Source organism: Sinohyriopsis cumingii, unplaced genomic scaffold (assembly GCF_028554795.1).
Source record: "Sinohyriopsis cumingii isolate HCF-2022 unplaced genomic scaffold, ASM2855479v2 utg001311l, whole genome shotgun sequence".
Lineage (NCBI taxonomy): Eukaryota > Metazoa > Mollusca > Bivalvia > Unionida > Unionidae > Sinohyriopsis > Sinohyriopsis cumingii.
This window is the reverse complement of record NW_028315981.1, coordinates 774,830-919,008: the sequence shown is the minus strand read 5'-3', so window position 1 is coordinate 919,008 and position 144,179 is coordinate 774,830. Positions and strand designations below refer to the sequence as shown.

At 37.0% G+C, this 144,179-nt stretch overlaps 1 protein-coding gene across 1 annotated transcript; it reads right to left on the bottom strand.

Moving 5' to 3' along the window:
* Positions 1-62,382: 62,382 nt before the first annotated feature.
* Positions 62,383-114,744, bottom strand: LOC149772655 (uncharacterized). Its single transcript, XM_089947528.1, has 21 exons — positions 114,702-114,744; positions 113,882-114,046; positions 111,315-111,497; positions 110,754-110,912; positions 109,938-110,057; positions 107,471-107,641; positions 105,357-105,499; positions 103,835-104,039; positions 102,316-102,513; positions 100,713-100,871; positions 98,513-98,638; positions 96,639-96,809; positions 94,425-94,561; positions 78,181-78,370; positions 76,206-76,367; positions 74,205-74,348; positions 72,633-72,758; positions 70,392-70,574; positions 69,557-69,750; positions 66,892-67,649; positions 62,383-65,084 (listed from the first exon to the last, which is right to left on the bottom strand). The coding sequence occupies exons 1-21, from the start codon at positions 114,742-114,744 to the stop codon at positions 64,931-64,933; spliced, it is 3,891 nt and encodes a 1,296-aa protein (XP_089803654.1). The 3' UTR covers positions 62,383-64,930.
* Between the last annotated feature and the right edge of the window lie 29,435 nt (positions 114,745-144,179).

Sequence of the window (144,179 nt, the reverse complement as noted above, 5' to 3'; positions counted from 1 at the left end):
TAAAGATAGTCTAGTTATTGGGTGTGACTGGAATGCCAAATAGAAGAAGATGCAGAGGCAGGCTGGCGAGAAGCATGTGGTCCAGACTAATGAAGTAACCAGGAAGAGAGGACTCAAGCTTCTCGAACTCACCACCTAAAAAAACATTGTGTTAACGAACTCCCTTGGCCCCAAAAACTATCTGGACGCTGGGCGTGCCACTGTCCAGACAGAAAACAGCACAACCGGATTGACTATATCTTGGTGAGGAAGCGCTAGCGGTCTAGCGTTAACATTGTCGGAACACGTTTTGTTAATTCTCCAGAAGTGTGCATACAATATCTGTCATGGTTACGCTGAAACCCATTTGGAAAAAGAGGAACATTACATGTACACGTGGGTCTGCGATCAAACGTATGGTCATTTGCGTAACCATGTGTGTATGTGAGACATGGAATTTACATCATATCTAAAGAGAAGAATCCATGCCTTAGAGATGAGATGTTTTCGACGGATCCTGAAAATCTCTTGCTTAGGTGCACATTAGAATCCATGGTGTACTTGGCAAAATGAAAATCTACTCACTACCGTAACTAAATGCAAGCTATAATGGTATGGTCACGTCTCGAGCTCATCTTTCCTGTCAAAGACAATTCTACAGGGTTTAGTGAGATAAAAGAGAAAACAAGGCAACCAGAAGAAATGATGTGCAGATAACATCAAAGTCTGGACAGACAGGGAGTTTGCAGTTGCGCACTTACAACTAGAACGGTTACGGGAGAAAAGAACAAACAATAATGAATGAAATATTAACCTATAAGTCTCTAAAATCTGTAGTATCGTCTTCTCTTCATATGCCTGAACTGAATGATACAATAGTATTTTCTTCTAAACAAAATGATTTTAATCTTTAATTTTATTATATCTTATTTTCAGGGTTAGAGTACTTTTCAATTTTCTCAATAAAATCTCTGTCTTCATAATTACTTCATATGATGTACTGGAATTATTTACATTAATGTAATAATTTGAAAACAATTATAGCATTGCATTTACCAGTTTATGACAACTTTACGCAATTTCAGTTAGCTTATTTTAAAGGTATAAAGTTTATTAAATATATGCGGTGTAACTCAGGAAAGCATGATTGAGCAATTCAGATTTATGAGTAGTATTTATTGTTTGTGATGTTCTGAGAGCAAAGAACATGTGGATAAAACCGGCTTAAAGTTAATCTTTGACTTTCTTGCCCATCTAGAATTAACATATGGTTCTCTCACTGTAAAAACACAACAAAATACAATATCATCATATGAAGAACTTAAACCAAACGTTAACACACTTTCAGGTAGTACATTATCACATTTATCTAACCTTAAACCTTGAATCTTGTATTAAAATCATGCATTTAATCAATCATTAGTCCCTTGTCCGTGCTTAGTTTAGTTAATGATTGATATGTTTCTGATTTAATTATTTTGAAGCGTCCTTGTACCATCCAAATATCATTAAGGCGTTTTTATCTGTCTATACTATACAATCAGTTAGAAATTGTCAGTCGCAAAATATTGTTTATCTTAGAGAGTTCACAAGACTTCCACTCTTTACAATTTCCTAACTTAAATATAGATTCACATGTAACATTTTTAAGTCCACTATCTTTATATGGACATCTTCAAAATGTAAATCTTACTCAGTGTTGTGAAAGACTATCCTGTACGGTTGTAAGTATATCTACAGACCTCTTCACGAAAGGTTTAAGTCATTACCCAAGGGTGTAATATCTTCATCGTTATCTTTCTCCGAATCGCTAAATTTTTTCTGTCACTGCCTAAGTTGAGATTGTAATGTATTGAACGTATCTAGCTACGTTTTGTTTGTTTCAACATTCAATATATATGTTTTCGTCACTGTCGCCACCAGATGTCTTTCTTTCGTTTACTTTTTTCTTTTCATGGCCGATTCAAGATTATTAATACTGGATATATTTATATTCAATTGGTTTCATCTTTATCGTTAGTATAACAGAATATAGTCTATGGTATCATTTAAATACTTTAATAAGCAGTTGTTCTCTGTAATGAAATAAAAAATTTACAAATTGCGTTTTATTGAAAGTTGCAAAATATATATGATTCTCAAACAGTTCTTCAATAGTAATGTAACCAGGCTTACTCTTTAATTAACAAGAAGCTTTGTAAAATAGTCCATGCGAAGCATTAACAGTGTCACGGTCCTGACATTCTGTCCCGCCCCAGCCATTTGTTGTATTCGCTATACATTCATCCATCGCGACTTATCGCTAATTGCTTTACTAAAAATTTCACCTTACTTGTAGAAAACGTAACAATCTCATCCTGTTTTAAAACGTTATTGTATGACAACTTCTCGTTTAAAGCGTTTGCAACAGAACCTAGCAAAATTGCAAGAAAACCTAGTAAAATTGCGTAAAACAACCATTCCACCGGAAACATGGACTAAGCCGGCCTCTTTGACAAGTTTAACAACTTCTTTGCTGTTTTATACGTTTTCGTAACTTTTGTTATGTTCTCTTTCACTAAATCATTCTTAATTGTATTTACTTCCAGAAGACAGTTTGAGACATTGGTCGCAACTGGAGTTTGATAGTATTGCAAAGGAACCAAATATTTATGGCCTCCAAAAAGACTTCCGATTATTCGCTTTTTTACGCATGTGATATTTTTGTATGTTAGCAAATCCATTTAAGATACTAAATGCAGACATTGACAGATCAAGGCAAGAACAAATCTCGAGCTTCTAATTTCAATAGAAAACATGAATTTAGCCTACTGAATATGGCCATACATCCTTTAGAAGAGAAGAAAAGGTCCACCAGTATCTTGTTATGCATAATTCCTTAATTCGCAGCTGATATAAAAGAATAAAGTCTCAAAAATAATTTTTATAAAAATGATACGATTTTGTTTGCAATAAATATATAGTAGTGGAAGATAAATACAGTATAAACAAATCTTATCCATCATCACAATTAACAGTCCTCAAGTGGCCTATCAAATCGCAAATTAGAATCAGCACCCAAATAAATTAGCAAGCTGCGATTAGCTGAATACGAGTGGTGACGTAATAGTAAATTATGGCACGATAATAAATTATAAATGAAGCGATCACGTGCAAAATTAACCAGGAAAGAACTATGACACGCAAAAGTGAATGTTCTATGGAAGAACACTGATATCCATGATATGATTGCGACTCATGATCGTAGTAGGTATAAGTCCTTAGTAAAATTGATGGTAACTGTTTCTATAAGCCAACCGCATTACAACTGATTGGGAATCAAGACTGCTACCTATTGTTAGGGAAACTACGTGCGCTATTAGCGTAAATAAATATAAAAACATTGCAAATGTTGATGATTGATCTATTAACAGGTAATGGGGAGATAAATAATGTTATCTCGCAGATTTATTCTTCAAACATTTTCATTGAGCGATCATTAATGAGGTAGAGGGATCGTTGCTTTATCACTGGAACTAGTGATGTACGCCTAATAAGGATTTGTATATATCTCTCTCCTACTCTCTCATATAACCAATAATTTCGAAGTCTTTCAAATGGAACATAACAAAGATAAACAAAACGTCACACAAACCGTTATATGGATGATCAATATAATTAAAGTAATTGGGCGATAATTACACGGTGATTGGCCATTGTTCCGTATTTGACGGGATGTTGAGAGAGAGAGAGGGGATAGAGATAAAAGTAAATTGTTGTAGTTGAACAACGAATCGGAGAAGCAGGATACAATGCTGTTGAAAATAATATGCAACGCAGCATCCTTCAAACATTTCTAAAAACATAAGTGTGCTTCGAATATAAACATTTCACATATCTGACAGGATAATGCTTATTTTCCCACCAGCACTAATCGTAGCATATAAAGAAAAATAAATTATGTGAGCAAATGGTACAGCAGTATATTTCTTATTTGCAACTGAACTTCTTATAGCCATTATCATTTATTGTCAGCAATTATCTTTCTCCATTTGTTATATATTCACGTTTAAATACAAGCAATCTGAAACCTTCTGTTTCGATCATCCACATTATCTCTCTAACCAATAATTTCAATGTCTTCAGTATGCAAACCCGATCATACAAGAGTCAAACAGAACATAACAAAGTCAAACAAACATAACACACAATGATTGCGTCACATACAAATACGCTAGACTTAATATAAGAGGAACGCAATGGTAGTTATAAGCTTAAACACAACTATAAAAGCATTTTTTTTTAAAAATATATCTAGGCAAAATTCGCAGATACTCTTGTCAAATCAAAATATGATCCGAAGGTCTAAGCTTTAATATAAAGAATAATGTACATTTTAATAATGTACTGACCGAAATCAATGAAAGGAAAAGAAAAAAAGAGAACATTAATATTACTTTGAAATATATGAAGAAAATGTGAATAAAGATGAATGCATAAAAAGCATGAACACCTTAAATCAGAAAAGCGAGCGCTCAAAATGGGGCCAAAATAGATGATTTGATATTGAAGAAGTGAAAATAAACATGTTTATTCAAGTAAGAGAGATGAGTGAATGAATAACTTATGAATGATAAATCAGTTTGGATAAAGGCTAAAGGCTTAGTTGTGTTAAATAGGGCAGATTTGGTTGACATACTAGACACATACTTATTCAACAGTGATACATGATCCTCGATAGACGAATATATTTCATCAAAAGTAGTCAATGGATTGGTCAGTAAAACATATAGCATAGACCTATTCCAAGTGACATAAAAATGTAAATAAAAACAACAGTCCCAATTTCAGGTAAACTACTGAGAAATCCCAAAGTGCACCAACTTAAGAAAAGGAGCACGTTGCAATTTACATACATATATGTTAAACAGACAGCAGATTTCCTGCCTCTAATAACTAGTTACATTAATTATCCGTTACCAGAAAACACAGTGGTCTTTTCCGTAGGGTCTCAAATCTTTAAGCCTAGTATCGGAAACCAGAAGCATGTTAAGTTAAATCCGACAGCATAATCTAGCAGTTCGGTTAGTAGTTTAAGAAGGAAAAATCATAAACTGGCAAGTATTATTCCTTACAGAATATGTGCTCAGCATGAATATCTGAATTAGGCAAGAAATATGCATATGCGTATATCTGTAAAATGGATTTATTATATACCAGTGAAGGTTAGAAGGTCAGTAAGATATAAAGGAGCGGCACCGTATTCAATTCTTTTAAAATAACTTAGTTTGTGAAAATTTAGCTTCCCTGCTAATGTTGGACAGCCCGTTTCTTTGTAGGATATGAAACACTTCAAGTAAGACCAGTCCCAATTATCCGTGCATTTAACTGTAGTTTTCCTAATTTAAGGGAGTCTTCAGCCGGAAAGCCAACCCATGCAACGTAAGAATATTCTAGTATGGGATGGAAATATGTTAAAAAATATCCTTTCTAATCTCTGTCACCTTATATTATATATAAGTATTTTCAAGAGCGTTATCGCTTTTGAGGTCGATATAAATATGTCATCTATATGCTTAGTCCAGTTGCCCAGACTACTGAAAATTTTACAAGGATATTTATGGAACTCGACCATAATGCGGGTTTTGTTTTGAATTTTAGTTCAGGTATAGGGCTGTAGCTTACGCAGGAAGGATCCTACATCAGTTTTGATGTGTGTCAGTCAGTCAACCAATGCCTTGACCAGTCATCAATCGTTTGGAAATCTGTTTTCAGCATACATTCTTTCGTAAGTTTCATCTTACGAATACGTCACTGAGTCACATTGCACTCGAGAGGTTGTTGCCAATATCTCTAATATACATAATAAAGCATACCTGACATAAAAGAGAGCCATGTGTTACGCCAGGCGCACAATACTCACTATAGATCTTAGCAATATTTACAAAATCTATTAGATAGTTAGTCAGAGTACCAGCAAAATCTATTCCATTGACATTCAATTATCTATTAGAGAGTTATGCCAACTATGATCTAAAGCTTTAGAGACACCGTGAAAGACCAAACACATGTCATGCTTGTTATCAAGATCAGTACAGTTACTATGGTACTGATCTTTGAGCTGAAATCAGGTAGAACTGTTTAGAAGAAAACTGGGTTGATATCTGAATAACTTTCTCAACACATTTAGCTTCAAAAAAATTTAGAGTGTACACTAATATGACTGACATTCTCCAACTTATATAAAGACATTGAAATTTGCTTGGGTTTCTTCAGTTTAGTGACTTTGTAACGTACTTCTTGTATTTTATCTAATGACTCAGTTTATTAGTATTAATATTTATTTTGTTTTTCATGCTGTCAAGCTTCCTGGTTGCTCTGTGGAAAGAGCTATTATACAAACATTTGTCCCTCAGCCTAACCGTTATTGAGTATTATAGTAGTCAGTCTTTTAGCAAACTGAATACACGACGAAGTACCAGTTGTAGCAGCATCGATAAATTCACAATGAGGTCTTAATTTAGTTGTACAGTGTATACCTGTATGAAGATCATTCAATTTGCAAAAATCCGCTTTGTTATAAAGCCTTGCTTCTCTCTTATAACATATTAAAGGTTCGTCATAATGCAACCGAGTAATTTTTAAGGAACACCTTCATTTTACATCAACAGAGATTATTCCAGAATGAAGAACATCTATAGCTGGAGATATAATAATGGAATCTGACAGAGTTGCAGAGATATACATTAGTCTGGACGGCTCTTGTATTATATTTTGCATGATACTAAGCATCATCACCTGTCATAGACAGTTTAATTCAAATTCAGGAAGTCCTTGTTTGAATGACTCACAATTATAATATTATAACAGTCATTCAAGTCCTGCTTTGTGATGATATCGAACGATTTCCAGAGGTGTTGTGAAGTAAATAAAGCACGGTTTATTACAACTAATAAATATTTCATTCCTTTTACACAAATATCCATCCATTTTGCTTTAAGGTTATTGATCAACAAGCAAATCGGAACTTGGTAAAGAATTCAAATTGTCCTAAATATAGACCATTACACATCCCCATGATTTGTTCGATCACACCTAATTGGTCTAATTTCTATCATCGTCAGTAGTGTCATTATCGAGATAAGTCTCAGTATCTCATATAATTGCAAAATCATCAACGTATCTAGCGAAGAAATACAATTGATGGGGAGCAGGTCTTATAGTTAAATATAGAAAAGATAACGTACTATCCGTTGATGACATCAGTAAAGTTTTGAAGCTGTAGGAATCATATGATATAAGAACTTGGAAAATCCATAATATACAAAATAAATTAAAAACAAATCGGTGAATATTATATTTGTTACCGTCTTGCACCTTGTCTTAATTTTTTAATATCTATTGATATTATTGTTATGTAGCTAAAACTTTAATAATGAAAATTTTCAACATGTGAACGGTACAATGATAAGCCAACGATAAATTATTATAACAGCGTCTTGGCCCTTGTAATAAGGAGATTAATAAATACTGCATCATTATAGTCCAATGCTTAGCCTATGTGAAATAAAAGAGCAACCTATATCGTAGATGATAATTAAGCCTCATTGATATGTATTATCTCAAACCCATTACAGCTTGAACCATGCGATTACAAGAAAGAACTTAATACCCAAATCAAATCTTTCATTTCTTTTTTTTCTTGCGATTAGTGCATTAATGTCATGTATGAATAAAGACCGACTTCATGCATAGTAATTTAAAATTGTATGTAAAGTATTTAAATGCTTCTAAGTCATGGTCAATGTATCAAATTTCGAGGAAATTGTATGTAAATCGTTCACTATGTCATATAGAAATAAACATCCACTACGTCAATTCAACAAAGGCAGGCATTCACTTAAAACGTTCTTTTCAGCTCGATTCGTTCGGTTGATAATGAGATTGTTGTAAAACAGATTTGTAGGAATATGTAAATGATATTGTTCCGCAGGCAGATAACATCTTAACGGTGAAATGCATGAAAACAATTACCTTAAAGGTAGGTTTTAAAAACTATGTTAATGATTTAAAATCAATGCCAGCTGACCAAATGGGGTACGGTAATAAATCTTCCAATAAGGCAGTGTAATAAATATCTGATTTCTATACATCGTAGTCGTAGATGCTCCTATATATAACTTCCTAATTAGAAGAATCCTGACGCTGAACCAAGATCACAAGAAGGATTTAATTTGGTTTAGTGTTCTACGACACAGCACAACAAGTACGTGTTTTAATGTCCAGTTACTTGAATTGCTGTGATATGGCCATGGACATACTACGGTAGCCGATCCTAATTATTCCGGATGTATGTTTCAGACCCGTAATTCAGGTGTCCAGTGAGGCACGCAGATGACAGGGACTCCGCGGCAACTAGCCAGATATATACACAAGCGTCGCTTTGTGCAATAATGATACTTCAAGACAAATTAGCTATTATTACACATTTGAAGGTCAGAGACAATTTCTAAAGCGAGAATAAAAGGTTGATCTTTACCGCGTAAAGCAGAAAATTAAACAGTGCTTTTATTAAAGGGCTGAACCAAAATAACTTCTTCTAAGTTGGAGATCAATTCCGATTTTCACTAAATTTCTAAACACATTCAAATTTTACATTCTCTTCCAGTGAGACCTTCGTAAACAGAACAGAAAAACATACTTCCATTAAAAAGTTTGCATCTTGGAAATTATTTTATTATATCAAACTAAACTGAGAATACCCTAACATTTCATGGAATCCTAGAATTATCCCCAGAATTGAGTTAATTATTATTACTGGAGAAATCAAGACATTGTAAACATATCTGTATCATCTACACCAGCAGAATATTCTTGCTTTATTAAGTATTTTAAAAAAGAACGATATAAACAAAATATTTTAATTTCTCACTTTGAGGAGGCCATTTTCAGCTATACTGGAGTTCAATTTCGTTGAAGTTGGAAAAGATCAGCGTGGTTTTATAAAAACTTCAGCCAAATAATTTTCAACAATAGAGAAGTTTTGTTTTCAAAACGGATTGAATGACACTAACAACATACATTGAAAGAACAATGATAAAACACAATAAGAAATATGGACCAAAAGATACGATTGTCATTAACGGACTATGGCCATGTTTTCGTTAGATGAAAAATATGTTATTTACACGCGTCTCGTCTTACGTCATTCCTTAATTTCTCAGATGATATAACGTACAAATTCTCCAAATTCGTCTGTAAAAATCTTGGTGTGATGTGTGATTTGTATTTGTATGTTTTTAACGTAGCTTTAACAATTGTTAAGTCATATCGCTACGATGTCTGCAATGTGACAGTTTATAGTGATGTCTAGCACTGGGGCATCATGCCGCAGACATGTAGCATGATGATGTCCCACCCAGTCACATGATCCTGACACCAGGCCGACCAGTCCTAACACTAACCTCTTAATGCTGAGTGACAAGCAAGGTAGCTGTTAGTATCATTTTTGTAAGTCTTTGGTATGACACGGCCGAGGATCGAACCCACGACCTCCAGCATCCGAAGCGGACGCTCTAACCACTAGGCCACCGGAGCGGTGCAAATATCTTGGTAAAAATGTTGATATTTTATTTGCAATAAATATATAGCCCTAACAAATAGTAGTCAAGAAGAATGGTCTTCTTTGTCAAAGTAGCCATTTGGAAGGGATGAATACAGAGCAAACTATTCGAATGAGCTAAAGGTTTTATTCCATTGCAAAGCAGGTGAAAACTACTTTTGCCGAACAATCGCACTAAAATGTCATGACAATCAACAATTTATTATTATTATTATTAAGGAAATAAATTGCAAACTGTTGACGGAAATAAAAAAACGTATAAAACATATGTTGCTGTTGACTAAAAAAAACTAACTGCGCTAAATTGCAGATTTATGATGGTGTGTGAGCAATATGACTTTATTTCGTCAGTTTGCAAACGTTCTTTGGCTCTAAATTTTAATTTAAATCATTTATTGATAATACTAGTTGCTCAACAGTGTTCACAAAATTTTATATGTTATGGCGAGAACATCTCTATCAGGGTAGATGGCCATCTTATTATATTTTGTTATGGCATATATTATACGATAATTTAAACCCAGCTTTTCAATTTACACACATATTTCAAAACCAAATTAAAATCAGAATTTTTTCTGTCTCCTTCTGACACGTTTTTCTACAGTTCCTCTCGTGTGGAGATTGGATTACCTTAATTTGATTTTTCAAGAGGACACTTAAACAAAATATTAAAAGGATGTACACATGAAGGAGTAGATCAGATAACAGTCTCAGAAAGTTTGTTTTGCATAAAATAAATCAAAATAAGTTGACTATGTTTTCTTCTTTCACCGAATCCCTCTACGAGGCCAACACAGTTTGAATGTCTGGCTAAAAGATCATAACAGCAACTAAGAAACCTGTTTGTCACTATTTATCTTCACGCTCATCTGGTATGTCTCTGGTCTATTTACTACGTGCAGTGACTGATGAAAAGCTGAAAAATTAATATACCTAACCCACCCTCTCCATCAATACCAACATTTCATATTTTGTTTTTTAAAAGGCGTCAAAGATGTATCTGATATAAATGCTTTAATAATGTTGATATTAAGGCAATTTTGTATGTGCATGTTTCATCAATATCTCATTAACTTGTATTAACATTTGCAATAATATTTATGCCAGGCGCGTTATCAAGGTAAATATTACTGCTAATGAGGAGACAACTCAAAAAAGTTGAAGCTTGCTGTTCAGTCGTCTCTATCTCTAATTTTGATTTCTTATAAACTTTCGATATGCTGTCTGTATGTAAATAATGTTTAAAGCAATCTGAACTGAGATCCTTTACTTCGTATAGTAGCAAGTGGTAAATACAATTAGAGAAAACGGATTTTTTTATCTAGTTCAGCTTGCAAGCAGGACGAAAACAAACTTGAAAACGTGTTTATTTTTCACACGGTAAATCTGATTCAACAACTGCTGTTACTGATAATAAAAATACATCGTTCAGAAATTAAATTTATACAACAGGACTATGACATGAGTTACGACATAAGAATCTTGTTGAAATATAATCACTTGACATAAAATATACGTAAATGAACGATAAATGTGCCCTGTCAGCATAACACGTTCATCTGGATTAGACTATAAATACATCCCTTGAATAATACACCTTTCCGGAAATCATACAAGAGTGGAATAAAATCGACTATAAATTGCCTTCTTTGAATAACAGACTTTCCAGTAAATCTTACACGTGTGTACTGAAATCATCAATAAAACTCTAATATTGCAGATATGTATTTCCGTGCATAAATCTTTCCGAACAAGAATAGACCGAAATGGAATTTAATTTGATCATATTTGGGACATCTCTGAATTAATGTATAATGGGATCTAAACTTTATTTTCACTGTAAATTTTTAGTTAATAGAGTAATGATGGAAAAATATTATATGCAATATTTTATCTACAGAGAAAATTTAAAACAAATTAATGTTGTACTGACTATAAATACATTTCTCTAGCGAGTAAAGCTTCATCAGTAGCATTACAGTTGGAATGAAGACATTTTCTTTGCATCTTTGATAATTTTAAACAAGGTGAAGAGGACTGTTATTGACAAACACAATTAACTCAGCATCGATTATCAAGAAAAATCAGCAGCATGATTGAACGTTAATCTAACTTTTCATAGAAAAGAAATTTGAAATTTACGATGAGTACGTTTTTTCCAGCTTACATCATTCGGCGCTACTAAATCGATAACCAGATACGTACCAACATCTGCAAGCGTAATCAACGTTAACACAACACACGCTATTAAGGCTGAATAATCCATCCAATGGACACATATTTCACAACAATAACGGTGTTCTGTAGAGGAAACGAGCAAAGTATGACAGAGAAATCAGTTGTCGGTCATACCTTTGGACAAGGTTAAAGAGAACGTATCCAAGATCATTGATTGGCATAAATTTGAATCACGTGGTTGTAGCATAACCAGAACTATGTCATTCGAACAAAGGAGCCGCCCTGGTAGAAGCGGACCAGTAGTTACCCTTTTCTATTTAATTAAGCCCTTTCTATGACGTATATGAATCAAATTTCAAGCAAAGCCAGGCGCTATATAAATATTATCTGTAATGTCCATTCCTCGAAACGTCTTCTTCAAATGTTTGATTGTAATTGATTGAGAATAATCCGTTATTATTTTCTTATTTCCCTCATAAAAACCAATTTGTCAAGCGAAAGTGAATGACGTTATTCAGAGACAAAGATACAGAGAAAGAAACGAGATTCAAAGTTTTTCTTTGGAGTTTTTCTTTGGTACACATTTTATACGTGTATTTTTTCTATTTTGTTCTTCTTCTTTTTCTTCTACTTCTACTTCTTCTTCTTCGTCTTTTCCTTTGTTTTCAAGAATGCCCATACTACGTCAACGAAGAGGGCCACTAGAATGTACTTTGAGTTTGCTTACAATCCATAAATGCAAATTTACTTAGAAACCATCACACTTTCCGCAATCATGTTAAATATCATTAGTACTTTCAACATTACACTGTTAATCTCACTCTGATATATTTTGGCCTAGATAAGTATCGCTTTTATTAGCTGACACCACATACCAAGATAAGAGTTGATATTACTCGTAGACTTATATGCTTATGTAAATGGAGACTCATGCCATCTTCTGGAATGGAAAACTTGTGACTGTAATACAAATTTTAAAAAATTGTTTGACGTCATTTCAAATTGTTATTGAATATTTATGTTCGTTTATTTGGATAAGAATAAAATATTCGACAAATGCTGCTTCTCTCATCTTCTTTGGCGTATTGTGCTCTAATGTAATATAAAATGACTAAAAAGAATATAAACTTATCATCATTTTACAATTGTATACTGCAAGAAAGGACTCATACGACAAAATCAATTGTTTTCTAATTACCTTTTGCTATATTCTACGACTTATATATTGTTATCATTTATCAATGATGACAAAAATAACTTAATGAATGCGACCGACAATTTTCAAATTTATGCAAAGTGATTGGTATGTTTGGTATGTTTGTCAAAATTTGGGTCAAATCTACCCCGATCATTCAAAATGACATAAAATAATTAGCCAGCAGCGGGGGGGGGGGGGGGGGCGAATCCGACATTTTGTCCAATCGTCATTTTGCTTAATTAATACTTTCTGCACTCAGCAGATCCGGTGTCGTCAGCGCCCGGTAAAAAAAAAACGACGTCGTCGTCGGGGGGTCGTCCAATCGTCATTTAGTTTAATACACTTTCTGCGCGCCGATCCCAGCGTCGTCAGCGTCCGGTAAAAAAGCGCGACGACCGCGTCGATGTCATCGCCCCCCCCTGCTGCTAAGAAGTTATTTACAATGAAAATTAGTTACAACTAACCGAATATTTGGTCAAGTCCGATACGATATCGTGTCCGAGGATCATGTAAATTTATCGTTACAAATCCATGTGGGGTCGACTGAGCATGACTAAAAAAGTTTCGAAAACCATTAAAGTCCATGTCACCGCCACACCAAGTTTGCCAGATATTTCGTAGCGTGTGTGTTTCAACGCCGTTGAATACAGCAAGAATATTACAGTTGTCTCTGATTACTTTTGGAATCTGAGTGTATCGTTGAGTGACATATATCACGTCGGTGTTTTTATGCCTGCCTCTGGAAAATATCCTAGCTGGGTTTTTTTGATTGTCTAACATAACATCATCGTACACGACTAGATTGTTAACGTCGCCATCAATATCATCAATACCTGGTGCATCATTGATATCTGTAATAAACTCAATAACATTTTTTTCAGCGATCGCTGATGCATTCTCGTTAAAATCTTTCAACACCTCGTAGCATCGTTGATCATCCACGCTAGGGGCGATTAAATACAACTTATCCCACTTCATCCATCTCATTATTAAATTGAGTAACAATTGCGTCTTGCCGGATCCAGATGGTCCGATGATAATCATCCGGATCGAGTTTGGTAACGCTGCAACATGCTTAACTGGTTCTCTCGTTTTAGTCGCCGAAAAATCAATTATATTCATATCTCTATACATAAATTATGGATCTATATTGTGTGAAGTGTAGAGTGCGTACTGGCACAAATGATATGACAACCGTTACAACAAGAAATAACAGATCGGCACTTACTGGTAAGTGTGTACAATGCGGTACAAAAAAATTTAGATTTATTTCTGCTAGACCCGGGGATGCTTTAAAAAAAAGCGAGGAGGTGATATTGCAGCCAAGTTATCAAAACTCCCCGGAACCCCGTGGGCAAAGTATCCAGGAGAAAAGCACCTCCCAGGATATAGCTACTGTGGCCCCGGAACACGATTAGATATCAGACTCGATGATCAAAATCAGCCCAAACCCGGTGAGTATCCAATAAACGCTATCGATAAGGCGTGTCATGTTCATGATGTTGCTTACTACAAAAGTAGCGATCTGCAACAGCGTCATATCGCGGATGTAAAATTAATTCACGCGTTAAATGCTATTCCTGATAAATCATTTAAAGAAAAATTGGCTTCATGGTTGGTAAAATCGGCTATGAAAGGTAAATTAATGATTGGAAGCGGAGCTTCTCGCGCTGGTAATTGAAAACGCTAGCGTTTATAATAACAACATGGAATCCATCTATTATTCTCCGAGAGGATACTGGAAGGGGAAGGCCGCAATTGGTAAACTTGCAAGCGCTGCAAAGGTAACAAAGGCCGTTGCGGCTAATTGGTTATCCAAACAGGCTATATGGCAAATCTATCTACCACCGCCTAAACAAATCAACTTTTCGCGCTTTGATGTCAGCGTACCTAATGAAGTTCATCAGGCTGATATACTATTTCTGCCGCATGACAACGGTTACAAATACGCGCTAACTGTAGTTGATGTTGCGAGTCGATACAAACAAGCGGAGCCGTTAAAAACAAAGTCAGCAACTGAAGTAGCCAATGCGTTTGAGCGGATTTACCGAAGGGGTCCTCTGCGCTGGCCAAATCTATTACAAGTTGATCCTGGCAATGAATTTCGCGGCGCTGTTTTATCAACGCTGAAACATCATAGCGTCGCGATACGACGAGGTCATACTGCGCTACATCGTGATCAGGCAGTTGTTGAACGATTCAATCGGACTCTTGCTGAACGGTTATTTGGGTATCAATACGCGAAGGAATTCATCCAAGAAAAACGATATCGTGAATGGGTCAAAAGGTTGCCAGGCGTAATTGCAGCGTTAAATAACGAGATTACCCGAGCAATCAACATGAAGCCCAGCGACGCGATTAAAAAAAAGTATATACCCGGAAGATCAAAAATAGATAGCGTTTCCAAGCCGATTCTCGGCGATGTCACTGTTAGATATCTGTATGAACCAGGAGAGCTTGAAGGCGGTAAAAAAAGAGCTACTGATCCTATTTGGAGTGTTACCACACATAACATATCAACGATAACACGATCAACTGGTAGACCACCGATCTATAGACTGGATTCAACTGCCCCACAGCGCGGATTTACTCGCGAGCAACTACAAGTGATACCTGACGATACTCAATTGCCCCCGCGCCGTTGCGTCTATTGCACTCAAGACAGGTCAACCTCACATTGTTTTTGACATGACCGAGACTGTTATCGATCCTGTCCACGGTAAATTGGCAAGCGTCTTTATCCGAATAACGCCAGCGCATTACACAATTGCAACTCGCGCAGTGATTATTCTGTTGTTGTCGTAACGCAATTATTAATTCGGCATCAATATCAAAACGCCGCTGTTTTTTTTATCCTGTTGGCGGTAACCCGAGAGTTTTCTATCAATGACGCTAGCATCAATAATGTCATCGTTGTCACTGGCTTCGTCAATAACAATTCTTCGAAGCTGATTCATTCTCCGTACTCTGGACACTGCAAGATAGACTAGATTTGACCATTCGATGCGATTATCAACCATCCAAACAATTGTATCCGTGATAGTCAATCCTTGCGAGGAATGTATTGTCGTTGCGTATCCTAGCGTCCACGGGGATTTATCAGCACGTAGCGCGTCCTCGACGACGCTGATATCAACGAGCACAATATCATTCAGCACAAGAATTTGTTTTTTTGTCCCTGACGCTGTCGGGCCCGGGATTTCAACTTCAATGTTCTGCCGCCGTGTATCCGCGGGTCTATAACATAACGGCACTGGGCGCGTTGGAAACTTTTCCTTATGCAACGCAAACAACTTCCGCTGAAGTGTGTCTCTGACTATCTTTCTACTCGCTACAATCAAATCGTTTGGCGTTTCCGGAATCACCTCGCGGATTATTTCACATTGAACTCTATCCGGCTGTAATCTGATTAATTTTTTAACCTCGCGCAGTTGTTCATCAAGTGCTCGGTAATCAGTATCGGTTTCTTCATAATAGTCCACAAAACCCTTTAACCAATCATGTGGACCCTCGCCGACAAATGGTGGTGGTTGGCCATGGTCGCCACACATTATCACCGCTGTATTCGCGCGCAGCAACCACTCAAGAAAGATTTGTAAAGTATCTAACGAAACAGTACATATCTCATCCCAGATGATAACCTCAGGAATGAATTTTTCCCCCATTCGATCAGGAGTCCACTCACCGCCGCTGTATCGAAAAAAGCTGTGATAAGTAACGGCGTCAACATTTCGTTGTTTTATCTCTCGCGCTAGTCTATGGGTCGGTGTAAGCACGATTATACTTGCCCGCGTTCGAAATAATTCAATTGCCCGAGTCGTCTTTCCTGACCCGCCACAGCCGCTTAAATAAACTGTTTTATATCTACAAATTGGATCAGAACACGGTGGTGCATTAGACCATTCTGATAGATTATCACCGCGTAAGTAATTATTTTCAACGGTGACATCTGCTGACGGGGAATAATCGCGTCGTATTTCATTTTTAATTCTCCATGTACCCCAACTCTCGTCCGGACTAGTAAACTCGGCTATGTTTCCCTTGTACTTTACGTCTATGTAAAATGAATCAACGGCTACTCTAACCGCGGTGTCTGGAAATCTATTTATCATCGAGAATAAATTGCTAGCGGCGTAACCCAGCATAGACGCCCTCAAATGTGGATATGCCGGGCTGTCTCCATCGCTGTAGGTAACAACTGTACCCAACTTTGTTCCATTGGACAAGAAAGCTGTTTTGCAGTTCACGTATCTATTTTTTGCCACTGCGTCCTTGATTACGAAATCATATTCTGCGTCATCTATAATCAGCCGTGAGCAATATCGTTTGTAGTCGCAGTTTTTTCCACCTTGTGTGAACTTACCAATTATTCTTCTACCGAGATCTTTTGCCTCGCGGTTTCGTTGGTTGAATATCTTTTTGGACCATTCGATGATATATTCCTCGTCGGCATCAATGTGTTTTCTGGACTCGTCAATTATGCTATCTAGACGCTCTGGTTCTGGTAACCAGACTTCAGTCTGCGCCCGATATGATATAATCGCGTCACTGACAATCAACGATACAAGCATGCTACAATCAATCATATACCGTAGCAGCGCTATTGGCAGCCACTTCTTTTCAGCCATGTGTCTACCGATCCAAATATAACAACAGCGATGAAGTCCTGCCGCGAATTCAAATGATACTATGCGAGCGAATCCGGTTAAATCAAAATCAGGCAGTGGTCCATTAATAGCAACACGAGTCATTTCATGTCTGGGGTGTCCAAATCGTTTAAAGTACTCAGCGGCGGATCCATACCCGAGAAAACTCGCTGGATAACAGGCAACCATATCAACGGAAATCATAGCGTCGCGGTTGTATTCAGTGTTCCATAGTCCACCGTGATAGTATTCCAAACAACTGGATTGTACATCCGGTAGAAATTCCTTGCGCGTTGGTCTCCACGCATTTTTCCTTGCCGCAACATGAGCCGCAACCGATGGAATCGTAAAACAATTTGTTAGCAGTTGTTCATCATGCTCTTCAAATTCCATGGCGGTTTTTTTCATCTTGTTGTGAAATGCTTCAGTGCGATATAATTCACCGTTTGGTCTTACAAACTGATCAAAGGTATCCACATCGTTTTCAGCGCTGCGAAGTAACCACACTGACACAGGGTCGTTTTTACACAAACAAGCAATAGCATCAAATAGTTTCCTCTCCGCGAGAAAACCATTCTCTCCCAGGAATTCCCCCGGGATATACTTTACTGTTCTATCCCGTGGAAATATTGTGACCGCGGGCGTCCACGCGTGTTCGTTATGATCAATAATTTTGATTGGGGCTCCATTTGATTTATACTTTGATTCATATAATACTTCACCGGTTATTGTTGTAACGGTTATTGGAAATCTCAGCGACGTTTCTAATCTCGCTATGTCGCTGATGGTTGCTCCTCGCTCGCGCACTGTCTCCTCCCATTGGTTTATTTTGCTACGTCGTAAATCGGTCAGTTTATTTCCTCGACACGCATTTGTAAAATGCTCTATTACTCGTTCTGCTACACAATTTATCCCCGTTGACTGTTTCATCGGCGCTAGTTTTCCGATATCAGGTTTCTTATTTAACGGGTATATTCCATAGACAACTGCTGTTTCAGGATACACTCGTTCATAGTATGGTCTGTCAACTCCGGTTAACAGCCCTGGCTTGGAGTCGCGGCTAACAATAACTGTTTTCTTGTCGCTGAGAACCGGTTCAAATTTATCACGTATGATCCAATTACCTGATTCCACCCGGACAATGAATTTTACTCTGAAGAAATACTTTTTACCGTCAAGTTGTGATATTATCGTTGCTGCGCGGTTGTCGTTCATGGTAGCATCAACAACACCATCAATTCGAAATGTTGACCAACTATGAGATGCACCATCACGCTTGAATTCATTGATACAATCGCGTATTTTATTCAACAGGGTTCTATCGTTTATTAACGCTTTTGGTGCGTCCTTGAGGACTCTATCGAGATTGAACTTAATATTTTTCCAGGGCTTAATTGCTGCTAATCTCTCGAACTCCTCCATATAATTAAAACAAGTATTTAAATGAAAGAATATAGTATAATGAATCACTGCAAATGGTTGATGATTGGGTCGACAACCCCGTGCAATAAAGCATGTAGAGGTGAATTATGCGGGTATCATTTACAAAGCGTTCGTAATGGTTCTCTTGGCCCCCTACCGTGCTTGGTTTGCCACGTTGGTGTAAGAGGAAAATCACAATTATGTATCAATTGTGGCGGAAAGCGATACAGAGAGTTAAAACGTTATTACGACAAGCGAATAAAAAACGCCGTCATTGACCCCACCCCTGACTCAGTCAAGGACAAAATCATTAAAACTCCTCAGGACGACATTGAAAGGTTTATAATTAAACCAAATAATGAATTAGACAAGTAGTATTATTATACAAATGAACCAAGAATTTCAGCCGCATCCTGTGCTCGTTAATTACGAGGCATCTCGCGACGGCGTTGTTAGAAATTGTAGACTGAAGAAGCCGGTTGGTACCGTAAATAATCAGGGGTATTTGATGTTTAGTGCCGGAAAGAAGAAGTATCTTGTTCACAGGGTGGTATATGAAGCGTTTAACGGACCAATCGAGGACGGTCTTGTTATTGATCACATTGATTCTGATTGTCTAAATAATTCTCTTATAAACCTACAAGCTATCTCTCAGAGTGAAAATAGTAAAAAAGGCGGAATTGGTAAACACGCAAAAAAGCAAGGGGTGTCAAATCGTTTGATACAATAACGCACGAAGAAAAAATATTTCACTCTATGAATGCGGCTGGTAGGTACTTCGATATTTGTAGCAAATCAGTTCGATTTGTTGCAGAGAATATAACTAAAACAGCGATCTCAAAAAAGACGGGTCACAGAATTCGATTTTCGTATATAAATAAATCCTTGTCACCGTGACGAAGTCGCCATGACGAAATACTTCATACTAGATAACACACCTCGGGATTGATACGCAGGGTTCATTTTGTAAAATAATTTTTTTTTTATTTAGAAATAAGATGTTTTATAAGAATATGAATATCGAAGACATCAATAATATATTAACCGAGATTTTAAAATTAAAAAATCAAGGAATTGTATTATCTGATAAGCTTGATAACCAAAAAATATTGTCCGATTATGAAGTTATTAATGAGCAATCAAAGAAAGGTCGATATACCTTGCCACGCGAGTATTCTTTTATAAAGCGATTACAATATACGATCAATGAAAACCTGTATGGCAATGACGTAAATGCATTTATTGGACTATTTACTGCCGTTGAGACAGTACGAAAAAAACTCGGACAGGCTTTTGAACGACGTCGAGAAATCTCTAATAAAATTAAAAACATTAGAAGGATTATAGACGAAAACTCCGTGGAGCCTGGCATGTAACGTACGGACGTTGTATACATTTTTCCCACGATAGGTCGTGGTAACGGCTGCCACAGGGAAATTAGAAACTACGGAGCAATTTATAATAAATGGTAGGCGAATAACTTACTACTCGGCTGGCCAGAGAGCGGCTAGCGGCGCTTAAAAAGTTCATACCGTTACGAGACAGGGTCCGAAAACAACTTCAAACGCGGCAACAACTACAAACTGATTTTGCTGTTGGAAGTGAACAACTCTTTGCTCCGGTAACTAAAGCGGCCAAAGATGTTACGGCGGCAACTGTGCCCGTCCTCGGTGCGCTTGAAAAGATAGCGGCTCAGACCGAGCAAACAAAAGAGTCTCTGGAAACACTTCCTGCGAAAATAGCGGTTGCTACAACACACCAACGGAGGGAGAGGCCGCCACCACTCGCTATAACGGACCCACAAGAACCTTATGTTACAATCGCCGACGAAGAAGAACTAGGCGCCACCGCAAGAGAACCAGAAGAAGAAATACCGGAAGAAATACCGGAAGAAATAGAGATAAAGGAGAATATACCCCGTAATGTACTTAAAAAGAGCACAATAGATAAAATTAGAAATCTCGGCTACGAAGAATTAGTTAATTTTACTGTTACAAATTTTGCTAAGGGCGCACGAGATGAGCATATCAATAGCGGCTACGAGAAAAATATAAGGTCGTTAAAGGACTGGACAAGAATAGTGTATTTGGCAAGTAAACATAAAAATGTATTACCACCGCGTGACAATAATTATATAATATTCCACAATAAAGTAAAAAATGAAGGACCAAAGCACGGAAAAGGATACTCTGTTGGTAAAGACGTTACTTGTCCTGGTAGTGTTCTCAGTGATATATCACGGCTGGAAGTACTAATCGGAGGAAAACGAGCCGGAAATAACTCTCCGGAAATAATCAATGAGGCCGCTGATATTTGCAGGCGGTTATTTGCCGGTGGTATCATGGACATTAATGTATATCGAACGCTCATAGACGAACTTGTGGACCACGGTCATTACAGCGATTGACCAACCACTAATTGGAAAACACTGGTGTTTTTATAATAAAGATGATTATACACTACAACCATGATAAACCAGTCAGCGTCTACGTGGTAAACTCACGATTGCCCGTATACCGCGAGTGGTACGGAGACGGTCTCGGTAGCACCATTGCGGGGTTATTTACAAGAATGGCTCCAAAAGTGGCGCCGTTAGCCAAACAATTAGGAATGAAGGCTATTGATGTTATTCGTGATAGGGGTATTAGTGCTATTGGAGATGTTGCCGGAAGGGCGTTTTCTGCAGCACGAGATAAACTAATGTCGTTGGTGAGAAAAAGAAAACAGAAACCACCGGTGATGCCATCAACGACAGTGATGCCTGCAAATGTCAGTAAAGTAATAAATAACGCCGTGGAAGAAAAACTAGAGTCGTTGGCGGCTCTGGCAAAGCCATCCACCGATGCAACAACCAACGCGCTCATGAACGCGATAGCGGGAAGTGGCTTAAAGAACTTACGACGAAAACGACGTTGATGAATTAAACATCAACATGATAAATAATAAAATGTTTGCGCAAACCGCTGATCCCGCGTTTGATATGGACGCCCCAGTGCGCAGGGATGATTCTGTCCGTGATTATCAATTTTATTCCTATCAACCACCACAAGCCAACCTACGATCGCGAAAAGAACTTCAAGTCCAAGATACCAGTAAATACTTTTTGCCGTGTGAAGCGTTTATCGAAATTGAGGGAGAACTTGTAAAAAATGCTGCCGATAATGCACCATACGCAAATGACGGTCGTGTTCGAGTTGGCTTCGTCAACAACGGCATCATGGCGTTATTTGAGAGTGCTAGATATCTCATTGATGGGCGAGAAATTGAATCAATAGAAAACGATGTTGATGTTGCAACGACGATAATCGGACTAGCGAGATACTCAGATTATTATACAAGATCGGCGGGTCCATCTATGATGTTCGCAAAGGATACCACTAATAACGCTGATCATATTCAGTACATTAACGTGCTGGCGGAAAGAGATACCGCAGCTCCTAATCAAGCTGAAGCAGCCAACCCAGACCGCAGGACAAGACCAGGCGCTGAATTTACTATTATAAAAAGTACTAACGATAATTTTAATCTAGGATTTGCAACACGATTAGGGATGTTGCAAGGACAACGCCGACAGTTTTCATGCGCGATTCCACTCCATCACATATTCGGATTTTGTAGAAATGTCAGAAAAGTTATCTATGGGGCTAAGCATACAATTGCGCTATCGCGAAGGGACGATGATAACAATGCAATATGGCGTGCTGCTGGTGTCGATGCCGGTAAAGTCATTTTAACTAAAATAGCATTGTGGATGCCGGTGTTAACTCCATCAGTTACCACGGAAGCACGATTGTTATCATTTATGGAACAGGGGGGAAAATCGTTGTTGAGTTGGCTAGCGGTAACAACTGATGCTAAAGAGGATAATGTCGCCGATACATTTACATGGCACCTGGCATCAAAACAAGGCGTTTCAGCCCCGCGTCATATATTTGTTGCGTTACAGAATAGGGATCGATTGAATAATCAAGAACACAGTCATATGATATTTGATCGATTAGGAGTCAGGGAGGTTTCGCTGAGAATAAACGGACAACAGGAACCATCAGAGGATATACAGCTTAATTACGACAACAACCATGTCGCACGTGTGTACCATCGATTGCTGTCATATATGGGTCGTGATCAAAACGTCGACACCGGTTTGCAAATATCACAACTTGATTTTAAAAACCTGTATCCGATTTATTACTTTTCGCTGGAACATCTTGATTTAACGAGACAGTCCGTCGTTGATATACACTTCCGAGCTCGTATAGCCCCGGGTGGTGTTAATTATAGAGCGGTTGCTGTCATTCTCAGCGATAAATCAATGCTGTTGGAAGGTGTTGGTGGACGAATGAGAATCGTTGATGCACCAGTGGAAAACATGTAATTGAAAACATAAACGCGTTTACAATAAAAATGTCGTATAGTGTTGTCGGTGTAGAGTTGACCGATGGTCAAGTCAAGAAATTACGATCAAAGTCGGCTAAACAATGTGGAACCACAATAACGTTAAAGCCGTCACAGATGGCAGGTGGTAATCATAAGATATCGTTGACGGCGCGTCAAATAAAACATTTCAATGATGCGATGAAGAATAAAAAGGGTGTTCAAATAGATTTTTCGGCCGCAGCGATTAAAAACATGGAAAAGACCGGTGGGATATTTCCGCTGTTAGCTGCGATTCCAGCGTTGATTGCCGCGGCGGCCCCAGCAGTGGCGAAGGCGGCGGCGTTAGGAGCCGTTGGTACCGCGGCGGGAATGGCATTGAAGAAGGCAACCGGGAAAGGCTATAAAAAAAACGACCCGTAGCCGGAAAGGGTCTAAGACTACCGGGAACCCCGTATTCATGGTACTCGGGGAAGGGTCTAAGACTACCGGGAACCGTTTAATGACTCCTATGTCTAATTTTGATTTAATAGATGCCGCAAACGCGTTAGCGATAAAAAACTTCAGAGGTGTTTTTATGAGGGATCAATTACCGACAAAACCAAGGAATATTGAAACCGGTATAATTAACCTCGATAAATCCTCCGGAGCGGGGACTCATTGGGTTGCATACGCAACTGATCCGCGTGCGATCGTCTATTTTGATTCATACGGGTTAGCCCCGCCAAACGAGTTCATGCGGTATATCCGGGCGTGTTCAACCCCGGTTTTTTATTCCACGCTGCCAACACAACAATTAAGTGACCCACCGATATGCGGCCGTGAGGTATTGAACGTACTCGCGGCGATTTCATCATCGCGGAAACCACCTCATGTGGTTGTAAACGAATACACTAGTGGGGTCGTAGAGGCCCGGCGGGTTAATTAAAAACTGTTTTTTTTTACAATAATAATGATTGATATCTGGGGACGACCGGTTTCGGCGCTGAAAGAATCCACGGAAACGCTCGCCACCGATGACATAAAAAAACTAATCGAGGATGAAATCGCTGATAAGTTAAATCTAACCAGTGTTGACCCGGGCGAAATAGTTGTATTTCAAGACCGCCAGGGTAAACTGAAATCCAGTAATGTGTCGCTGAATGACGTTTTAATACGACAGCGTGATGCCGCCGAGAACACTATCGTGTTGTATACCGATGACGGACGACTTAAATCAGGTGAATCCATCTTGACGATAAATGGAAAAATAAGTACACTTGGCGACAATTATATAACCATGTCGAATTCGTTAAAAAATTTCTATGATAGATTTAACGCGCAAGCAAATCAGTTCGAGGGGATACAAAAGTCTGTCACCGATATACAACTCACTACTGCTAGTTTTTTTGGAACCCCGACGGTAACCGAACCGAATCTTGTAGGGATAAAAAGTACTATTTCGGAGTTTACAACGCTGTCGGGCCAATTTTACACGTTACGAAAAAATTTTAACAGGGCTGATAACACCATTGATAAATTCTTTGGTAAAAAAAATACCAAACCGGATGAAATTACAATAACTATAAATGATATCACTGCGTATGGACAGGAAATAGAAACAATCAAAAATGATGTTGAAGCGAACAAAAGGAGTGTAGACGCGCATAAACGGGAAATAGAAATAATCAAAACTGATGTTGAAGCGAACAAAAGGGGTGTAGACGCGACACAGGAAATAGGAACAATCAAAACTAATGTTGCAGCGATTAAGAGGGGTATAGACGCGCATACACAGGAAATAGGAACAATCAAAATTAACGTTGAATCGATCAAAGGGAATGTATACACATATGGACAGGAAACAGAAACAATCAAAACTGATGTTGAAACGATCAAAAGGGGTTTATACGTGCATATACAGGAAATAGGAACAATCAAAACTGATGTTGCAGCGATTAACAACAGACTACCGAAGGTGACAAAAATAAAAATCCCTCATGAAAACACCATCAACACAGTATACACGATTCAGCATGGACCATTCACTTGGACTCCTACACAGAATATAATAAATATCACCGCAACTGTTAAGGGTATTTATCGATTGACACTGGTTTCAATGATGCAGTTTAATATATCATCGTCAAGTTCATCCGGGTTTAACAATACAATATCAACAATTATAGACAAGGACGCAACTGAACAGTTTACAATTAGAGCCGTTGATAGAAATTTAACCAGGGCAGACATTACATGGTATGTGGAATTTGTAGCGGATCTAAGTAATTAAAAACACTAGCTCTTTTAAAATAAAAATGACCACCAAGGTAATTGAATCAGAGGTATCACCGACGTCACATCAATATCGATTCAATACCGTAAAAGAATTCTCCGCGAATTTGAAAACGCTTTCCGAACAATACCGTGTAAAAATAAAAAAATACCGTCGAAAAATAACCACCATCGACGCGGTCGTGTACTCGGTGTCAGGTATAGTAGCCGGTACCGGTGTTATTTTATCCACGGTGACCATGATGGCCCCGATCGCTGTTCCAATCGCTATCTCCGCGGCGACAACAATTGCTGGAGTCGCCAACGCAATCACTAGAAAGATATCATCGTGTTCTCAGAAAAAACTCAACGAGTATACAGTAAAACATCAAATAGTATCCGACGCGTACTCGAAATTATCCGGGTTGATCTCGTTGGCGATAGATAATTCGTTTATATCCGATGTTGAATTCTCCACGATGGTCCAGTTGTATGACTCCGCGATGTCAAAAATCGAGGATTTTCAACTGGAAACTGGAAACCACGTCGCTGAAACCACTTCAATGGGCTTAAAACATCCTCCTGAAAACAAGCAGGTTGTTAATATTCGGTGTTGAAATTAAACACTAAAAACAGCGAATAATAATAATGTTGCTGAACCCCGAAGGGTTTCAATTACTTCAACGGATCGCGGAGAACACCACTCCGGTACAAACAAGTATGATATCGATAACATCAACGAAGCCAGAATTCAGTATAAACTTCCCTTCTCCGATTCCAGTGAAGGAAATAGCGCTGGCAAAATTGCGAATATATCACAGTTGGCCTAATATCCGAGCGGAAGCATTTAACGGACAACAACCTAATAACTCGCTGGTTTTTGCATGGACAAATAAACCCGATGGGACCCCAGACTGGAATGAGGTTACAATACCAACTGGGTCATACCAAGTAGAACAAATCAATAAAGAATTTCAACGCAGGATAAAATCGATCACAGAAAAAGAATCAAAAATCGCTATTACGGTTCATGAACCGACGTTATCGTCGACGATTGAAATAAGCACACCGGGGTATATGGTTGATATTTATAACAGTTCAATAAGAACCATACTAGGTTGGCCCATGAATCCACCTAATGAAATCCCCGCGGACTTGCACACAAATGCGCAATAGAATCATGAAATTATTACCAGTTATCAAGATGATTTGTCTATTATGAAAAGCACGTTATTACCCAGTTGGTTTATATTTCAAGACAGGAATGCCATGCAGTGGTATTTTCAGTATAAGGAAACTCCTGAATCGTCCGCCGTGGTCACAGTTAATTTAAATGATATCGCTAATGCTTTTAGCGAGATTAATCATGATTACCAATTTCAACTAAAACAACTATGGAAAACAAAAGCACGAAAACACGTTGAGGTGTTAAATCAACTTATATCAGACATGGAATATATCAATGAACGAATCGTTAAAATAATATCCGCTAACAGCGATGGTAATAAACAAAAATTCCTAACCGAGTATAATATCACAGAAGCCGATTTACCCGATTTCAAGTTTCCAGGATACAACGCGCCAGAACTAAGAAAGTCTCTTAATGATTTTCTCGGTCCATCAATTATCCTCAGACACGATAACGGAGATGGTGGTAGGCATATTGCTCCATACAACGTAAATATCGCATCGGTGATAGCAATCAATCTAGTGTGTGATGTTATCGAAGGGAGTTACCAGGTAGATACTAAGCAATCAAATCAAGCTCAACAGGGGTATATCCTTTATTCATTTTCACCAACAGCCCCTCCCGGATTCTTAATCGTTGAGAGCCCGATTAATCCGGTCTATATGCGATGCCATAATCGGTTTTTAACGAGAATTAATTTTAGACTTACCGATCAGTCAAATAACCTAATTGATCTACAAGAGGAGGAGTTAGTAATCACTCTGTTTGTAAGATCATTGTAAATAACTTCTTAGCAGCAGGGGGGGCAATGACATCGACGCGGTCGTCGCTGTGTTTACCGGACGCTGACGACGCTGGGATCGGCTCGCAGAAAGTGTATTAAACCAAATGACGTCACCGTCGTGTAGGATGGACCGTCGTCGTTTTTTTTTTACCGGGCGCTGACGACACCGGATCCGCTGAGCGCAGAAAGTATTAATTAAGCAAAATAACGATTGGACAAAATGTCGGATTCGCCCCCCCCCCCCCCCCCCGCTGCTTAGCCTATGTTACGGTCATTGAACAAAACCATACAACAATTAGCCTCTGATTCGGTCATTGACCGGAACCATTCACTAGGATCAGTTCCTTTAATACTGGTAAGATCTCAATATAAAAGATCAATACGTATATGTAAAAGATCTGCCATTGAACAAAACCATACAACAATTAGCCTTTGTTACGGCCATTGGCCGGAAACATTCACTAAGGTCAAGTCCTTTGATACTCGTAAGATCTCAATAGAAAAGATCAATACGTATATGTAAACGATCTACCATTATAAAAACATACAACAATTAGCCTCTGTTACGGCAATTGACCAAAATCATTCATTAAGGTCGAGTCCTTTGATATTCGTAAGATCTCAATAGAACCGATCAATACGTATAGTAAAAGATCCGCGTGTAGCGATAACAGATTAATGATTAAAAACTAAAACAATCATCTTAAAGATAAGTCATAAAGATATAATATTGGATTTCGAAATACACACACACACACACACACACACACACACAAACACGCACATGTATGATTATCGGAAGACTATTGATGATGATGATACAAACGTGTTTAAATGATTTTACATCTTTTTGATTTTTTACAGTACAGAAACGCATATAGGTTGTTTAATGCGAAAGTAATGGGAGTAAAGCACCTAGCCCTAAGAAACATCCCTGTATGATTCCATCATAGGTCGGTATCGGGTTCTTCGTGCTATCTACTAGGTCACGATTCTAAAGTATAGATACCTATAGGAGTGTGTGTAGGAGATATAACATTCAGAATTCTGAAATGATTTATTTGAAAAACCAGATAAAAGTATTAACCTAAGTCTACAAAAAGTATTTTGTTCTAAAAGAAAAAGGCAGTATAAAAGTTACAAATGTTAAATCATATATTTGAAAGAAGCAGAAATAAGTCTATTTCACAAATTTATGAAAAGTCATCTTGAAATACATAGAGAGGTCACTGCGGAATTAATCGAACTGAGAATGCACGCATGACGGGATACGTATATAAGCTCTCTCTCTCTCTCTCTCTCTCTCTCTCTCTCTCTCTCTCTCTCTCTCTCTCTCACATCCAACCAATAATTTAATTGCCCCTTGTACTCAAACCCGACAATACAATTATCCAACCGAACATAAAAAGGCAGTAATATCATCAACGGTTGATTATATAATGCATTCCAAAATGTGATACTTTAACAAGAAAGACGCCACGATTGTCAGGGCTTACACGTAGCTTCAAACGCATTGTGCTATTACATAACTAGGAAGGTATTAGCACCAATCTTAATTAGTCAAAATATGTTCAGAAGGTCTAGATATTGTTAAAAAGATTAAAGTCAATTTTAGAAAGTTAGCAATGTGTTGGCCAACCTTAAGAAATGAGAAAGATGAAAACGCGTGTATAAATATTCCTCTGAAATAGATCAAAAAAGACTTTAGTGGAGAGGAATACAAAACAAACATAACTCATCAATCTGAGAGCAGCAGGGAAGGTGTACAGACTTTTTGGCCGTTTTTCGACAAAAACCATCATTTTTCAGGGGGGGGGTATCTCAATTTTGTAGCCTCCGAGATAGAAAAATAATCCTCGGCAGGGAAGTTCTACAGACCAGACGTTCCAGACCAAATAAAGCTTCCTACGAGAACTTTCTCCGTAGAAGCCTCAGATTTCAAAAATAAGCCTTCCCACGAAAATTAATTTGCGTAAATTCGTCACCGAGTGCAATTTTTGTGAGCAAATTCGATGATTCTGGACAAGGAAAAAACGAAGATTTTAGGGGGGGCGGAATTTATTCTGGTGTCGACGAAGTTTGTCAGGATTTGGCTGCGGATCCTAATTTTACGTCGCATTAAAACAATATAGTTGAAAATAATATGAGTCCGAAAGCTAGTAGAGTTGGAGAGCCTCATTCTGCCAGATTAGCGCGAGAGCAATTAGCGGCAGTAAAGAAACTCATCCCGGCAAAACAATTATTTAAGAAAAAAGTTCGCGATTATGAAGACGCGCAATATGGAATTACCGAGATATCGTCGAAATTGTTGAGTCCAGTCACTGGAGCAATCGAACAGGTTGCATACGGCGACGAAAAGAAAGATAAGGAACTTAGGAAGCGCGGACTTATTCCCATGACGAGAGACATTGAGGAACACACTCGAGTAGTTCCGGATAGATTGGACCAAATTCGTCAAGAACAAGCACAAACGCGGCAAGAAAAAGCACAAGAACGAGTGCGAGCACAAGCACAAAAGCTACAGGGACAAATACAGCAGGCACGAACAAAAGCACAAGTACAAGCACAAACACAAGCGCTGCGAGAACAATTGCAGCAAAAACAAGCACAATTGCCTCAAGAACAACCAGAGCAAGAAGAAGAAGAAGAAGAAGAGGAAATCGGTAGAACACCTCGGGAAGTAATAAAAGATAAATTTACCGATGATGGTTGGAAAACAATAGAAAAGCAATTTGAATTACTTAATATTGATGAACTTGGCGCATTTGCTGAAGATTCATTTAATGTTAGATCGAAATTTTTAACGAAGGACGGATTAAAAAAAATTAAATCGCGAGATGCTTGGATCAGGAATATATACCGAGCTAGGACTAATTTAGCAAGGATACCTAAGGGCGACGCGATTTTTTATCGATTTCAAAAATCCGCACAGGATAGATTTACGTATAATATTAGTCGACCTCGGGGGGCGGAAGAAAAACCTGAATCTCCGGTGACGTCACAATCTTTAAAAACAAAGAAAATATCCCAAATAAAATCCCCCGATACATCTCAGGTACCTTCCCCAATAGAGAAAGGAACCAATATCTCGGGAAAATTTCCTCACCAACATTTTGAAAAAGATGCCATCGATTATTTTAACACCGACGAGGATACCTTAATCAACGTTGCCAGAATTGGCTTTGTTAAACGAGAGAAATACATGAAACCCGGACAAGTTGATAAATTTGCTGAAGGAAATTGGATCCCCGCGGTATATTTTGCTTCAAAAAAACAATCCGTCAATTTTGATGACCTGGGTTACCAAGATTTTATCAAAAAAATAATACAAAAAAATGAAGAAGAAAAAGAAAAATTCGAGGACGCATTATCGCCATCGCCACTTCCAAAACCAAAAACAGGAAGCGGATATACCATTTGCCCTGACAGCGTTGTCAACGACGTGTCTCGCCTCGAGGTATTAATCGGAGGAAAACGAGCCGGAAATAACTCTCGCGAAGTAATCAACGAAGCCTCAGATATTTGTCAGCGGTTATTCCGCGGTGGCATCATTAATTCTCACATTTACAAGGAACTTGTCGATGAGCTCATCGATTAAAACAACACAATTGAAATAACATGATTGTTCACAAACATCAGCGCAGACCCAAACAGGTCCGCATAGTAAACTCTAGATTGCCCGTGTACAAATATATACACGGTAATGGATTCGGCGATATCATTGGAAGTCTCGTTACGCGAATAATACCTAAAATCGGACCCGTGATCAAGCAGTTCGGGTTAAAAGCAATAGGAAAGATCGGCGAGACTGCCATTTCTGGTATCGGTAATTTGGCCAGTAAAGGCTTCAATGCTGTCAAAAGTAAAATATTAAATTTAATGCGCAAAAAACAACCCGTCAAATTACCTAGCACCAGAGAAATGCCACCCGAAATCAGCAAAGCCATAAACGACGCGGCAAATAAAAAAATAAACGATCTAGCGCAGGAAGTTGCTAAGACAAATCTAGCAAAGGAAGTTGCTAAGACAAATCTAGCAAAGGAAGTTGCAAATACAAGCTTCATTTCAGGCAGCGGTCTTCGTTTTAGATGATATTCTTAATAATAAATGTCAAATGAAGTGTTTGACATGGACGAGCCTGTAGGTAGAGACACATCCGTGCGAGATTTCCAGTATTTCTCGTACGATGCAGTTGAACCAAATACACCTAATCGCTTGGAAATTCAAGTTCACGATACAACAAGATATTTTCTTCCATCTGAGGCATATATCGAAGTTACCGGGGAAGTTGTTAAAGCGGATAATACCGCCTATGCAGCAGATTTTAGAGTCGGATTTGTTAACAACGGTATTATGGCGTTATTCAAGAGCGCAACTTACATGATTGATGGAAGAGAGATTGAGTCAATTACCAATGATGTTGACTTAGCAACGACGATAATAGGCCTAGCTAGATACTCGGATGATTTTACTAGATCAGCTGGTCCTAGTATGATGTTTGCCAAAGATAATTCTGACCGTCCCGATAGTAGGCCGCTTGACATCAGACAACCCACCGATCGCGCCGCTCCTCCAGACGCCCCTATAAATGTCCAAGATCTCCCTGTTGGCACTAATAATGATTATAATCTTGGATTTGCCACGCGAAAATCTATGCTGCAAGGAGCTCGCAGAAGATTCTCTTGTGCTATTCCGTTATCCCATATATTCGGATTTTGCAGGCATTTCAGAAAAATTATCTACGGAGCGAAACATACCATAACACTTATCAGAAAAGGAAATAGCGATGATGCTATCTGGCGAGAAGGTAATATCGATTACGCTACTAACGCGATAAATGCTCTCGATGCGGGAAATGCCGGCCAGGTAAAATTACTCAAATTTACCTTGTGGATGCCAGCGATAACTCCATCAATAATCGAAGAAGAAAAATTATTGTCATTTATGAACCAAGGCGGTAAATCTGTCATGTCATGGCTAACAACAACAACAGATTCCATAACTACCGATATTGATGGTGATTTTACTTGGCGTATTGCATCGCAGCAAGGTACCTCTGCACCTAGGCATATCTTTATCGCTTTTTTGCACACGCGAAGATATCATCAATTATACAGCCATATGATATTCGATAGTATCAACGCAACAAACGTGTCACTGAGAGTAAATGGCCAACAAGAACCATCAGAGGAAATATCAATTAATTTTGAAAATTATTCGACAGCTCGCGTGTATTATCGATTGCTAAGTTTTATGGGTCGCGATCAAAATATCGATACCGGATTGCAAATATCACAGCTAGATTTTAATACTCGCTATCCTATCTATTACTTTTCCCTGGAGCATCTCGATTTGGTAAAACAATCTGTTGTTGATATTCATTTCAAAGCCAGAATTCGCACAGGAAATAATTTATATAGAGCAGTTGCGGTTATTCTCAGTGATAGAACAATGATCTTGGAAGGCATCAGCGGCAGAATGAGAATTATTGATGCTCCTGTCGAGAACATGTGACAAATTCCAAATTTAGATTAAGCGATTATTAATATGCCATACGAACACGTCAGTGTAACTCTGACCCCGGGTCAGATAAAAAAGCTCCAATCAGCGATATCAAAGCGATGCGGTTTGAAATTAACCCTGAAAAACGATCAAATTCATGGTGGACCTAACAAACTATCGCTAACTAAAGGTCAACGTGAACGTTTTTCCAAGGCCAAATCAGTAAATTCCGGCGTTCATGTGAGCCTTTCCATAGGCGCCATCAGAGACATGGTCAAAACAGGCGGATTTCTTCCTCTATTGGGGCTAGTGAAAATGGCTCTTCCGGCGATTGGAAAGGCACTAGGATTAGGCGCGCTCACAGGTATAGGTTCCCAAATAGGTTCCGCAATAACAGGTAAAATTACCGGAGGGAGATACGGTAAAAAAAAGGGAAACGGCCTTTATCTAAGACGCCCCCCATACGGATCCGGCCTAAGATTAGCACGGCCTATTCAAATTTAGATCTACTTAGCGAAGCAAAGAATAAAAAAATAAAATTTTTCAGAGGCGTATTTATGCGGGATCAACTACCAGAAAAACCAAACCCTACCGAGACAGGAATAATAAATCTCGACTTAAATACCGGCCCTGGCACGCATTGGGTTGCCTACGCGATTAATCCTCGCGAAGTTATTTACTTTGACTCGTATGGATTAGCACCACCAAATGAATTTATCAACTATGTGTCTTCGTTGAATATTCCGATTTGGTATTCGACACTTCCAACGCAGACATTAGCGGATCCACCGATATGCGGCCCAGAGTCAATTAATGTTCTTGATGCAATTTCAAAATCATCCGGTCCGTATCACAAAATTGTATTTGAATACGCCGTAGATAAATATCATGGTTGACATTTATGGTAGATCCCTCTTCAGGAAGGAAAAAACAGAAACAGGCGACATCGATACATCAAAATTTGCAACCAAGAGTGATATTAACAATATCCTATCGCTGTCAGAAGTAGATCCTGGCGAAGTTGCTGTTTTTCAAAATACCGAGGGAAGATTACACACCAGCAACGTGAAAATAACTGATATAATCAAGCGAGACGAATATAATGATCATATCAGTCAGTTTACTCGCCAATCAGAATTAGTGTTGAAATCTATAGCTGATATTACCGATCTATTAGCGGTATTGCCACTGAAGGCCAATATCGCGGATGTGGAAAAATCCGACAAAGAGTTATCAGCGGCGATGCGTCTAAAGTCCGATAAGGCAACAACCGATGATTTCCAGGATAAAATAACAAAACGACTAAATAAGCTAACTAACGATCTTAAAAAACTTGACGAGGTATCAAAAAATCTCAATAAAAAACTCGACGAGGATATAAAAAAAATTCATCGATACCTCCTCAACTACACACAGCGATCTCATCGAGAAAGTAAAATCCATCAACGAGGAAATTACCAAAATAAATACCGCGATGGGTCAGAAAATCGATAAAACATCAATCGACGATCTCAGCGAGAAAACAAAGAAAATAAACGAAGATGTTGCCAAAATCAACAAAGATATTGAAGCGGTACGTGGATTGTCGCGTCAAGATGCCTACGACGATCTTACCGAGAAAACAAAATTCATCAATGAGGATATTGCCCAAATCAACAAAGATATAAGGTACGCGCATTAATATTTCAAAAGGCCGATAGAACATCACATAACGACCTCAGCGAGAAAACAAGAAAAATCGACGAGGATATTACTAAAATTAACGATGAAATTAACGTGGTACGTGAATTAGCGCGTCAAAAATTCGATACATCAGTGTACGGCGGAGAAATTCGAGATTTAAACGCGAAACTTCTCGACGCAACTACAAAAATTAACGATATTAACACAAAAATATCGTCAATGAACCTTGGAAGATTATCGCGTATTTCGATACCAACGGAGGTAGAAACAAAAAATATCCCCTGCCATGTACCATTTGTGGTAAAAACACAAAAAGGTACATGGACGCCCGAGAATAACAAATTTCATTTTGACGCGCCAATTACTGGAATATATCGAATATTTTTTCTCATTCCGGAAAATTTTAAAATAAAGACTGCGATTTACACTTTCGGCGAATATTTTAATTACTATATGGTTGCAGGTTACGAGGTCACATTTAAGCTAGAACCGCCAGACAGAACCAGCATGCGACCGGTGAATTATTCTGTAATTCTCGAATTTTTATCTGAATACACGCCATAATCCGTAATTGTTATCGTAGATACTAATAAATGACCGCATCTGACTACCGTTATAATCAAGCGCGATCATGGCAGGATTCGCTAAAAAAACTCCTAGACGAGTATCAGATAAAAATAAAAAAATACCAGCGTAGATTAGTTACCATTGATATTGCCGTGTACACGGTATCCGCGGTAGTCGCTGGTGCTGGAATAATTTTATCCGCGGTAACAACAATAGCGCCGATCGTAGCAACGATAATAATCTCGTCAACAACGACAATCGCTGGTGTTCTCAATATCGTAGCGAAAAAAATCTCTTCATGCACGAGTGAGAAGTTATCATTGTACAAAAACAAATTATCCAAGGTCAATGACGCGTATTCGAAATTATCATCGCTTCTTTCTGAAAGTCTCAACGATGGCGTTATCTCCGATCTAGAATTTTCGGCAATGATCAGTATTTACTCGGAGATTGAACAAATGAATATTAATAATGTCCGAACTAGCCCAGATCGTGACAAACACGACACCGCCGACAACAACACTAATATCGTTAAGCTCAACCAAGCCTGAATTTAGCATTAATTTTTCAACACCAATCAGCGTCAAAGAAATTGCGTTAACACAATTGCGTGTCTACAATAGCTGGCCCAATGTTAGATCGAAATCATTTGGCAAATTATCATCGAATAATTCGCTTGTTTTTGCCAACAAAAACAAACCTGATGGAACTCCCGATTGGATCGTCGTTGGTATACCAACAGGCAGTTACGAAATTGAGCAACTAGGTAAGGAATTTACCAGTAGAATATCAAATATAACCGGCGATGCTACCCCGGGAATAAAGATATCCTCGCACGATCCAACGCTGTCATCGATGATAGAAGTGAAATCGCCATATATTGTTGATATTTACCAATTATCGATTAGGACCATATTAGGTTGGCCTGAAATTCCACCTCCCGAAAAACCAGAAAAACCAGATTTTATTATTCCAGGTTGGCACGAGGAAGCTCCTCCAGAGCAACCGGAGCCAAAAAAGGAAGATTTTTACCACCGACGAAGGATGGTACGGAACTATCAAACACAAGTATCTGATCGATAGCGCCATCAACCTCATAAATAACCACAAATTTAACTGGGTAATGTTCGCTTTTACTTTTAGGGACGAAAAAATTCTCTCGTGGTTGGTTCTTCCCAAAATTCCCCCCGGTGTGGAAATCTTCGACGCTACCCACATTAACAGGATAATAGCCCCCATAGACGGTATCTTGGTAAGAAGAACCCTCGACGAATTTAATCAAGAACATAAATTACATTTAAATTTATTGCGGGAATCCTTTCATGAATGCATCTTAAATAAATCGGGCTCATGTAGCGAAATTATCGGACGCGTGAAGATTTTAAATAAACTCGCGAATGATGTTGAATATTATCATGGTATGTTTATTCAGGCGATAGTCGACGATATATCAATTGCCGATTATGTTCTTCCTATTAGCAAATTCGAGTTGATCAAAAATTCAGGAGAAAAACAAAAATTTATGAGATTATTTGGATTAACCGAGGAAACGCTACCAAATTTCAAATTTCCCGATTATGATGTTGATAAAATGAGAAAATCCGTCACTGATACCATCGATGATTTATTTCCGAAGTTACATGCCGCGTGGACTAAAAAAATACAATCAGAATCGATTCTCAAACACAATAACGATCCCGCCGGGCAAGGGCGGCATATATCGCCAGGTATCGTTAACATAACGGAAGTTATCGCGATTTATCTTCACGCGGATGTCGTTGAAGGTAGCTACAACGCAGATGCGTCTGTGTCAAATCAAGCACAGCAGGGATTTATCTTGTATTCGTTTTCACCTAGCGCTTCTCCGGGTTATTTGATAATAAAAGAACCAGTAAATCCGTTTTACCTGCGATGCCACAATCGATTATTGTCGAGGATAAATTTCAAACTAACGGATCAGAATGGAAATTTGCTTGATATACGCGGGGAAACGATAAGTATCAATCTCCTGGTAAAATCATAGATTTTCAAATCGTGAGAGTCTTCGATTCTGTCTGCCAGGGAAAAATGGGCCAAAAAAATAAATAAAAACCGGGGAAATTTTCAAAATTGGAAGATTTTTTTAATTTTTGTTTTTTTTTGTTTGCGGAAATCTTCAGGAAAATTCAAGGATCAGAAATTTCCTTGGCCTTGCTCTCATCGACAAGTTTTTTCAGTTGTCTGACGCGCGAGCTTGTAATTTTTCTTGACTCGTATGCTTCTGATAAAATCAACCTAGCTTTTTCTACCAGCGTCGATAATTTAACGAAATCCTCGACGCGATCATCGCTGACTGTAGCTAGTGATTGATACATGGCAATTTGGATCTTTTTTATTAATTTGTATTCGGACGGCAGCGTGTATTTATATTCAAGTTTCCCTTGAACAATCGTCTCGAATTCGGATCGGATTTTATTCGCGTCCAACTCCGAGGGAAGATTTATTTTTTTTCTCAGGTCATCGATGGCTTCGATGATGTTATTTATATTTTCTTCGTCCATGCTATATTAATTTTGTAATATTTAATTATTCTTCGATCTCACTTTCTGAGTCTGATATTATCGAAATATAATAAAACTCGATCCACGCGTCAGAATTATATGAAAATGTCGCGTTGATTATTCCTTCTGCCGCACGATGCACCGATGCTAGACTAATATTATAATATTTTGCAGCGGCTCTCATTGACTCAAATACAAGCTCCTTTTCTGTTTCTCGATTTACCGATTTAACCGCCTTAGCTGGTCGCCATACGCCACCCGTATTACTAAATCTTGAATTTTCACTCGGAGTTACCGCGCGAAGATTTGACAGTTTGTTGTTAAGCTTATCACCGTCAATGTGGTCGATAACCAGGCCGATTTTTATTGGCCCATGAAAACTTTCGTATATAAACCTATGACAAAGATAATTTACTCCACTAAAGTTATGTGCTATATAACCAGATTTATCGACTCTGCCAACACGATTCTTCGTTTTGATATTTCTGACAACACCATCAGATGATGACTCGTAACCTATGATCGTAGGATGAGATTTAAACTCGCATGTGATTGTCATTGCAGGAATCGTCGAATTCAGATCCATTATATAATATTTATCTGTCTAAATCGTAATTTGCCTTGAATCGATTAATATAATCTTCTTCACAAGTTATCACCGACGAGGATCTTTTTTCATAATATCGGCGCAATTCTCGATAATTTTTCCCTCCACAGGATAAACACAATCGTGTCTTCCCTCGAGTGCCAACTTGACAAACTAAACACCGCTGTGGTCCTTTGCTGCCTCGTCGAATCGCATATATATGAGCGCCACAATAATCGCCTCTGCAGGATTTGTCGCATGATTTTGTTGATCCGATTGGTATCCACGAACATTTATTCATTATAATTTAGATATTTGTCTAAAATACAATAATGGATGCATTTGATCTTGATGAGGCAGAATATATCATTCCTGAGGTTGATCGTGCCAAAAAAGAATTTTTCGATGATGGAGCGGTTCATACTTGGTCGACATGGAAAACTAACTCTGTTGATGCTACGATGAACCTGGAGCGGGCCAAGAAGATAATCGAGCATATAAAATCCGAACACAAAGAAGAACGATTTATCTTTGGAATAAAATTTATTGCACAAATGCCTGACGACACTTGGATTATTCGCGATAAACGAAATCCCGTGCGTGGCAGTAAGAAAAACGTCATCCTTGATAAAAATTCGAAGCCAGGATTATTATTGGGAATTGACGGTCCTTATTATGCCAGGGCATATCCATCTAGCGCTGTTGTTTATGGAATTTATCGGCTGAATAATAATCCTGACATGAAAAATCTACCTGCGATGAAAGAATCACCGATGATAAACTGCGTGGCTGAGCGTGTTATCAAGCATATGAAAAACGCTCGTCGTGGATCTGGTCTGACCCAGTTGAGGTTGGATAAAATTAACTCATGGGCGAAGACAGTTGTTGATGACGATGTTGCTGTGTTGAGCAAGAAACTTAAATTTCCTATTACCGTGAAAACACTATCGGGAGAAATATTATACTCGTCGCCGTATAGATCTCGAGGAGTTCCAATCGAAATTATTGATCATAATTCACATGCGTGGTCGCAATCGGTAATGATATTTCCGCGAGATCGGGTTGTTAAATTTTATCCCACAGATAGTAAATCTGCGGATGGCGCAAAAGACAATTCCGATGCCATGTTCAGATATATCAAAATATTAGCCGCATCTGATCCGATATCGGTTTGGTTATTTTCGAGCGAAGAAAAATACGATCAGTTTATATTGCCGCGAGGAGATATTTACCGTGATGAAAAATTACATGAATCTATGAAAAATATCGCGGTGAAATATTTGTCAAATCCTGATCAGTTATTAACGAACTGCTTTACTGTTCCATCTGTTGCTGCTCACGCTGCCAGAGAAAGAAATTCGTGGAAACCTACAAGGAACGAATTTCTCACTGATATTCAACTTAGTTGTATCGAATACGGCCATGGCGGATTGTGGAATACCAAGTATTATTTCGAAGACATGATATCCGTTGATATGAGCGCGTGCTATCCTGGAAGTTTCCTTGGATATGGCGATTGTGCGGATTATTTTGCTAAATTCGGCCATCCCACCAGCGAGATGACGAGAGTTGCAATTAACGGACCGTTACCTGATTTTGTCATGACCGGATTCGCTTATGTTACTTCATTCGAGTTTGCTGAAAATTTACATAAAATTTGTTATATTTATCGCAGCGTCGTTGGGTTCCCACGGTGTTGTTGAGATATATGCTGGATTCGTCAATGTTAATATCGTTGACAGTGAGCGAGGCAATTATATCATACAGGAAACAAACTGAAGTGTGGTTGCCGACGGATTGTGAAAACGCGAAAGATATCGGAAGAAAAATAATTGGCAAATTTACTCAAGGAGGATCCGTTGATCATAAACACCGACACGCTAGGTTATTTATCAACGATGCCGAAATGGACTTTATTATTGCCGATACGGTATCGCGTGGAATATTTTGCAACAGAGAGAATATTATTATTGATGGAGTAAAGTTGGGTACCGTAATTAGCTATCTCGATGGAGAATCAGCGCAGTATACGCATTTGAGATCATCGATGCTCGCTTATGTGAGTATAAATTTACTGTCGATGATAAATAAATTTTCTGATATCGCGGTAAGGGTCGCAACGGACTCGTTTTATATCGATAAGAAATACCAGTATAGGCTGGATAATTTAATCGCCGATGGCTCTTGGGGAACTTGGAGGATAAAAAACGAGGATATCCTAGATTACTGTGAGGACGCCGATGTCGAAGATTGCGATAAATTTCATCGAGATAAATGCGAGGAAATATCGACGGCTGCATCTGCATTTGACCCGATTTCGCGTAACAAATTCGTTTACCTAAATGGACCTGGCGGTAGCGGTAAAACAACGCGAGCGATAAATTTATTTGCGAAATCTGATATGATCGTGTTGACTCCAACTCACAGATTAGCGCGAGAAATAAGGCAACGCGACGTTGATTCTTGCACGTATCACAGTTATTTCAAATACAGCGGTGGATTATGGGATTCGGCTCGTATGGGAAACAAATATATCAACAGAATTATAATATTTGATGAAATTTGCACAGTAAATTTAGTTGTATTAAAATCGTTCCTGATCTGGCTGGAGGGGAAAAATACCGCCGTGGTAATGTGCGGAGATCATGGCCAGCCTGATCCTATTGATGGTGAATCTCCTCACGAATGGCTCAGGAATTTCGTTGACTATTATGAGGAAATCGACGCCGATTATAGATCCGATGATATTTTACTGACTGAATTTAAGAAAATAATTCGATTACAACCGAATAAGTTTCAATGCGATGTGATGAGAAGAATAATCGACGAGACTCCGATGGATATTTTTCTAAATTTGTGGCGTCCCGATCATTTGATCGTTGCTAGCAGAAAAATTGTTCGTGATGTTATTCAGGATATGTTATTCAAGCTGCATTGCGAGAAATTTCCAACATTGCAGGTGCCGTTATGTTACAGGCCCGCTGATACCAGGAAACAAAATATCAGTGTTACTTTACCCTGCGGAGAGGAAAAGATCTTGGTACTGAACGATATTATTCTTGTTGATATTAATCTTGTTAATGACGCGATAAACGCAGAAAGATCGCCATGGAAATTAGGCTACGCAACAACGATACATTCATCGCAGGGATTAACCGTGGATGGCCAAGTTTGGATTGTCGATGATAGAATTTCCTGGTCAAATTTAGTGTATTTAGCCGTGTCAAGAGTAAGAAAATTATCTCAGTTAGGTAGAATTCGGTTTCACATTAATGACGCTGGCGGTAGTTGAGTATCTTTCGGTATTATTTGTAATTCCTCCTTGGTAAATCCGCGTTGTGGCGCTAGCGAATCTAGGAAATAAATTGCTGGTCTTCCCGATGATCTTGTTACGGCGGATATTTTATGTGTTGTAACGCTCCAGTTTGGATCGGTTGCTCTTTTTCTTCCTCCCTCGGCCTCGCCTTCCTTATATAAATACCGGACCGTGACGCTACCTAGCACAGGCGGAATTGTAGAATCTCGCTTTAGGGGTATATTCGATTTTGTAATTGCAATTGCGGGTTTCATTGCTATTGTTCTAGTTACTTCGTTATTTAACGCGTTAATCACATGAGGCAATCTTGATACCCAATCATGAGATCGATTATCTTGAATAAATTCACGCGCGTACTGATATCCGAATAATCTTTCCGCGAGCGTTTTGTTGAATCTCTCAACGATAGCCTGATTGCGATGAACACCAACTATACCACGTCGGATTTTAACATTATTCTTCTTCATCAGTGAAGTAACCGCGCCGAGGAATTCTCGTCCTGGATCAATCTGAAGAAGCTTCGGCCAGGTCAGCGGAGATCGCGAGTAAATTTTGTCAAATGCCTTGGCAATTTCTGTTGCTGTTTTATTCGATAACGGTTCCGCTTCCTTGTATCTGCTTGCAATATCAACAACCGTCAATACGTATTTGTATGTGACTCCGTCGACGGTATCGTGAGGAAGAAACATAAGATCAGCCTGATGAACTTCATTAGGGATACTGACAGAGAAACTCGCATATGGCATTTTCTTAGGCGGAGGAAGATATATTTGCCAGACTGCCTGTTTCGATAGCCACGATTCAGCAACGGATTGTTTTACTTTAGCGGCCTTGGCGAGTTTGGCTATTGCTGATTTTCCTCGCCAAAAACCTCGCGGAGAATAATATATTTGCTCCATTATTATTTACCAGCACCGAATACTAATTTACCTTTCATTGCGCCTTTTATCAACCAAGTTGCCAATTTTTCTTTGAAACTTTTGTCAGGAATCGCGTCTATTGCATGAATTAGCCTAATATCAGCGAGATGTCTTTGTTGTAAATCCCCACTACGATACGCAAGATCGTGATAGTAACACGCGTTATCGATGGCGTTTACTGGATCTTCGCCGGGATTTGGTTGATTATTATCGTTGAGTCTTATATCGAGCCTTGTTCCGGGTCCGCAGTAATTGTATCCTGGCAGATGCTTTTCTCCGGGATATTTCGCCCAGGGCAACCCGGGTAGATTTTTCATGGAGGCGGTAATGTCTCCTCCGGTTCTTCTATTTTTTTTTTTACAAATCTGAACTTGCGTGTCTTACAAACTTCGCATTCTCCTGCAATTGCGTTCCTGTTATTGCGTGTGACGATTTCGATTGGATTTATCGTAGCTGTGCGCGTGCGACACTTAACACAATATAGATCCATGTTATTCTAGTAACATGAATGTAATTGATTTTTCAGCCACGAAGCGACGCGAGCAGGTGAAACACAACGCGGTGTTACCAAATTCGATAAGGATGATAATTATTGGCCCGTCTGGTTCTGGAAAGACGCAGCTGTTGCTAAATTTAATAATGCGATGGCTAAAATGGGATAAGTTGTATTTGGTTGCACCGTCCGTTGATGATCAGCGTTGTTATCAAGTACTAAAGGAATTTAGCGACAATACCGACGAAGGCACAATCGAATTTATCACAGACATCAATGAAGCTCCATCAGTGGAAAATTTAGATGGCGATGTTAATAATCTTGTCGTTTTCGATGATGTTATGCTGGATAAGCAAACTAATCCGGCTAGGATATTCTCGCGTGGCCGACACAAGAACACCGATGTGATTTACGTGACGCAGCGATATACGCAAATTCCTAAAGTCATTAGAGACAATTGCAATATCTTATCAGTTTTCAATGGCGTTGATACTCACACGTTGAGAAATATTCATCAGACCTGGTGCAACGGCGACATGGACATAAACAAATTCAAAAATTTCTTCAGCCGCGCCCAGGCAACACCGCATGGTTTTATCACGATTAATCTTCATGATCCGCGTAGTAGATATCGAATCGGTCTTGATCAAATTTATTCATGAGACTTACAGCCAAATCCTTTGTGCAAAAAAACACCAGAATAAATTCCCCCCCCCCAAAAAAAATCTTCGTTTTTTACTTGTTCAGAATCATCGAATTTGCACACAAAAATTGCACTCGGTGACGAATTTACGCAAATTAATTTTCGTGGGAAGGCTTATTTTTGAAATCTGAGGCTTCTACGGAGAAAGTTCTCGTAGGAAGCTTTATTTGGTCTGGAACGTCTGGTCTGTAGAACTTCCCTGCCGAGGATTATTTTTCTATCTTGGAGGCTACAAAATTGAGATACCCCCCCCCCTTACCCCCCCCCCCCCGAAAAATGATGGTTTTTGTCGAAAAACGGCCAAAAAGTCTGTACACCTTCCCTGCTGCTATCTGAGATAAAGAAATAGCTTGAAAAATCACTGAAATGAAAATATGTAATTGGATATTAGATCGAGGAAGTGACAACAAACCAGTTTATCCAAGAAAGAGAAATAATTGCAAGCATACCTCTTAAGTTACAAATTAGCGAAAAACATGATTCCTACGTCTCAACGATTAAGTATTGGGTATACTGGACGAACCCACTGATCTATAGCTATTTGACCCGTGGTCTCCTTCCATACATGCCGGAACCGAAACGCGTTGACCCCGAACTGACTTATGTATTCCTACAACAGCATCAGAAGCATTTTGTAAGATGCTTGCCTTGGTAGCTGAGTTCAAATGTTGCACTTCTCTGAGCTGCGAAGCCTGGCATTGTTATATTTCCGCGGGTTTTACTACCGGAAGCCAATTATGCTCAAACAGAAAATGGGGTCTGTAGCCCGTGTATCAAAGTTGATATTCTTGCATCGGATGGCGTCTCCAAATGCCAACAGCAGTAAAGCAAACATACGCTTGAACTTGCAGTTCCACCTGCTGCCTAAATGCTGGACATGAAATACACGCGAGGAAAGTATGCAGGAGGTGAAGCCGCAACATCAATAGTGCTTGCATACTGGGATAAATCGAATGCCAGTGGATCGTATATGTCGACTGTTATGCTGTGGTTGATGGTCTGGAAAATACATTTAATTTGTCCTTGATCGGATCTGAGTAGTGCAAGCCTGATCCACGTTCCACTACACTATGTGCGCGAAACTCGACTCAATCATAAAAAATCGCACCCGAAACCGTCTAAGCCTTGATAAGGCATGATAGGTGAACCAAATTGAAGAATATATATCACCTGGTTCAACCAACATACTGAAATGTCGCTATAACGGCTATAGAGCTACAACTCAAATTTGCCATCTAAAATGGTCATTACCGCCCCTCGATCGGAATATTATGAAGGGGCAACATAATGCCTAGATCCACTGCACGCAGGTAGACGTCGCGAGAACTTATTCTCGCCTAATGCGGATTTCCTCAACTGTAAATCAACTGTACGACTAGTCATTATTTCGTCAGCAGGAGTATACCGTCATCAGAATGTTTAAAGAGCACAAAGTTGTTTGGGGCCGTGTCAAAGTAATCATTAGAACAAATATTATGATGTTCCAACGTGATTAAACAGATTTACAGTCTTGATGTAAGTCATGTCTAAGGGGCTAACACACTCTTCCTGGTGGATAAGCAATGAGCTCATGTATGCATACAAGTGGAAATAAAACATACAGTAAGTTTTGTTCAGAAATTTACCCAATGACGTCGGCGGTTTTTCAATGTGTCGAAGTTACCGATGTAGGCCTCGATGATTTAGCTCGAATGACTTGTTTCCGGCTCGGTAGGCGCCACTTATTATTTCTTCTCAACAGATAAGTTCCTGCACGTTTCGGGTCAAAATGTCACACTACAGCTAACGAAAGGCATTTCCAGGTGATTTACTGCTACAATGCTTTCCTCCTGGTGTAGGGGGCCTAACTTCCCTCTTTTCCATCGCTGCCTCGTTTGGTCGTCGTCACCTTACCATAACGAGTCCAAACTTGCCTATTCTTGTCTCCCACCAGCATCTTTGAATACAAGTCACTCCCTTTCCTCCCACTATCTCGATCCATTTCTATATATGTACTTGCACATTGTTTGGTGATTAAGTCGTGGTCATTTCCATCATCAACTCTGTTACAATACACTCTCTCATTTTCAGTAAGCCTTAGCAACATTACGGAGGCATCTAGAACATGTTTCCTTTTGGCAGTCACCTCCTCTTTTGGATCCGTCTCGGTTCATGTGATGCTTTCGCTTTTGTACACACATATATACATATATTCTATGCGGTACAAATGCATGGGTCCTATCTATTTTGTTTTATCCCTCTTCCATGGTCAGCTTCACGTTTTTGACCTACTCATTGGCTTCTTTGGCAACTGTAACGCACTTGTCAACGGGTACGAACGTTGTTTCCACTTCACATACCTACTCTTCTTGCTCAATCCGCTTGGTCTGTACCGCGCTGCAATAAGCATGTGATCCTACAGCTGTATGGCCTTCATCATCGCTCATAATTATGTTGTAAATAACGTTACTGTCAGGTTGCAGGAATATCCAAGGAAAGTTGTTGACGACAGGTAGGATTAACTTATACATCCATTCTCATATCGGCATTACGCTATGTGCCATAAACGTTGCAGAGGGCGCAGGGATCGGTACTGCAGAAGAAGACGACTATATTGGCGTTATGGTAGATTACCTTTGGAATATAAGCGTACATCTGTGACAGGTACATTAGATTTTGCATCTTCCGCAGCTAAAGAGGATGGTGGGATTCTTTCCTCCTTCGAGCATCAAGCCATCGAAAACGATAATGTTATTCTTCTCACGATCAAGATCGTTTGACCAATGTGCGTCATCGACTTTAGAAACCACCTGACGATATTGTCTTCGTCATCGACCTTATCATTGGCAGTCTACAGCTCACGTTGCATATTAATGTGATTTTCATCGATAATCCGTATCAGCATGTAGTAACACGAATGGACTTATGTGCTAGGATCGACCATGTGCTACCGAACCCATAAAATCGAGCTCAACCCAAAATTGCCTGAGGCGGCAATCAAACCCGTGGACACCGCCTGGTAACAGCAAGACAGGTCATCCTGGCGCTGCAACGATATGCGAGAGCAGTACAATGCCGACATTGGCAAGCGAGTTGTTATCATATCCGTCACTGGCTGGATGAACGCTACCCCTAAAAGGCCCTTCCAGTTGAGTGTTTGAGAAAACAGACTGCGTTTCAAATCCACCAGCTTAAACCGCGCAACATCGCTTGCTCAAGCTTTTACGTCTCGATCCCAAAGAGGTGCACCGGGCAATCTTCTCGTTTCAACAGCAAAACAAAGCTGGATGGCCAGTATACACGTACCTTTTAACAGTGATGGACGGCAAAGCCTTAATTTAGCAAGGGTGATGCTTATGTTGCCAATGCCCTAACATTGCTCTACAAACGCAACCACCGCGACCTTGATTTTATTGGAAACATGACACGACTGTTGGCAACCCAAAAGACTGAATGAGGGGACGCCAGATTATGTTTGGCGCGGAGTATAGTTTTCGATTTAAACGAACCTTGCCTACACTGATCTTAGGCCATCAATAGGAATACAGATTAAGGGTGGAGTCAGGGAGCTTTGCATTTTGTTTGAAATTGCTCAAGTAAATGCCCTTAGTCTAGCCGACACAGTCCGAACGGCTTCGGTAGCTGTAGTCGACTTCTGCTTCTATATAAATTACCAATTTGGAAGATTTTTTCAGGCAAAACTGCGTTTTAGGTTATCGTATTAGCGACGGAGTCTTGAGATGCTCATGGTAATTAATAATGTGATACTTTGTACTAGCCTCGGGAGCTCAGCGATATCCTTTCTATATAGTTTTCTCGTCTTCTCGGATATGTTTCGAAACGTGTTTGTTTGATCTCACTTTCAAGTTTGTTGAGTAGATGGTGGGCTCCCATGGTCACTAATAATACTGTAGTCGATAATCTCATATATAAGGATAACCGAAACCCGTGAGGAGTGGGGACAATCACACATTTCCACCACCTCTTGATATGTATGTTTTCAATTAATATAAAGAACTATTGATGGATTGAACATAAAGTGATATTGTATGCATGCAATTAAGAAATGAACATCAAGAAATCAAAGATTAGATCGATCTAATTCTAACATGCGGACTGGATTTTAATATCCATTACTTTAGCAAGAAAAATCTAAACAATCTTGCAGTATTCATTTGTTTTCTTTTACATTTTCTATTTGACCAGTTGCAAAAATTTAAATAATAAAGAGTCATTCCATTCATTGTCTTCCAGGAAGCTCGCTAACACTTACTGATATAATTCTTCTAATCTGGGTCACAATCAAAAACGCTGCAGCCCTCTTTGATAATGCTTAGCCTGATGATGCGAATGTTTGTCAGTTTTATTTTCAGATTTACTAAACAGATTCGATTCCTCGGCAATATTTACAAACAAATTTTAAGTCCCTCCACTTGAACTTGCTCCTTAAAAGTATATAATTCAGAAGACCATACGTTTGAAGATCTGAAGCTTAAATGGATTTTAGCAATTATTGGTATTTTAGATGATTTACATTATGGAATATCTCGTGGGAATTAAACATAAGGTAATGGTTGTCAAAGCGTGTGGCATTTCTACACATGCCTTGAATCTTGACATATTTCCATGAGTCTTGATTACTTTGTCTGTTTTTTTTTAAACTTTCCATACATGATTTCAGTCTCTCTCTCTCTCTCTCTCTCTCATGTTTATTTTCACTTTGCACAGAAGCTTCATCCGAGAGCTCATAGTCAAACAGTCATTCCAAGATACTGTTTTTCACCTCAACGATCTCTAACTTATCGAACAGATACATAAAATGCACCTAAACGGCCCTTCGCTAGACACGATACTCTCCCTTTACCCAGCACCAAATGCTGCCATTTTCATCAAACATAAATGCATTTTTTAAAAGTAAAGACTTATGCTGGCATTTCTTAATTTTTCGCATTTTAGCGGATAAAGGATTATATTTTTGTGCGTAAATAATGATAAGTAATTCCTTTTAACAATTTGCTGATTCGCTTGAACGATTTAGTACTCGTGTGATAACAATTTAATATTCATTTAGAACCAAGAACTAATACACTATAAGGATTTACTATTCAGGTAAAACAATTTAGCAAACTTTAACAAAAAATTTCTAATCTGTCAGAACGAATTAGCAATCTGTGCTAACAATTTACTCATTCGTTCTTACGAGTTAGTAATTCCTAACAACGCTTTATAATATATAATCTGCACGGTTTGCCTCACTGACTGTAAAATTAATAGTATTAGGAATTTCCAACTCCACAAACATCGGTTCACTTAAATACTCGGATATTGTTTTGTATTGTATGTGAATATGTGCAGTAACATTTTGACCTGCATTATTTCTCTGACACGGCTGCCGCTAGCTTCTTAAAATGTTCATCACAATTACACTAATCATTCGAATAATTAATGAAACGTTCGTAAATCATGACGAGATAATATTATCACACAGTTTAGAGAACTATAATTCGTGCTAAGTTAAGTAGCGGTGTAGTGTTAAAAAATGAAGAGAAAAAAGAAGTGAGGGAGCGCATATTATTCAGATGCTGGGTAGTGGTCCATTTAGAGTGCAATAAATGGGAACGCGAAAGAAACGTAAGGGAACACCGGCCATGAATTAATCGCAAATCCGCTATTTTCGTGAAAGATCCCCTTGCTAATAAGCACAAACCCCAATAACATCACGAATAAAAGCAAAATACTAAGAACGGATACAACTTAATGGTGAATATAATCGCACATGCTGGCTTAAGAAGTTCACAGTAGTACATATAAACTTCAAGATCATAGGGATGTAAGAGTGCCGGAAACTAGATTCTCAAGAATATCCTCCTTGGACCTCATTGACATAGTTAAGACTGTTTTACGTGGTGAACGTAAAATTCATATTGGCAGTTTGGACCTGATTAACATCAATATTTAAGATTTATTTTTTCCATCGCGATCACTACGAAATGCACATGACATTGAGTCATTAGCACCTTATTTGCTGTTGTGTTCTTAGTCGTGATGAAATAAGAACAGGTGAGTGCAGGCATGGTGATCGGTAATTTTTCAGGCTTAACTGAGTTAGAATCTCCGTCTTCTCTTACTTATATTTATTTGCAAATCTTGTTAAAGTCACAGTAAATGTTAAAGTATGCACCATATGTTTCCATTTATGTTAATCAACATATACTAAACATGACACTTTCTTAACCAGCCTAGTCAATCTGCTACATATGACGATACTTACACAAGCGTTTATAGTTTGCGTCAACTGCTTCATATGCTGGTAGTGTGCTTACTTTTCTGTTTTAGTTCACTGTTATTGTTTTGTTGTTGGTACTTTGATTTTGTTATGTCTACTGTATAATATTTGTTAGTTCACTTGTAGTATATGTGATGTTCCAGGACACATTGTGATATTATTTGGTCTTAAACAAGGGTTTGAGTCAGCAAGACGGTGATGGCAGAATATTGCAAGAAAGCACGGATCGTACTCTTCATTGTTAACCTTCCCGAAATATCCCGAAGACTTTGATCATAAGCATCGATTCTGATACCGAATTCAAGAAGGATGAACAGTGAATCTTCGAATGGGACATTTCCAATGCTAGCAATGACATCCACGTAAAACTGGCTTTCAGATTCCTGGAAGAATGTTAATGTTGGTGCGTAGCTGATGTTAATATATGAACCTGAATTTTCATGATCTTCTCAGTTCCCTCTCAGGGAGATACAATCGAGCTAAGCAGACTGTTTCTTATAGCGAAACCAATCCAATGTTCTATTTTGTCATCTGGATGATTTTCCTGCCAGAAGATGTAATATCTTTCTCCCTGAGTTTTGTTATTTTGAGGGTATAATGTCTATCTGAATCATATACAGTTTTTATTGATTATGGCTGTCTTGCGAGCGTGCCAGGTGCAAATCTTAAGTGCTGCCATTTTGCTTATCTGTTTTTATATGCTTGTTGTAAGGGTTTATATCCACTTGCTAAGCACATTCCTTGAAACCCACACACCCGTGATGAAAGCAGTTTGTGGCTTGACAGAACTTATTGACTGAGGGCTGACCAGTTTGTGTCATGCGGTATCTGCCCAATGGGATTACAAAATCCCTTCCACCGTCGCTTTAGTCTGCCAGTAACTGCTGCTTCCCGTCTTGTGTCAACACTATAAGGCGTAGCTGGAGTGTCAACTCTGGAACGTTAAATGTCTACGGCATGATGCCCAAGTGCTAGACATCACTATAAACGCCACACTGCAGACATCATAGCCATATGACTGAAGAATTGTTAAAGCTACGTTAAAAATTCAAATCACACACACACATACACACACACACACACTTACTCCTGAACGTAGACTTGGGCAGATTTCATGGTAAACCTGAGTCTCTTGCGTCTGGGTGACCCGCTTAGCCTCGCTAGTAGAATCCAAAGGAGAGATAATCCAATACATTAGTTACCAGTTCAGCTGCAGAAGATGCTGGAAGATGCCATGTGCTGGTGTATGACCGCCTTAGGGCTCACTCCTGGTATTTTATTATTGGTTTAGTCCCTAGCCTTTGTCTCGCGAAGCACCTACAAGGCAGTGAGGCTAGTTGCTCAATGCTGGGGATCTGGTTTACGAGCATAAATGTCGATCCAGTCGCCAGTAGTATTGGCTGTTGCGTGCCAGGAGGAGAGATCTCATTCTAGTCCACTGTAGTTTAGCCTGAATCCGTAATGTATGCAGTTTATGTGTGCTGCACTACAAGAGACCTGTTACTGAATAAACTGACAGGGAGATGTTTAACGCAGTCGGCTCTCCTTTTTCCTATTGCTGATATCCAGCGGTCGAAGTTGAAAACGAGAGCGACAAGCATAACTGCACTACACTGCCACACAAGACGATCACAACAACAATTATAGCCCTAATTAATGTAATATTGCTGCATCGTTTACAGGCTATTTAATCTATCGATTAAATGTGTAATGTGAAAGATAAACATATGTTTAAAACATACTAAATTATATACAACGGATATTCCTTCAAAAATATTAACAATAATGAAGATTATGTTATTCCAAAACATTACCGATAATTATTTTTATATAAGAGAGGTGCTTTTCAGCATTAAAACCATTTCCGCCAACACCTTCTTTTGTAATGTTTCTACATGCAGCAGATTTATTTTTGTCCCTAGGATCACCTGTCATTTGGTAGTCGGGCATGCAATAGTATTAGTTTTAAAGAAGATGTATGTTAACAAATCGAATACATATATGTCATTATTCGGTGTGGGGCTAAACAATCTCAAGATCTAATTAACTTCGAACTATTTGTAAATTGTTTAGAATGTGGATAATTTGCAGATTTACACGCAGACAAAACATACATAAACGCACATATTTCCAATAAAAATTGTTCATTCTTTAATTACTTGAAGTGTCATATATAAGATCTACAAACTATACATCTTGCACGCAAAGCAATCTGACTGCTAGGTTGCTGTAATATTGTAAGTGAGTATGATTATCAACATTTTTACATTATAAATGCAAATTTTAAACAGTAGAAAGAACAAGAAAAGCAGAAAATAAACAATATCAATTGGCAACAGCATTTATGGCAAGAATGTAGGAGAACAAAATACTAAACTAAAGATAAATCTTGGAAAGAATTTCACTTTTTTGTCACGAAACATCTTGTAAAGGAACTAGACGAAAGTATTAGTTAAAAAAAGTAGTCTTCGTGCAATAATGAGTCACATGAGTGCCCATGAAATAGAATATGTAACTCTCATGCTTGTTTGCGGCCGGGAATATATTCAATGGTACCCATACGTGGTAGAGATTTATTTGCGCTGTCTACAGATACCACTGAGACATAATGTATTAAATATATACAAATATGTCAATAAACGTATATGTGTTTCATTTAATTCAAGTATTTATCAGGTATGAATACGCATTTGTAAATGTTGAACCAAATCTTCAAATCACCGATTCGGGTATTTTATCATCGGTAGAAACAACAACCACGACGGGAATGTCTTGCTTATGGTTGTGTGACAAATTTCGGAGATCTACAATTAACATATACAAATTCATTCAAATTATTATGTTGGCCACATTTTAATTCTAATTAAAACCAAACCCAGCTAGATTCTTACGATTGTCCCAGCATTTAACTGCAAAGTTGGGACTAAAGGAATTGATTTAGCTTAAGATTTAATCAGGGTTTTAAGATAAACTTGGAAAATATAACCGAAATTTATTTGACTGTTTATGATTTGATCCGACTGAACTGAGTTCATCGATGCAACCAGCAGGACAGTTCATCAAAATCTATTTAGAAATTCTAGTTGGACCCATTCATAAAGAGCGTATGCTTGAATGAAACGTCTCTGGTTACTTCTGAAGACTTTTTTATAATTTATAAATCTGTCCGCATATGAAACACATCTGTCCATAAAGGACACATGTGATCCCGTCACTGTATTATATACACGTAAAAAAATACAGGAATAATTATTTTGATAGCAATTCATACATATAAACATAAAATCGAAGTCATTCTTTCATGTTAATTAACGCACTGTTAAATGTTTACCACTTTCTTATATTTCATAAACTTATTTAAATTTAATAGTAAACGTTATTTACATCTATCCTCAAACATTTTACTCTCATCAATATAAAATCTAAAAATCAAATGATTGGAGTACATTCAAAACCACTTAACATCGCATTCAAATCCAAATTCTGATCCAAATTCTGATAAACGAACCATTCGTTATATATATAACCTGACCCTATATTATCACACATGTTCGTATAGAATAAAAGGATAGCACTTTCTGCTCTTACTGAGGATTGTGAGTATTTCTGTAACAACCTGTATCTATCTTCAAACGTTCATTCGTTCTTATTACGTTATCGTGCGGATTTATTTGTTATGTGGTGGTGTGATATTCACATAATCTCGGTTATCGGTAACACTGAACAAAAGACTAGAAATTTCGAGATTTCTATTTAGATAACATTTCTTCGTTTAAAGAATCCTGGTGATAATGTGCAAATAATTCCAATAACTTGTGATCCCCATACCTGTGAAGTACTCAGGTCCGTATCATATCCACATGTAGTAATTTACACCAACATTTAATACACCTAGATTGATATGTAACGCACAATGGTAGTCTGCAACATTCACAAACAGGAACTATCGTATTCTTAATACGGGAGATACATAAATATTGATCTTTGATACGAGTTTGAAAATGTTCAATACATTGTGAATACCTGTCTCAGTAAATTTCGGAGCCATAACATAATATTGATTTTGCCATAGTTTCAAATATTTTAAAGGCATCTACGTAACTAATATAACCAATTTCCTTGGGTAATCAAAGATAGCCATTAAGGAGTTGATACTCTGAACTACTAATGTTTCATTTCTATTCGTCCATGAAAATTTGAGTGTAAGCAAAAAAGACATATTTTTAAAACTAAATGTGCCGATGTGTGCCACATTTAAAAACGACTTTGTATAATTCCTTAAGAGTCCTCTAATGTGTAATACAATTACTTTTGTCTTCTACAAGTTAACTAACATTCCAGTTTCTCACCCATGCGAGAGACCTCTATCTGTTTTGCTTACCCTACTTTTCTTATCTCTGTCTAGTATCTCAGATCAGTCGTCTCAAAGTGCCCACGCGCTCATAACTACTTTTAGAAAAAAGAAACCCTTATTGTCTTCTTCTGTGCCTGACAAATATAGAACACGACATAGTAGCTTAAGGTCAATACATCATTGAGATAACACCATACAAAAGCATTTCGAGAGACAGACAAAGACACACACGCACACGATACCGATCTTTTTTGCATTATGTTAGTTGTTCCACACATCATGGTGAATTTTATCCTAGCTCAGTACATTTTCAGGTCAACGTCATTAAATGTAGCTAAAGCTACAATACTAATTTTAAATATTTCTTGTGAAACAAAGTTATATATACTGTTAGCTACAGTTCATGGTGCTGACATGAAAATTGACTGTGCTACAGATAGGATAAAACTCTCAAAGATTTGTGAAATGAATTATGAAAGAAAACACAGATCCATGCAGATAGAATATAGACCTATATATTTAATAATCTCAACTCTCTTAACAACTACAGAACACGTAGTAACAGGGAGAAATGTGTTTTGTAAAACATAATTTATTCTGAAGTTTTAAGCATCTCCACTGTGCCCCAGTTCAATAAAAAAATGTACCTATACTATTTAATGACAAGTAATGCACATAACAGCCAGAGGGAATCATTTATCCGTCAACACATTAATCCATATGCGAATTTCACGGTAACACTTGTCATAGTTTCAAGATAGAAAAGAAAATATTCAAAGAACCCGTGAACTTGAAAGTGTAGCAAAAAGGTTATCCGCTAGTGTCCGTATTTGGAGGGTCTTTTATACACGTGAGTAATTTGCATTAAACAACATTTCATTAAGCTATCATTGGATATATGCATCTAAAATGCATCGTGACTAAACCTTGGTTCATTAAGTAAATAGTCTAAATCGGACAGAACATCAACTTATTCCTAAACATTAAAAACAATTGCACCTTAATTGTCCCATACAAGTGTGAGAACGTTGTTGGACACATTTTATTCTGGTTCATTTCCACTGGGTTTATATGTTAGTGTGGAGAACATACTTACTAATTGAATTTCTATAGACAGTCAAATTACAGTACGTTTGTGTTAATACCAGAAACATATGCAAACTTTCCATTCACGAGATTCCCAATGATGTTATTTATGACACGAGATTCCCAATGACGTCATTTATGACACGATTGAATTTTAGTCTTACTTAAGTGTGCTGACCTGCTTATGTAATTCAGGCACCGCGTGTTGCGTGATCTAATTTCTAATTGCATTCACTTTTCTTGGAGTGACATTATTGAGAAGTCTCTCACAAAACAATACATAATTTATAATGGTACAATACTGCTTATATTCAGAGTTATTACACTGTTTTCTTGCTATTGCACGTCTTCCACTCAGAGAAGGAGCACTCACATTTTGCATTGGGAGTACCAGTTTCCCGGGTGGCCGAGTGGTCTAAGGCACTCGCCTTTACATATCACTGACATTTCCCCACGGCCAACGTGGGCATGTTAAACATATTTTGCCAGTAGCTTTGTAGCTTCCTAAGGGTTGGTAGTACTTCCAGTGGTTCTCCCTAGTTACTTCTCTACCAAAGATCCTGACCGCCATGAATAGCCTAGTATGTGCTGAAAATGGCGTTAAACCCATAACAACATCATTTTCAGTAGCTCGAATCATAGATTCTCTCTATATCTCTCTATATGTATCTCTCTCTCCCATACGGAGTATAAATATATGATAGTACTAACCATTGAATTAAAGGATATATAATATAACTTTATAGTTTCAAACGACTTAAATAAAAAAACATAATGTCAAAAGATCAAACCTAATTACGAACCATTATAATTATTATTATTATTATTAGTAGTAGTAGTAGTAGTATCATTATGATTAATATTATCATTATTATTTTTATATTATTATTATTATTATAATTATTATTATTGTTAATATTACTAGATCTTCCTTTGAAACGTGAAAACTATGTTATTTAACGCAAAGAATGGATATATAAGAAATGTTATTATTTTGTCATTGATTATGAAAACGTTTAATGTACGTAAATTATGACTTGCCCTGGCGATAAGCATTGTGTCAATATATCGTGCGACAACTACCTTAAAACACGGCGTGTCAAGGCATAAAACCTGTTTGTGAAGATCAACTGTGAGTTCTCCATCATTGAAATAATATGTCTTTGCTAACATGCAACCAACCATTATTATGCCCAACGCGATTCATTATTCTTCCCTGTTATGTATTTAGGCATTTGACTTTGATGGTGATTATGGTAATTTCTTGCTATTTTGTTTTATAATTAAATATGTATATAATAGGTATATATGCACCTGCTGCCTATATTACACTTTAAATTCGATCCGTTCCTCTTCTGTATACCCGCAGTATTTAGTTCCCTGTAACTGTCATTCTTCTTCAAAAGATAGGTATTCATAAGAAATATGTTACACACGCTTTCGCATGTAAAGGTAGTGCCTGTTCAGGTGTTGACCTTACATTCTCTGTTGCTGTAGCCAGGATAGCAATGTTAACATCTATCTGCCGTACTTGCTTACATATTGTTTGTGATCTGAATCTGGACTGTAAATATATTGTTCCTTTCTTTTCTGCAAAGAACAGTTAAAAAGTTATTCTCGAACTTGACCAAGGTTGTATGGGACTGTACCGCTTGCACGAGATAAGGCAAGCATCATTTTATTAATAAATGCTCACGTAACAAAAGTTGTTCACATACAGGTACCAATTCAGCCCACTGTTTGCCATATCTATCTGAGAACGGTATAGGCAATGCATATGTGGATGCAAATGGAATAGAAAAAACGAAAGTTAAATAGCACCCATACCTGTCAGTTTTGACTAACATTATTTATCCATTATCCTTACTTGTTGAGACCTTCGATGAATAGCATAGGCTCATTGGTTATCAGACTTAAATCCAGTGCGAATCCTGCCATCAGAAAAGACCAGACCCGAAACGGCGCTGTTGTTATTGTGCAAGGCACATTGCGCCATTTGCCGTAGCATTATATAACATTGTTATATTATTGTGCCTTAAAATACTAATCGGCTCCTAACTGTTCCTACACTTGTACAGAAGACACGCTAACTGATTTCTGCGATAATAATACAGTACAGACACCGAATGGGTAGTAACAAAGGAAACTGAACATTTCAGTTTACTAGATACATTATCTTTTCCTTCAGGATCATTGTCTTCGCTCTTATCTTTGGTATGCATACATCCATAAGTTTGAATTTCAATAGACAATAATTTAGTAAAGACGTGTCTCCATGATTTTATTATCCCGTTTCAGTGTTAAGATTAATCTTACTTCAAATGCACATACAGACTCAACTCCTCTCACTGACCATGATATAAAAGTACGTGGCATTATAATGCGGTCAGAATTGACTTAGCATACGTTAACACTGAGGCTGATGTATAAAGAAGAGAGATATTAAATTATGACCAATAGTGTCTCCAATTGTTTTAATCTTCGGGCGAGTCGTGTCATATAGAGATATTTCAGTTACAACGCTTGTCAACGACAACTACCACTAACGTCAAAACAGGTTCTATCGTAATGAAATGTTCGACGATATGGCTAATCAAATACAATATTGGACATTTTAATATTTTCTCAAAAACGTGTCAGTAACGCGCGTAAAATACATGTGTCGTTTATGTTTTAATTAATTAATACAATTTACACATTTCAATCTTTTTTATTTGTTGCTTGTATCTCTTGGATGAAAAATAGATCGCAGATTCTCATTTGCTCTTTTGTGTGCTTTAAAATAATATCATCCCTTAATGTACAATATACAGCATTAGTCTTCTGTGACATTCAATAAAATCTATTCCCCAATTGCAATATATCTGGCCTCTCTGGGGATATATTGGGCGTATTGAATTTATCATTAGCCCATACGTTTGCATGGGTGGGCCATTCAGAAGACAAGGGGAATAAAGTGTTATAATTGATCCTTTTCCACTAAATCTACAAATTGAAGGTTCAATAGGTCACTCTAGGGACAAGAGAAAATGTAATATTAAAATAGTAATCTACTATCCAGGACACCAGATATACTATACAACATGATTTCTATAATAACCAACACCCCGTTTTCTCCTATCCGGATACACACACTATACCATCAACACGAAATTGGTAGTGGCCAATACCAACCCATCAATCCAACACCAAAACCTATTCCATCAACAGGCCGTGTGTTGTGACCAATCTCCGTCAACATCTATCCAACACTCCACATTATACCATCCAAAGGCTGTATCCCGTCATCCACTGTCAAACACTTCACTCGATACCATCAACACACCTTTTGCAGTGATTTATGTCTGAGTGGCTATATGTGTATAGCCTATACTTTTATATAAAGCATTATCTATATCATAGATGAGGTTTCAGTAAATTTTCATTTATTGTGCTGATGTTATACATATTTTAATGTCTTTCAAAACAGAGTGAAAGCTTCTATTTTGATACATATCTTTTGCAATTTTTTTAAATTAATAAAATTTGTAATTTTTTATTTTCTTCTTTTAAAATGTTGGTTGTAATTTCAAAATTTGTCTCCACATTTTTCAGTCCTCCCTGAATTTAGCAAATATTTTTTCTATAATTTGTACAAAATTTTTTAAAACTTCAGCTTTTAAAAGTATGATTTTTACAGTTCGCAAATTGTTCTTACAACTTTTGTATTCTGTAGAAAAATATTGTTCAGTCTCCGACTACTAAAGTACAGGAAAACATTTCTTTTACATATTTTACAGAACGTTTTCACATTCTGCTAATGTCCTCTTGCCATCGGACGATTATTAATGATTTTGTTTAGATAATTATTCTCTATTCTTCCGGAATTTTTCTACTAGTCTCCACTAAATAACGTGACAACTCGGGTCTGCTACTACTTTTAGTCAATGTGATTATAATTTGATACACCGGATTTTCGTCTCGTCTCCGCTGATGGCCGTGACAGTTTGTGAAGCTTAGTACTACATTTATTCTCTGTTAATATTATTTAATTTTCCTGATTGCTTATAGTTTTCTCTTCAAGCCATGACAGTGTCGATGTATTAGACTACTTTTTGTCACATTTGAGTGCCAATACGCGTAACTTCCCCTGGTAAAAATTGTTAATAACATTAGTTATACACAAATTTATATATATATATATATATATATATATATATATATATATATATATATATATATATATATATATATATATATATCCACTAAGCAGCAGGTTACTACATACAGTGTTTTGGTGGTAGAGTATAGAATCTTGGATAGTAAACGTTGGTAGAAAATGGAGTATTAGTCACTGCAAAGGGTATATTGATGGTATAGTATGGTTTCTTGGATATTAGATGACGTGTAATTGGTCTCTACGAACGGTGTGTTGGATAGTTTAGTGTAGGGTATTTAGTAGAGACGGGGGATTGGTTACTACACAAGGCGTGTTGGATATTATTGGTTCTGTGTTGAAATGTGGACATTAAAATTCCCTTTGTCCGCCAAGTGGACCATGTAACCTTCATGTCTTAGCTTCATATGGATAAGATCAGTCCATTGTGCCCAACCCATGAAACCTATGAACAATTTTAACATAAGATTTCACGTTGTCTACAGAGTGACATTCCTTTGTAAACCTATGGGCTAATGATAAATCCAGTATGTACCCACAGAGGCCAATACAACTACTTACATGCATGTATACATACAGAAATAACTTTATTGCACGCGCACCCTTCCTCTATTGTGTGGCTTATTTTTTGTTTAATTTATATTTGATTTAATTTTGTTTTTTCTTTGATTGGATTGTTTGCGTGTTTAAGAATATTTTTATTTTCTTTACATGTCAATGTAATGTAATATTGTTTACTAGGATTTTGATATTTTCCAGAAAATTCAGTTTGACCTGAATTTTTTCATAAGTACCTAATAATAAAAACACTTGTTTCTATTTTTGACCTAGTTCCTGGCCTTGATTACGGGTTATATAAACAACTTTTTCTCGGAGTAAAATGATTAGTTTCTATAAAGGACATACAGGGGCTACGTGATTTTTATATGTAAACATGATCACGTGATCCTCTATTTCGCAATTAGGCATTTCTAACATGGTGTAATTGGGTGGGGAATTAGGTGCAGGGGTAGCATTCGGTTTCCCAACAAGTAAGGGTGAGTACCGCCAAGCGCGGGCAGATGCTGCACATGTACCTATCACCCACTGCAGCACCCTGACCCTCTAAACAATAAATAAATGCCATTTAATTAATAACAACTTGGAGACAGACTAACAAACTAAAATGTAAGGAACAATAACATCAGATGTCTTTGACATGTCTTAGCGACCCGAGTATTCAGCAAAGATATCTGTCTTATCAAAACAGATTTAGCCTGAAAATAACATGACTTATTCGGCAAAGATATCTGTATTAACCAAATACACTAGGCCTGAAACTTAAAAAACACCAAACTAATTTAACCTGGCATAAAATAACACCTGATAAATAAAGCAACTAGAATCATAAATGGGGAAAGAAAAAGGGGAATTATTTTTCATCTTTTTTTTTGAAAGTAAAAGGGAGAGAAGAAGTTATTAGTTTTGGGGGGGGGATTCTTCGTCGGGACTCGAACCTGAATTCATTAGAACATTTTATTATTAGGACTTTATTTCTGGAATATTCTTGGATTTGATTTTCCAGGGAAATAAATTATTTATTATATTTTCAAAGCTTGTTGTTTTCAATCTTTCTTGTGTTACTGTTTGTTCGAGGCTAAACATGTAACATAAGAATGGTATGTTTTCTTTGTTGCTATGGTTACAATTATAAACACTAGGTTTAGTGAAAAACTGCATTTTATTTATTCATAAAGCCTCACTGCTCGTGTTCGTAATGTTTATAATTACATAATAATTTTTGGCTAAGAGCATTTTAATATCTTTTAATACTAAATTGTTTTGCATTTTATTTTTTCTATGAGATGAGAAATAACAATTTATTATCAACATATTTTGACAGGTTTTACTTGTAATCTAAAGTTGATTTAGAAACAAGTGTAATGAATAATAATAATAATAATAATAATACTCAATACCACACATATATCAATTTAGTAATAAAAAAATAACCCTAGTGTTTGTTTTATTTGTGTCTAAGTTTCCTGTTATATATTTCTTAGATTTTAATGAATTTTTTGTTCGACAATGGGGAGTCGGTGTTGGAAAGATATTTCCCAACCCAATACATTAGCCAATTTCGTATGGTATTCGTTATCAAGGTGTTATCCGGATACTTTTAGGTATACGTGTAGGAATTATTATTTATATTGCGTGTTCGGGTCGTGAAGATCAAATATTCGGCTGGGATGTGGTATTCAAATTGGAAACAAGCAAAATACCTACAAGTGTGTAGTTGTTTGAGTTTCGTATGTGTGGTCATTAGGTGAATCGACGAAATTACTTATCTTTATGTCCTACGAAATACAGGAAAACATGAATATCATGCCACGCTCATGCGATTGATTTATTCACTCGATTAGTGACCGCTTGCGTGTAGTAATATAAAAACATTGTACCTAATTTACTACTACGACTGTGTATTTGCATCAACAAAACCGATGACTTTTATACATTATCATCATCAGATCTTTTGAGGTTTAAACAAAAATACAATATATATATATATATATACCCCTATTTGAGTATGTAAGTAACATTACGGGTACAGAAAGGAAGACAGGTGGATACTTCATCGGACTTTGAAAGTCCTCTTAAGAATACATTTAAGAAACATAAATGAATAGCACATATACAAGTTCGCGTAGGTGCGGGTACGTTAGATACGAGAAAATAAGTATTACTCAAGCAGATTGCACTACAGTAGAAATGTGAGGGTGAAGTACATTGTTTACTCATATATCTGCATTGTACTTAACCATAAGGCGTAGGGTGAGCTTTACAAGCGGTGTAAAATTGATACAAACACCCGTGTGTTCATATCCTTAATGTCTTTGTTCAAAATCTTCCGCCCTAAGCCAAATTTTATCGTTTACTGAAAGCCGATACAATTTATGAAAATAATGCGCGTGTGTGGAGGACAATTTCAACAATACCTTTCAAATTATCTTTATTAGAGAAAACAATGTGGTTGTATGTTTTGTTTAAATGGATAGACTGATACGTCTCTATTGTTTCGTGTTTATCTTTAACATTTATAATTATTATATCTTGATGCAGGGAATATACTATATTCTCCAGCAAACTCCATCACAATAGTCATAGAAAAAATATAATTTAGCATAACATATTTCTATATGTTTTGCTATCGATCTGGAGCTGATCTCCTGAGCGTGAAGTTCCACATCAGGAAAAAGATGATAAAGGAAGGACCATCTTAGGCACCTAAGTGATCACAGTTTCAAATTTGCACAAATCTGTTTCATTATCAGCCATTTCAAGATATTTTGTTTTGACCAAGCAATTGAAAATATATATTTCACATTTTTGATGTATTAGATTAGAATATAGAGTTAAAACATGAGTGTCAAATCTCTTTACTACTATTCTAACTTATGTAGTATACGATGAGAAAAAAAGTGGCTAGGGTCAAAAATAGCCATTATCTACTTTATCGATCAACTCGATTGTATGCGTTCTTTGTCAAAAGTTCCAATAAAAAATATGTGAGTGTGCAAAATGGTCCAGAAAGTTTCTTTCTTTGCAACAATGTATTGCCTATATTACAAAGCTGACTTTTTCTTAAGACTACAGGTCACAGGTGAGATAAGACTTGGACTGCAGATTATAACAAAGGTAATCGGCATATTTACCTTTATTTGGTACATTATGCAAGGCTACGAACTCTGTAATTGATTACCGATTGCATAATATAAATTTGATAATCTCTAAAACGAATGGTCAAAGAGGACACAGCCATATACAAAGCACCTGCTCCAAAAGGACAACAATACTAGTCACTTCCCCCAAATTAATTGCAATTATAATGTCTCTGTAAAAGACACATGTCCTTTTGACTGTCCTTTATACACACACATATACATTATTCAACCATAAGAAAATTCAACACAAACTCTTTGGTTATCTACGCTCGAACTTCCCGTATGTTTACTATATTTTAGTCCACTTATAAGCCAGTTCTCTTAGGTTGACCTACAAGACTGATTAAAAACTAAGTCATCTGGTCACGCGGCTGGTCTCTGACGCATAAGTGGCTGCCTGAAACACACTAAGGACAACACTGTTTACACTCTGGCGAGTATAATGTATACACGTCTCTCTTAAACTCGATAATATTGATCAAAGCTTAGTTTAATCACTTTTCATAATGCAGATCCAAAAGTTAAATTATAACATTTCTGAGCATCCCGTATCACTGCAACCCAATGGTGCAAGGGCGCTGTGACAGCATTTGCTTGCAAGCACAATTAATTCTATGTTATGCAACATTATGCAGATACTCTCACCACGCCAGGCATCACAAGATATTGCCCCCACCCCCACACCTTGCTATCGGTGATGCGAAAAGGCGATGGTAGTATGGTTATGAATCGAATGAGATGAACATGTGTGATGGCAGATACACGATGGCATTTGTTCTGATTGGGCAGCGCTTAATCTCCAGATAATTACGTAATGATCAGATTAACTGGTGTTTGCACTGATTTACTTTTCATAAATCTATCATCACACAAAGAAAGAACAATGGTTACCTGTCACACTGGTTAATGATACTATTATAGTTGTGGACATGAGATTTTACTGAAAGCATGTTCCCAAAGGTATTCAATCATGAAGGCTGAATGAATATTTAATAGTGAATCTAATAGGTATGATTAATAATAGATTGATAATATAGTATCCATTGTTAATAATCCATTAACGGTTTTGGTATATTCGGTACATGATTGAGTGGAACTATAATTTTTAATCAGCAGTATTAGTTTTCGAGTGTATTCCAACTTTCAAGTCACATCCATCCTCATCATTATATTACAAAGACAAAGTGAAATGAGGGATTGCTCATGATTCCAGTAAAATACATTCATATATGTAAACTTATTTACATAATAGTATATTGAAGTTTGTAACTATTTACAGTATATGACACAATATGCAAAGTTTTCTAGTAATTAAACAATTTTCCTTCTCTATCTCCAACGAATGCCTGAAATACTACCGACTGGGACAACACATTTCAAATCCGTGATTGATCTTCGTCACTTCGTTTTTCGTTGGCTTTCCCACGTATTCATCTAGAGAGAGTAGCTCGAAAGACTTGAGGCATCACTCCCGCTGGAAGCATCGGAAAACTCTGAACCAGTGGATACTTCCGACGATTCTGAGATATTGGATTCTACCGACTTCTGTGATATCGTATCAAACTCCTTTTTCTTTTGTTCGCAAACCCTGAAAAGACGAGTTCATTTTAAAACTTGCAATACAAAGCTACAAATAATAACATCTTTTCATTAAGGTGTGATCAAATGTTCGTAGACCTCGACGATTGTTTACCTTTCAAAACTTCTTTTGCTTTTAACTTTAAAAAAACCCAATATACTTTGTAAAAATGATTGTGGATCAAAACAAGATTTGTGTATATGAAGGTTTTAGAAAGCATTTATCATTGTGTATAAGTCAAAACAGAGCTCTCTATGAAAATATTTTCATCTGTGTCAATGCTTTTTAGATGAAAAAGGAACGATTATCTTTCCGGGATAGATTAATATTTTTAAATAATATGAACCAAATTAACTACTATCTGTACGATTGCAATTTCTGATACTACCATCAAGAACTAATGAGAACGAGCCGAAAGCGGTTGAACGCCATCGTTCAGCACGTGATTGGCAATACATGGGGGTAATTATATTTGATTGCATAAGAACCATGACACACCCCAAAAAGCAGTACCGACACACGTGAAGCTACTGGCAAGCTTTCTAACGTTTCTACGTTGGTCAAGCCGAGATAAGAACTTAAGGGACAGGCGTTATATGAGTGAATCATCAGTAGGGGAGATCGCCTACGTCCAAATTTATATCAAAGAGTTGAATCAGATTGTATTGAAACTTAGAGATTTGATAAACTCCACACCCAAACACTGTTGATATTTGATACTACACTAAGGGTATTATATGGGATTTGTCTGGTATCTTAATACATTGGATATTGACTACAAATATTGGAAGGACTGCAACTAATTGGGAAACTTCGTTCTCGTCCTTGATTCGTACGTCATTTTTCGCCAGACCGAACGGGTATGCTTCAATAATACCATTTCATCTTCAAACAGAGATGACCGCTCCGGTGGCCTAGTGGTTAGAGCGTCCGCCTCGGATGCGGGAGGTCGTGGGTTCGATCCCCGGCCGAGTCATACCAGAGACTTAAAAAATGGCACTAACAGCTGCCTCGCTTGGCGTTCAGCATTAAGAGGTTAGTGTTAGGACTGGTCGGCCTGGTGTCAGGATAATGTGACTGGGTGGGACATCATGCTACATGTCTGCGGCATGATGCCCCAGTGCTAGACATCACTATAAACTGCCACATTGCAGACATCGTAGCGATATGACTGAAAAATTGTTAAAGCTACGTTAAAAATCAAAATCACATTACACATCACATCAAACAGAGATGATATAGTGTTTTATTAAGTGTGAAAGTTTTGCAACTGTTTGGTAATATGTGGGCCAATGTTTTAGAACTTGGCGATAACCTAATATAAAATGTATAGGGACTTTCGTATGTTGATATACACAAATCTACAAAGTTAAAAAGCATCCATAAGTAAAGCTTAATGTAGGTCCATTGATGGTCACAGATTCGGTCAGATAGCTCCTCCTGTGTCATATAACTCAAGACCTTATAACAATCAATGGACGACCTTCCAACATAGCAACACCGTTCTAGGAAAAGAATTAAAGTGCAATCAAATTAGAATAGAATGATAATGATGACGATTATCACATAACCAATGTTATATATATATATATATATATATATATATATATATATATATATATATATATATATATATATATATAAAGAAACAGACAGACAGAGATAAAGAGAGAGAGAAAGAACATAATGATTGAAAGTCATTTTAAGATTAAACCAGAATGCCTTTTGTCAGATCGAATCTGCATCAAAAGAGGTTTTCTCTGGCATATAAAAAGCGTTTGAATATTCATCAAAATAAAAACAGCTGGCTACTTACCGTGGCGGATTACTGGAAGGCAAGGGTGTTGGTGTTGTTGCATATATAGGTTTGGAGTACTTCAGAATAACGTAGACAACTATGAGACAAATGGTAAATCCTTCTATTGCGAGAATGCTGACTACGGCGATACCCTCTTTTGTACACAACATGCAGTAGGTAGGCGGTTTCTGCGGATCTGGTGGTGTTGGCGTATAGTATATAGTAACTGTAACTGAAGATACCAATGGGGATGTTTCATTGTCACTAACAACAACAGTGAACGTGGCGTTGAATGCGAATTTCAGTTTAATTTGTTGCAACAGGGAGAGCTGACCTAAATTACCAGTTCCTTTAACTGTGAAATATTTTGAACCGAATCCGAATCCAATAATGTAGAAACGAAAACAATTGTCATCACCAAAATCTTGATCTGTTGCTGTGATATTTAAAAGAATTTCCGTTATTTGCGTTTGATCTGTTATATTGATACCGGCAGTGTACAAGGACGGAACTGGAGCAAACTCATTCACTGCGGTAATATTTAAATTTAAGTTTGTAGAAGCTTGCAATCCCGAGGGGTCTTCACAGAAAACATTCAAATAAGTGCTAGTGACTTGTCCTGATTCTAGATCCCAGTTCTGTGCAAGTGTAAGTTTCCCAGTGGTTCCGTTCATATTGAAATACGCTTGATACGGACCGGATATAGAAAATGTCAATACATCTGCCGGGTCCGGATCTTTACACTGTATGGAAGGGGTCCCGACTACTTTGCCTGCCTGAAATGTGAATATGGAATCGTTTTAAAGGCACGTGCATATATAAATACTGAACGTAATATATTCTTACAGCCTATGCACTCTTGTCGTGGTGAAAATTCTGATTATTGATTATACACGAATGGCACTGGCAGAATAAAATAAGGAATACAATTATTATAAGTATTATTTTCTAAAATATGTTGTGTGGGGCGATAGTTTCCATGTAGGTCAATTAATAGCTATTCACAGCATGAGATTTGAAGGGGAAAAAACGGTGTTAATGGAAGCATGGTTAAAAAATAATTTGATCACCATATAATTAAATGAACTGTTTGATTGTTCCTTCATATAGTTATTTCGGTGTCTTGTTTTCAAACCAGATCGCTCTTGTGTAGATATCTTGTACACAAATAGTTAATGTGAAAACAACGAAACTAAGTATATGAGGGAAATATTTTAAAATATACGTTATATAAAGGTGATCTTGATGTTCGTCAATCGGTGTCGATGTGGACCATTTAATGTCATCGATTCACTATGGGTGGGTCCGGAGATGGCTGATCAGTCCGATCCGGGCCCGGAAGAGTCTGTTGCAGTGGGGACATGGAAATACAGGCTGCTGACCGGGAGTTGCGGAACTGCTGTTCCTGGATTTCCAGATCACGTTTTTCAGCTGCTTCACCAGTCTTTTCTGCTCAAAGTCTGCCGCACCAGCATTGACTTGACTGCGACAAGCAGATCGGTTAGCAGCGACACTCTCCCAGCTGTCAGGATCAATGTCTATGTTCTTCAGCGAAGCCTTGATGATGTATTTGTACCTCTTTTTCTGATCACTGTTAGATCTCGTTCCTTGGTGTAGTTCTCTATTGAATATCTTCGTAGGTAGGTGTTCTACCGGCATGCGGGCAAGATGGCCAGCCCATTGGAGTTGAAACTTGCACAGCATGGTGTGGATGGTTGTCATGCCGGCCTTATTGAGCACCTCTGTGTTCGGTACCTGGTTCTGCCATCTGATTTTCAGTAGTTTTCTCAGGGAGCTCAAATGGAAGTGGTTCAGTTTTTTAACATGGCGGCTGCTCACATCCATGTCTCGCAAGCATAGAGGAGGGTAGGGAGAACAACCACTGCGTAGATTTTGAGTTTGGTGGCAAGTTTGATGCCTCTCCTATTTCCATATTCTGACAATGTGACATCTTTAATTAATTCACATTATGAAGCCCATAGAGACTAATGATATTCATGATGAAGAAAACACATTCCATGTTGTAGGAAATCAGTAATGTTGGCTAATATCATTTTAATACATTTTTATATTTATTTATTCTGTGGGGAAATAATTGAAGCAATGTGCCTTTCCCCGCGACACACCATGGCAAATTTCCCAGCCTTGTCTGGATAGAATTAAAACTTGCAAATTCTGCTCGTGAGTCCCTATCGAAACCCACATAGCCACCGTGACTCCATTCAGGCGTTAGAGTGATCTCTTCAATTCAGGTATGAGCTATGTATAATAGTGTAGTCTGAGTTTGATCAGGCACATATGTTTGAAAGAATAGACAACGTTTTTATAGCCAGTACATGTATCTTTAAAACCATGTCCAACATTCTGTAGTAGGTGGAACGCAATGTATAATTAATGTCGAGAAACACTTTTAGCTTGTTACTAACGGTATTAATAATAATAATAATAATAATGATAATAATAATAATAAATTTAATAATAAAATTTAATAATAAAATGTTTGTCAGGGTATTGTATTTCGTGTAGTTGTAAGATCTCTTATATTAAATAATCCCTAAATGTTCAGCTAAATGCATCAAATAAGGTATGTGCTGTGTACATATAAACACACAAAGTTATAAAAAAAAAAGCGGAACTGTGCCATGGAAGAGACGAGGCCTTAAAATTATAAATCTTTGCACACCTTTCCTTCGCCAAAGGTAATGTCCGGTAGTGTTCTGACAAAGTATGGTGCTTCATTGACGTCTGTTATTGATATGTTTAATATCTTAGACTGGTTCGCAACTAGATATTGGTCTCGAACACTGAAAGTGATCTGGTACCATGACAACGTCTCATAATCAAACGCTTGACCCGACGCAAGAGAAAGTACTCCAGCTGAAATGAAACACAAAAAAAATTAAAATATAGGTACGAAGATTTCTTTACTTGCTTCATATTTGTGCATTTTAATATTTACAAATAAATATGCATCGAGAGATTTAAATCTCGAAGAAAGAGTTAAAACAAATGTTTCACCTTTTGGAAATGTATTGCTTATTTATACCATTGACTCACGTATAAAATTGTAATCCATACTATCTGAACTTGGTAGAAATATAAAGACAATGTAATATGACCAGGGAATATAACTAACAAAAAACAAAAACTTACATTGGTAGGAAAACAAAGTACATGGGTCCAGTGAACATGGGATTAATCACATCAAAATGTAATAAAGGACAGCTCATTCCCGATTAATTTTAAATTGAGATTTAATACAAAACTCCAACTGTATTTGCTCGCAAATTGAATTAGACTAGTTTCGAATTAACAGTCAATCCGAGCACGTGTAACACAGAACTGTAAAACTGGTTTGACAGAAACTTACAAGGAAGTATAACCTCTTTAAAATACGTGCTTTCAGTGAAATAAGTTCAAAGCTTCCAAAATTATTGAATTGTAATGTCATACCACATCTATATAATTTTATTTTTAATCCACGTGTCTTAAAACATAGATTTCAGCATGATACCTACTTAAGGAATTTAGTGAAAACTTGGAATTACTGCCAGCCGGTGTAACACTCATGCTGAAGTTATGGATGTCGCCTACATCAGGATCGGTGACTGACACAGTAAATATAGTTGATCCGCTCGTCATGCTTTCAAGAACTGCCACTGAAGCCGGTAAATTGTTTATAATGGGCCTCGTTTTGGATGCTAGAAAAACATGAATGTATAATTTAACATTTTAGTTGTTGCAAAAGATAGATTTAAATTAGTACAAAATCCACATCTAACTAATATATCAGATGAAACACGCGGTGCCAATGTCATGTAAGCCAATAGCCTTTCCCTGTTTGATAAAATGAGAACTTAGGTTTAGGTAAAATATCTTGTTCTTTTATCCGCCATCATTATTCTAACCGATATAACTTAGGAAAGCATACTGTGTTATACTTCTGTCGAGAAATTCCGCAGATAATAAACTGAATTTCGACATTCAGTTCTGGTTTTACACAAATTTGTTATACAAATAGAGTAAATGAACAGGATATTTTTATTAACTGATGTTAATTCATCAGGATTTGCCACTTTTAATTATGTTCCCACTTTTCAGTGCAATTTATGTGCGTTTTTGTTTAAGGGAAGGATACAGACGACAAGTCTCATATATGTTAATGATGTATTTAAATGCTTTTGTAATGGGGCTCGTCGTTGATTACCTTAGGTTGGGGTGGGGTGCTCCCAGTATTATCTATAATTATTACAGAAGACCCACCCTGGCTCGTTTTTGTTAGAAATAGTGATAGAGATTCAAAGCTCCGAGCCCCCAGTCAGCGATGCCGACAGTTAAATTACTGAATACACAAAATGTGAAATTCAAATAAACAACATATTTAATGCCATTCAATTACAGATAATCATTCCTCAAATGAAATTCAATATTCAAAACCCTATCACTCGTCTTTCACTCGACCAAGTGACGGCTTATTTCATCATATGACTTAGTGTTATAGATTTTCCTCCTGTCCTGTGTTTCTACTCATCTATTGATCTGTAGTATTTCTTGACTGGTATCCTGTGCACCTTCAGTCTAACAATCACGTCCTTCATCCTTCACTTCCTCCACTTCCATTCTCTCCTTTTCTTGTCTCCCAGAGACTCGGGACCAACTGTACCATGGTATTTCCTACAGTTCATCCGGTCCCTAAAAGCTTCCTTACCGAAGCTCCTTTGTAATTCCCAGAATAACAATGTTTCCCGCCAATTTCGAATGACGTCGGAGTAGCTTAGAACTTCCTTATGTAATTCCCGCAAGATGGTTTAGCGACTACTGACGTTTAGTTTCAAAACACTAGATTTAAACTTGCGATTTCAATGGTGGCCACGCCTTGATCAATTCCGAGTGGATGTCGATTCACCCCTGGTCTACATAATTAGCAGACATTGCCCCCTCCCCGGCAGTATGTCAAGGGTGGATTTACGACTCTCACTTGATGTTCTTTTGAGCCCGAACCGGCAACTCCTTCCACTTATCTGTGAATCGCACGCTTCCGAATAAGGCGCCAGTAACAAGTTCCTATGGCCATGTTATATACAACTGGCTTCTCCCCGTCATTTTTATGTCGGCGTACACTCGCAACATTTATAAAGCGATTAATTAGCATCAGGGTCTAGCATATACATGTTGCAATCTGGCTATTGTTCCTTACTTACAGTTCTTTTGTTTTAATTCTAATTTTATTGGATGGTTGTCTTTTCCGCTTTTTTCCTTAGAGTCGATAAAAGAATTACAATTACAGTTATATATATATATATATTAAAGGGGTAACAACATGAGTGGTGTAATCAGGCTTATTCAGGAATTGAAAGGTGATAAGCAATAAATCTATGTTTAGATACTTCATTCATTGGTCTTGTTTGTCGTTAGATGGCGCCAGTTTACTATAGAATTTCTAGACTATGTTTGTGTTTCTTTTACACAAAAAAACTTTTAACCAGAGAAACAAAAGTTTGTAATACACATAAGCCATATTGAGAAAGAATGTTGGAGTGACTTCACGTATGATTATACTTTTCAAAGCAGCAACGGACATTTAATAGGTCAGATGTATTCAACTGAATTCATAATGGTAAACATGTTATTTAAGATCTTAAAATATTTTACAACATAAATGGTGTGCGGATTTTGTCCTGTAATATTTAATGCAAATATTTTTGAAGTGCGTTTAGGATGTTTCAACTGTTTAAAAAAATTGAGGAATAGTTACTCACATGTGAAAGTGACAGTCAGGTTGCCACATACATGATTGTGTAGATCATACACACAAATAGATATCCAATACACGGCTCCGTTTTCCTCAGGGATTGAGATATTTCTGTGTAGAGACACCACGGCATCTGTCCAAAGAACAATTTGCTTTCATCGCAATATAATGTTGTCAAATGAGACAACATATATATATATATATATATATATATATATATATATATATATATATATATATATATATATATATATGGGTGTGGGTATGCATGTTTGTATGTATGTATAAACAATAACTTGAAAACAAAAGGTAGCTTAAGTACGTATATTAAAATATACATGTGCATCAGATATTTCAGTGGAATTCAATGCTGGGGGCTTAAGACCTATTTCAAACCTATTTAGTCATTCGATTTGGCCATCATTCTCATGATCACCACACGCTGCCATTATTATCTTTGTAACTTCGTCCTCTTAGTACGAGGGGTGAGTAATTGGATTTGGCTGGCGTTATCTAGAGGATGACATTCCTCGATTTTATAGCCCGGTGAGAATGAAAAGAATGGAATTTCAACATAGAATCGAGCAATAATATTGGGAAGAAATTAAGCAATACTAGTCCCTTTAGACAAGAAAAATAACATTTAATCAAAACAAATTAATAACGGCGATTCCAATTCAATCTAAATTATGTCAACATAATTTAATTGCAGTGTCCAATTTTGATTTATTTCATCATAATTGCGAGTGGTGAAAAGAACGCAATGTCCACGACTGATTTGCATCACCTTCCTCCTTTGACCGTGTATCAACGTCTTCCTATTTCATCTACTTCCTCTTCTCTACTATTATTATTATCATCATTATCATTACCATCACAAACACGCATCATCCTCATCATCATCGTCGTAGTCACCATCATCACACTACTATCAATTTCGTTATCATCATGACCACACATACTGCCATCATTATCACTATCATCGTCATCATTATCATTATCGTCGGCGCCATTATCACACTACCATCAATCTCGTCATTATCGTGACCACAACACAGCTATCATTATCATCAGCAGCATTGCTATCACAATCATCATTATTATCATAATAACTACCACACACTACCATCATCGTCATCATCATTATCACCACCATCATCCTTGTCGTCGTCATCGTCATCACCATCATCATCATCACGCTCCAATAATATGATCATCGTGACTTCCACACACTGCCATCATTATCATTACCATCATGACAAGCACATACAACATCATCATTATCATTATCATTTTCATCATCATCATAATCATCATCATCATCAAGCTCACCACACTGCCAATATTATCATGACCACCACACACTGCAATCGTTATCATCATGATCATGACTAAAATCAATATCAACAACATTATGACCTTAACATACAGTGCCATCAATATCATCATTACCGTGAACAACATCAACATCGTCATCATCTTCGTCATTAGTTGAATAACAGCTGTTACTTTGTTTGTAATAAGTGATCATATTTAAAGATCTAGAAGACAAACTCGATAGCAGAGAAGTATTTCTTACTTGCACTCATATTAAAAGGTGTCCGTTGGTTATAAATCGTGTAGTTGTAGAAAAGGTTGTCATTTTCCGCGTCTGTAGTTGTCACAGTAAATATAGCAGTGCCAGCAAAGGTAGTAGCAGGATCTACATGTATGCTTGTAGAAGCTATAAAATACAGGTACTTGTTAATTGACCAATATCCACTTGTTAGTCACGATAACATATTAACCCATCAGCTAGCGTAATTAGACACATCTACATATGTTGATTCAATCGCCATTTTCTTCCCACAATCTGATTATTGCAATAATTAATTAAATAACGTAAATATTTTCATATTTGGCAAGAACTCATCAACTTATCGATTAATAATTGTGAAAATGTGTCAATTGGGACTTTGTACTTTGGACAATCAGTATCCAGATTTTCACGATCAGCTAAGCATGAATGCAATTTATGACAATTACAACATATTTGTTTGCACAAAAGAAAGTAGAAAGGCACGTCCTCTCGATAATTTGAAGACAAAAATTATGAAAAGAAAATAAGATCTGAAAAAAAAATATCTGTTAAAATGAAAATGTCTAAATTATGGATAGAGAACACACTAACCTCCGGCTTTGCTTTGTGTGGTCTTTCTTCTGTAGGAAGCATTACACCCGAAATTGCATTATTTTATAGCTTGAAAATTTACATTGTAATGTTGGCATGTATCAGAATAATGTAAAATCGTCAGTCTTTCAGACAATGAGTGACATTTTACTTCCAGTCATTCAGCATAAACAAGGATCGGGAATTAAGTTGCAACTAATCAAATACAAAAATAATTTTTTCATATATTTATCCGATATTTTTAGCATGTGTCTGCATATTTACATCAGTTTACATCATTGACCAAAATTTCATCTCATGAACAGAGCAGAAAATGTTTGTGTATAACGTCATACTTTTAAACAGTAACTGTTTACGCTATATATTTTTAATTCATGTATCTCTGAGCCAATCTAAACACAAGGCTGTTAAAATTAATGAAGAGATGACCATATACTAATTTTGGATGAACTTCCTTTCATACGAATATGTTCTTAAGCCAATTTAACATTGATTTTCATGATTTGCTGAGAGAAAAAAAAACCTCATATTTCATTGCTATACTGCAGAATAAGTTATGAAACTTGACAATTTTACATTTGAAAGAATAATACCAGTCATGTTTAATAAATCTATCACATTAATTGAACCATATTTTATTGCTCAATTCTGAAAATGTCGGAGGTGAACATGCTGTCATGTCACGTGATTAGGTAGGCGGAGCGAGCTATTACCTCGAGTAAGGTCAATTGCAGTATCAAAGCTTGAACTATGATTCATATCTACTTGATTCAGATTAAATTATATGTCTAAGAAATTAAATATATAGACGACTTCCTGGAATCAGTTTGGTTCTATGCATAGCAAAAATCCCAGTCCTTTGCATGAGCGCTATTGAGCACTACGCCTTATATTAATTAGCATTGCAAGATTAAAATCCAGAGATACTGATAGAATTTAAAATTTACTATTTCGACATATCAAAAGCACGACATTTACATTTGCCAGAGTAGCATCGTAATCTTTACCAAAGTACTTGAATTAGATTTTTATATCGTATTACATCTTGGCAAAAGTGTTTCTCGTTCTACAATATATATATATATATATATATATATATATATATATATATATATATATATATATATATATATATAGAGAGAGAGAGAGAGAGAGAGAGAGAGAGAGAGAGAGAGAGAGAGATCAAAGGCAATAATAAAAGGTCAACTTAGTTTAAAACAAGCAACAACAAGAAAACAGAATACATATAGCTATCAAGTTGAGAGAGAGATCAAAGGCAATAATAAAAGGTCAACTTAGTTTAAAACAAGCAACAACAAGAAAACAGAATACATATAGCTATCAAGTTGTATAAACGTTTATGCCAGATAAATTGTGTCTTTCCAACATATATTGGACTCGTTTACATACCTGCTAAATTGGTGAAGACAGGTGATTGGTTATCCTCTATATTGACTGTGATGTAACTGCTTACCCTGGATCCATAACTATCCCAGCATTCGATGTTGATCCTATATTGGTTGCAAGTATCATGAGCAAAACCTGGATATGCTTTGCTTAATATCTGGTAGACTGTAAAGTATACAGTATAAGCATTTTAACATTTCGCTTCTATCTAGAGTAGTGGCATAATCTTTACCAAAGTACTTGAATTAGATTTTTATATCTATCTAGTAGCCAAAACATATGGAGAATTAAAACAGAGAGAAATTTACTTTCTTTGCATGCGAAACAAATAAAACGCTTTAGGTAAAATATAGTCGAAAGTCTATGATGAAACTTTTGACAATCAATTAAAAATGCATTCTCAGATTTTGTTGTTGTTCATATAACCGTCAGTTAAACAGTGAACTTCTAATCGGCAAGGCACGTTCATACTATAAATTACATAAACAGGACCGCTATCCACTAAGGATATATATAAGCTACATTTTTCTTTTTATAGTGACCTTGACACCGAAAACTGATACATCGGTACAATTGAACAGCCTGAGATACACAGACTGTTGTATACATATCGAAGTAGGATCTGTCATTCTCTGCTGTAAATGTTCGAAACAAATCTGACAAGCTACGATCAATGTATATCAGACAAATCGTTGCACTTCATGTTAGGTGTAGGCATAGTTACAAAAGATATCTTTTAAATTCGTTTTTCACTTTTATAATTTTGATAGCTGTAATCAATTCTTGAATTTAAATCTCAACAATTCTTGAAGTCGTATCGCTGTCTGTCAAATTTCCTTTTTAATCATTTATGACCAGGACCAGGCTCGTATTCTCCAAGCTCTCTGAGCAAGAAACAAGCTAGAGTTCAAAGTCCAGGGTTTGTAACATTCTTTAACATTCCTTAGAACACAATCAGCCTCGTAAAACCTTTAGGAATTTCTCAGCTCTGGGGCTTATACTAGCATGCAAATTATACATCCTAAGTATCATTGAATGAATGCAGGGAAATTAATATACATAGACACATTTTAAATGTCTAAAGAATTATAAAACCCTTGCATCCCTACGTGTTTACCTTTTAAATTTACAACTGTATTCTAAAAGGATGGTTGCGTTCATTCCTGTTTTTAACACAAAAAGGACTAGATCTACGATCAGTTCTTTCAAGATTCATCGCCAGCTCTCACCATAGTCTGGTTAATTTCAGTCTACAACAGCGATGAGACACAATATTATACTTCTGCTTTCTCTTACGGAGCTAATCAGGTGAGAACAAATTTCAAACATTAAACAACTGCACTTATGGATACAACAAAACCATGGTCTCTCGTCTTGCTTGAGATCGAAGTTTCTGTGGTTGTATTTTTAAACAGTAAACCCAATATCACATGATTTATTTCAACTATTTCCATTTGTTGGCATTCTGTCAAGTGTTTTATTTGTGAGATGGAAAGCGGAAAATCGGTCATATTCCAATCTAACCCCAAGTCGTGAGACCTGTTGATTTGATGACTTCTTGGTGTTTAAAGGCACAGCAACACAAGTAGGTTATTTAGTGCCCAGGCAATCAGAAAAAGTGCCTTGCCCAAGGTCACCCAACGGTAATTGACCGAGGCTGATTCGATGCTATGATTCAACACCGCGCCTCCCATGAGAAGTGTGATGTTGGAGTGAATAATAAATAAATGGAGCAAACAATGTCTCGATTAAATACAAAGTTAATAACAAATATATGAGAATACTTTTTCAGTAACAGTGTCATTGCATAACACCAGCACTACAGTATGTATGGGGGCATAGGAAATAATATTCAAATGAGCGTCTTCTTCGGGAGTAGGAACACATCTGTAAAATTAGCTAACAATTTGCGGCGGTCATCACCATTCAGTCGCCGCCTTTCTGACATCCTTGTAGATCAGGATAAAATTCAACATACCGTCCGACCCGGGGTAGGTTTCTTTTGTCTTGAAAGCAGTAGTGCTGGGACTTGTAGAGGTAACATTGCACGTCACACTGTCGTCTACCGTTGCATCAGATGTTTGTATAGCGTAAAGTGAAGTTTCTACAACTGTGTCTTCGTGAATCGAGACGACAGCAGTGGCTCCCAGATTTGAAATGGAAATCGGCTGGAAAAAAAGCTGATTTATCACAAATGCGATGCACTTCCTGCAACCATTATTTGGACGTTAAATCAGTTTCATGTTTAGTCACATGAGGCAGTTACCAATGTTTAAATGCTGAGTTGTATATCAACATGATCAATTGAATTTCAAACAAAACTAATACACATGCTATATACATTCTATGAACAATGTATTTTCCTGTCCTATTTGATAGATATAGTGTTTCTGTGTATGCTTGTCTGCATCTCTCTTTCTCTCTCTCTCTCTCTCTCTCTCTCTCTCTCTCTCTGGTCTCAACTCCTGCACGGTGCAAGTAACGCATTCTCAGAATATAGTCTCACAGGTCTCATATCGTAAAGCATTATCATTGCCCATTGTCATTATTCATAGCTCTTCCTTTCAACACAATTCGATCAGGCATGTTCAAAACTATATATATCTTCCATAAAATAATGCTTTCCCAGTGTGGTCGTATCTATAGTCTAGCATTCTGCCAAAACGTTATCACGGTCATGATATAGTGTGGTCTTAAATCATTCACAATTCATTAAAGTGTTCTCGATGGCATAGTCCGTATTGTGTCACATTATGCCACTTCAGTTAAGGTGTTTTCAACATGGTGATATATATGGTCTGTAATTACTGCATAATTCAGGCAAAGCGTTTTCAAAGTCAGATATATTCCAGCAACACGTTTTTATCGTGGAGAGCGTGACACGTAACCTTTAAGATTAATGTACGGGCTAGGTTCGCAATCTATCTTCGCCTGCGACGGATGAAATGGTCTTTTTGGGAGGCATGATTGAATTTTAATTCCGTCGGATAACGGTGATAGAAATTGAAGAGATCTATGTTAACATAAGGTCCAGCAACGGGAAAGGACAATGCTGAGACAAGCCAGAACCAAATTGTAGTACATATAGGGCCACTTGAAATAGGTGTCATAAAATTATATTTTCCAGAATAGTTATTAATAAAGGTTGTCTAGAGAGAATTATTCTGACTTCGATGTGAGTTTTAAAACTTTGATTGTTACAGAAAAAAAATCCTGATTGGATAAGATAAACGGGGAGGTGAGAGAGTCCCAGAAGAAATTCAATGCTTTCGTTAATTTCACTTGAAAAATTCGCCAGTCCAAGTTTCTGCCTAAAGGGAATTCTGAAGAACTCCGAGGAAATTAACAAGTATTTTTTTCTCTTTAAATAAATCGTCCATGAAACGTGGATCTGAAAAAGCAAGGCTCGAAATAGCACAAAGGTCGGTCTCAATCTCATACAATCTGTTCTTTGATGTAAGTTAGTAACTATTTGTTGAATATGTTCTTTTTAAAGTCATACTTCAATTTTCCTTGAGTTCATAAGTTAATCATGCATTCGTCTTGAATGTTACATGATTCTTTTATTGTAAGAATGTAATACAATATTCATTCATAATGTGCTAGACTTTAGTAGTTTGTATGTAATATAAATCATATATTGTAAGAAGTTTACGTATTAATCTCACAGAGAAGACCAAACTGCGTGTCTACCAAGCGTGCGTGCTCAGCTCACTTCTCTACAGCAGCGAAACATGGACCACCTATGCAAGACACGAGAGGAAACTCAACAGCTTCCACCTGAGATGTCTGCGGCGCATTCTGCACATCCAGTGGCAGGACAAAGTACCCAACACAGAGGTTCTAGAACGCGCCAACATGAACAGCATGTTCTCCATACTCAGCGAGAGGCGCCTTCGCTGGCTCGGCCATGTCAAGAGAATGGACCCAGGTCGCATTCCCAAGGACCTGTTATATGGGGAGTTAGCAGAAGGTGCACGACCAACTGGACGACCACATCTGCGCTACAAAGATGTTTGCAAGAAGGATATGAAGACAGCAAACATCAATGTCAACGACTGGGAGAGCTGTGCAAACAACCGTTCCAGCTGGCGTCTAGCTGTCAGGCAGGGAGTTCAAAACGCAGAGGAAGAGAGAAGAATAAAGCAAGCTGAAAAGAGAGCTAAAAAGAAGGATAAGCAAAAGCGTACTTTGGAACTATGCGATCGTCTCTCGTAGACGGACGGATGCCAAGAGAGAAGAGCTACGTATTAATCTGATACGAATTGTGAGAAATAATTTACCTGTCTTAAATGATGCATCCTGTAAGCTAATAGTTAATTTTTTAACTCTAAGTCAATGAATCGCTAACTAGCGAGTACGTTAGTTAGAAAAGACGTGAAGGCCATTATTTGATTTGTTTTGTTGAGTGTGTGTTCTTTAGATCGAGAGATCGACTCTGTCGACCGACATCGTTCAGTTAGTAATGTACAGCCCACAGAGACTGCTCCGGTGGCCTTGTGGTTAGAGCGTCCGCCTCGAAAGCGCGCGGTCGTGGGTTTGATCCGCGGCCGAGTCATACCAAAGACTTATAAAAATGGTACTACCAGCTGCCTCGCTAGACGCTCATCATTAAGAGGTTAGTGTTAGTACTGGACGGCCTGGTGTCAGGATAATGTGACTGTGTGGGACATCATGCTAAATGTCTGCGGCATGATGCCCCAGTGCTAGACATCACTATAAACTGCCACACTGTAGACATCATAGCGATATGACTGAAATGTTTTTAAAGCTCGTTAAAAATCCATAAGCACACACACACAGCCCACAGTTGGATGTAATAGTTTATCTAAGTGGTTAGTTATGTCATGGATCCAATTGGGAATGTGATCAGCCGCTAGAAAAGAGATTAATTTTACAAAAAACAGAGTGATGTTTGTATCCGGTTGCAAACTGGCTATTTTAGCGTAGTTCTGTTGAGAAACAATAATACGAAATCTGACGTAGAAGAGTAGACATATTGATCGATCCCAGAAGAAAAAATCTTAGAGATATTTAGATTACGTGTTATATGTTATTAGAAGGAAAAATTGCTACATACCTATGAGTATTATCGTGGGACGATATTCGGACAATGGGAAAATAAATTACAAGACCCCCCCCCGGGAAGATATACTGGCAAGATTTTTCAGACCCCTCCCCCCACGAGACGATATACGGACAATGGAAATTGAACATCGGGAAAATTGAGTGCAAGGACAAGAGATAGTGGGGTTGTTGTATAGGGTAGCGAGTAAGTTCACTGGGAACGTTTAGCGTCAATAGGAATTGAACATGGGGAATACTGGGCTTGTATAACGACTAGGGGAAGTTGAGGCGTTGTATAGGGATAATAGGAATGGAATAGGTAAGGTGACCTCACGGTACTGGACATTGGCAACAATGTACACGAGGCGTTCTATAAAGTGATATGTCCCGATCCTCCAATTATTATATCCAGTTCAGTGTCCCGCCCAACCAAACATTGTATTTTTTTGTTAATTTCAGCGCTGAACTATCTGAACTTACCCGCCACGCCAAGAGGTATAGCCTTTCACGGTGATATAGAAACAAGGGAAATGGAACAGGTGAGGCGACGTCACGGTACTAGACATTGGCAACAATGTGGCACGGAGCTGACCTCAATCGCCCCAAAGAGCAAACAGTGACAGGCGGGTAGCGGGAAAGTTCAGCTAGTTCAGCGAGTGGTGGGTAGCAGATAAACGGGTAAGTTCAGCTATTTCATAAACTATAGCAATTTTGAAAATTCTTGACGAAACCCGACGGAGTATTTTCTGTCTCTGCTTGCCCATATTGACTGAATAAATAAAACCATATACCTTGACTCATACTCAGGAGAAGACAATCCCAATGAAGGAAAATTCACCTTCGAACCAATTGTAACGCTAACAGGAAGATTGAAATGTCCTGCTATGAAAGTTCCTACGTGACCCTCAAAATTCCCATGCCACTATAAATTTACCCGCCAACCGCCCTGTCCCTAAGAACGAGTATCGGATCTTTTTTACGCAAAGAGAATATATATATTTTCGAGGAACATGAGTGTCCCTGAAAAGGACCTTTGGATTTCGTCTTCTTATATTTTAATTTCTTCTTTTTCTCCACCAACTTCTCATTCTTTCCCCTACTGTCTTAACAAACCCCAAATATACTATCCACACAAACGTTCGCGCATGCATACAAAACACACAAATGCACACAAACACACACCACAGAGGGAAGAAGAAGAAAAAAAACAAATATATTATCCACACAAACGTACGCGCAAATGTACAAACACACACACTATCTACACACGGGAAGAGGAGCAATAACCAGATCCCAAAATATGCTATCCAAACACGGGAAGAGGTGCAAAACAAAAGCCACAAATATACTATCCACACACGGGAAGGAGCAGAACAAACAAACCCCAAACATATTATCCACACACGGGAAGGAGCAAATAAAAACAAAAACAAATTAAATATCCACACACGGGAAGGAGAAAAATATACCTCAAATATACTATCCAGACACGGGAAGGAGCAAAAAATAAAACAGTTATACTATCCACACACGGGAAGGTACGAAAAAACAACAAACCCCAAATATACTATCCATACACGGGAAGGAGAAAACACAAACATTATATCCACTATCCACACAAGGAATTATGAAAAAAAAAAAACATTATATACTATCCACACAGTGAATAGTTATAAAATAGACCACAATATCTAACATCCACACAAACGTACACGAACACATATAAACCTAACATATAATATCGACAACCCTAATATCTACTATCCACACACGGGAAGGTGCAAGAAACAAGCCCAATATACTTTCCACACACAGGAAGAAGAAAAAACAAACTCCAAATATACTATCCACCCACGCGAAAAAGAAAAAACAAACTGCAAATATACTATGCCACACGGTAAGATGAAGAAAACAAAACCAAATCTACTTTTCACACACGTGAAGGAAAAAAACAAGCACAATAACTACTTTCCACACAAACGTACGCGAACGCATACAAACACCCAAAATACTATCCACACAACGTACGCGAACTCATACAAACCCCAAATATACTATCCACACAAGGGACGAAGAAAGAAACAAACCCATATATACTATCCACACAAGATTCGCGAACACACACACACACATATTCACACACACACAAACACACACAATATCTACTATCAACACACAAAAGAAGAAAAACCCAATACCTACTAACAGCACAGAAGGGAAATAAAACCCCAATATCTACTGTCAACACAGATGAGAAGGAAAGAAAACATTATATACTATCCACATAATGTAGGGACAATGTCTTTTTTATTGTTAAGATAAAACACAAACACACACACACAACGTACGCACGCACATAAGTGTTACTACACTGGGTGACAGTAAGTTTGGAGACTAGTGTTTTTGAATGATGGGAAGACAGAATTAGCATTCCATGCGAGAGAAAATGAAAGAATGGAAAAGACAAAACCCAGAAAAGAAGCACACCATTTTATGGTTCTGTTATTTTTTGCGGTATTACATGACAAAGATAATTAAGAACACCATACATTATAATTTAAATATGTTCATTCACCAATGTGACAAAAATGTAGTGTGATATTTATTGTCGACTGACTGCTAAACATTTGCTTAACCTATCCCAAATTTACGAGATGTCCTGTGTTTCAGAGCACACGCTACAAACAATGTTGCAAAGTTTTCACAAATCTAAAAATCAGCACCAACACGCGCCTTGTTCTATCGACAGTCTAAACTGAGAGAAAATAGATCGAACACTTGTTACATTTATTCCGAACGTGTGTTTAGGTTATAGAATTCAGAGTGAACCATAGGCAGGGTTATACAGTACAATGTCACCCGCGTCTTTCTTGAAAACGTACTGCGCTTGTTTTCTTTCTAAAAAGCGGTAAGTCTAATGATATAATTCTTTTTCGTGACACATTGCAGTGCCAAATAAGGATAAAGCTAAGATAGCGAATTGTACAAGCTAAAACGTTCTCACAGAATAATACAATTAAACATTCCTTGATCTATTTTGGATCGTCCATGGTACGATTGTTCTTGCGTTAGTTGAATTTTTTAAAATAATTTTGTTTTGCAAATCGCCCAAAGGCGAGACCCAGAAAAACATGGCCTATCTCGTCATTGTGTGAAGAACTCCTGAAGTGAATTCGAAGCGAATGCGGTAAGAAGATAAGTCTAGCCAATGAAATGGCTTACAACAAGTGATGCATTGTTTTGTTCTAATGCAGTGTGACAAAATAATGCTTACGCTCTTGCGTTGTTAATATTGCAGTGCAGACAGACTGGAATGTGAACTTTAAATCATCTGGTATGTGTTGTACCATTTCGTCTTACCACATCAACTTCTGAACGGACACAGCACTGGTTCGCATTTTGAAACTGACAATTTCTTTTTATCTCACTTAAACATTTTGACATAAACACTCAAACTCACATCGGTAGAGTCATAAGTGTTACAGAATTGAGTGGCACGGATTTTTTGTTTGTTTTTGTTTCACACTTGACTGTAGAAAATGTGAAGTATCCCAAACCATTATCTTAAACAGAAGTAGAATATAGGGGTGTGATAGTTGTTATTTCGATATAGCCAGTAAACGTTAATAAAACACTCCTGCTCTGTCTTTTACTTTAGTCTTACAAGAAATCATCTTTGTAGCTGCATAATAAGCGGTAAAGGCAAGGACTATCGTCGCTGCTGTCGAAGAAGGATAAGTTCTTTAAGAAAGGGGTTGAGTATTTTTGTTAACATATCAATTGAGGAAACACGAATGTAAAATCGAGGTTGGTTGCCATCGAGGTCAAACACAAAGTGGAAGTGACTGAGGGAAGTAGACATCATTGCCGAGCACTGATTTTTCTGGAGTGCTGCTGTAGAGCTGTCAATTCTGTTCTTGACAAGTACATTCTCCAAACGAAAGTTCTAACAAATATGAATCGAATATACTTGTTCACTTGATCTACCTTTCTCCTATGTAACTCTTGGCCAATTTTATCTTTATTCACTAGCTTAGACCTCTCCTCTCCCCTTGATTTGCAATGAAACTTGTAGATATGATATTGTAATTAAACTGGTAAGCTTTTGATATCACTAGTTACATTCCTCTCAAGTAATGGAATATTCACTCCAATCAAGTCCATGTTAATTCCTAGGAAGCTAACCCGACAATGACCAAAACGGCCTAAAACCTCTCACTCAGATATATACCATATTTGTTTCAGCCACATTTAGGACGATTCTGAAGTAGATTCTGCTTATCAATCTCAGCCTAAAAGAATATTACGACGATGAGTGATGTAAAGTGTAGAGAAGAATTTTTGAGCAGTTATATTTCTATGATGTGTTCTATTTACGTTACGATCCAGAGCCATCACGTGACAATCCTAATTCCTGGTTTAAGAGGAATTAACATGGCTGAGCAACGGAGTTCTTGTATTTGAAACATATTGTCTGGGTTGAAGAAACTAGTAAAAAAGGATTTTATGTGACAAGCAGTGCATTCACGTTGGATAAGTGGTTGGATCCCACTCTACAGGCTGACTATAACTTTAGTATTACTCCAGTGGTTAAAAATCAAGGTGATGGATTATTACGGGGTTATACGAAAGAGTTTGTAGATACTTTGAAAGCTGATACAGAGTATGGTGCTACAGGAAGTGCTGCATTTTCTACTATCAGTATGTTTAAAGACTATCATAATCTGAAGTTTGTAAAAGGAAAAAAGAATTGTCACACAGAGAAACGAGCTACACTCTGGTATCCTCTAGGAAAGGTAAACAGATCCAATCCGTGTTATGCTAACATAGGCAGTTCAAAGTTCAAAAACATTGTAGATGATTTCTTCAAGACAGCTGTTTCCGGTTGTTATGGTACAGGAGAAATCAATTGCACGCCTTTTGTTGGTGTGTGAGAAACCAATGGAGCTAATGAAATAAATGATTTGGGAAGTTATCGTCCTATGCTGATTTACATCAAAGGTTATCCTTATGTCGGAAAAGATGGTCCTGTTGATATTACTATCCAGTCTGACATTAAATATTTTTACAAGATTGATTTCCGGAAACGTAGAGCTGGAACTCATCCATTCAATGTTCTTGACAATCCACCCGCCGACCGGAAAACATCCTGCTCATGGGCTTGACTTGATAAGCATGGTCACAGTTTTGCTACACCCCGCCAGTTTAACTACCCGCTGAATATGTATAAAGTTAGTTGGGTATGGTGGTGGACAGGAATATAACATTCATGAAGATCATTTCTTAGTTCAAACTCCACCTAATGAAGATAGTCAGTATATGGTAGTAAGTAATCCAGACAGAACTCCACAACAAAATAAGACCTTGCAGAAACGAATATTCTAATCAAGAAGACGAAGTGAGTTTCAGTAAATGACCTATGAGAAGATGAGCGATTAAAAATTACGAGATGAACGTTTGGCTGGTTATATTTCAATGAATGAATTTCTACAAAATACTGGTGGGATTTTCTTTTGAGGAATAATCCTGAGCCTTCACACCATAAGGATGTTGTTTCATGGTGTAAGAAGAATCATTATGGATATACTACAGAAGTTTAATATCTAAAGCAAGTGGCTTGTACTTATGATAGTGCTGGAAAGGTTATAATTTGAGCATTAGTTACTTTTTATTTGGATAAATGGTTGGATCCTACAATTCATGCTCTATAATTTTACAGTGTGAGTGGCTACGCATGTGCCTAAGGATCTGAGTACACAGTCTATAATTCAAACACCTTGTCTGGCACGATTTAGTGATAATTCTTATTTTAGTGTTGCAATTGTTGGTCCACCTTATTCTACCATTGTTGAAGCTTATTGTCTGTAGCTTGGCGTGTAGGAGCTGATGGAGGTGGAATCGGAACTTGAATTAAAATTTGTATCGGCTATGATGCATATGTCAAGTGCCATGAAGGAAGACATGGACCTATGCCTCATTTGTTATTTTGGATTTCGTTTTATCCTGATGTTGGATCTGTTCAGTTTGCATTGACTCAATTACAGACTTGTTTTGTTAATTTGTTAACACGTGTTGGTGCTGTGGAAAGAGAGAAAATTTCAAAGAACGAAGTGACGGTGAAGACATTGAGAGTAGCTGTTGAAAACTAGGATCGAAAGAAAAGAAAAAAGAAGAAGTAGCAGATCGAAAGAAACAGCCAGTCTCAGGGAAGGTTTCGACGACTGCTAGATACAAACGATGAATCAAATGTAACAAGAAAGTTTGAAGTTTATTTTTAATCTTTATTCAAACAAATTAAAATTATTTCACCTCTTGCTTCCGGTTCTTTGCATTCTCTCTCTCTCTCTCTCTCTCTCTCTCTCTCTCTCTCTCTCTCTCTGCAATATCTGTTAATATTTCATCTAACTCTTCCCTGTGCATTGCATAAAAGTGACAATTCTTGCCACCATTACAAGAACCATCAAATCCACAAAGATTACTTTTTTCCCGCTACGGTGGAAGTTACACATTCGCATGCTCCAATTACACCACATGATGGACATAAAGTTTCCTCCGAGGAGTTACTACATTCACACCAGTCTGTGAAACCACATTTTTCACATAAGGTTGGTACTTCACTATTAGTGCTACTTTCAATGAATTAGTTCTGGAAGTTGCTCCTCTATTGGTATGTCCATGAATTCAATAAAGTTGTCAATGGTGTCGGAGCTGGTATGTCTAAATCATGAATGATTGGACTCTGCAGTTTTATTGGCAGTGTTGGAATCATTTCGGGACTTGTAATTTCTTCTGCATCTGCATCCCGGATTATTCCTTCTATTTCATCATCACTTGACCATTCATCACAATCTGAATCTGGTAAGGGTGTTAAGTCAGGATCTTCTATCAATAAAGCTTCATTTAATTCACTCCAAATTGATTCTTCGAAGTTTCCGGATGATGCTTCCGCCATTATTTTGAGACTGTTTTTCGCTGCCAATAGTTCATGAATTACAGTGAAACAGCCTTTCATCCACATTCGATTGGCCATCATGTCTGGATTTTTCAGCTTGTGCTGATTGCGTGCTTCACTCTTGCTGCTAAATAGAAATGTAATTGAACATTCCTCCATTGCAGCTTTGCCTTCTGGGACTGCAGCCAATGGCTCTGTGTTAACTGCAATGATAATAGGCTGGGAATTGCACCGCCGAGTCCATTGCTTTTTGGTACTATACAATACTTGCCTTCTCTTATTTGCTTGCAAATATCCAATGTAACGCGATTGAAATGCAATTCATTGATCAAGCCTACTTTTGAGTGAGATACTCTGCAAAACAAAAAATGGCTGTCGTTACAAGAGAGACCTAAGTATATGCTGGAGCCATAGGACCGGATCTGTCCAAAATGGTTTTCCATTAGAGGGAACTCCTACGCATAGAAATGTGCTTAATTTCAGAACTTTCCTGAAAATAACAATAGAGACATACCAAACAATATGCTGCGTTCTTGATAGCTCCTCTCTTTTCCTTTGTGCAATTTTTGAATAGAATGCGAGTGTCCTCAATATTTAACAGTTTGTCACCAAAGAATGTTTCTAACCCCTCTTCTGTAGTTTTTTCCATGAATGATTGGGAATGCTGTCTTGGGTCTCCTGAACTTAAAAATCTCACTGCATTCTGTACCAGAATTCTTGCTTGGAAACCTCGTCCTAGATAGTCTAAGAGGTTATCTGCATCTTCGTATTTTTCCTCCTATGGTAGCCTCCCTTAGTTTGAATAAGTCGGTGCTTTGTATTTTGTTATCATATTTTGGAATATTTTGATGCGATCTCCAGGCCTTGGTTTCTGGTTCATTTTAAGATATTTTTGCCTTGGTTCTTCAGCTTCATCTTTGTCTGATCTTTCTCGCTTCCGTTTTTTTTTTTCTGTCTTCTTGCTTGCATTTCTTTCCCGGGTAGATTTCGTCGGCTTCAAGAGATTCCAAGAACGTTTCTATAGCTCTTGATGTGAATCCGAGTATTTGTTGGGATTTGACCTGGTAACAATTATTTTCACATGTTTGTTTTAAATCATGAAAGACGTTCATGTGCCAACTCCCACATTCATTCGTACTCATGACACTTCTTTGCTGCTTAATTTCTGTGATTAAGTGAAAATGAGTCTCAGCAATAAACGAACATGCATATCCTTTGTTGAGATGGTGATAAACTAGGCATCCATGCTGTCCGTTCCTAGTGAAATCACATACGATGTTAAGAATATTTTAGTTCGGATCATATCCTTATCTGATAAGTCAACTTCTTCCATATTTGTGTAGAAAATAATGTTCTCTTCTTTAATCCATGATTTATTTATTACAATTCCAGCAATTGTAGGGTAGATTACTGTTCCATAAAATTTGCTCCATTGAATGTTCTCCATGTCTTGTGAAATCAATGAGAATGACAAATACAAATTATAGCATTTTATGCGTTGTAATTAAATGAAAAGGAAGTTGCTTCGCGGATTTCCCACCAGGAAGTGACATATTTTCCCGCCTTGAATCATTGGTTAGACTTATTTTCTTACACCGTTCGCTTCGAATTGACGTCAGTAACTCTTTACACAGTGAGATAAGCCCTGTTTTTATGGGGCTCACCGCTAGCCGTTTTACAAAACAAAATTATTTCAAAAAATTAAACTAATGCACGAACAAACGCACCATGGACGATGCATGAAAATTGTGTCAATCTTATTGCAAAATACATCAAGAAATGTTAAATTGTACTGTTATGCGAGAACGTTTTAGTCGTATTCGCATAACAGTACAATCACTCTGGTGATATCTTAAAATGGTGGATTTTTTCCTATGGATTTGATTATCTAAGTGGAATGTGTGTTTCCTTGAAACTTTCTTAGGGACAATATACCATAAAAATCAAACGTAAGTGTCGTGATACTTTTGAAAATTAGGAATAACATAGTCTCTCTCTCTCTCTCTCTCTCTCTCTCTCTCTCATAATAAGTTTGATTGCAATTCTAATGGGATTTGTTCCGTTTAAAGATACCTATCCGAAAAAAATGTAATCATTAGTTACCATAATTATGTGAACTATTCTGCTTGTCATGTATTGTTTAAAAACATACACCCTAACAAATTGTAAATCAGCAAATCGTTAGATGAAATACAATCTTGAGTTGACGAGTTTGCACAATTTAGATAGCTTTATCCTTATTTTTGCACTGCAATGTGTCACGGAAAAAACTGCAAGCATCAAGTTTACCGTTTTTCAGAAAGGAAAGAAAATGCACGGCCTTTTCAAGAAAGACGCGAGTGACATTGCACTGTATAAACCTATCTATGGTTAACTCTGAATTTTATAACAAAAACACACGTTCGGAAAAATGTAACAATTCATCGACCTACTTTATTTCAGTTTAGACTGTCAATTGAACAAGGCCCGTTTTGGTGCTGCCTTTTTTTGTCGCCCTTAGATTTGTGAAAACATTGTAACATTGTTTGTAGCTTGTGCTGCGACACAGAGGACATCTCTTAAATTTGGGATTAGTTAAGCAAATGTTAAGCATTCAGTCGACAATAAATATCACACTACCTTTTTATGACATTGATGAATGAATGAGAACAATGAACATATTCCGCATAGAATGTATGGTTTTCTTAATTGCATTTCTCTTATAATACCGCAAAAAATAACAGAATCAAAAATGGTGTGCTTTTTCCTGGTTTCTTTCTTTCCCATTCTTTCTTTGTCTCTCGAATGTAATGCTAACGCTGTCTTCCCATCTCTCAAAACACTAGGCTCCAGACTTACTTTCACCCAGAGCAGTAACACTTGTGTGCGTGCGTGCACAAGTATGTGTGTGCGTGTTTTATCTTAACAAATAAAGACCTTGTCCCTACACTATGTGGGTCGTATATAATGTGGGGATTTTTTCCTTCCGTTCTGTTTTGAAGGTAGGTATTGGGTTTTTCTACACTTCTGTGTTGCTAGTAGATAGTTTGTGTGTGTGTGTGTGTGTGTGTGTGTGTGAGAGAGAGAGAGAGAGAGAGAGAGAGAGAGAGAGAGCTTTCGTGTACGTTGTGTGGATAGTGTGTTCGTTTTTTTTTTTTTCTCCTTCCCGTGTATGGATAGTATATTTGGGGTTTATGCAAGTTCGCGTACGTAGTGTGGATAGTATATTTGGGGTTTGTATGCGTTCGCAAACGTTTGTGTGGATAGTATATATGTGCTTTTTCCCTTCCCGTGTGTGTAACGTAGATTTGGGTTTGTTGTTTTTTTTTCCTCTTACCGTGTGTGAATAGTATATTTGTGGGGTTTTTTTTCTTCTTCCCGTGTGTGGATAGTATATTTGGGATTTGTTTTTTGCTCCTTTCCGTGTGAGGACAACATATATTGGGGGTTTTATTTGAATATTTTGGGTTTACATGCGTTCGCGTACGTTTGTGTGGATTGTAGATTTTGTGGGGTTTTTATCCTTCCCGTGTGTGAATAGTAGATATTGGGGTTTTTGATAGTATATTTTGCGTTTCTATGCGTTCGCGTATATTTGTGTGTAGAGTAGATATTGTGGTTTGTTTATTAGCTCTTGCCTGTGTGGATAGTAGATAATGGTTACGTTTTTTTTATCTTTCCGTGTGTGGATATTAGATATTGTGTTTCATTTTTCTCCTTCACGTGTATGGATAGCATATTTAGGGTTTGTGTTTTGTCTTTTTCTTGCTCCTTCCCGTGTGTGGATGGCATATTTGGGATTTGCTTTTTTCGTTCTTCCCGTGTGTGCATAGTATACCAAAGTTGTTTTGTTTTTTTTCCTTGCTCCTCTTCCCGTGTGTGGATAATATATTTTGGGGGGTTGTGTTTTGCTCCTCTTCCCGTGTGTGGATAGTATATTTGGTGTTTGTATGCGTGCGCGCACGTATCTGTTGATAGTAGAGTGTGTGTTTGTGTGATTGTATGCATGCGTGTACGTTTGTGTGGATGCTAGAGTGTGTGTTTGTGTAGATAGTAAAGTGTGTGTCTGTATGCGTGCGCTTACGTTTGTGTGGATAGAATATTCGGGTTTTTTCTTCTTCCCTCTGTGGTGTGTGTGTATGTGTCTTTGTGTATTTGTGTGTTTGTATGCATGTACATAAGTTTGTGTGGATAGTTCATTTGGTCTTTTATCTCTCCTTCTCGTTCGTGGATAGTATACTTGGGGTCTTTTAGGAAAACAGGGGAAAGAATAAGACGTTGGTGGAGAAAAATTATAAATTAAAAGAACAAGAAGCAGAAAACTAAAAGCCCTTTTCAGGTCCACTCATGTGCCTCGAAAAGATATTTATTCTCTTTGCCTAAAATGAAATCCGGATCTCGTAGGGACTTTCAGCGCAGGACAGGGCGGTTTGGCGGGTTGCGGGTAAATTTATAGTGAAAGGGGAATCTTCCGGGACCCGTAGGGACTTTCATTGCTGGACAGGGCAGTTGGCGGGTGCGGTTAATTTATAGTGACAGGGGAATCTTCCGGGTAACGTAGGGACTTTCATCGCTGGACAGGGCGGTTGGCGGGTGGTGGGTAAATTTATAGCGACAGAGGAATCCTCCGGTTCCCAAAAGGGATTTCGTCGCTGAACAGGGCGGGTGGCGGGTAAATTTATAGTAACAGAGAACTCTTCCGGTTCCCATAGGGACTTTCGTCGCTGGACAAGGCAGGTGGCGGGTAAATTTATAGTCACAGAGGAATCTTCCGTGTCCAGTACAGACTCTCAACGCAGGACAGGGCGATTGACGGGTGACGGTAAATTTATAGTGATAGGGGACATTTCACCCTTCCTGTTTGCGTTGCAATGGTTTTGAATGTGATTTTCTTCATTGGAATTGTCTTCTCCTGAATATGAATCAAGGCATATGGTGTATTTATTCAGTCAATATGGGTAAACAGAGACAGAAGATATTTCGTCGGGTTTGGTCAAGAATATTCTAAATTGGTATAGTTTATGAATTTGCTGAACTTACCCGTCATCCCTTCTACACGCCACTCGCTGAACTCACTGCACTTACACGCCACCCGCTACCAACTGAACTAGCTGAACTAACCCGCTACCCCCCCTGTAACTGTTTGCTGTTTGGCCCGATTGAAGTCAGATCCTTGCCACATTGTTGCCAATGTCTAGTACCGTGACGTCACCTCCCCTTTTGCATTTCCCTTGTCGCCATATCACTATGAAAGACTATAACGCGTGGCTGGGCGGGTACGTTTAGACAGTTCCGCTGTGAAACTATACGAATAAAAAAATACTTGGCAAGGCGGGATATAGAAATGGATATAATTATTAGCGGACCTGGACATATCACTTCATAGAACGCTTCCTGGACATTATTGCTAATGTCCAGTACCGTGAAGTCACCTCACCTCTTTCATTCCTATTATCCCGATACAACACCCCAACTTTCTCTTGTCGTTATACAAGCCCAATATTCCTCATGTTCAATTCCAGTTGATGCTAAACGTGCTCGGTGAACTTACCCGCTACCCGCTACCCTATAAAATAACCCATTTTCCCTTCTCCGTATACAGTCCCAATATTCCCCATGTTAAGTTTCCACATTCGTATATCGTCCCAGGGGGGTCTGAAACATCTTGTCCGTATATCGTTTCAAGGGGATCTTGTAATGTATTTTCGCCTTTTCCGTATATCGTCACACTATATTACTCCTGTGCTGCACAATAGAAAAGAGCCTACAACCAAGTTACGGATGATGACCAGAAGAGGCTGGAGAGAAAGAGAGGGAGAAGGAAATGAAATAAAAAAACTCTGGCATGCCACCAACAATGACGGAAGGGACTGAGGCAACAAAGTAATTTTGCATACGGGGGCTCTTATTGTTCTATTCTATATCAATGCTCAGATCTCTGCTACTCCACCCATTAATTTCATATTTTATTATATTTTTTTACTCTATAATTTAGCAAACAGATTGACGTGCTTTTAAGGGTCCAGGAGCCAATTGTGTGATGACTGAATTCACCACGAAGTTTCTAGGTGACTCTTTCCAATGAAAGAACTTACATATACAGGTATCTAGAATCCTGTTTTACACTCATGACATGCAGTTTCGCTGTAAAAATCTGCTGCCACCAATATTAAGCGAGGACTTTCAATGTAAATTAGTAATATCAAGCTTTAATGAATACGTACGTCATTGGTAAATGTGACATCCACCTGAAACTGGCAGTAGGCAAAAGAACAAGCAGCGGTATCGTACACCCGGGCGTCAATATAGTACCGAGTAGAAGGATAGATTGCGGGCAAGGACGCTGTTGTGGTTATTACTCCTAAGATGTTGGAGAGAAAAAAAAAAAAACATTTAAAATACCACAAAAATTTTGACTGTTCAATAGACAGTTAGCCTTGACCTTACCAGTCGCCGTAGTGAAGTCAGAGTCACGCACTGGTCACAGACTATGAATCTATAATAGGGTCAAACAGATAATATCTACAAATACCACATAATGTCTCGAATAGCCTACATTAATGTATGTTATTAGACGTTTTTTACACCTCATCTGGCCTCAATACAAAATAAATTCTGTCTGTCGTCAGTTAACATTTGCTTTGTTAATTTTTTACGGAAGACCACTTGACCAATTCCAACCTTGAAAGCGTCCTGGTCTAAAAGACTCTCAGATGCATGCAAATAATACCGATCTGGCATCAAATACGGTTGCTGTTACTAAGTTTATAAGAACATTTAAACGACTGCTTCTGTTTAAAAGAAGAAAAATAAAGCAATACACCCAACACAATTCGAGAAAATTTCCTCTAAAGAATTATGGTACAAGGAGCTTTAATTTGTTTAAAATTAATTACAATTGACTATCAAATGTAACTACTGTTAGTAAAATCAGGCATAAACTTCAATTATTTTTTTCTCAAAACCGCTCAGTAGAATTTTACCAAATTAGGCATAAAGCATTTTGTCATAATGAGATTAATAATTTGTGTAAATTATGTCGATTTAACGTCAAATATGCCAGTTGTAGCTAAAGATAGAAGTGGATTGAAAACAACGTCTTCTCAAACAGAATTCGACAAAATTTGAGCTAAAGCATCAAGGCATACAACCTTTAACATCTGTGCGATTGATGCCGACTAGTCATCAAATATGACTGACATTAAACAAATCTAGCACTAACTACTTTTCTCAAACACAACTCATTAAAATTTCGCCAAATTTTACAGAAAGTATCTTGGCATTCTGTGATCACCCATTGATACAAATAGTGCCGAGTTCCCAGCCGATTTTGAGGTATCTACAAAACTATTGATAAAAATAGATGACTGGTATAGAGTACTTTAACAATGCTAAGAGGATAATGACTGTCAACCAAATTTGGCCGCCTTTACTTTAAAAAAGAATATTTATACAGTTTCTTCTCAAATCGCGCTGATCAAGAATATAACCAAACTGAACAGACAGCTACTACTAAAATGGGAAAAAAGTCAAGGAACAATTGGGCTAAAATGACAATTAGAGATAATTCAGACTAAGTAAATAAATCTGCTGTTACTAAAGATAGTGATAAGAATTTATGATCTCAAACTAAGAATACACTAATGATTCATCCTGCGTTAAGTTTAACTATTCAAGTAACCCAGCCCAAACAAAAAGAATATACTGAATTTTTCCCGAAATTTAAAAATCCCATCAGCCAATGAGAAATTAAGCTAATGGCGTCATAACGTCTTATTATTAAGATTATTACTATTAATAGTCACTATATACTAAGCTTCTATATATATAAATCCTATGTAATTTGCGTTCTTAACTGAGTCAGGTCACGTACACAAATTTCACGTACACAAATTTATAACAAAATATATTCTATACAAATTACAACCATGAATACAAATTACGAAAATTAAATAAAATCATGTACCAGGAGTTACAAAAAATATAACTATACACGACAATAAAATGTCACTCAACGCAATTTGGAACAACTTTGGCAGAAGGCATCACTGCATTTAGGCCTTTCAATATAGGACATTGATTATGTGGCTTATCAAATAAGGATGAAAATATAATATATAGTAGAGAGATCTGGAGGTAATTGTTATTATGACATATAATATCAATAACATCCCAAGAATTTTCTACAGAAAGCATCTTATAGCCAAGATTTCTTGGCTGATTACTCCTGAATGTGTGTGTGAGGCAACTCATAGTCAGTTGGGCAATATCAGGCTCCCTTTGATATTTTGGTTAATTAATAAACTCATAAAAATATAGCCAAAGGTAAGTCGCTGTTAATTTAGTTAAGTCCTCACCCTTTTAGTTTTCATTTAACTATTTTATTTTCGAACCCGTTAGTTACCTGACAACTACTAAAATGGGACGCCATTAGTTACCTGACGATGACACGGTGAAATAGTTATGTTCCGAGTAGACTGTGTAGGACTGTGTTCCAGAGAGTGAAGCACGGTTAGGGACGTTAATCGTGAATAGAGTGCCTCCTACAGCAAATCTATCTGTCACTGTTGTAGTTGCTGAATTGCAGACTGGGGAAGTAGCACAATAGTCTGAAATTTGAAATAGATTTATTAGAAGCTTGTGTACGCACGCAGTAAATAGTTGGACACGCTAAGTATGTCAAGCTTCTATTTTACATTATTAACGTCACAAATATAAAACATATTTAAGGGTCTATATATTACATGAAAAAGAGTTGTAGTTCATATTCATTTAAAAATATGCAAATTATCTCCGCCAGCTCTTACTCTGAATACGTTTTTTTCCTCAAATATTGTATGTGTGATCCAACATCATTTGATTTACATGCACTACGTAAGGTAAAATATGGAGGAATGTTTATGTTTTATAATATAATATTGTCATCTATATTTTCCCATGAAAATAAAAAGTTATTGTAACTGTGGAAACCTTGCGGTGTAAATCATCAAAAAGACTGAAACTCCTTTTCGGTGATAATCTATAGTTCCAGTGGTATATATTTGTCTTCATTCGCGTGCCGCAGAGCAAAAATGTATTTCTTTTTTAATTAAGCCGTTCATGTTAAAGCACAAAGGAAATAATTCGTAAGATCAAGTAAATTATTCTGCACATTTCAAAGCCGCATCAGGTTTATACCAATTCGTCGACAAGACCGTTTGTGTGAATGCATATTTGTTCTTATTCAGATGATGGCCGAGTTTAAACGAAAATATTTTCAAAACCTAGTGGAGTATATTCTAATGTTGTAACATTGTGTTTATTAGATTAATAGTAATGACTAACATGTACAACACTTTTTAAATCGTTTTATATCCTTGAAAATATTTTTCAATAGAATTTCTAGCTAAAAATAATGTTTTTAATTTACAATTATTACAAGTACTACTAATTTTCTCTAATTAGAAACTGAATCTAATTTATATAACAAACCATGCCTTATATTCTAATATTTTGATAGTATGGTCTAATAACATACAAAAACTTTCAAATATTTTAAAATCAATGTTACTATGAGTTACTTGCATGCCGATAAAAGAAAATCAACAGAGAGGCGCTGTGATACAAAGATTAGTGCGTTGGATTGGTGGCAGGAAGAATACGAGTTCGACTCCCAACATCGGTTTAGCCAATATCGTCTACAGTAGTGTGTCCTTAAACATAGGCACTTTACTGTCCTTGCCTCTACAAGATGTAATCTTATTGAATTACAGTAACGTACTACTTCGTTAGAAAGTAATTGTCCCCTTTGACAAAATTCACTTTTTTTTTTCTTCTACTTGCCTTATGTGTTTGGTTATCGTACGGAAAACACTATGATATCAAGATTTTATCCACATCAACACTTATATGCCCATGAAAGTATTAGACCAGAGCAATATAAAATGCCTTCGATTCACGTCTCCGGTCGATGGAGTCTTCCCTATAGTAAAGTCAACATCCGTAAGTGTCACAGAGCATGGCAGAATCTTTAAAATGTATGTACGTACTAATCGATCCTCTTTAATCTTTTATTCCATTTATCTTTCCTTTTTCGACCAAGACGTTGAATGATTGTGTAAAATGTAACAGCATAGTTTTTGGTTCATTTTCTATTCGCAACTGTCTCAATCCTACATTGATTGACACAATCAAGACAGCATGCCGATGGCCGTAATAAAATGAGTTTAAAATTTCTCGAAAATATAATGCCTACTTGGGACTTTTTGCCATCAAAATGAAATTACTCTATTTTTGTTGTTTTTGTTTTTGTTTATATAGTAAAGATACTTACCCCTAATATTTATTGTTAACGTCCCACATCTTGTGTTTCTCCTCTCGCTTCCACATATATACACGGAGAACGACGCATTCGACAAATCCCATTGGTCGGCGATAGCTGTGATATTTGCAGCATTATCTTGTACAAAAAAGAGTTAAATTGCATTTTAGTTACACTTAATTGTTCATGTTTGGTGACAACATTTTTCGAGAAGATCTGTCTTTGGATTAGTTGACGAATGTGTGAACATGAAAATATTCAACATTTCATAACATGTTTTTCTCCAAACTTTCCTGTCAATGACAACTGCAGCACATTTATTGAATTTATGGTTCAAAACACTTGGAAATTTCTGTGATGAAATTCCAAACAAAGATAACTTTCAGTAGTTTGAAACGTCATTATAGTTTTCTAGACTGTAACCCTGTTAACTGCATTACATACATTTGTGCCATTTTAATATTAATCTGACGTATGCCCAGATCGCACTAATACTTTCAGCTTCTGTTCAGTGTTTTGGGGTGAGGGAGTTCATGTTTGGACAACATAATTCCTCCAGGGTCAAGTCCAAATAACACATCAACCAATTTGAGAATAGAAAAGCTATATGTATTACTCTGAAGCAATTTACTCAAGGGGTTGATGTACGACTCTAGATAATAAAATATTTACATGTAGAAGTACAACCAACAATTTAAGTAAATTCAACAAGCAATTTATTATTCTACAATACAAAGTGAAAATTCAATCGACCCATACATCTTTTCAGATTTAAATTCCAAATAATCATCAGCCCTAAAATAAAAACTGTTCCGTATGAATTCCAATATTCTTGAAATAACTGATATTAAATAATAATAATAATAATAATAATAATAATAATAATAATAATGACTTTGTATAGCGCCTAATCTTTAGAAGCTCTAAGCGCTTTACAACATTAGACAACACCTATAACATAAAAAACATATATAATGATATGATTACAAAAAACAAACACCATGAAATTAGAAAACATAAAAAATATTTAAGTAAGGAAACATTATTAGGTCTTTAAGTTTGTTCTTGCAGTCGAAATAAGTGAGTTTTAAGAGCACTCTTGAATGGGATCACTGTGTCTTTGTGTCTACGTTCAGTGGGCAATTCATTCCTCGTTGCTGGGCCCTGGTATGCAAACGAACGTTGTCCATATGACTTTGTTTTCATAGTGGGAATAATGAGTATACGATTGTCAGAAGAGGAGCGTAAGTCTCTTGCTGGTATGTACACATGGGTGAGGTCGGATAGGTATGTTCAACTGGAGTCCGTCAGTGAAACGTAGCACATATAAAAAATTTTGTGTTTGATTCTGGATCGAATGGATAGCCAGTGTAGGGTACAGAGCAGCGGGGAGGTGTGCTCTGATCGTGGTACTCTAAGTATGATCCGAGCAGCTGTGTTTTGAACTTTTTGAAGTTTCTGGAGTAGATATTGAGATGAACCAGACAGAATTGAGTTACAATAGTCCAGTCTTGAAAGTACTAATGAACACACACGTGTTTTAGTGGCATCAACTGAAAGATATTTGCGAATGGAGCTGATGCGTCTCAGCTCAAGATATGCAGCCTTGCATACGTTCATGACATGTTGGTGCAATGTGAGAGTACTGTCCAGAGCAACACCTAGGTTTCGTACTGACTGTGTGAATTTAATGTTGGTGTTGCTGATATTTATTGTTTGAGGTAAAGGATGTGAATGAGAAAGTCTTTGTGTTGTGATCAGAATGACCTCAGTTGTATCATCAATCATTAAACAATGATTCAATCCTAAATGTCTTTCAATGAGTTCACAATAATCCAAAAGAAGTGTGAATAATTAAAAATGAATGAACACTTTAGTAATTCCAATGAATATTTAAATAAATAATTGCCTTCAAATCGTGTCTGAACACAGCCATAACTCTGATCTGAAATTGATTCTCCACAAACTTATGTTAAACAAGAACGAATTATTTGTTTAAGAAACCCCTATTAATAAAGACGTTTACCTGACCCAAATGGTAGTCATTCCAATCTAAACAGTAAACAGGATATTACATATAATAGTCCGAACTCAAATGCTATGTAAACATGGTATTTACAACTTACTAAAGTACAACTTATAATCATGGACAAATATTAAGCAGACAATGAAATATACATTAAAGTTGGAAAGATTAGGAAAAAAAACTCACTATAGTAATTTCCGTATGTATCTCCATAAAATAGGTTATTGCCTACAACCCCGTTGTAAGTGTAGTTGTAACGAAGATTCTCATTCTCTGTATCAGTGTAGTAAATCGTAAATAAAACATCACCCCTCGCTATGATGTCCGTATTAAGAGTAATGGAATCTGTAAAGAAAATAAAATTTAAACTACGTAGTTGTACTGATATAACTTATGCAAACAATAAACATTGTAAATGTATCAACATATGAAACACTATATATATATATATATATATATATATATATATGTGTGTGTGTGTGTGTGTGTGTCTATAAACACTCAGTGCAATCATTTCTGCAAAGATAAGGATAAATTTCTTCAACCAGTTCTGAATCCATGCGAGTAATGAGTTATAAATGTATTTCTGCCGTTGACATTTTTACCGATATAGTTCTGAGGTCTTTTCTTTTCTTCCCGTTTCATTATTAATTGTTTTCTTTAAGACAATGCTTTCGACTGTTTATGACTTTCTTAGCACTAGTTGTATACATGACCCTTAAGGACATTTATTTCAGCTCCTTCTGAGTATGTTTATATTTCTTTCCATATTAGGTCACCAATTATAACATTTTCTTGATAAAAGAAAGATATTAAACCTGTTTATTGTTTTAAACAGTTTTTGCACTTTTCCATGTACTGCAGCGTACACAGATTTTCATTTAGAGCATTGGTTTAAAGATTTTATATTTTAGTAGTATTAGTTGTTATGGCTTTTAATTTCGAAATTGTTTTTACAAAGCTATGTGGTTGTTTACTTTATTTTGTGTGTATACTTTCGTGATCCAACTGTTTAACTTTATATATTTCTGATAGTTCTAGTTTTGTTCTCTCCCAAGCGAGTTCTCTTTGTTAATTGATTTAAGGGCATTATGCTAGCATCTACATGCATACATAAAACATACATCGTTTAATATTGCCCTTACTTACTATAATTGTTTGTTTTCGTTTTCTATTGTTTGTTTTGCTTTGTTTTTCTCTGAGGTATCCAAGAAAATGGGCTGAAAAGGAAAAAGCAACTCAAGCAACAGATTACTTAATCAGTATCAACTTCCAATTGCTTCGAAATTTGTTCTACTTCTCGTTTATGTCTAACGGTATGTATGTGCCATTTACACAGAGACGATCTTCACCTGTTCATGTGTATGGTGCTAAGCTTTCTAGAGGTTATTTATATGTTTTGCATTTCCTTCTCTTTTAATTCAGTTGACGCTTATGTTATTTATATTTCCAGCGATATTACCATCTCTGAATTTATGTTTTGTTTTCTTGTACGTTTTTAAGAAATCTACATTAACACCTGTTATTGTAGGGTATCTGATATAATTCATCAATAAATAAATTTAACGATTTTTAGCCAACAATATATAATGGCTCGCAGGAATGGTGAACTTTGAGTTGGTTAAACTACAAACGTACGAAAACTACTCACGTATTTTGTCAATATTAAGCAGGAGGCAAATAAGTGATTATGCTATGAACTTGAAATGTTCGCAATCACATCTTCTTCGTTCGAACATTCGTTTAAGAACGTGCCAATTTTGTAAATGAAAGTAACAGAAAAACTTACTAGGAAGGTTTGTAAAAATCGGTGGATCGTTCTGCCTGACATACATCGTAAACGTGTCTGTATCACTACTTCCATATCCGTCATAACACGTGATGCCGATCACATACGACGTCGTGACGTCATGATCCAGACAACCATTGGTGTCACATATCACCCCGCAGCCTGGTGAATTACAGCTCTTCTTGTAAAGCGTGAACGCTGAAAAGATATGAACATAATTCTTGATTGCCTTAGAACTGAATAAGTTGTTTTCTTTGGTCTAGATATAATTTACATTGATTCAAGAAAGGACACTGCTGTTTCATATTTACTCTCAATTTATATTAAATTTACCTTTTACTATGACATTCCAACCATAAAGAGTTAACAAAATAGAAGTTGATTAATGTTCTTTTTTTTAAGTCTACTGATGTTCATTAGACTCCTATTTTGGGTTGACAGTATTCAGTCACAAAACATTGCACTTCTTTGTCATCTTACAGTAATCCTTGCATCCCATAACCGTTCCTGAAAATGAGAAATTCCGACTAAACATTTCATCCCATAACCTAGATTTTGATGAAATTAAGAAATGTTCTGTTCAATGTCAGTTAATAGTTCCTTGAATTTAAAATGCATATCTTGTATGGGAAAGAAATGTGTGTTTAGCACAATTATGTGGTAGTGATGGTCTGTTTTTGTTGTGAATTTGGATCAGTACAACTGTAATGTGCTAAAGTATGGCCAGTTCCCTGGATACAACCTCTTCATAAATTGTTTCATAACCTTCAAAGAAAATGTAGAACATCTGAATACAAATTTGTTTAATCTAGAATAGAATAAATAAGGCTCCATAAATTAGTTTTAACTTTAAAACAATCTCGTAATCGTCTGTTGTAATTCACATTTGGGGAAAACCTGCAAAATTATGTCCATTTGACATTGTTTTGAAGCAAGTATTTACAACACCCAGTCTTGAAAAACATATGGAGAGGAATAAGATTTACAAAATTGGGACCACTGGTGATTTTACGTAGCCAGTGTAAATGGAGGCAAATTGGGATTGATTGTTTAATGAAAGTGTTACGGGCCTTTTTAAAGTCACCTTTATGATATCTAAAAAATATTTATTTACTTACACTACTTTCATTTTCTCATAAAATTTGAATAAATGTGCAGATAATATATCTACATTGTTTTTCTATATGCTGTACAAAAATAACTCAATAATGTATATTGTATGTAATATTTACATTAATCATGTATAATTTGATTTAGCCATGAGTTAAATATTACTAAGAGTAGTTAATTTCAATGACAGTTCCTGTGAAATAAATATAGCACGTGTCTTTAATTCACTGGATCCCTTCAAATATGTGATGCTTAATTAGACGAGTCAACGTTACCCTAGTGACGATGCCTTTGGATTTACTAAAATATATATTGCCATGGCAATACATGCAGAAATGTTTCTCTACGTTTCTTTTTGTCAAACGAAGAGAATTTTCTGGATTTAAATTGAAATAATTATTCAACTTACATGTGTCGCTGTAATAACCATTATTCACCAGCTGGAACAATGTACCTGCACATGCGCCGGTCAATGGGTCAGAACTGATGTAACACGTGACATTATCTTGGTAGTCATAATTGTTATCCCAAGTGACCAAAGAGTGTATGGCAATGAAACTATCAGTGTCTTCGTGTACAGTGGTAGAAGCCGGTAAACTTGTTATGAAGATAGGCTAAAATGCGATCATAACTATATAAGCAAAATATACATAATACTATTTAGTATATTATGGAAAGCATTTTTATAACAAATTAAATAGTTTATATTGTGTCAGCCTAGTATAAAATATAATGTTTTTAAATTTACAAGTTGTTCGTAAATTTACCATCAAGTAATATGAGTTTCCTGTCCCTGTAACTGAATTATTCTAATGTCCGAATTAAGATGCACAATACATTGTAATTCTAATGATTTCATTGGATTAAACTATCTTACTCTTTATCAAACCGAGTACTTACAAAGAATCTGTAATTCCAATAAAATAGCTAAGAGATCATTTCCATGACAATACATTGATATGATAACTTGTCTTATTTAAAAGATACACACAATTATCTGAATGTTTGACTGTTTTGCTTCCAGCATGTATTGAGTAGAGTCAAACCATTTTGCATCTCACTGTTTGATCGGCCAAAATTTAAATTTCAAAATATCATACAAAATTGAGACTTTGCAAGAAAACATAGCTGATGTTGTCGTCAGAACCAATACATTCATTGTCTTCAGAAAGAAAGTAGATTATTTTTTTAACGATATTTCCCGATGTTTCTATCACAATTACACAGGTATATGTGAAAAGTTGCCGCATGTTTCGCCGATTGTAAAGCAACCTGCTTTTGCCATTCAGAAAGTCAGGTTAAAAGAATGAAATTTAAAAACGAAAACGGCTTCCTTTTTTTTTTTTTTTTTTTTTTTGGCGTTCTGATTCACACTTTCAGTAATGTTGTCAATAAGGCAATCCTTCTATAACTGAGGTTCAATCATTTATGCCATCTAGCGACAGGAATGACTGATGGGCGAGTTTCTTTAGCACGGTTTGTTTCACAATGTAGAAAGGATTACATACTGCAAAGCTACAGGCTCAAAACATAGCATTTGAATCAAAGCCCAGATTTCAGCGCAAGTATTGCTACAAATTTCATAACAGGTTTCAGCTGCAGTATTTAATTTTGTTAGAATTATATTATAATTCATATCATCTGGCAAAATATATCTGAAAAGAATTTCGTCGTCAAAGACTAAGCAAGGTGTAAAAGACTCAAAAAGAAACATTCGGTTTATTGTGAAAGCTTCAGAGGTTCGGTGAACCGTAAACGATACTGCATAGTCATCGATTGCCCATAGAACAGAAGATCTGCCAACATGTGCCTTAAGAATATGACATAGTCCTAACAATCATGCATTAATCCTATCTTTCAAACAAATAAAATTCCAAATTCCAGTTTTTACTTCAATAGATATATTATCTGAAATACCGGTGAGCTCATACCCAATTAGTGAATGTAACAGTCAGCGTCATTGTACACGTATGGGTGTAACAAGACCCTGAAGCTGACACCGTGACGTATATCGCCCATGTCCGGCTTGGATAGTACGGATGGACGGTGATGTTGCCAGTCGTTGTTATCGTCCCTGCAAAGCATGTTAAATGGACTATATGATAACGTAATATTTTATTTTTTTAAATAGAACCAAAAGAGGACAAAAATAATTTAACCACTCAATAAATACCAAATCTTAAAATATTTTGGCATACCTATTTTATTGATACTACTACTACTAATAATAATACTAATAATAATAATAATAATAATAATAATAATAATAATAACATTAATACTAAGCAGTAATACAAATAGTGGTAGTTGTTTAAACCTGTCTTTTGTTTCAAAATGATCAGGAAAAACGTTATACAGCTATATGCGTGGGACTGAAAACGAGTGCCAAAGTGAAGCCATCGCCTAAGAATAGTAAACTTACATAGACAAATCGGCACTCACTCTTTATACAAAGAGTACAAAAATGACAAAAATGAACTGAACATATATATATATATATATATATATATATATATATATATATATATATATATATATATATATATATATGCAATCCCTATATGTACAAAGAGTAACACTAAATCATGATGTAGCATGTAATTGTTATACATGAATATAACATGCTATTTTAACTTTAAGTGAATAGAAAGAACTTAAGTATATACATGCACAATTACAAAAGTATTGAATGTAAAATAAATTAATTTTAAGAAGCATGTTTACGCCTTATTTATGCCAAACACGAAAGACAGAAAGAACTGACTGGTTTTGAGAATGAAAATTTCCAATCAATAGATAAGAGATAACTACATGAAAACTATTTAGAGGACGACAGCGCGTCCCTTGAGAATTTGGGAAACCCAATGCCCACCATTCCATCCCTGGATCATATTTCATGACCAGATTGGTAGATCACATTGGCATATGTTACAACCAGCAAAGTCGTAATTGATTATCTTTAATGCGGTCGTTGTTGTCATTATAATGCATGCATCAAAATCAACCTAAAATATATCAGAATTAAGAAATAATAATAATAATAATAATAATAATAATAATAATAATAATAATAATAATAATTGCTATTATTATTATTATTATTATTATCATTATTATTATTATTATTATCATTATTGCTATCATTATTATTACAAAAGAGCACTTTATAAAGGAAATAATTTGTGGAGGAATCAAGCAATCAATGTACAAATTAATGACTAAGATACCTCAGGCCGATATATTATTTTACTCGTCCTGTCGACATGAGCACATTTCCTGCAATTGTTGTCTTGTCGGCAACAATTTCTTTCGTGACGTTTTGAAAGCAATTAATTATTTAAGAGATCGAGTGACATTTTAATCAGTATGGAACTTTGCTTTAACAGCTTGCATGACATAATTGTCATTAATATCTAAATCCAGATATTCAGAAAATCAGCTTTTAGAATGTACCATCCAATTAGCGATACACATATCAGATAATGTGATCAATCAATAGACGGAGAAAATGTGCAGGGTAACACTAACGAAAGACTGCATTTAAATATATGTCAATGTGGCATTCAAACATGTTTCTAGCTGCTTGAAGCAAATAGGTGGTACTGTCAAAATTTAATGTATTTTATCCTTATTTTCGAACGAAAACATTCCGACTTATAAACTAATAGCACAGCTTGTGAAAATGTTTCCATACTGTTTTGGTAACTAAACTGTACAAGTCAGATAGTTTAACCCTCAGAGGTTCTAGCGGTTTAGACAGCCAACACGGCATTTGAAATAACCACTTAAAAACATAACACTGGAGGAGAACGTATTAGTTTGTAGTGGCTGATTAATGGCATACAGAGTCAATTTCACAAACGAATACTATATGGGGCAATTGACTTTTCATATTAGATGAATTTCTATCCATCGGCTTCGATGAAGGAGTCACAGATCGCAGTGATAGATGAAGGAGTCACAGATCGCAGTGATATATCACAATATCCCCGACGTTAAAGCCTCTCGAAAACTAAGATAAAGCCTCTAGATAATTTTAACGTACCGGTTGAAGAGGTAATGTATGCCTGGGAAAGCGATGTGCTCATCGAAAAGCTGAGACCGGAAAACAAACCACTACTTGGGACAGTCTGCGTGAAAAGTGTTCCTCCTATTGGAAATGTATCAGCGATAGTCCGGATCTGGTCCGTGCAATTAGGCGTAATATGGCACGCATCTTTAATAATAATAATAATAATAATAATAATAATAATAATAATAAAAACTTGACATGAAATCACAATATTTCCAAACCAGTAAAATTGTCCTAAAGCCAATGAGCACTTTGTAATTCTAATGAATAATTTAAATAAATAAATCCATCTGAAATAATGACTGAACACAATTAATAGACTGATTCGTCAACAACAGATGTTAAGGCAAGAATAATAATTTTGATGTAAACAACTTCATCATAATGGAATTTTTCTTCAAAAGCGTAAACAAGGTCAGGTCTGTTTACTTAAATTTTAACAAACTACTGATAAACATGATATACGCCATGTTTTTCCCAAGGTGAAAACCAATGTTTTGAACTCAGATCGAAAAGAACATGCTTATCTACATGTGATATTATCTTAAAGTATAATCTACAATCATACACAAAAATTAGGTATGTGATATGTTGCTTACACAATGTCTCTTACGATCTATAATCATAGAAGAAAAAGATTAAGCACACACTGTAGAAGTAAATAACATGATGGATTCAAGACAAATGAAGAAAGACGATGGCCTTGACATACAATAAGCGCACATGGCTAACGTTACCAAAGCCCCAAAATATGTCCCTTCCCCACCCCATATTTTGATTTTCACCAGCGGTGAATTAGTTTCCAATAATCTCAGTTTCCGCTATTTTATTACACAAAGACTCATCAAATTCGGTAAGATCGACCTATGTTCATAAATGGCTGTTGGAATACAAATGAAAACATTAAATTCAAACGATCATATTTATATAAAGGAAATTTCAAAGACTGTAATTATGTCAACCGGCTTCTAATTTATTGATGCCTTCAAAAACTCCATAGTGTTGTTTGTTCATATGTCATTCAAATGATACGTGTTAAATGTTTGACTCATAAATTATATTAAAAGAAAGTCATTGTTTTTATGCCAACCGGCTTCTAATTTATTGATGCCTTCAAAAACTCCATAGTGTTGTTTGTTCATATGTTATTCAAATGACACGTCTTAAATGTTTGACTCATAAATTATATTAAAAGAAAGTTATTGTTTTTAAAAGAAAACCACCCATTGTTTAAAATTATCTGAAATTGTTACCATTTAAACTTAGGATGAACCATGGTATATTTTGTCCTCAAAGTCGTAAATGATGCACAGCTGGATTTGAGGAAGGAAGTAGATTACTATAAAATGGATGCGACATTTTAAACCGTGCCACGCTGGTGTTATCAATTATTCTCAATCTTTGCGATATTTTATCGCTACAGTTGGCTGCATTTTAATGAATCTGATAACGCGGCTCTTTATGGAGCAGTGTTCGGAAATGTGAAGGAGACTGCTACAGATTTTTCTCTGTATACCGTAATATCTGATAGCATAAGTAAAAGCCATAAAAAGAATCTGGGGTGAATCTGTAGAAATCAAAGGTCTGTGGTTCCACTTTGCTCAAACCCTGATAAAGAATTATCGCGCTCACTAGGACTCTCAAGCGGATACCGTGGCAACGACACCGTTCTTACACGCATCCAGGCGCCCTTTTCATTCTCGCTGCCACCAGCAAAAGGCATAGTTGAAACCATGGCATGCCTGGACCAATTAGGTTCAAATCTTCCCGAGGCGTACATTGAGCTTATTCGCAAGGAGCTTACATATATGAGCACGAAATAGACAGAGAAGCCATTATTCGGTCATTGGTGCCACCTATCGTACACAAACAGTTGGGTCGAGAGCTTCCACTTGGCGCTCAAAGGACACACCAATAAATTGCATAGTGACATACGTGTTTTTCTCACGGACCTGCAAAATTGTCGACAGGACACATGAGGCACGTCTAAATATCTACTTAGGACAGCCTTTATATGAGGAAGGGTACCTAAACGAGCATGTAGGATAATATATGCACTACAAGTGACACAAACTGGTTATGCATGCCACGATGATGTCTGCTGCGATTGAAGACAGTACTCTCCACAGGCAGGGAAGCATGCAACTCACAGCGGGCATGGTCCTACCTAACTAAGGAAGAGTAGAAGACCCTTAAAACGGGCAAAGGGGCGTCTCTCTGAGACCTGGCTCAAAACTTGTAAATTTCGTTTTTGTATGAACTTAATTTCGATATTCTAACTATAAAACTATATGATTAAGTATGCATATTTGTTTCGAAAGGAAGATATTACTTATCGTAACTACTTAGGGTCGAAGTATCCATGAACGAATGTTAATTTACTTATTAACGTTTCAAAAACATGTGTTTTGCTAAAATATCATTTATTGTCATCACATACTTAAATTGATGGTAACAGTCGTAGATACTGTAGAACGGCGATCAGCTACGCTGACTGTCAGATAATACGTATTAGTAAACTCCCCACTCATGGTCTTTGTTGCGGTAATTATACCGCTCCCTGGAAATACATGTATAAATAAATGTATAGCATTTGTGGTCGTAACATCCTCCAACGTAGCTGTGAAACAGTGTGAATAGTGAATACTTTAAATCAATGTTACAAACGCCAAACCCACGAATATTAAAGTTAACTCAAGCGCGGCTATTGAACATAATGTCTAAACATCCTGGAGTTTGTATTGAGTCCCTTCTGCAGGCATGCAAGATCGATCACAAATTATAGACCATATTTATAAGTGAAATAATGTCAAAGCTCTTTTTTAATTTTATTTATTACAAGATAATTGTAACTAAAATCAAACAAAGAATGTGAATGTTAATACATGCTCAAACCATAAACAACAATTATTTTGCTAATCATTAAAGTTATAAATAATTTGTACCAATGATAAAATGCTAGTATAACAAAGAATGTGAATAATAACATTTTTAGCAGACTCAGCGAATCGTCCAGCTCATCCGAGACCGTCATTAGATAAATTGTGCTTACATTTTAAAAACAAAACTATGGATTATATATATATATATATATATATATATATATATATATATATATATATATATATATATATATATATATATATATATATATATATTAGGCAAAACCTCCTGAAATTCTTCTTTATGCAGGATTTAACTCGAAATAATAAGAATAACATCTTGCCATCATTGACTTCGCATAGATTGCCCTTACCAGTGTTGAAGTTCCACAGGGTGTTTCCAAAAACATGAGATGTAGCTGGAGCGGTGTATGATATGCTAAGGGAATTGACGTTAGTGTCAGTGTCCCACCAGTTTAGGTCATATACGTTTTGTCCTGCGTATACCGTGAACCCATTAACTGTTACACTGTCTGGAAAAAGAACTATATCTTAGCACAACAGAGCATAATTAACAATACAGTATACGATGTGAACTGGTCATTTTTGTACCCTTATTTCACGTAAATTAGCAAAACATTTTCTTTTGTTTTATAATAGAGAAATACAATCGCAGTGTGATTTCAATCTGCCGACAAACGTCTCAGTGATCAAGTAACACTTGTATTTTGTGGAACTGACTTGAGAGTCTCATTTCAAATACTTTCTTCAGTCATAAAGCAGTCATATGTTCTCGCTAATGTTACAGTTTTGGACCCTTAGTTTCCATTATTCGCATAAATTTAAAGAAACAATGAACAGAACAAATGAAAGGTAGACTCAGGAAGGTAGTAAGAGAGACCGACAGACCGAAATGTTTACGGACTAATACTTACATGCACTGTTTGTGAAATACGGAGGGTTGTTTGGTGATATATACACTGTCATGCTGGCATATTTCCTATTTGTTCCAAATACTCCAAACACAATGCTAGTGTGGCAATAAACCTCTACCGTGTAGGACGAGGATGTATCATAATTCAGACACGCAACACAGTTATCCTTTCTTATATATGATCCTGAAAAAAATATAAATAGACTGAGAACTGCATAGACAAAGGTCTGCTTTCATATGAAGATCTGGTAGATCAAGTTCTCTGTTGTTACCTTGAAATCGAGCATAAACAGAAAGACCACCAAGACTCTAATATACCGGAGTCTTGTGCGATGGTTTATCCGAGATTATTTTATCCTTGACATATGTTTATAGTATTTTGTCACGCATTTTGCACTCGTATGTGACGCCAACAAACATATCAGTCTTGCAGCTGGTGATTGTATACAACGGTCGTTCTAGTTCAGTGCTTAAGAAGTTTCGCTCATGATCAAAGCCTTTGAAATAGAGCAGATGTCAAGCCATCCCACTTGGTAACTTTTTCTTCATACCCTGTGCAAAGTATTCGATATTTGTGTAACGTACAAGTCACCTCCATTTCTGTCAAAGATTCATTCAAATTAGTATGTATATTTTAACTATGCTTGTACGTCATTTATGCTATTCGATTTTACTTTTTCGATGCTTGAGTATGGGGACGTTTTTATTTCTTGAAGTAAAGATTGCTTCCTTTCTGGACTGTCAGTTTAAGTCACATATTAGAAAAATAGTATATTAGAGAAAAATAGTGTACAGTGCACGCACGGTGTAGAGATGTAAAGCGAACAATGCACCCAAGAAAAATAGTCCACTCAAAACTCTCATTATTTAGGACGATGGAAATGCTGATAGTTATCCTTGTTGTACTGGAAAACGAGGAGCATGCGCATCACTGCATTCAGTACTATCAGACGCTTGGGTTATCTTGACAAAGAAATCTACGCGGAGAGAAATCGGGTGGTTCTGTTTTACATCCTTCGTGTTATTGGATATGTGATGCTGTTCTACCTTTTTTGCTATATTAATTCAATCCCTATTTTCAGCCGCGTGAAATGGAAGGAAATGTGACTTCTCGATGTAACATTACAATATATGCATTCTTACGTCAAACTTTTTAACGCAAACGCTTATTATTTTCTTAAAATATTAAACACCTATAAAAATTGAAATCCAGCCATCCATTATTGCTACTCTACTAATATGTGAAGTCTGCATTCTTCACTGGCTTACAGAAGAGCAATAATAATGATTGACACAATGCTTGGCCTGTCACGGGCCCCGTGAGATTATGAAACCCCTGGAGGTCTTTGAGGTATCAAAAGAGTACAGGTTATTTTACATGATAATATGGATTGAATAACATTTCACAAATGAAAAGATGGTCATATAAAGAAAAGGTTTTGGTTTATTATAGCTTCCTTTTCTGATTTTTGAGGCCCATTTCTTCTGTGATTTGGTGCACCTTTGTAAAGGGCTCCCTGTACAAGCGCACTGCTCGCACAAAGCTTGCGCCGGCTACAATTATGAAGAACTTGCGCCTAGCTACACCGTTTCCCTTGGAGTATGTAGTTTCAATAGTTTCACTTTCTTTGTGAATGTAACACCTCAGCTCACTAGATGCAGTACCACGCAAGCATGCTCAGCAGTTAGCAGTCAGAGAAGAAATCTGAATGGAATGGAGTCCATTTCACACAATGACAGTTAAGCCATTCTATATATGTAGGCTACTATAGTCAATGTGACGGGTACAGCATTCATTCATTTTATTATAGTTTTTGTGTATGAATGAGAATCACAGTCCAACAAAGGAAGTACTCTTCTATGTTAAGAATCAAAGCAGTCCAAAACCAAACAACTGTGAAAACGAAATATAATAAAGAGGACGCTATAGCTTCATACAACAAGTATCTTTATCGTCATCCACTTGATCAGTTCCAATATCCAAAGCCTGGATTTTAATCGTTATCCTATTTGTCAACCACACCATTTGACTGAAGTCATTGTCCGCAAAGCTAGAAAGGCTTCTATATTATTTACACATGACTCTGGAGAAAACATATACAATTGGACATACGAAACTAAAGTTACGTGATTGATGTTGGAAATTTACTTTTCACAATTATAATATAGTCGATACAAATATTTCATAAATACGAAGCAAATATATACATTGACACGTGATTTTGGTAAAGAATATATGACTTAACTTACGAAATCTTTGAAACACGTCATTATTATATCAGCAGATCAATGTTGATAGCGCTACATTCTTAGATGCATCTGCCTAACTATCCAGCTATTCACTAAACAATTCATACGCAGTGAATGCGGTCGATATTCCGTCTAGACGAAATGGAGAAGATAATGGCAGGAATCTGTCACGGAAAAGAAAGCTAAGAACTCGTACCACTTTGTTAATTCAGAGTGAGTCTCGATATCTCCACCTGACCCGACCCCATCCAGCCCGTCTTCTCTTTACCTCCCTCCTTCGGTCGAGTCTTATAGAAATATTTAAAATTGTTTACTTACCCCACAGATAAAATAAACCACCGGATGGTGAGTTTACAGAGCAAGATGGTGATGACTCATACCATTCATCAGTTGTGGAATAATGCCCGACAATAACATCCCAATCTGTGTCCTCGTCTATCGGACCAGACAGGAGACTGGATACGCTCAAGGAAAGGGTGAGGCCTGTAGTACAGAATATTTCATTGTATTAGTCAGATAATGAATTCATGAAACAGACAGACTGAAACCGGGAATCCATCTGAAACTTAAGCGCTTATCTAAACCATAGACAAATTACAATACAATTGTTTTAAGAGCAGTATTATTCGATATTTCGCTTTCCTGATTAGATCATATCAAAAGATTTATGCAGTTATTTCAGAAAATGATTCTGCTATTTTTCCCCCATCATTCTTCTCGTAATGGAATTTAAACGTTTTATTTAAAACGGATAGTTATGCATTTCAATTTTTTTGACATTCTCCCACGAATATCTCTCGTTGTCAAGTGATCCAACTGTCTTCATTTAAATGTGTCACGGTTTCGAATTTTACTACAGAATATCTTTTCAAACAAGAAAGCAGCCACGAGGACAAGAAAACGTGTTCCAAGTAATTGTTTTAAAATATTTTTATTTAATGTTGATCTCGTTTACAACTAGGAAAGAAACGATTTGTTGAATGGTAAAATAGAGGGAGGGACTTTTAAGAAAATTATATTCACCAAAACAATATCGTAAATCTTTAAAAACATTAATAAACTAAAGGTATGATATATTATTTCCTTGGCTAACATTGTCATACAAAATGTTTTTGACCAAACGTGACCATAAATTTACCCTTCCCACAGTGGATTGCCGGTAAGCGTGTCCTTTTATCCATCGTATGGTAGGAAAAGTTTGACCCTACTATTTTCCTTTATAATCTGGTACTCAAACAGCCAGAAAAAAGTATTCTTACGCTGATGTAAAACAATAAAATTCATATTGTACCCATTATATTATTTGAAGGGAACAAAACTTATCTCGATGTAAAATAAATAAATAAATTATCTTGTTTAAATGAAAATAACAGAATACGCAAACCAACCATCTCCTTGCCCAGACTCCAATTGAAAGTTAGATGCCTAAGTATTTAATGCAAAGATAGAAAGACAGACTTATATGGGCAGCAAACATATTCTTCCAAATATAACAGGTACAAAATAAACGTACTCTTATCTGTATATATATATATATATATATATATATATATATATATATATATATATATATATATATATATATATATATTATGCAAGAGTGGACACAAATGGAGGATACATATAAATCTTCTGGAACAATGACACTAAAACTGACGGTGAACTAATCTTTCACACCTTAAAAGCCTTATTGTGAAAGAAGAATATTTTTTCTGAAGCTATTATTTGTTTTTAAATAAGAGTTGTTTGGCATGGACAATAAGACTATAACAAGGAGTAGACTTAGGGTACAGCTATATATATATATATATATATATATATATATATATATATATATATATATATATATCAGTTAAATATGGTTTAGAGGAAGTAGATTGTGACAGATATTAAATTAAACCTTTTCAGGCTTGCTATTATTTACAGATTTCCGGGTATATAAAACTGGTATGGGGCATATGATTATCATTCAAAAATTAGGGTATTGGAACGAATAAACTTATTCACAGCTTTCCGGGTACACAAATTGGCAAATGACATAGAATGTTCTTTTTTTTCAAATTTAAAATTGGGGTATTGGAAATAGTGAACATATTTCTATACACATTCTTTGTTTTATTTGGTTTATCATAACACTGATTTTATATTGGCTTACATAGATACCAAACAATACAGTATCACAAATTGATCTTTTGATTGATCTTAATCTATCCTTAATGCCAGTTTTAGACACCGGAAGCAATGTTTATTGGGAACATAATTGCAGAATACAAAGAACAATATTGCTGTTAAAACGTCATGGTAGATGTAAAGTAGATTCTTTGAATGAGCTTACTTTGATATGAATGATTCGTTCATTCTACATAGATAGTACCAATATGATCTCTATATAACCCATACGTGGTTTCAGATTATTGTCTAAGATTAAGATTTAATCTTACAGTAAACAATTTCATGTGATAGTGTAACCAGTTAAAAACATACAGATGTGTATGTGCATCTTGAATTTTCAAAACAATTAACTGAGACCAATAATACTGAAACTTCCATAATATTTCTTCATCAGACACATGCTCGCCTATGAAATAATTCATGAGGAAATTTCAGACACAGCAAAATTTGCTTCATTATCACAGAAAATGAAACTGAAAGATAAATTATAAGACAAGATTTTACCAAAGAAATTTTTTTAAAAAACAGTCATCTTACAAACGTTCCTTTAAAATCAATATAAGGAAGAACTTATTTAGAACATGTGAAATGAAACGAAGATGGTATTTATTGGGAATCTTGAAGAGAAGAAGCCCGAAGACTAATTGAGAAAATAAGGTACTGTAACATTTTATGGCGGTAACGCTGCAGATATGTTCACGTCAAACAAAAGGATACAGTACGGGGAAATGCACACCAATTTAGTTTTCTTAATCTAGAGGAACGTAAAGCCAAGTTTAGAATAATTACTTCACTAAAAATTTGATATGTGGATAAAGTTGTCCCAGATATTTAATGAAGTCATAATATGAATCAACATCAAATCTTTAATGAACAAAGAACAGAATCTTTCTCAATAGATGATTTTAACCGGCTTTCTGCATCAAAGATAGCGAAGAAGGGATGGTATTTATATACCATCAGTTAACTATTGAACACTTTAGCACAAATTTGGTTAAAATTAATATTTATTCTTCTCTGGAAATGAATGGTCTTATGGTCTTACCACCAAGATTTTATGAATTATTTTCGGGACAAATTACACAGATATTTTGTTATTTGTGCGTATCGGCTTATAAGAAGAGTTAACTATCTTTCAGACACGGTTTGGGTGTGTGGATTGTTTACACTTTTACATAATAGAAACTGATTAGAGACCAATATGCTTTAAATTTTAGTGCAGGTTTTGACAGATAGTATACAAATTGTCATATCAAAATTTTGTGAAATAGTGAAGCATCAGTTATATAACTCCCAAAGTTGATGACATTATTGAAAACTTGAATATTAGTATGTTAGCAGCCATACTAGATTAATTAAGTATAATAGCCATCAAGCTCCATATTAGCAGAGTTTTTTAATGAGTTTTTTTAAAAGGTTTGGGTTCGGCAACTATTACTTCAGTTATTTTGAGAAGTTATGCTAAGTATTTATGTAAATTTGTGGATGGACATTTTAAGTAATGAAGACTGGTCTCGTGAGAGGTGTTACTAACAAATATTAAATATCATCCATCTCTTAGCTTACAATGGATTCTTCTCCATAACGTTTACAACATTTGGATATTTCTAAGGAATGCTCCCGCGTCATGTCGACATTCCTGTATACATGTGCGACATGGACCCTGACAGCAGAACCAGAGGGAATGATTCATGCAAGGGTTTTAAATCTTTAAGTCCAGTATCGAAAACCAGAAACAAGCTAAGTCTTCAAGCAGGCTCGCTCTGGAACATAGAAAGAACAAATCAAAACCATCAGCTGCAGTCTAGCAGTTCATATACGTTGTTCTATAAGGCAAACAATTACATTGGTATTAATTATTCATTACAGAATACATCAACTGGGCGAAGCTGAAAATTAGGCAAGAATTATGGATACATATATACCTGGAAGAATGGGCGAACAACATTTTGAGTACTGCTGAATGAAATTGGCAGAATGATTGGTATTCATCGACAATATCTAGAGAATATAGACACGTGACACTCTTAAGCTAAGATGATCAATCTGCAGCCTAATTCTGTCCGTCCATGAATAAAGGTAGATCTCAGATGATCAACCGAGAAGGCATTTATAAGATGTAACAATATAAATAATAACAATCAGAAGAATAAGGAGTGACTTTTGTTTTTAAATTGACATGCAAAACCCTATGCAGTAGATGCATTGTGGAGTCGAAGTACGAGTTTTTAAACATACCAAGAAAAACAAATGTTTCCTCAAACGATATAGGAAAGATAAAGATAATTTCAGCAATTAAGGCGATAAATATAATCAATGTGATTGGGCAGTATCTGATGGAATAAGAGAGAGAGAGAGAGAGAGAGAGAGAGAGAGAGAGAGAGAGAAGAGAGAGAGGTGTTAGGAGGGTAAATTGCTCAAGTACAACAACGAATCGAAGAAGATGAATAGACTGCTACTGAAAATAATATTAAATGCAGCATCCCACATCCCACAACATTCCTAAAATTATGCATGAAATATTAATGACATTGTGCACATATGACAAAATAATTTATATTTTACCATAGCACCAACTGTAGTATATAACGAAACACAATTTCAGAGATATTCTGTGAGCTAATTGTACAACAGTTTATTCCTTCCTTGTTAAAAATGCAAATGTGTAATAGTCTACATAAATTTCTCTCTCTCTCTCTCTCTCTCTCTCTCTCTCTATCTCTCTCACACACACACACACACACACACACACACACTCTCTCTCTCTCTCTCTCTCTCTCTCTTTCTCTCTCTCTCTCTCATGCGTGTACACAAAATATGTACACGTCCAAAGTCTTCAGGTCGAAGTTATTTAGTTTAATTTTATTGCCATAAAAGTTAAGAAATGGGGATCGGGCATCAAATTATGACGACTTAGAACCAGTCATTCCCCTGCAATCGATATGAATTTTAAATTGATAGCGGGAATAAATTAATACAGTTTTGTACATATATATGTAATCATATATAATTCAAGGAAAATAGGCATTACGGAGGGAGAGAATACGTTATTGATCGTGGCAGAACTTGGACAAGACTGCAAACAACAACATCAATACAGTAGTAACAAATGAAGAACATCATGTCTTTCTGTATCAAAATGGCAATAAAATAAGATGATCCGTATGATAAATTATTAGTAGTCGCCGATATATAGAGATGATCTAGAGTTTGAGTCAATTTCCTACGTTATGTAGTATTTCCTAGGCTATATTTCTATATTCGAGGTGGAGATCGTTATTAATTTATTATTTAGCTGGAATTAGTTTTCAAATGTACATCAGGTAGATTGGCATTGTTGTCATCAACCTTCGCTGCAGCACTGAGAAAGGAATTAAGAAGCTCTACTTTTTTGACATGTGAAAATGCTCTCTATAACAAACCATCCTCATTAATGCTCCAAATTGTACGCATTAGATTTGAAAACTTTTCTTTGATAAAATGACATACAGGTTTCCAATATTTTAGAGTTTACATCAGTATAATCAATACTTTCCAGCTAACGAATGAATAGTTATTTTGCTCGTTTTCTTTTACTGCTGATTGATTTTGTTACGTAGTTTTTGTATCTTTTCCAATGACTTAGATAATTACTTTTAATAGGTGTGTTGTTTTTCTTTTCGTGCGGTCGCGCTTCTTTGCTGCTCCCCATACTATGTTCTCATGTTAACATCTGTTCATCAGCGGAACAGTTACATGTATAATTGTATAGTCTTAATCAATTGAATATACAGCGTTGTAAAAACTTAAACCGCATCATTAACATCACAAACATCACAACGAGGCTTTAACTTAGTTGTTCAGTCTATACCTGTATTTAGATTATTCAATTTTCAAACTTATTCTTTATTATAAACCCATATATCTCTCTTATAACAGGTTCAAGATTCATAACGCAGCCGAGTAATTAATTAGGCATTGAGAGCGTTCGCCTCGGATGCCGTAGGTTGAGGGTTCGAACTCCGGCCAAATCACACAAAAGACTTATAAAAATGGTACTAACAGCTGCCTTGATAGGCGATCAGCATTAAGAGGTTAGTGGTAGTATTGGTTGGCCTGGTTGTCAGGATAATGTGACTGAATGGGACATGATGCTACATGTCTGCGGCACGATGCCTCAGTGTTAAACATCACTATAAACTGTCATACAGCTGACATCACAGCGATGTGACTAAAATATTTTTTATGCTACGTTAATACTCCAGATCAGAGAGAGAGAGAGAGAACACCCTTTATTTTGTATCAATTCCTCGTTTTAATCACCCGTAATTATAATATTATCACTGACAATGAAGTCACGCTTTATGTGGATATTCAACGAGTCACAGAAATGTGATGACGCAGATGGGACATCGTATATTACAAGTAATAAATATTTCATACCTTTTATACATAAGTATTTCTAACTCTTTTGCTTGAAGGTTACGTGTCAGCAAACTAATTGGTACAAAATCAAATTTTTCCAAATATAGATCACTGCACCTCCTCCATGGATTTGTTCGAGGACACCTAAGTAGTTGACGATAACCGTCTAATTTAAGGTCATCGTCAGTCATGTTATTATCTAGATGAGCCTCTGTATGCGCTACAATGCCAAAACTATCAAATAAGTAGCGAGGAAATCGAATTTAGAGAGAACAGATCTTATAATTAAATATAGAAAAAATAACGCACTATCCGTTTATGACATCAGTGAAGTTTTTTGAAGCTGTAGAAATAAGACGAATCAGAATCTGACACAGATATTGGACCTGGATTCAGCTAAATATAAGAACTAAAACTAAGTTCATAATATAAAAATGAACAAATCTGTAAACACTAGATTTGTAAAGGTATTGCACTTTACATTAATTTTGTCACATCTATTAATGCTACAGATATTTAGCAAAACATAGTAATTAAACATTACAACATATAAACTGTACAAGCAGAAACCAACTAAACAGAATTATAACAGCGTTTTGACACACTGAGAGAATGAGATTAATAAAAAGAGCGTCGTTACATTCGACTTATCAAATGAGAAATAATAGAGTAAACCATACAAAACAGTATGATTCAATGTAAAGGATAAAACTTGACTTTAACCAAACAAGGGGCACATTTCTTAATGTGTCAGATATAAAATGCAACCTGTTAGTCAATTGTAGATTAAAGGGGAGTCAGTGAGTTGGAATAACAAAATGAATGAAAAATGAATGCGCAGATGAAGAAAAAGACGGGGAAAAAAGAAAAAATAATGTGTGAATGTTGATTTATTATAACGATTCACTTGAACGGTCTGCGGCGAAAATTGCATAGAATTCAATACAACTGATAAAAGCGACCAAAATAGAAAGACATACAGACAGAGATATAAAGTAAGAGAAATATGACATACCAGGGTATACACGTAATCAGTACGAAATACAGATAACGATGTCACCATTATTTGATTTTAACAAAAGAAACACACTAGAACTAAGTAGTAAATAAGTAACTTCTGATAAGGAAATTTAATTTTCCAAAAACGAGCATTTCACTAGTTCAACACCAGTGAATTGATACAGTAACCTATGATGAAAAAGTCATAAAACTTATTGTGAAGTGGACAAAAATTAGTAAATAAAAGCGAGGAGATTTATTATTTTTAAAATGTATTTTCTGTTCCATGAATAAATCCGTTCGGTCAGTTAAAGATCGTCTTTACATAAAATGATCACGGTTATTATAACAGTTACTTACTCTAATAATGCATGCGCACATTTTACGATACTAAAATGTTGGGTTCTGGAACGTAAATAAAACAGAGACCAAAGACTGAGAAATGTTTCAATGAGAATCGTTGAAACTGATAAAATGAACAATTTAAAAGTAAGTAAGTAAATAAATAAATTAATTACATGACGATACGTTTAGCCAGAACACGTTGTTAAGACAAAATTACCAAGGTCAGAGAAATTATATTTATAGATATGTTTGAACGAAACAAATCTAAATTACACATCGACGCTTGACATTTGACTTTTACTTTCTCAGATTCATTATGTTTGTCTTTAAAGTTCTCTTGATAAATGTTATCCAAACGTTTACTTGTGCTTTATTATGTATCTCAAAGGCGACTTTTTTATTAGTTTAATAAGAATGAAAACATCCAATATTCTAACCCATTCGGAATTTTCGGTTCTAGAGTACAATACTAAATCACAGAAATAATATCATCTCAGATCTATCATAAAATTTGCCACTGTCGCTTGAGCTATGCGATTACAAGAAATGACTTAATCACTCCAATCAAATGCTATTTCTTTATCTACGATTGTTATTTAAATATAATTTATAAATAAAGACCGACATCATATTTCGAGCAAATTGATTGTAGATCTTTTACTATGTCATATAGAAATACAACTCCACTACGTCCATTCAGCAAAACCATTCACTTAAAAATAAACTTTCTGTTGAGGTCAATTCCTTCGGTTGATAGTAAGGTTACTGTCAAGCAAAAATGTAAGTATCTGTAAACGATATTGTCTGCGAGCAGATAACATCTTAACAGTGAAATGCACGAAAACAATACCGTAAAGATAGATTATAAAAGCTACGTATCGGATTTCAAACCACTGCCAACAGACCAAAGGACGTATGGTAATAAATCTTCCTTTAAGACTGTAATATATCTTCTTTCTAGATATCGTCATCGTAGATGCTCGTTGGGACTTACCTAATTAACACACTGACGCTGACCCGGAATCACAAGAATAATTTAGTTTGGTTATGTGTTCTAAGACACAGCACAACAAGTGCGTTATTTAGTGCCGAATCACTGGAAGTGATGTGCTTTGACAATGCACACACCACGGTAACTGAAACTGAATGTTCCGAGGGTATGATTCCGACCGACAATTGCGGTCTCAATTATGGCGCGTTGATTATATCTATCTATCTATCTATCTATCTATCTATCTATCTATCTATCTATATATATATATATATATATATATTGAGAGAGAGAGAGAGAGAAATAATGACACGAGATCAAATTAGCTATGATTAAACATTTTTTAATGATATTTACAGCGAAAAAGTAGCAAAATTGAAGAGCAAATTCACTAAAAAAACTGTACCAAGATAACTTCCACTCAATTGGAGATCAATTCCGATTTTCACTAAATTTCTTCTCACATTCCAATTTTACCTTCTCTTCCATACGAGACTTCCGTAAACAGAACAGCAAAATATATTTTCATTGAAAAGTTTACATTTTGGAAACCATTTTATTACATCAAACTAACTTGAGAAATATCCTAACATTTCATGAAATCCTAGAATTATCCCCCATAATTGAGTCAATTCTCATTACTGGAGAAATCAAGACATTGTAAATATATTTGTATCATTGATACCAGTAGAATATGCATTCATTATTGATTATTGAAAATAGAGCAATAAGAAAAAAGTATTTTAAAATCTCAGTTTGAGGAAGACAACTTAAGATCTTCAGTGAAACTGGAGTTGGATCACGTTGCAGAGGGAAAAGATAAACATATCTTCAAATAAATTTCAGCAAAATCGTTTCTCACCACTCGAGAAGTTTTATTTTGCTAAAAGTATTTGATGACACTATCTACAGACATTGAAAGAAAAATGAAAGAGCACGAGAAATGTGGACCATAGAATCCACGATTTTTACTAAAGGACTTGGGCCATGTTTTCGTTAGATGGAAAAAAAATATTTACATGCGTCTCGTCTTACGTTATTCCAAAACTTCTCAGATGCTATAACGTAGAAATTCGCCAAATTCGTCTGTGAAATTCTTGAGAAAAAGTTTTAATTTTGTTATTTTCCGTAAATATTTAGTCCTAACAAATAGCAGTCTAGGAAAATGGCATTCTTCGTCAAAGGTTCAATCTGGAAGAGATAAACACCGAACAAATGATTTATTCAAACTAACAACTGAATAAAGATTTGTCATTGGTTGTTGCGAGTGGTAACGTAATATTAAAAGTATAGATAGAGAATGAACATTAAAAATACCAATCACGGGTAAGGATAATCAAAACGGAACCAAGGCACGCAAACCTTGTGTTCTATTGAAGACATTGCCAACAATGATATTTTAATGATCAAAATTTGTTTTGCATTGGAAACCAGATGAAAACTGCTTCTGTCGAGCAATCGCATTAATATTTCATGAAACTCAACAATTTCATACTTTTATTAAGGAAATAAATTGCAAACTATTGACCTAAATAAAGAGAAAAGTATGTGACTCATGTGGCTGCTGTCTAAAAGATAAACATCAGATGGAAGATTCTCTTTATGGACAATGAAGTCACAAATTGTGTTAATTTGTAGATTTATGATGGTGTGTGTTTACCATCGCCTTATATATCGTTATCACGGAATATTAAATGGTCTTAAAAAATGGTCTTAAAAAATGATTGGTCATTTACTATAACGGATTACTGAGTTGTTCCACTGGGTAAGTAAATCATCATAAGGAATTATTAGTTGCTCTGAATTATTAAATCGATGTTCAGGATCAGTAAATCGTTGTAACGAATAAATAAAAAGTTATAGCGTGATCACTAAAACTTCACGAAAGGTTTTTTAATTCGTTAAAAGATCTTACTAAATCGTTACAAGAAGGGATTCATAACCTTAATGAATTAGTAAATATTTGCGGCTGTTCTTGTTTTCACGATAACGTGATAGCTAGTTTAATAAAATAAATCTCTCAAAAGGAGCAAAGCCTGGGAGTGGGACCACTTTACAAAACCAGTTTAATTCAGAATGTTCAGCACTTCTATAAAAAAAATATGTCAAGTTAACGACAAAAGTAAATGATGTACCATGACCTGAGCTAATACGATTTCCTACAACAGACAGGAATCAGCTTGAATTATCAGAAATTAGCATAAAATGAAACCCGAAACGTTAGATAGATCGATATATAGATAGATACAAAGATTTAATGACTGACTAATTAAAGACGAGTTAAATGAAGACTCAGTGTGTTCTTAATTCCACTTTAATCGACGACTGGGGTCCAAACATAGTGGAAATGTTTGAATTGTGTGTAAACAATTATTACATTACGTTTGGAGCATTCGGTGAATGACACAGCCGGACCTAGAAGAATTATCGACATAAAATAAATAAACATATGGCGATGTAGTGATTTATAACGTACATTTAAAATAAATTATTTTATTTTGTTTGATGTGTACAAGTCTCCATCCAGTAGCGAGTGATAGCATGTGTCTTTATCCTCGAAACCATATCCCATAAGGATTCCAAAATTATGCTAATATTTAACTCCGCTTGTAAATAAACTGAGCGCCAATATTTGATCCCGTTCGATGGCATTGGTTTACGATTAATCAGAGTTAATAGAAGCATTGTGTACTTTTAGTAGTCTCGTGCAATATGACTTTATTTCATCCGTTTGTATAAGTGCTCCGGATCGAAGTTTTAATTTTTAATCAGCTTTTTTATAATAACCGTTGTTTATGCTCAACAGTGTTCACTAAAGTTTAATTTCTAGCGCGTATTTCGGACTCTTCAGGTGTCACCTTTTTTGCTAGAACTGCCAAATACGGGGACTTTTTCACGTCATATGACCCAAAGCAAAGTCCTCTATCAGAGTAGATGGCGATCTTGTTCTACATTCGTATTTTGTTCAGCCACATATATTCTACGCTCGTTTAAATCCAGATTTTGAACTTGCAAAAATGCTTTATAACCAGATGAAAATCGGTAGTTTGTTCTGTGCCAATTTGTTTCCTACAGTTACACTCCTGTTGAAGTTCCTTAGTTTGCTTTAATCCAAGAGGACATTTAAAGACAATCTTAACCTGAATTACAAATGAAGGATTTTATCCAGGACTTTTTAAACTACAAATGAAGGAGTGGATCCAGGACTTTTTAATCTAGAAATGAAGGAGTGGATCCAGGACTTTTTAATCTGCAAATGAAGGATTGGATAAATGAGTTTTTAATCTACAAATGAAGGATTGGATCCAGGATTTTTAATCTACAAATGAAGGATTGGATCCAGGACTTTTTAACCTACAAATGAAGGAGTGGATCCAGGATTTTTAATCTACAAATGAAGGATTGGATCCATGACTTTTTAATCTACATATGAAGGATTGGATCCAGGATTTTTAATCTACAAATGAAGGATTGGATCCAGGACTTTTTAATCTACAAATGAAGGAGTTGATCCAGGAGTTTTAATCTACAAATGAAGGGTTTGATCCAGGACTTTTTAATCTACAAATGAAAGAGTGGATCCAGGACTCTTTAATCTACAAATGAAAGATTTGATCCAGGAATTTTAATTCTATAAATCAAGGACTGGATCCAGGACATTTTAATCTACAAATTAAGGGTTGGATCCAGGACTTTTTAATTCACAAACGAAGTAGTGGATCCAGGAATTTTAATGTACAAATGACGGAGTGGATCCAGGATTTTTATGTTTTGCATAAAATAATTCAACGAAAGTATACTATTTTGACTTGTTCGACCGAATCTCTCCACGAGGTCAACGCAATTTTAATGTCCCGCCAAAAGATCATGCTAGAAACTAAGAGACTTATTTATAATTATTTGTCTTCACACTTATCTAGTATGTCTCTGGTCTCTTTACTCCATGCAGCGAATAAGCTGAAGTCAAAAAGTGATTTACCTAACCCTTCCTCTCCATCAATGCCAACATTTCATATTTTGTTTTTTAATAGGCGTCAAGATGTATCTGCTATAAATGCTTATTTAATACTGTTTTATACTATGACAATATTGTATTTGCACTTTTCATTAAATGTCTCGTTAACTTGTATGAACTTTTTCAATACTATTCCCATCAGGCACATTATCAAATAAAAGATTACTGCTAATGAGGACACGACTTGAAAAAGTTTAAGCTTGTCGCTCAGTCGTCTGTGTCTCTAATTTTGATTTATTATGTATATTCCATAATAATGTCTGCACATAAATAATGTGTGAACCAATCTCAAATAAGATCCTATATCTTCTATAGTAGCATAGGGGCAAATAACTTAGAGACAACGGTCTTTTTAATCAAAGGGAAATTGAACTTGACGATGAACAGTTCTGGTTCAGCTTGTAAAACGAACTTGAAAACGTGTGTATTTTTCAGGGTAAATCTGTTTCAACAAACAATGGCCGATACTGACGATAAAATATATCGTTCAGAAATTAAATTTATATAAAAATGCTAGGACATGAGTTCGGACAGAACAATCTAGTTTAAACTAACACACTTCACATAATATAAACGGAAATGGACGATGAATGTGCTCCTGCCAGCACGTGACTTTTATAAGGAATAGGCTATAAATACATCCTTTAAATAATATGACTTTCCTTAAATCTTAAGAGTGTAGACTGAAATCGTCGATGAAAATCTAATATTTCAGATATTTATTTTTTGTACATAAATCTATCCGAACAAGAGTAGACCGAAATGGGCTTTAAATTTATCCTTTCTGCGGATTCTCTAAATTAAAATAATGTGGGATCTAAACTTGATTTTCAATGTACATAGTAAATTAATATACAAATGATAGAAAAATATTATATGCAATATTGTATCTGAAGAGAACTTTTAAAACAAATTAATGCTGCATTGACTATAAATAATTTTTTTCAGAGAGTAAATCTTCATCGGTATCATTACACTTGGAACTAAAACATTTTGTTTTCCAGCTGTGATCATTTGAAAAAAGTGCAAGAGGACTGTGATCGAAAAAAAAATCCAACCATCTCAGCATATATTATTAAGAAAACGCTACAACACGATTGAAAATTAACCTACATTTTCGTACCAAAGAAAATTGAAATTTATGATACGCAAGTTTTTTTCCAGCTGACTTCATTTTGTGTTACTAAATAGATAACCAGGTACATACCAACATCAGCAAGTGTAATCAACGTTATGGCAATATACGCTATTAAGGCTGACAACTCCATCCCTGTGATAAATTCGTCCTATGGACACATATTGGCAGTAATAACGGTGTTATGTAAAGGACACTAACAGAGTATAAAGGAGAAATCGTTTGTCACTGATATTTTTGGACATGATTATAGTGAATGTGTCAAACCAAGACATTAATTGTCATAAACTTGAATCACGTGGTTGTAGCATGACCACAGTTAAGTCGTTTGAACAAAGGAGCCGCCCTGATAGAATCGGACTCTAGTTACCCGTTTCTTTCAATTACGTATGTGAATCAAATATCAAGCAAAGCCACCCTTTCCTTCAAAATTATCTGGAAGGTATCTTCTTCGAAACGTCTTCTTTTCACCTGTACGACGAAATTGATTGAGAATAATTCTTATTCGTTTTTAAATGTCTCATATAACAACCAATTCCTCACGATAAAGCGAATGCTTTTATTGAGAGAGAGAGAGAGAGAGAGAGAGAGAGAGAAGAAAAATAGAAGGAGATTCATGTGATCGTAGTACTAAGAATTTTTTTAATTTTTGTCATTAGTAATCATTTTACTTATTTATATCTTGCGAGAATATACAGACTTCTACTTATTCTTCTTCTTCATACTATTATTATTATTATTATTAGTTTTCATCAATACCCATACTACGGCAAAGCAGACGTCCACAGGTATAAACTGGAAGTTTCACATGCTTACAATATATTTTTAATATATACAGAATTTCACTACAACCAAATTTGCTACCGGATTGAAGTATGAAAACTTACTTTGAAATGATCACGCTTAGACAATTAAGTTAAATATCATTTGTATTGTGAGGATTTCATTGTTAACCTCACCCTGAGATATTCTTTACCTAGATAATTATCGATATTATTTGCAGACACTATAACTAAGTATCTGTATTACTGACAGACACTGTAAACTAAGTATCTGTATTACTGACAGACACTATAACTAAGTATCTGTATTACTGACAGACACTGTAAACTAAGTATCTGTATTACTTGCAGACACTATAACTAAGTATCTGTATTACTGACAGACACTGTAAACTAAGTATCTGTATTACTGACAGACACTGTAAACTAAGTATCTGTATTACTGACAGACACTATAACTAAGTATCTGTATTACTGACAGACACTGTAAACTAAGTATCTGTATTACTTGCAGACACTATAACTAAGTATCTGTATTACTGACAGACACTGTAAACTAAGTATCTGTATTACTTGCAGACACTATAACTAGGTATCTGTATTACTGGCAGTCACTGTAAACTAAGTATCTGTATTACTTGCAGACACTATAACTAAGTATCTGTATTACTGACAGACACTGTAAACTAAGTATCTGTATTACTGGCAGACACTGTAAACTAAGTATCTGTATTACTGACAGACACTGTAAACTAAGTATCTGTATTACTTGCAGACACTATAACTAAGTTTCTGTATTACTGACAGACACTGTAAACTAAGTATCTGTATTACTGGCAGACACTGTAAACTAAGTATCTGTATTACTGACAGACACTGTAAACTAAGTATTTGTGTTACTAGCAGACACTGTAAACTGAGTATTTGTGTTACTAGCAGACACTATAAGCTAAGTATTTGTATTGCTAGCAGATGCTATAAGCTAATATAAGCGAAATATTTGTAATACTAGCGGACACTATAAACTAAGTTTTTGTATTACTAGCAGACAATATAAGCTAAGTATTGGTATTACTAGCAGACACTACATACCAAGATAGCAGCTGACATTACTCGTAGACTTATATACATGTATAAAAGGAGACACATGCCATCTACTGAAATAGAAACTTTCTAGCTATAATCCAAATTAATTTTTTTATTTTAACTACAGTACAAGCTGTTATTGAATATTTATTTTCTTTTAGTTAGATAAGACTGAAATATTCGATATTCATACCAGTGCTGCGTTTTCATTATATTTTGACGTTTGGTGCACTACTGTCATTTGGAAATTACTGAAAAAAATATAAACTTAGTGCCATTTTACAATTGTATAAAGCAAGGAAGGACTAATGCGATAGAATCAACTGTTTTCTTTCTTTTTTTATTCTACGACTTATGTATTGTTATCATTTAGAAATAAAGACAGGAATAACTTAATGAACGCGACCGACAATTTTCAGATTTTATGCAACGTCATGGGTAAATTTGTCAATATTTGGGTCAAATCTACTTCGATCATTCCAAATAACTTACAACAATTAGCCTCTGTTACAGCCATTCAACAAAACCATTCACTTTTGATCTGTTAGGTCAAGTCCTTTGATAATCTTAAGATCTCTATAGAAAATATCAATACGTATATGTAAGTGATCTGCGTGTAGCGATAACAACGTAATGAAGACAGACTCAAACAATTATCTTAAAGATAAGTCATAAAGACATAATATTGGATTTCAAAACACAGCCAACAGACCCTATGGCGATAAATTTACATTAAGACAAGGTATGTATTGTAAAATCAATAGATCGATTGGCTCTCTCTCTCTCTCTCTCTCTCTCTCTCTCTCTCTCTCTATATATATATATATATATATATATATATATATATATATATATATATATATATCACTCCTGGCGCTACCCATTATCGTCATGAATGCACTTCTAGAAACATTATGCTTATCGGTAGACCATCTTTGGCGATGATGCGTAAGTGTTTAAATGATTTTGCATCATTTTAATGTCTTACGTACAGAAACGCAAATAGGATATTTAGTGTGACAATATTTGGAGTAAAGTGCCTAGCCCAAAAGGATTTAATCGAGGTCGATAGCGAGTTCTTCACGCTAACTACTAAGCCACCATTCTAAAGTATAGATACCTATAGCAGTGTGTGTAGGAGATAGAAATTTTAAAAATGTTCAAAATATTTCTTTGAAAAAACCAGCTGAAAGTATTAAGATAATGTCTACAAAGAATATTTAGTTCTAAAGGACAAAGGCAGTCTAAAATAATTGTAACCTTCATCAAAGTTACCAAACCTAATGTGACCTATTAAATCGCATATTTGAAAGAGGCAGAAATAAGTCTATTTCACGGATTTATGTAAAGTAATCTTGAACCAAGAAAAGTGGTCGTTGCGGAATTAATAGAACTGAGATTGCACGCATAACAGGGATGCTATATAAGCTCTCTCTCTCTCTTATCAATTTATTTTTAAATTTACCTTGTACGTAATCACAACCATACAATTGTCCAACTGAACATATAAAAACACAAATGTCGTAGATGGTTGAATATATCACATTCGAAAATACGCTACTGTAACAAGAGATACACAATGAGAGCCACGAGCTTACACGTTGCTTCAAAAGCACGGTGTTTTACATATCTAGGAAATAATTAGCACCAATGTTAATTCCAGTCAAAATATAACCCGAAGGTCTAAACATTGGTATAAAGAAGTAAATTTTATCAATGTGCTGGACGACCTCAAGGAATGTGAAAGATGAAAACGCGTACATAAATATGTCTCTGATATAGATAAATACGAATTTAACGTAGAGGAATACAAAACAAACATAACACATCAAGCTGAGAAAAGAGAGAGCTTGAAAACCAAAGTAATACAACAATATGTAATTTGATATTATATCGGGGGAGAGAAAACAAACCATTTTATCGAAGAGAGTGACATCAGCGCAGAAATACCTCTTAAGTGACAAATCAGAGAAAACATGTTGATCTCCAGATCACGACGGCTAAGCCTTAGGTGCTCCGGACGAACCAACTGATCGATACCTATTCGACTCAAGGTCTCGTCCCACCCAAGCCGAAACCAAAATGCGTTGGCCCCGAAATAGTGTGGATACTCCTACACTAGTACTTTGTTGACGTCAGATTTTTGATTTGTTAGTTGAGTCTATGTGTTGTACTTCTCTGGGCTGCAAAGTCCTGGCTTTGGTAGGTTGTCGCGGGTTTTACTTGCGAAAGCCAAATATTGTTAGGATAGCCAATGGGGCCTGTAGCCTACGCATAAACGTTGAGGTTATTGCCTCTGATGACGTCTCCACAAATTCAACGACAGTAGAGCAAATATACGCTTGAACCCGCAGTTCCACCGACCGCCAATGCGTTGGCCGTGAGTAGTGAATGGGGTCACCCTAGCGTCAAGGGGAATTAGCATTACAGAACACCCTGGGTCACTCTAGCGTCAAGGGAAATTTAACATGGAGAAAAATCGTGGGTCACTCTAGCGTCAAGGGGAATTTAACATGGGAATAAATCGTGGGACTGTCTAGCGTCAAGGGAAATTGAACATAGGATTTTTTTTTTAAAAAAAAAAATAAAAAATTTTTTTTAAAAAAGGGGTAGGCAATTCAAAGACTATCTCTTTTCGAGATATATGGGGGCCCTGAAAAGGGCCTTTGGGTTTTCTTCTTCTTCTAATTTCTTCTTTTCCTCCACCAACTTCTTATTTTATCTCCTACACTCTTTCTCTTCTTTTTTTTTTCTCCTTCTCTTCTTTCTTCTCTTCCTCCTCCTCTTCTTTCTTCCTCTTTTCATTTTCCTCTTCTTTTTCAATTTTTTCGTTCCATGTTCTTATTCTTATCTTTTCCTCTTCATCCTCCTTCTCCTCCTTTATTTCCTTCATTACGCCACTAATCTTGTCCTTTGCTTTCCTTAAGTTATTAATTTCCATCTTCACACGATGGGGACTATAGGAATAATGGTCTTCAACCAGTCTTAATAGCATCTGTTCCATTATTCCTAAGTTATCTAAAACGTCTTGCAAGGTTTGTAATTTGTCCATTTGGTTTGACGCCATCTTCTTTGTATTCTTTGCAGAATGGTTTGAACAACGAGCACTGTGGGTTCTTATACGAAAAGCGCGAACGTGAAGGAAAACATCCCCCCTAATAACATAAAATTCATCTTACCTAGATCATGACCAAAAAACAACAACAACGCGCGGACGTGAAGGAAAACATCCCCTACTTTCTCATTTCATATAATAAAACCCTAACTATACTCTTCACATACGCTAAGAAACCCATAATCTACTATTCACACTAACATACCTGAGCTCTTACAAACACAAACACACTAACACACAAACTCATACCCTCTCACTATTTTAAATAAGAGTTAGTGTTTATATACACACTACTCTACCTACACACATTGGCAAATGGATCGTTATTTCTTTTCTAGAGTTTTGGTTAGCCCTGAAAAGGACTGTTTTTGGAACTTCAGAGGCACCTGGCTAATGGTGGCACCTTCCGGGTCTGGCACCACAGACACAACGCCTACTCCAATCATTAGTCCAATTGACTGGAGTGGTTGGAAGAGCAGACGGGGGGTGAGTGGCTTCACTATCCCACTCCTCCGTTTGTGGAATAGTGAACATTTCTTGTTCCCTTTGTCTTCTTTGTCTTCTATTCCTCATTCGAGGATGAACAATTACCTCTTGTGGGTCCTGTACTTGTTCTTGTTGTGGTTGTAACTGTGGAGGTTCCATCACCCAGGGCTTCACCTCACATTTCTTTATCATTAACACTTGAGACCTTATCCCTCTCTTTTTTTCGTCCTCTTCTTCTTGCTCTATCCTGGCTTCTTCCACAAGGGCCTCTGCAGCCAGCTCATTCAGGAGGCATCTGGCATACTCCAGATGCATCTGAAGTTCCATTAATTTATTCAGTCTGCTACTCATTTTTTACTGTTGATCAATCAACAAGGGTAGCTTGACTGACGAGTGACTTTCAATTTATACTGAAAGCGCGGACGTGATGGAAAACATCCCCCTAATAACATAAAATTCATCTTACCTAGATCATGAACCAAAAAACAACAACAGCGCGCGGACCTAAAAGAAACACTCACTTACTTTTTATGCTACCCATCACTATTGTAAAATTTTTTATAAATCACTTCAATTGACTATCCACATACTGAAAGCAATCCAATCTAACCCCAAAGATACACCTCAAACAGCCTAAAAAAATAACTAACATCATTTTAATCTACTATCCACATCAACCTATTTTTTTTCACTTACAAACACAATCACACAAACACATATCCTGATATTTTTTTATAAAAGAGTTAGTGTTTATTTTCACACTACTCTATCTACACACATTGGCAAATCTATCGTTACTTCTTTTCTAGATTATTGGGGTAGCCCTGAAAAGGGCTTTTTTTTTTGTTTTGCTATGGCATTCTTTTTTAGTTTCTAAGAATGCGATGTCCTTTGAGGATAGACTTTCTGGCTATAGGTCTGCTTCTTCGGAAAGAGAAGAAGAATTCTTTGGTGTCGATACGACAATCGACAAAGCCTCTGTCAGGTTCAGGTTGCTGTTGCTGCTGTTGTTGTTCTTGTTGTTGTTGTTGTTGTTGTTGTTGTTGCTGTTTTTGAAGTCTGTACTTCTCTGTCCATTCTTCTTTCTCCCTGTTCACTTCTTCTTTGAAGAGCTCTTCTATCAGGTCTTCAGTGATTTTTAACATTCTCACATTCTCTATTTCTTCTGGCTTCGGTATCAGACTGTGTCTGACCCTATGCAAATTCACGTAGGCTTCGTTGAGCTTAGCTAGTTTGGAGCACATCTTCGTAGGAGGATGAGTCGACAATGGATGGTTAGACTGGAAACAACCCGGTTCTTAAAGTGAAAGCGCGGACGTGAAGGAAAACATCCCCCACACGGTTTTCGAGCCGCAACGTTCATGAGAGGGATAGTAAGAAATGAAAGAGCATCAATTCAACATTCTTATAGCTAAACAAAAGACAAAGGCATTTTTTTCAAAACACAACATTTTTTATTGAAAAATCACTTAACACTAAACAACAACTCTAACATTTTTAACAATTATCCAACATGATAATATTTAACATTAAACATTCTTTTCTTCATATACAATCTACTTTGAACAAGGCTGACAACGTTGTGAATGAAATTGTGATTTCCACTGTTGGAAATCATTAGGCCATTGATGGACACTACTTTTCCTAGCTTGAGACAAAAGATAAGCATAATGGTCACAGAACCATCTATCTACTTTCACATCGTTTCTAGCAGAAGAACGAGGATCGAAATGAGTCACTAAATGTTCTAAGGAATAGCCCAGGCTGCGATGATGCAGAAAATACACGCAATATTGTCCACACACCAAGGAATCTGTGCCTTGTAATTTCACATTATTGAATCTAGTGGTTTGAGCATTTCTTCTCATAAAGTCGATGATATCGTCTTCCAAAGGGGGCAATCCGTACGAATCGAAATATTCCACACATCCTTCTTGAGGAAAGTAGACGGCTACCCAGTGGGTTCCTGGGAGATGACTTTCGTCCGTGTTGATCACGTAAGCTTGATGGTCTTTAGGTTTGCGATGAGGGAGTTCATCTTTAGCACAGACGACAGGATTCCAAGAAGCTGTATACGAACTGTGGTTCAAAAGGTAATAAAGTTCCCAGGTATCCATTGTTTTCTGTGTTGTTTTTTTCTTCTTCTTCACAGGTAATAATAAGTTGTCAATTCGATCCTGACTTTTTGCTTGAAAATGTCTGACGAATAAACGGTTATTCGTTCTGTTTCCTCACTCTGATTTAGGAGAGCTTCGATACGATGGATCTCTTGAGTGGTTAATGGTGGACAAGAATGTTCACGCAAGTCTTTATACCACTGGTGCAACACGTCTTTGTTTGAGATGAGACTCCAAGCTTCGTCCAGATACATGTCCAATTTTTCTTCCTGACTTAACATCAGGCATTTATCGTGTTGAATTTGACTGGGATGATCGTTTTGACATCCATAGCAATTTTTCTTGATCAATTCCGTCATTTTGTCGACCAAGTGTTTGGCAAAACAGGAGACTAAATGGGCTTCTTGTTCTGGCCATCTTGACTTCATCATGACAATTTCTTCGTCTTTGTCTTGGGATTCTCCTTCCACGGTCTCCTCACATTTCATGTCCAAAGTTTCTTCACTAGGTAAAGAGGGATAACAGTCTTCCATGGCTTCTAGTAATCTAGAATGATTTCTCTCAAACTGTTGATTTCTATCGTATTGTCAAATTCTGCATACAGGATGACGTTCAACGTTGGATCAGCAGGGTCTCGATTTGCAAACTGAATTTCCACACGAATTTGACCAGATTTTATAGGGTGGAAATGTCCCTCGTCGCTGCCTTGGTCTGGAGTGAAATCGAAAGCCCACAAAGCATAGCCTCCTGCATAATCTTCGTACGTAATACCGTGACTGGTGTTGGTTCCTAACTGTCCGGTGGCTTCGTACAGGGACAAGTACGATCTCAAGTAATTGTTCTGGGCAAAGTTAGGCTCAAAGGGTCGTGTACACAAGGTCTTGCCGTCGCGACTGACTTCGATTTTGGACACGCTAGAGTGTCGAAACTCGAAAGGATTTTCGTTGTGAAGTCCATTGAAAGCTGAATTCCTGACGATACCAACGATCAAACGCTTGGGTAACTGTCCTTGGAACAGATGATCTTCTATCATGGATCGCTGTCCAACAGGAATGGTGAACGTTTTCACTTCCACACGTCGTATGGGATACTTGGCGGTCGTTCTGCTCAACGTCTGACTGATGTCGTTTCCCACTTTAGGTAACACTTCCACACGGCGTACGTAAAGTCTGGCTTCTTGGATGACAGTTTTGTATTCGTTGGCATGGGCCAACAAATGGAAAGCGGCAGTGCTACGATTCAGTCTCAGGCGAATATCAACTCCGTTCAGTAAATACTTTTCTTGTAACCACATGTCCAAATGCAAACGATCCATCAGTTCTAAACTACGTCCTTGCAGAATTTTAGTTCTACGTGTGTTAAACCCCACATTGTGAGGATTGTCATCTTCTGTCAGGGCTGTGTCGCTAAACGTGCCTGCACCTGCCGTGTCAGGTTTCCATACCACGCAAGCATCCAGATGAGTATTCTTGGCTTCTTTTCCGTACGTCAAGAGATTTTCCAAGTAGGCACGATATGGGTAAGTATCCATGCTGCTGCTGACCAGTTTGTTATTCAAGTACAAGTCCACTTCGCTGAACAAGGAATGCATGAAATTGTTGACGGGCGCTACCCTATCATTGACTCCAGGATTGGTGTTGTCAGTTTTGATCACTTTGACTTTCAAATACAGGTAACTGCTATTCAGATCGATGTAATCTTCGGGTTGTCCTTTGATTTCGAACTCGATGGGAGCGGAATCCGTCAAAGAGGAGACGGGATGAAATTCCACCCACTGGGATTCTTGCATCGTCATCATGGTGGGGGGCATGGCAAACATATCCAGTTCCGTCTTGGAACAAGCACATGACTCTCGGTGCATCATTTTTTTCTGTGTCTCAATAATCGAAAACGTCTAAGTCTCGAACGGTTCTTCTTTTCTTGGCTTTTCTAGCTTGAAGTCTGGTGAAAGGGTGTTTTCTTCGTCGTCTCTTTCTGCCTTGTCCTTGCTGAATGTCTGACTCGGTAGCGTGCAGGGCATTTATAGGTGTGTCTCGTCGACCTAAAATGTCTTTACCCGTTTGCAGCAGGACATTTTTGCCTGCCCTCATGAAGGCTTCTTTAGGGTTTTGTTTGTCGATGATGACATTTTGGAGAAATTCTTTGCCTTGCGTCAGTGCCGCATCTTTCAAGGCGTGCAATCCGCGTGTCACCATCGGTTTCAACACCGGGGCCACCGAACGAAAGGCCGATTTTAACATGTCTCCTAAACCGTGTCCTCGCTGTCGTGCAACCCCTTGGTACACTGGATACATGACTTACTTACGAATCGTGAGAGAACCGTTTTCTAAAATGGAGTTTCACCGTGACTTTTCCTTTGGTAAATGGAATATCTTGTCCCAGATCTCCTTTTATAGTAATGTTGACCGTGTCCAAATACGACTTGCTGACTGGCAAATAGTGAGGATGGACAAATTCGCGGTGGACGTGGTAAGTGTTTCCACCTTCCTCGTCAGCGTTCGCGGCAGAATCCACTTTGAAAGGAATGACACGCAGTAACGGTACGGAGGTGTGTCCCACCACGTTATACTCCACCACATCGGAGTACACGAACATCAAATTCAGTCCTTGGTTCAGTTCTACTGGGGTACGAAATAACTTGCTAAAAGACTCGTTGTCGTAAACGATGGGTAATTCGTTGTTCTTGAGTATGCTCATTCTCAGGTTCATGTCTCCGCCCAACATGTCAAACAATTCAGGACAAAATAAAATGGACATGATTTTACTCCGCTCAAATCTCATCGAGAAGCGACGAGCTACTTTGTGGTACTCCATGGTGACACTTATTTTGGCATGCTCCAAAGCTTTCCCGAACACGCCATTAAACTTGGCAGATATGACGTTGACCAAATGTTGACCACTGAAATAATAACCTGGGGGAATTAAAAAGTGGTAGGTCCATTTTTGAGTTTTCTCATTATAGATTTTATTGTCATACGTGACTTTCTTATTCAACTCCTGTTGCAATGACTCGTCATGAACTTCCACATTAAAAAAATTTTGATTGGGAATGACATTGAGGACTTGGGTCGGGTGAATGATTTCCACTAAAGCCACTTCCCAATGGGCTTCGTGATCTAAGGGGATGGCCTGAGGTAATTTGGCCGTGTAACAGCACAACGTGTTGTGGGGAAACACCTCCATGGAACTGTCACTGGGTAAGGTTAAGTAAAATTGGTTTTGGTGACTCATAATTCCAGAGTTCTGTGGCTGTCCGAGGGAATATTAGTAGATGTCAGAGGTGTGTCTCCGCCCAAAATGGGGTTCTGGTTGTTGTTGTTGTTGGAGTGGTGACTGGCACTGGCACTTGACACAACGTTCCCGTTCGAGGAGAATTTCAGGGAGGGATTGGGAAGCAGGTAACCTATGCAACTGCTCAATAAAATGGTCCACAATTGTTTGTCTCCTTGTTGCAAACTCAAATTGGCGATGGCTGCCCCGATGACACAATACACCACGAAGATTTGGCAGAAAAAGACGATTTGCGTTTTAGGCACACGTTCTCCACACCACACCCACAAGGGTTGTTTTTGTAAATCTTGCACAGAAGAACTAGGGGAAGAAGGACTGGTCGACGTAGCTGCGTCTGATGTGTGAAAGGGCATGATGGTCACTTCTTCTTTTTATAGTCGATGACTTGCGAAGCGTCGATCCAAGAATCGAAACTGGGTGGATATCCTTTCCAACGTACTTTGACTTCTTTGACACGTCGTTTGCCCACTTTACGGGTTCTGCGTTCGAGAATGCTTTCGATGTCGTACACGTCGTCTTCTTTTTTGGTGACACGTTGTAACTCGGGCAAATAAAACGTTCCTTTGAGTACTTCTCCGTTCATGTCATCCAATTTACAGACGGCAGGATGACGGCCATGTACTCGTTCAGTGACGCGAAACAGTTCGGTCGTCCAGTTAGGTAAGTAACCTTTGTCGAAAGTGCGTTTGGTTTTGCCAATGCGCACCCAATCTCCTACGGTTAACTCTCCACTTTTCTTGGGGACAACCCTCGTCGGGGACGTACCGAACAGGCGCTCGAACACCATCACTTCGTTGTCGGGAGTCACGTCTTGCGGGGCACGTCCGATGCTTCGATGGTAAGATTGGTTGTACGCTTGCACCAGGTGCGGTAAGATGTCGATGTACTTCAGAGTGTGGTGATGCGTAAAATATTTCCACATGCGTTCTTTCAAAGTGCGTTGAAAACGTTCCACGATGCTGGCTTTGGTTTCGGGATTCTCGGTGGTAAAAAAATGAATGTCACGTTTCTTTAATTCTTTTTGGAAAGCTTGGTTCAGAAATTCGGTGCCTTTGTCCGTTTGCCATCGAAGAGGGCGACGACCGCTTTGTTTCAACACCCGTTGCAGGGCTCGCACTAACTCGCTGCTCGATTTGGAAGTCAAGGGTACGACCCAGGCAAATTTGGAAAAGACGTCGATGACACAAAACAAATATTTGTAACCACGATTGTAGCTGGCCAAATGAGAGACATCGGCTAAATCGGCTTGCCATTGATGATCGATACCTTCCACTCGGGTGCGACTTCTGGCAAACTTGCGTCGAATGGGTTTGTGTAAAGTGTAGGTAGCTTGTTCTTGTAACCATCGTTGCACTTGAGGTAAACGGAGACTTTTCAGTCGAGTTTTGGCAGCACGATACAATTTTTGAACTCCTGCGTAACCTGCAGGATGCGAGGGATCGTAGTAAATGCTGGCTAAGACTTTTTCCATTTTTTTGTGTTGGTTGGTATGTTAATAAGGCACCCACTCTTGGAAGAGGCTACTCTTTTTCTCTTCGGGTATTTTCTTGGATTGCAATGCTTTGCGTGTGCGGCCAGCAATAGGTGTCGAAGAGGAGAAGGATGTCTGAGCGGGGGATATCGGTTCTTGTTTCACTTCTGTCTTCACTTTTGTCTTCACTTTCTTTTTCTCTTGTGAGGAAGAAGGGGTGGCCATCATCTTTTTAATCCATCCAATTCTGGAGGTAGGTGGTGTTAATTTGCGTACTTTTTCTGGTGGAGTTTGAAACCCTTCTTCTTCTTCTTTTTCTGTCTTGGTCACGGGTACTGGTACTGGTGATGGTGCTGGACTTTTCATCAAGGTCTTAAAATCTTTTAGAGTGGGTAAAGCTGTTTCGTCTAAAGCTTTCTGGTGAAAGAGTTGCAGTCTTTGCAAGAGTTGACCGTACTTTTGCGATTTTTCTGTTTCGGACAAATCTTGGCGATCCATCAAGGATTGCAATTCGTGTTGTAACTGGGACATCTCGCTCAAATGGGGATTGGGAGGTAAATGCGGGGTGCGTTGTTCTTGCCACCGATGGTATTCCATCCATCGTTTGTAAGGCACTAAAGCTAGTTTTCGTCCTTCCATGGGGTTGTCAGCGGTCGATTCTGAGATCTTGGGACTTCCGAAGGCCTTTTTATCTTGCTCCCATCAGTCCTCCCAACATGGTTCCCAAGACTCCTTTCAGTATGGGGCCTAACAAGAGAGGTAAAATGCCTCCACGTTGGACCAACATCTTCTTTTTTTGACGAATGGGAATTTTATTTCGAACCATTTGGCGAAGAACGTGACGATGTTTGCCTAAGCATTGTTTCTGGTGTTTGGACAAAGGGATCGTGCCTTTCAAAACGTTCAAACAACATTCGCACACGGTATCGATGACCTCTTTGGAGGCCGTTTGAATGAGTTTTTTTCGTAGGGGTGGAGAAGCTTTGGACAGGACAGATAACAGGTCCCCATGTTTGGCTAAACGTGGTGGTAGTCCTTTTCTTTTCTTTCCTTGGGGTTTTCTGGAGGGTGACATCTTTGAGTCTTTAGGAGCACCTAAAAACACTGATACCCTACTCGGTCACAGGCCTTTTTTATACTGGAACGCGTCGCCACTGATTGTCTTTACGTCGTATCAGTTTGAGGACAGGCATGACACGTCGTGCAGGGGTACGTAACGGACTAAATCGAGCCAGTTCTTGCTTGGACAAATCCAGTAAACTTTGTAACATGCCCGATCTTTCATGGACTTTGATTTTGGGAGAAGGTACTTTGTGAGCAGCAGCCACTGCCGCTAAATTGGAAGGTCCTGCCACTGGGGAAGTTCTTTTGGGGGTCATCAACGGAGATGTTCTTGGTGTGATCAACGTCTCCAAGTACTCTTCAGTTCCTGGTGACATCAACGGAGAAGTGGACAAACGTGAGGCTGTCGGAGACGTTGTGGCAGGTCGTGGCTTGCGAGTGTAAGGTTGCGTCCTGGCCGAAGTGCCTCTCTTGCGACTAGTTTTCTTCTTCTGTGGACTTTTCTTTTTCTGTGGACTTTTTCTCTGTTTCTTTTTCTGGGGGCTTCTTTTCTTTTTCCGGGGTGATGGTGGTGGTGTCTGGTAAGAGGAGGGTCCTGCCACTGGAGAAGTTATTCTTCTTGGGGACTTGGTCTTTTTCTTTTTCTTCTTGGGGCTTCGTTGAACTTTTGTCTTGGGGATAACTTTGGGGGCATTAGGATCCCATCTTAAGAGTGAGCGAATGATGACCCCTCCTAGAGTACCGCTCCCTCCAGGTTTCAAAATGATTTGTTTTTTGGTTTGAGTGTCGATGCGGGGATCGGCCAGTTGGACCAAAGCGACTTTGTTTCGATCGAAAAAGCGTTGGGTTTGATGAGGAATCTGAATGATTCCTTGGAGTAATTGACGTGCCGTCACCGTGAACCATCGTAAGACTTCTTTGAGACTAGCTTCTAAGACACGGGCTCGTGTTTGTGGATCTTTTTCTCGACTGATGCCATACAAGGCACGAATCAATTTGACGGGAAGATGCGACTGAAGGGACGTCATGTTTACACTGTGAGTGAGACAGACGAAAAAGGGTCTGAGGTTTTTATAGATTTTTTTCATGGGGAGTGAAATGAAGTCGAGGACGGAGACGTGTACAGGACAGGCCCTCCGTCTTGGCACCAGTGGTGAAACAAGTGGGTACGAAATCGCAAATCCTCGGGAGTCGTAGGTTTCAAATCGACGAGTAAATAGGCGTGTGGCGCTTGAGTGGCATCGTCGTACGCCTGAGTTAGCCAAGGTGTTCCTAACTGTTTGGCTAAGACTTGCACTTGCGATTTATCTCGAGGGCTTTTAAACAAGACCACGTAATGCGCATTGAGACTGATGGTGCGATGGGCTTTACTTTGTTGAAACAAATTTTGGGTGATGTAAACGACACTGGCATTACGGTGATGCCCTTTGCGCGTGAACCACAATTTAATTTCTTCTTCGTCTTCTCCTAACATGTCGTCGAAAATGACCAAATGGGTTTGACGGGAGTCAGAGACGATGCCGTCGTCTTCTTTAGGAATGCCTTCCACAAACACGATGGAATCGCCTTGACTTTCACGCAAGAGGTTGTACGCCGATTGCCACTCTTTGTAACACCACACGATCCGTTGAGGGGGCCGATCGATCAAATGATGTTTATGTTCGATCAAACGTTTGACGAATTCGGTTTTGCCTGAACCGCTAGGTCCAGCAATGAGCATGTTAAAGGGATGGCGAAGATACAAAGCCTCCCAACTGGCACGATCTAAGTGTTCGTCGATGACTTTGACAGTAGAGGAAGAGGGAGCAGAGACAGTAGAGGTAGCCATGGTGTGAGGAATGTCACTTGTGACACGAAAAAACAAACAAGACAAGAGTTTATATACTTTTTCAGAACACGTTTATTGAATGTTTTTTTTCAAACATGAATACGAAAGACAAAAATACATAAAAGCCAAAGGCTTAAGTACAAGAATAAAAGGCACATGATAACTATAAACGCGGAATAAACACAAGTGTCTGTACAACAACCACATGTTTTGGGTAATGTTCTAAACAGTTCAACAGGGGGTAAGGTCACACAAGTGTCCTCCCGAAAGGGTCTTTCAGGTCTGTCCACGACAGTCCTGTCCTGGGTGACGGGTTCTTCTGGCACCGTCACTAACACGGGATGAAAAGTAACTTTTTTCCTTGAATAACTCTCGTGCATACTGGGCCACTTCTTGGGTCCAAGCCTCAAAACCCCATTCTTTCCAGGCACGGACATCTGTCCAATGGGGATGTAAGTCACAAGCTACACACACATCGTCATACACGTCTTGGGTAGCTAAAAGTTGACGAATCTTTTTTTCCTGTTGAGGTCGAGAAGTATCCAGATGAAATCGCAAGGCTTTGAGCAAAAGGAGTTTTTCGTGACCATTTAAGGCCATGGAGGTGGTAAGTACTGATTGTAAAGAGTCCACAAAGAATCGGCTGGTAAACGAAATCCCAAAAAACAAGTCACTAAGACACACACCACTTGTCGTCCCAAATTGAATGGATACAGTTCTTGCAATAATCGATGGTAATGATCCACGGTTTGAATATGGTCATTGAGTTCCTTCCACGGAATCTGTTGGATTACATACGACATAAGTCGTGGCATAGCTACCTGTTTTTATAGTCTCTTTGTTTCGAAAAGAATACACGTACTTTCTAGCCAGTGATGTTCGTTTTCCAGTGGGTAATGTAATTCTTGCATACTGTAACCGAAACGTCAGAGTTCGATTAGAAGTTTCCTCGTTCGCTAAGTAGATTCCACGTAAAATATGTTGGTAATCCTTTACCTCGTCTTCCTCAATGGGTTGCTCTAGGTGAATCTCGAAGTAACCAAAATGATCAACACGTGAATCATCGGGGACATGGAAGTATTGAACAAGGTCTGACCACTGAAACAATTTCTGACGAATCAGTTCTCTTATACCCTTCAGGTACCAGTGGTTAAAGATCTGGTGACGTAACGGATGCAATTGTTCTTTACGTTTCACTTGTATTTTGACCAGTTCTCGATAAATGCGTTCTCTCAACTCCACAGGCAAAGCACGAATGTTCTCTAGCAAAGTATCCATGAATAGGTCATACTAAATCCTCTTTGGTCTGACACAAGA

Excerpts from the sequence above, each read along its gene's own strand:
- LOC149772655 (XM_089947528.1), bottom strand. The coding sequence starts at position 114,744 with ATGGATAAAAGGACACGCTTACCGGCAATCCACTGTGGGAAGG. Across the intron at positions 94,562-96,638 it reads TTTCACCGTGTCATCGTCAG|GAGTAATAACCACAACAGCG; the intron begins GTAACTAATGGC and ends CCAACATCTTAG. Across the intron at positions 78,371-94,424 it reads ATGTCACATTTACCAATGAC|CCGATTTCCATTTCAAATCT; the intron begins GTACGTATTCAT and ends CTTTTTTTCCAG.